Raw genomic sequence first — 144,179 nt, forward strand, 5'->3', positions numbered from 1 at the left:
GAAAGGTTAACCTTATCAAGATGAAACTTCCAGTTTGAAACTGACCAAAAGGCAACGTGTTTATGCCATTGCTGCAATTAGTACTAATGCCACTAGTAATACTAGGGGACATCGGCCATAGCTGGGAAAAACAATTTTCTTTTGGGTATTGCTCAAGTCTTGTTGAAGATATCTATACGCTTTAAAGATCAAGCAATAGTCTAAACATTCTAGTTTCTCAAAGATTTTTTACCAATTTTTAGCGCTGTTACTTTTTTTGAAACTGGCAAAAGTATATAGTTAGTCATTTTTCCGAATTGTCACAATACCCTCCTATACTGACTGGGACATTATGATGGGGTAAACTGGGACAATAACGCTATCTCAAAGGTAGGTGTATATTTTCTTACTGTTTTGCTAAACTTTCGAATATAAACGTATTAAAGCAAGCAATATTCATAAACGTCAGAAAACTACGGCGTTTTACTAAACGTCAGAAAACTGAATACTAACCTATTCACTTAGACATTTCTTAAAAAGACGTTACTGAAAGACACTTTTGTTAAGGCTATAGAAACTGTTCACTCAAGCCTTCCTGAAAAAGAATTGATTGGAACCTCTGTCTGTTATTCCTGAAACAACTGGCGATCTCAGTTTAAGTACTACTCAGCTTTTCTCTTCTACAGATGTCTCTCAGTCCATCCACATTTTGCCCTGCTTTGAGCATTTTCATGTCCCGTATGGTGATTTCTTCCCCTATATTTTCGGTTACTTATAATACTACGCAACACAATCTGGTCTTGGATCGAAGCTTGACTGAGACAAAATCAAAAATGCTAATTCACCAGTCTTCTTCTTCTTCGTTGCTTCCATCATGGGGCGAATCACCAGAACTGTCACCATGTTCGACAGATGACACCTCACTAAGTTCTGAGTCTTGCTCGAGGTTGGCAGTCTCCTAACTTCCCCCAATTTTTATTTCTTATATCTTCACTTTCTTCGAATCCCCTTTCGTTATCTTAGTGTTTACTTGTCTCTTTTTTCTTCTCACTCCCTAGCTGCCTCTTTGATTATTTCTTTCACTGGCGTGCTTGTGAGGATTGACCTGCCGCCTCTTTTCCTTCCATTTTTTTTTCTAGGGCGTGCCTTAGGAAGAAGCTCGACTTTTTCTGGAGAAAGGACTTCCATTTTCGAACAACCAGAAATATCGTCGGTGGTCTTGTCATAATGGGGACATAATGGGACTGTGCCAGACATATTGTCGCAGTTATCACTATACCAGTTGTCCCGGTACTCCCTAGTGGCAATAATTTTTGGATTTATATGCCTTTCTTGAAGATAGCGCTAGAAAACTTCTAAACTCTTAGCACCTTCTTAACCCTGATAAATACACTATTACCAGAAAACACTATGGGTTTCCTGCCATTAGATGTTCAGGAATGGCCAAGCATTGAATATTCTGAAAAGAATTTCAAAACAACCAGAAAAACTTACTTTTTTCAAACTTGTTGAAACAACTTTCAATTATCTTGACCGAAATTCACTCACATGTGGGCTACTGGATAGAAGTTCATCAGTTGAATTTTCAGATTTTTTACGGAACAATATGAAACTAAAAAGTTGAATATCCCAGTTATAGAGGTACCCCAGTTATAGCTTGTCTCCCCTACTACTACTAATGCAAAGCTACTGCTGCTTGTACTTCGCCTGCTGCTGCCACTACTCCTATTATGCTAGTGCTATTTAGGTGAAATATGTGGAGGTAAAACTTTGAGATAATATTGAACAATAAATTAAACTAAATCAAAAGACACTATGCGCATGCAGATTGTCAGAGGGGCTTATTTCGAGAATGGATAGGGGTATTAAGTTGGAACTTTCAGAGAATGCTCAAAAGGAAAGATCAAGTGTCCAAAGGCAATATGTACACGTTACTACTAGTGATGCTACCACTACTAATTTTATTTCAACTAATCCTGCTACTACAACTACTATTTCTATTGCAACTTCTTGTAAGGCTAAGATAATTTAGATAAAAATTTCTTTGAGTATAAGAATATGCAGGTTATAAAAAGACATATCGGCAATGTCATGGCAACAGCTAATTGTATTAACTTGGAAATTCCAAGGCTTGATGAGGGAGCGCTCAACTGACTAAAAGGCAATATGTTAACACTTCTGCTGCCACTAGTAGTGCTATTGCTGTTAATACTACTGCTAGTATGCTAAACCTGTGACTACTATTATAAATATGCCTAAGGATATGAACGTGAAATGATCGGGGAATATGAAATGAGCAAGGTGAGATAAATTGTATTAGACCATCTGTATGCTGGTTGTCAAAAAGGTGTATGAGCAACATCTTAGGAGTAGTTTGGAGTGTCAAGTTAAAATTTACAAGGCTTGTTACTCCTATGGGTATTAAGGTGAAAATTGGGGAAATGTTGGAATGGTATTTAACTAAGTCGAAACACACAATGCAAATACAAATAGGACGCATCAGCAATGCGTCAGGAACGGCTTATAGTATTAAGTTGAAAATTTCAGCTTCTGTTGGGGTGGAGGCTGAAGAGAACCAAAAATTCTACGTGTATACTGCTACTAATCAGTACTGTCACTTACTTGAAGTACTTTTACTTGAAGTACTACTTAAGTAAAAATTTCCATTACTTGTACTTGTACTTAAGTAGAAACTCTAGGGTGTACTAATTGCTTGATACTTAAGTAAGATTACGAAATACTTATTACTTAAGATACTTTTAATGTACTTGCTTTTTCAAATACTTTACCTTTGACACGAAAATTTTGTGTGTGTGCTTTTGGCAATGTACAAGAAAACATCACCTTTAGATTTAGAGCACACTCAGATACAGCTTTTGTGTGTCTGTGCTTTGGCAATGTACAAGAAACATCATCCTTTAGATTTAGAGTAAACTCAGATATAGCTCAATGCCCTATTTTTGGATATGAAATAAGGTATTTGTTTTTGACGAAAAAAAATTATAGTATGATTAACACTTGGCTTAATTTTTGTTTAAAAGTTATATAACGAAGAAAAGTGAAATTATTTCACAGTTCAGTGGTCAACAGTGAGCTAAATCCCTTGTTTTGTGCTAAATGCTGCATATTGTAGTCCACTTGGGCTTATATTTCTGACATTAGTTTTGTCATCTCGTCAACTGAACCAGATTTCTACCATTTCATCATCTTCAGGACCATATTATTGGTAAAACTACTGAAGTTACGAATCTTTGCCCATCTAAATGTTGTCTGCAATAAACAAGTCTAGGCAATTCTAGCTGGATCCAATACAGTGGTATTTTGTCAAATTCGTTCCAGCAAATTCAGGTATTCAGACGAATCTGACTTCAGATTTGTCACTCCATTCATAAGTTATAGGCCCTGCTAAATTAAAGGAAAACTCAACTTTCTTAAGACTTGAAACCTTCTCCCCCTCGCCCTATTTGAGATAGTGTTTGTGATACCAGAACTTGATATGAGCCCATATCTTAGGCATCTTTGGTCTAGTTTTCATTCGGATCCGTTACTCAATTTGCAAGTTATACCAAATTAAACTGAAAACTTAAATTTTTCAGGAATTGAAACCCACTCCCCTTTGTTAAATTTGAGCTAGGGTCTTCATCTCAAAACTTGATATGTGTCATGGTCTTAGACCTTTTTGGTTCAATTGTCATTCAGATCCATCACTCCAGTCGCAAGTTACTCTGAATTAAACGAAAAACTGTTTTTAGAAGGTAAAGCCCTCTCCCCCCTGTTTTATTTGAGCTAGGGTCTTCATCTTTCAATTTGATGTGTCTCATGATCCTTGGCACCAAATCTGGCCATCAAAATTGTCATCCAAATCCAACCAGCGTTTCTCCCACTATACGTGCTAACATAGACGGACGGACAGACAAACAGACGGACGGATGGATTTTGCAACGTCTTAGCTAGCCATGTTGGCTAATTGGATCCAAAAAAGGGAAACAATGGCAAATCATCATCCAGGTGTCATCACCTATTTGGATAGTGGAAAATACCCATCAAGATAGGTTTGGGAGATCTGTCTGTCTGTCCGCCCGTCTGTGCAATCGAGCATAGCGGGAGAACCACCAGTCAGATTTCTATGGAAATTGAACTATTTGGATTTAAAATTGAGATTAATTAGGGTGATGGGGCTTTGAGTGTTAAAAAAAATTCAAGTTTTTATTTATTTCACTATGACTTGCATATGGAGATTAATTTCGATGAAAATTGAATAAAGATGCCTAAGAGTATGGTATGCATTGAGTTCTGGGATGGAGACCAAAGCTTAATCAAAAGTTGAGGTTTTCATTTAATTCAGTGTAGCTTGCGAGAGATTGGTGGATGTCAGTGAAGCTTTTGGTTTAATTTAGTATAACTTGCGAATGGAGCAACATTTCCAAATGAAAGCTAGACCAAAGATGACTAGGATCAGGGCTCATATCGGATCAACCAGAAATATAATAATGATCCTATATAGAAATCATATAGGATCAGGGCTCGGATCAGGGAACTCTAATATCACAAGCCCTATCTAAAATAGGGCGAGGGGGGATTTCAAGTTTTAAGAAAGTCGAGTTTTCCTTCAGTTTAGTAGGGCCTGTAACTACTTCCAACCATTTCTTGCCCAAAGCCTGGAAATACTCTTTTCCAGAATAAGTCATACTGAAGCCAACCTTCAACCAAATATTCCATTCCAAGAGAAAAATTACTTTGTATGGCACTTGGTATTTACCAAATGACATACAGTGATCGCAAATTCTGTAGGTCTGTCGGTCTGTCAGTCCCAGTCTTGCTAGTTTAGGCGCTTATAAGCTAGGACGATGAAATTTGGCAGACGTATCAGGGACCAGACCAGATTAAATTTGAAATAGTTGTTTCCCCGATTCGACCATCTGGGGGGGGGGAGTGGGAGGAAGGATAATTTGGAAAAATTAGAGCTCTTACTTTAAATTCCGACTGGATCAGTTGACATTGGAGGGGGAAACCTAAAATATGCTTAGAGCGGAGGGATCGGGATGAAACTTAGTGGGAAAAATAAGCACAAGTCCTAGATACGTAATTGACATAAACAGAACGAATTTACTCCCTTTTGGGGAGTTGGGGGGAGGGTAAATTCTAAAAAATTAGAAAAAATGAGGTATTTTTAACTTACGAAGGAGTGATCGGATCTTGAATTTCATCGGATGAAATTTCATATTAGACGGACCTCGTAACTCAGATCTCGTGTTTTAAATCTCGACCGGATCCAGTGTCATTGGGGGGATTGGGGGGGGGGGAACTGGAAATCTTGGAAAACACTTAGAGTGGAGTGATCAGGATGAAACTTGGTGGGAAGAATAAGCAGAAGTCCAAGATACTTTGATTAACATAACCGAAATGAATTCGCTCTCTTTGGGGGAGTTGGAGGGGGTGTTAATTCAGAAAAATTACAAAAATTGAGGTGTTTTTAACTTAAGAGCGGATGACCGTTCGTGAGGTATTTTGAATTTGATATTAAGAAGGAACTCATGTCTCAGATCTCTTGTTTTAAACCCCGACCAGTTCTGGTGACATTGGGTGAGAGTTGGAGGGGGAAACCGGAAATCTTGGAAAACGTTTAGAGTGGAGAGATCGGGATGAAGCCTGGTGGGTAGAATAAGCAAATGTCGTAGATACGTGATTGACAAAACCGGACTGGATCCACTCTCTTTGGGGTAGTTAGGGGGGTCCAGTGCTTTGGAGAGTTCGGTACTTCTGGACGTGCTAGGACAATGAAAATTGGTAGGCGTGTCAGGGACCTGCACAAATTGACTTGATAAATTTGATTTTCCAGATTCAACCATCTGGGGGGCTGAAGGGAGAGGAAAAATTAGAAAAATGAGGTATTTTTAACTTGTGAGTGGATGATCGGATCTTAATGAATTTTAATATTTAAAAGGAACTTGTGTCTCAGTGCTCTTATTTTAAATACCGACCACCAATAAGCCTCTGATTTTTCTTTTAAATTAATCTATTGATTCTTACAATTTTGCTAGAGCTCATGTCATATGAGCTCTTGGCTCTTACGACCTCGTCACAAGTGCCATATGAGCTCTTAGCTCTTGTTTTATTCCTTCTTTCACAGAAGATTTTCGACTAGTCTCATGGTTTTTGCCACTTCATGGTGTGAAAACTGCTGCTAGAAATAGATAGGTTGGAACTTCTGCCGTATTGTCTTCTAGTATATTTAAATGTGTGCTTGCATCGTGCCTGCGTCCCCTTAAAATTTCTGTTTCTTACGGTAATATAGGTTTGTCTTCTGTTGCATATGCAGACGACCCTCTTCTTGTTGCCCAGACTTGCCATAGGTTGCTTTCCAATTTTACTATATTAATCAATGAGCTATCTAATTGGACTGTCAGTTAATGCGTCTAAATTCGAGTTTATTTGTTTTAACAGCCCTTATGCGGTCCCTCCATTCGTTGCTGGGACTGCAATTCTGACATGTTCTTCTTTAGTTAGTTGGCTTGGTCTGTGTTTCGGTCCAATACTTTCCACTACCTTTTCATCCCTAGTGAATCAAGCCGTGAAAAACTTACGTGTCGCTTACGGAAAAATATCCCCAAACAAAAGTCGTTACAACGGCAACGGTTTGTGTATGATTTATAACTTTCATTGCGCCCCTGTGCTTTTGTTTTTATCAGGCATGGCTCATCTGTTTCGTAAGAAAAATCCCCATAGTCTACGTGCGGATTATTTCAGATATTGCAAAATCCTCATCCTGCTTCCTAGATGGCATCAAAACAGAAAAATAATTCCTCGATTTGATTTAATAGATATGTCTTCTTGGATTTGGTCTTCCAGTGATGATTTATGTAAAAAGACTATCTACTTTATTCACTTTTACGACCCTCTGCAGCCCTTTTCCCAAATTGATACTGGTTAATTAGTCCATGTTGTCTTTTGTTAGTTTGAATTTTTTTTTTGTTTATCGTTTTTGTTTTTGTTTATTTATAATACTCCGTACTTTGTGTTTTTTTATAACTTTTACGGATAATAAAGTTCATTTATCGATTCATTTATTCATTCTGCAGTTTCACCAGCCGTATGGAATGCGTGTGAATCAGCGGGCTAGCTGCAGGCCCGTGATTTTATAATATATGTTTGTAGGGAGTTTTACCGACCATCTGAATTGACTACACAGCATGCGGCTTGCTTGAGTTAAAACCAGCCAAAGGATCAGTGTTGCGATATTGATTTTTTGAATTGTACTAGACATAGGTCTAAAAATGTACTTCCCGGGAAAAAATGTACCAGACGCAAAAAATTTTTTTACTGGTTAATTAGATACTGGTTAATACTGGTTAATTAGTCCATGTTGTCTTTTGTTAGTTTGAATTTTTTTTGTTTATCGTTTTTGTTTTTGTTTATTTATAATACTCCGTACTTTGTGTTTTTTTATAACTTTTACGGATAATAAAGTTCATTTATCGATTCATTCATTCATTCTGCAGTTTCACCAGCCGTATGGAATGCGTGTGAATCAGCGGGCTAGCTGCAGGCCCGTGATTTTATAATATATGTTTGTAGGGACCATCTGAATTGACTACACAGCATGCGGCTTGCTTGAGTTAAAACCAGCCAAAGGATCAGTGTTGCGATATTGATTTTTTGAATTGTACTAGACATAGGTCTAAAAATGTACTTCCCGGGAAAAAATGTACCAGACGCAAAAAATTTTTTTTACTGGTTAATTAGATACTGGTTAATACTGGTTAATTAGTCCATGTTGTCTTTTGTTAGTTTGAATTTTTTTTGTTTATCGTTTTTGTTTTTGTTTATTTATAATACTCCGTACTTTGTGTTTTTTTATAACTTTTACGGATAATAAAGTTCATTTATCGATTCATTCATTCATTCTGCAGTTTCACCAGCCGTATGGAATGCGTGTGAATCAGCGGGCTAGCTGCAGGCCCGTGATTTTATAATATATGTTTGTAGGGAGTTTTACCGACCATCTGAATTGACTACACAGCATGCGGCTTGCTTGAGTGAAAACCAGCCAAAGGATCAGTGTTGCGATATTGATTTTTTGAATTGTACTAGACATAGGTCTAAAAATGTACTTCCCGGGAAAAAATGTACCAGACGCAAAAAATTTTTTTTCGCGTGTTGCGCTTCGCGCAACACGCGAAACACGCGAACTTCTTTCGCGCTACTGTACGAATCTATACAATATCGTTCTTTTCGCTTATTTTTCTCTCTCTTCCCGATGGCTCTCATTTTCTTTTCTAACCTTATTTTTCCGCGCCTTCGTGTTTTCTGGAATAGAGCTTGGCTCTAGAGCGTGCTCAGTAGCCAAAGAGCCAAAATGTGCCTATTGAGGTAAATTAGTTCTGCCAAATGAAGGTAACTCAGAACTGGAAAGTCACACAAAATCTGCCACAAAGGAAAAGCGGTTGAGTCGCGAAGAAATTCCACTGGATCCACGAACCACGGACCCAGAGATGTCTCTTCCGAAAATCCCTTATTCGTCTTATTTAACCAATTTGAACAACGCTTACGGAAAGCGGCAGTAGCCTAACCTAAGTGATAACCAAAAGGATAGCAATTTTAAGCAGAGTGAAGCGGAAGAAACCGCAGATAACCAAAACAAAAACTCCAAATATGTTTTGTCCATGGAGGACATATGTTATGTCTATGGGCCTGGCTCTAATCGGGAAAGGGGTTGTTGAGTTGTGGAGCTCGGAATGAGCTCAAATTAAAATTACGGCCCATTTTACGGCGTTATTTATCTTTCTTTATGTTAGATCATCGGATACAAAAGTAGGAATGAACAGAAAAACAAGATATTCACTTCTTTTAAAAACTAAAACTTCTTAGGAATTATCACGAGATCATCACGTCTTCAATATCTCTTAGCAGAGACTCAATTTCCTCCTGTTGATCATCTTCTACTTCAACAATTGCCTGTTCTTCAGACCCTTTCTTTTTTTCCTGAGGGTTCCAGGAGACACAAGTACCATGGTCGCGAATATGCTCCCTTGTCCGAATCAAGGAGTAAATGGTTTCAACTGCAAGGCGGTTTCGAGACTTCGTTTTAACCACCGACACTGCACTGAAAATACGTTCGACACAGGCCGATGAGTGTGGAAGGGACATGACAGAAAACATGAATGTACAAAGCTCTGCATACTTTGAAGAGCCAAGACCATTTTTAAGCTCGTTCAGTTTCCCCCAGAACACCTCTGGACTTTTCAAGTATTGGGGTGGCAAATGCTTCGATTCAGTAGGGATTGATCGCCACTGATAGCTCAATTCTTCTAGAGATTGTCGGTTGACTAAGTTAGGAAACATGACTAGTACTGGTACTAAATCCTCTCGGCCAGAGGCAGCCACAACCGGGTCGATCACTTTCATTTTCTGCAAAAACCTTAAAGGTTGAGTTGCAGTAAAAGCGGACATAAAACTCCTTTGCCAACTTCACATAAAACTTCAGACACACTAGTTTGAACGCATGCACTGTTGGGGCAGGAATATTTTTCTCGATAACCTCAGCTTCCACGTTTGCTCCCACATAGATTCGTTCGAGAGGCAAGAAATACTCTCGGTTGGACGGATCATAGGTCCCTAACGGCTTGTTTTCAACTACTTCCGGACGTAGGAAGTTCCTTAGGATAGTCCCAAATACCGTAGAGACCTCGTTGCAAAGGCAGTGCAGCCTAACCCCCTCAGCTTGAAACAATATGTTCAGCTTGTTGACTTGCGGCAAAATGAAGCCCAGGAACTGCAAGTACAGTTTCGTGTACACATTTTCCATCATTTTCCGGACCTTTTCAGCAGAGGCCGACTTGATGGCCTTGAATTCCTCGTAAAAGTACACTTTCAGAGCTCTCCACTGTTCTAAAATTTGCATAACTACGGACTCGAGAGACAGCCAACGGACGTCACAGACTTTCAGCAGTCTATGGTTTTTCGTATCTGTTATCCCCTGAAACTCTGCATATGCTGCAATACGCTTTGGTGAATGCTGTATATAGTTATATACATCACGGACAAACTCATCAAATTCTAGTGGGATCTCTTTGGAGGCGTTAGACGCGCATAGTGCAAGGCTATGGCACACACAGCCTACAACAATAACATACGGATTGTCAATTTTCACAAGAGCCTTCAGCCCCGTTACCTCCCCCATGTTCACAGAGGCATTATCCCATCCGATACCTATGCAGTTCTCTTTTGGGATATTTCTGACGCTGAGTAGCTTATCTACTTCTCCCTTCATTTTCTGAGCTGTTGCTGATGGCACCTCGACAAGTCCTAATAAGCGATCGCAAACACGTTTTAACTGAGGACACCAGAAGCGAGCAACAACAGCCATAGATTTAACAACAGATTTGTCTGTCGATTCATCCAACAAGATTGAAAACTTGCATTTCTGCAATTTCTCTGAGAGAGCCTGGTCTGCATCAAGTGCCAAATAAAAAGCAGAAAAAAAACTCTAAAAAAAACTCTAAATAAAAGCAGACAGACAAGTCGCGAGAGTATTTGCCATAGCAATGAATGGTAAAGGTTCCGTTTACAAGTAAAAATCGTTCTTTTTTTTAGTTTTGGAGAAAATGTACTGAATTTGTACCAGTTCGACGTAAATGTACAGATTTTCTGACTTTAAAAAAAACTTGTACAGATGTACAGGTCAGAGAAAAAAGTACTGAATCTGGTACAATTGTACCACCCATCGCAACACTGCAAAGGATATAGATGCCATACATTTTCATAGCGTGTCTGAAATTTAACTTGAAAACTTGAGGCAGTTTCCTTGTAAAGGTGCCGAGGGCGAGACACGTCATCAATTGATTTTTTATTTTTTATTATTGAGCTTTAATTTCTCTTATTAAAAAAGTCTGCAACTGACTAACTTGGCTCCTTACTTTTAAATTCGAGTTTTTTTGTTGCGAAGGTTTTTACTTATTGAATCAGAGAATGAACTACTTTATTACCTTTTACCTGTTTTAAAGCCAATCCAAAGTTTATTTTTCTCTTTTCAATATTTTTTCCACCATTCCGACATGTTTCAGAATAACCCTGTATTTTTTCAACCGTACCAGATTTGACTGAACACTAATCGCCAGAGGTTCAACTCTATGTGCACTATATTAGTCATGTCATGTGATCTATCTGATCCTATCAGGAGTTTTTTGACTGCACTTAATTGTTTTGATAGTCTTTTTCTTTCAAGCCGTTGTGTTGAAAATTGCTTCAGATTATTTTTGGACTTTGTTGGGTGTCTACCAGCCAAACAAGGGAAAACAAATATTTTCAAAATATTTTTTATCATTATAACATGTTTCAGAACAACCGTGTATTTTTTCAAACGTGTCAGATTTGACTGAACACTAATCACCAGAAGTTCAACTCTACGTGCAGTGTGTTAATCCTGTCATGTGATCTATGATCCAATCAGGAGTTTTTTGACTACACTTAATTGTTTTGAAAGTCTTTTGCTTTCAAGCCGTTGTGTTGAAAATTGGCTCAGATTATTTTTTGGACTTCGTTGGGTGTGTACCAGCCAAACAATGGAAAACAATACTTTCCATATGTTTTCCATCATTCCCACATGTTTCAGAATAACCCTGTATTTTTTCAAACGTGCCAGATTTGATTGAACACTAATCGCTAGAATTTCAACTCTGTGTACACTGTGTTAATCCTGTCATGTGATATGTCTTATCCAATCAAGAGTTTTTTGACTGCACTTAAATATTTTGATAATCTTTTCCTTTCAAGCCGTTGTGTTGAAAATTGGTTAAGATTATTTTCGTGGACTTCATTGGGTGTGTACCAGCCGAACAAGGGAAACGGTTAAAAATGATAAAACGGAAATTCTGGTTCTTGATTAAGATTTCCAAGAGAGGAAGGGCAGGGGACATTTTATAGGCAAGGGAAGGGGCTAAGAAGCCTTCAGAATGGCTTTAAAAAAAGGTAGCATGGGCTTTATATCAGAAAATATATATATATATATATATATATATATATATATATATATATATATATATATATATATATATATATATATATATATATATATACTAGCTGTTGGGGTGGCGCTTCGCGCCACCCCAACACCTAGTTGGTGGGGGCGCTTCGCGCCCCCCCCAAGCCCCCCCGCGCGCGTAAGTCGTTACGCGCCATAATAGTTACGCGCCATTGTAGTTGTGTCCCTATGTCCCACCTGTGAATATAGATATATATATATATATATATGGTTTTAACTACGTAAAACTTGCGAATATACAACATTCTTTGCTGTCCCATTGTCTTTGCATATAAATAGATTGTCAGGTTTACCGACTCTTGAACATGCAACATATAATGGTCCATGGGAAAACAATCTGTATTCAGATCTATACCTCATGATTCTAATGATTGCCCTTGAGCTTTGTTGATGGTGATTGCTAATCGACCATTCCCTGTCCCGGTGTCCCGGTCGTCATTTACATCCCCCTGTTTCCCCCGGTGTCCCCGTTGTAGTTGTGTCCCTGTGTCCCGGTCGTCATTTATATTCCCTGTGTCCCGGGTCCCGGTCATCATTTGTATCCCGGTGTCCCGGTCTGTGTATACATTCGTTTTTTAGTTTTGTTTTTCTCCTTTATTTTTTTCCTTTTTTTTCTTTTTTAGCTTATTTAGATTTTTAGATTTTTTAGTTTTTTTTATTAGTTTTTAGTTTTTATTTCTTTTTAGTTTTTTTGTCCCGGTCGTCATTTATATCCCCCTGTTTCCCCCGGTGTCCCCGTTGTAGTTGTGTCCCTGTGTCCCGGTCGTTATTTATATTCCCTGTGTCCCGGTCGTCATTTGTATCCCGGTGTACCGGTCTGTATATACATTCGTTTTTTAGTTTTGTTTTTCTCCTTTATTTTTTTCCTTTTTTTTTTCTTTTTTAGTTTATTTAGATTTTTAGATTTTTTAGTTTTTTTATTAGTTTTTAGTTTTTTTTTCTTTTTAGTTTTTTTGTAGTTTTTACCTTCTTTTTAGTTTTGTTAATTTTTTTTTTTATTTTAGTTTTTTTATTAGTTTTTAGTTTTTTTTTCTTTTTAGTTTTTTTGTAGTTTTTACCTTCTTTTTAGTTTTGTTAATTTTTTTTTTACTTGTGTCCTGGTCGTCATTTATACTCCCTGTGTCCCGGTGCTTTGTTGATTGCTAATCGAACATTCCTTTTGTCCTGGTCGCTTTCTCTTTGAGTGTCGTCATTTATTTTTTTCTTTTTTAGTTCTTTTAGTTTTTACCTTTTTTAGTTTTTTTTTTAGTTTTTAGTTTTTTTAGTTTTTTACCTTTTTTTAGTTTTTTTAGTTTTTTTAGTTTTTTAGCTTTTTTATTTTTTTTATTAGTTTTTAGTTTTTTTGTAGTTTTTGCCTTTTTTTTAGTTTTTTTAGTTTTTTAGCTTTTTTATTAGTTTTTAGTTTTTTTTGTAGTTTTTGCCTTTTTTTAGTTTTTTTAGTTTTTTAGCTTTTTTATTTTTTTTATTAGTTTTTAGTTTTTTTTGTAGTTTTTGCCTTTTTTTAGTTTTTTCAGTTTTGACGTCACCTGATCCAGTTTTTTCAGGTGACGTCACCTGATCCACGATCCACAGATCCACAGACAACTTATTTTTATATATATAGATAGTTTTTTTTTTTTACTTATGTCCTGGTCGTCATTTATACTCCCTGTGTCCCGGTGCTTTGTTGATTGCTAATCGAACATTCCTTTTGTCCTGGTCGCTTTCTCTTTGAGTGTCGTCATTTATTAGTTTTTTCCTTTTTTTCTTTTTAGTTTTTTATTGGTTTTTACCTTTATTTTAGCTTATTTTTCAGTTTTTTCCTTTTTTAGTTTTTTTTATTTTTTATTTTTTTTAGTTTTTTACCTTTTTTTAGTTTTTTTAGTTTTTTTAGTTTTTTAGCTTTTTTACTTTTTTTATTAGTTTTTAGTTTTTTTTTGTAGTTTTTGCCTTTTTTTAGTTTTTTCAGTTTTTTTTTTAGTTTTTTATTGGTTTTTACCTTTATAGTTTTTTTAGTTTTTTAGCTTTTTTATTTTTTTTATTAGTTTTTAGTTTTTTTTGTAGTTTTTGCCTTTTTTTTAGTTTTTTCAGTTTTGACGTCACCTGATCCAGTTTTTTCAGGTAACGTCACCTGACACATCCATCCATCCATCCACAGACAACTTATTTTTATATATATAGATATACTAGCTGTTGGGGTGGCGCTTCGCGCCACCCCAACACCTAGTTGGTGGGGCGCTTCGCGCCCCCCCAAGCCCCCCCGCGCGCGTAAGTCGTTACGCTCCATATTAGTTACGTGCCATTGTAGTTGTGTCCCTGTGTCCCACCTGTGAATATAGATAGATTTATATATGTGTTTCAAACTACGTAAAAATTGCGAATATACAACATTCTTGGCTTTCCCATTGTCTGTCCATATACAAAGCCAAATGTACTAATAATGACGTCATATGCAAACGCTCTTTTTACAAACAAACAAACATGCATACACACAACTCGTTTTTATATAGATAGATAGATAGATAGATACAATACAAATTAACTACGTAAAACTTGTGAATATACAACAGTCTTCGCTGTCCCATTGTCTGTGCGTATAAATAGATTGTCAGGTTTACCGACCCTCAAAGATGCAACATACAATTGTACATTGGTAAAGCAATCTGTATTAAGATCTATACCGCATTTTTCTAGTGATTGCCCTTGGGCTTTGTTGATGGTGGTTGCAAATGCTAATCGAATTGGGAATTGCAATCTTTTAAATTGAAAAAGTAGATCCGTTGGAATCATGGGAATGCGAGGAATAAGAACAGCCTCACCCTCATAAGGCCCTGTCAAGATTGTGGCCTCTATTAGGTTTTCCATTGTTTCTTTTACGGCAAGTCGCGTGCCATTGCAAAGCTTTGGTGGGTTGATATTTCTTAAAAGTTTTATTGGTACGCCTATTTTTAGTTGTAGCACGTGTGGTAGAAACCCTGAAGGATCTATGGAATTTAAAAATTCAGATGGATAATTAACCGCTTCATTTGGTTCCAAAATACAAATTAACTGCGTAAAACTTGCGAATATACAACATTTTTCGCTGTCCAATTGTCGCTGCATATAAATAGATTGTCAGGTTTACCGACCCTCGAACATGCAACATACAATTGTTCATGGGAAAAACAATCAGTATTAAGATCTATACCACATTTTTCTAATGATTGACCTTGAGCTTTGTTAATGGTGATTGCAAATGCTAATCGAACGCCTATTTTTAGTTGTAGCACGTGTGGTGGAAACCCTGAAGGATCTATGGAATTTCAAAATTCAGATGGATAATTTACCGCTTCATTTGGTTCCAAAATACAAATTAACTGCGTAAAACTTGCGAATATACAACATTTTTCGCTGTCCAATTGTCGCTGCATGTAAATAGATTGTCAGGTTTACCGACCCTCGAACATGCAACGTACAATTGTCCATGGGAAAAACAATCAGTATTAAGATCTTTACCATTTTTTTCTAATGATTGACCTTGAGCTTTGTTAATGGTGATTGCAAATGCTAATCGAACGCCTATTTTTAGTTGTAGCACGTGTGGTGGAAACCCTGAAGGATCTATGGAATTTAAAAATTCAGATGGATAATTAACCGCTTCATTTGGTTCCAAAATACAAATTAACTGCGTAAAACTTGCGAATATACAACATTCTTCGCTGTCCAATTGTCGCTGCATATAAATAGATTGTCAGGTTTACCGACCCTCGAACATGCAACGTACAATTGTCCATGGGAAAAAAAATCAGTATTAAGATCTATACCACATTTTTCTAATGATTGACCTTGAGCTTTGTTAATGGTGATTGCAAATGCTAATCGAATTGGGAATTGCAATCTTTTAAATTGAAAAGGCAGATCCGTTGGAATCATGGGAATGTGAGGAATAAGAACAGCCTCACCCTCAAAAGGCCCTGTCAAGATTGTGGCCTCTATTAGGTTTTCCATTTTTTTTTTACGGCAAGTCGAGTGCCATTGCAAAGCTTTGGTGGGTTTATATTTCTTAAAAGTATTATTGGTACGCCTATTTTTAGTTGTAGCACGTGTGGTGGAAACCCTGAAAGATCTATGGAATTTAAAAATTAAGATGGATAATTAACCGCTTCATTTGGTTCCAAAACTTTGGTTCCAGTATTATTGGTACGCCTTTTTTTAGTTGTAGCACGTGTGGTGGAAACCCTGAAAGATCTATGGAATTTAAAAATTCAGATGGATAATTAACCGCTTCATTTGGTTCCAAAACTGTGTTGACTGACTTGTAAAGGACTGCCTGGTCTCGAATCTTGGTCAAAACAATATTGTTGATTTCGTGGACGTCTATATTTTTGGGTGCGAGAATCGCTCTTTCACTTAGCCATTTATTATTTTTATAATTTTTTAGAATATTCGGAAATACTTTTTCAATCAATTCATTTTTGGACGTCACTAAATTACAGAAATCAGCAGGTAGTTGTATACGTCCTGAAATTGAGTCTACTGGGAGCTTTCCGTTTCCCATTGCCAGCAATTGATCTGAAAATGTTTGACCAGAGTCATCGTTTTGCAACCGGACACGCATATTTGTAGTTAATTTTAATGTTTTTACGTGTGTCCCTAAATTAGAATTTTTCAGGCAAGCATTCATTTCGTCTGCAGGAGTTGATCTAGGTATTATAGGTAATGTTTGCCTGAAATCTCCCGCAAGCAATATTAATGTGCTCCCAAAGGGTTTCGACTTCCCTTGCAAATCTTTCAAGCATTGATCCAGAGCCTCGAGCGATTTTTTGTGTGCCATTGTACACTCATCCCAAATAATAAGTTTTCATTGCTGCAATACTTTACCCATCCCAGATGATTTGGAAATATTGCACGTGGGAGTTTCTGTAGAATGCAAGTTCAGAGGCAATTTAAAAGCGGAATGAGCAGTTCTTCCACCAGGCAACAATGTTGCGGCTATTCCGGACGACGCAATTGCCAACGCCATATCATTTTTTGATCGAATTGATGCCAGAATCAGTTTTATCACAAACGTTTTACCAGTACCTCCTGGCGCATCCAAAAAGGAAATTTCTCCAACGTTGTTATCGACACAATGCATTATCGTATCATAATGTCTTTTTGTTCCGACGTTAACTTGGAAATGTTATTTTGTACATACGACAATAGATCACTCGTACTGTAACTTTGTTCACGATCCAATTCTACACATGTCGAAACAGCAGGGATACGGTTAGGTGAAGGCATTCCCAAATCCTGAAGAGGTTTGTTTGCGTTACGTACGCACAAATCTTCTATAACAACTAAAGTGTAGTTATAAATTTCTGATGTAAAATCAAAAGTCATATCTGACGTCTCTAACTGTTTTCGATGGAGTATATCTTCGGACATTTTTGACTTATATTTTTCCCATAACTCTGTAGGAGCTGATGGAGAGCATGTTATTATGATGCCAAACAATGCACGAATTTGACTTGGGGTTGACGTTTCGCACGCGTCATTGATGCAGTTATCCCAGTATTGGTCATTCTCCAATAAATTCAGAGCTTGGCATGCACTACGGTAAGTGTCATGTATAGTACCATTTACAGTCCTCAAATACTCAAAGGATGTCGGACCGGGTACATTCACCAAAAGCAGGCGTAGAAAGAAGCATTCATGTTGATTGGGGTGAACGGTGTAGAGTCTTCCTATCGTGGTATCTTTGAAGATGGTAGGTTGGCCGTCGACTGACTTACCCTGTTTTCGACGTTCAAATACTTTATTTTTAGTATTCCACGTGTAATACGAAGGCACTTCAGTATACAGCAGTTTTTTGCAAAAGAATCATTTTTGCAAAGCGAAAAAAAAAGCTGTTAATGTTGTATCCGGTGGATTCAGGACTCTTTGTTGCATGTTGTTTTCCGTGAAATAAACACGTTGACCATTCTGTAAATGTACCGCTAAGTGAACAACAGCTGGACTACGTTCATGTATCGGAAATGAAAAATTCGCCAAACAGCTTCATTACTGCTTATGTATCTTCCAGCCTGATATTGTACGATTTCATCGAAATCTTTGATTTCGGGCTGCAGGCCAAAAACTGCCATGTCACTGCCTTTGTTGACGTATTTACATATGTATTTGATTGCCTTTACGGAGTTACAGTATTCAACGTTTATGTGTACATTAAATGTTTTTGATAATAATGGGGAATATAGAACAACCCACTGGTTATCTACTTCGATGGTGGTACCGTTACGCTTCTTTATTATTGCTGTTTTACCGCCATCTTCAGTAGATCTTCTTCTATATTGTGGGTAACCATCATTGCCAGTAATTGTGTTTGATACTAAAAGTCGAGGATATTGCTTTGTGCACCTTCCTTTGGCCATGCATGGTGAATTTTCGTTCAGTGCACCGCAAGGTCCATGTATCATATTTTTTACAATAATATCATGTAACCCCTTATCGACATTTTTATCAGGTGGATTTTCGATTTGGGCTCCAAACGATGTCATTTGGAAACATGAGTTGTATTTTCTGATTTTTGACAAAAAAACGCTTAGATTCTGACGTAGTTCCAGTAAGGAAAGTCTTCAATGGCTCTGGTGGTGCAGCCAGTAGAGGAAGTTTAACTTTTCCTGAGGCGCAACACATTCCCATTGTTTCACCATTGAATTTCAAGGCCTTGCAAAAGGGACAAATTTTAGACATTGTCCCGATTTGAACACATTTACTCAAGCTATAATCATCGACTGGGTTTTACCTGAATGCCAGGCGGTAACTTTCAGGTTGCTCTGATTCCTCGGCACGCTTTCTTTTCTTACTTTCTCTATCAGCAGCAAGCCTGATTTCTTGCTGTTCCTGTGATTCCTTGGCACGCTTTCTTTTCTTACTTTCTCTATCAGCAGCAAGCCTGATTTCTTGCTGTTCTTGTAATTCCTCGGCACGCCTTCTTTTTTCACTTTCTCTTTTAGCAGCAAGTCTGCTTCCGCGTTGCTCTGGTAGTTCCTCGGCACGCTTTCTGTTCTTTCTTTCTCTATCAACCTCAAGCCTGTGTCCTTGCTGTTCTTTTGATTCCTCGGCACGCTTTCTGTTCTTTCTTTCTCTATCAGCCTCAAGCCTGTTTCCTTGCTGTTCTTTTGATTCCTCGGCACGCCTTCTTTTTTCACTTTCTCTTTTAGCAGCAAGTCTGCTTTCGCGTTGCTCTGGTAGTTCCTCGGCACGCTTTCTTTTCTGACTTTCTCTATCAGCAGCAAGTTTTTTGGCATAGACTCTTTGAGCATCGTCATCGGCTTTTGCCAGTGTAAGTTCATCAGTCATTGTAAACTTAAACATTAATAGATTTCTACGTGAACATATGTCTTAAATATCTTGAATGACGTCACCGTCAAAGCAAAAATGACGACAACTAATTTCATGACGTCAGTCAACACAGAAACATGACGTCACCTGATCCACAGACAGACACACAGACAGACAACTTATTTTTATATATATACTAGCTGTTGGGGTGGCGCTTCGCGCCACCCCAACACCTAGTTGGTGGGGGCGCTTCGCGCCCCCCCCCAAGCCCCCCCGCGCGCGTAAGTCGTTACGCGCCATAATAGTTACGCGCCATTGTAGTTGTGTCCCTATGTCCCACCTGTGAATATAGATAGATATATATATATGGTTTTAACTACGTAAAACTTGCGAATATACAACATTCTTTGCTGTCCCATTGTCTTTGCATATAAATAGATTGTCAGGTTTACCGACTCTTGAACATGCAACATATAATGGTCCATGGGAAAACAATCTGTATTCAGATCTATACCTCATGATTCTAATGATTGCCCTTGAGCTTTGTTGATGGTGATTGCTAATCGACCATTCCCTGTCCCGGTGTCCCGGTCGTCATTTACATCCCCCTGTTTCCCCCGGTGTCCCCGTTGTAGTTGTGTCCCGGTCGTCATTTATATTCCCCGTGTCCCGGTCGTCATTTGTATCCCGGTGTCCCGGTCTGTATATACATTCGTTTTTTAGTTTTGTTTTTCTCCTTTATTTTTTTCCTTTTTTTTCTTTTTTAGCTTATTTAGATTTTTAGATTTTTTAGTTTTTTTATTAGTTTTTAGTTTTTTTTTCTTTTTAGTTTTTTTGTCCCGGTCGTCATTTATATCCCCCTGTTTCCCCCGGTGTCCCCGTTGTAGTTGTGTCCCTGTGTCCCGGTTTTTAGTTCTTTTAGTTTTTACCTTTTTTAGTTTTTTTTTAGTTTTTTAGATGAAAATTTTTTTTAGTTTTTTCCTTTTTTTCTTTTTAGTTTTTTATTGGTTTTTACCTTTATGTTAGCTTATTTTTCAGTTTTTTCCTTTTTTTTAGTTTTTTTTTATTTTTTTTTTTAGTTTTTTACCTTTTTTTAGTTTTTTTAGTTTTTTCAGTTTTTTTAGTTTTTTAGCTTTTTTACTTTTTTTATTAGTTTTTAGTTTTTTTGTAGTTTTTGCCTTTTTTAGTTTTTTCAGTTTTTTTTTAGTTTTTTATTGGTTTTTACCTTTTTTTTAGCTTATTTTTCAGTTTTTTCCTTTTGTTTAGTTGTTTTTAGTTTTTAGTTTTTTTAGTTTTTTACCTTTTTTTAGTTTTTTTAGTTTTTTAGCTTTTTTATTTTTTTTTTATTAGTTTTTAGTTTTTTTTGCAGTTTTTGCCTTTTTTTTAGTTTTTTTAGTTTTTTAGCTTTTTTATTAGTTTTTAGTTTTTTTTGTAGTTTTTGCCTTTTTTTAGTTTTTTTAGTTTTTTAGCTTTTTTATTTTTTTTATTAGTTTTTAGTTTTTTTTGTAGTTTTTGCCTTTTTTTAGTTTTTTCAGTTTTGACGTCACCTGATCCAGTTTTTTCAGGTGACGTCACCTGATCCACGATCCACAGACAACTTATTTTTATATATATAGATAGTTTTTTTTTTTACTTATGTCCTGGTCGTCATTTATACTCCCTGTGTCCCTGTGCTTTGCTGATTGCTAATCGAACATTCCTTTTGTCCTGGTCGCTTTCTCTTTGAGTGTCGTCATTTATTAGTTTTTTCCTTTTTTTTTTTAGTTTTTTATTGGTTTTACCTTTATTTTAGCTTATTTTTCAGTTTTTTCCTTTTTTTAGTTTTTTTTTATTTTTTATTTTTTTTTAGTTTTTTACCTTTTTTTAGTTTTTTTTTAGTTTTTTTAGTTTTTTTAGTTTTTTAGCTTTTTTACTTTTTTTATTAGTTTTTAGTTTTTTTTGTAGTTTTTGCCTTTTTTTAGTTTTTTCAGTTTTTTTTTTAGTTTTTTTATTGGTTTTTACCTTTATAGTTTTTTTAGTTTTTTAGCTTTTTTATTTTTTTTATTAGTTTTTAGTTTTTTTTGTAGTTTTTGCCTTTTTTTAGTTTTTTCAGTTTTGACGTCACCTGATCCAGTTTTTTCAGGTGACGTCACCTGACACATCCATCCACACATCCACAGACAGACAGACAACTTATTTTTATATATATAGATAGATATATATATATATATATATATATATATATATATATATATATATATAGAATAAATACTTGATGTAGTACTTGAAGTATTACTTAAGTACAATTTTAGCAAGTACTTGATATTTGATACTTAAGTAAGAATTTGGAAGGTACTTATTACTTGATATTTAAGTAAAAAAACAATGAGTACTTAATACTTGATACTTAAGTAAAAATTTGGAGTACTTGTTGCAGCACTGCTACTAATGCTATTGCTGTTACTACGACTGTTGCTGCTACGGAAGCTTGGGATACTAAGATGAAACTTTCAAGGAATCCTTAGGCAGACGTTGAACCAAATCAAAAGAAAAATAAACTATGGGCATGCAGATTGTCAAAAGAGTGAAACTGTAAAATCTCAAGAATGACTTACATTATTAAGCTGGACCTGTCAGGGTAACTTGTGGTGGACTTGAGCTAGTTAGAAAGCACTATATATATATACTCTTAATGTTACTACGATTGTTCTAACCAATGACGCTAAGGGTATTAACGTGAAACCCTTAGGTAACGCTCAGAGGGAGTTTCAATTTTTACGAGCCCATTCATTATTCCAATGAATTCCAATCAAAATTTTTAGATATCCATTTTGTTTAGCATAGGTGAACGGTCCAGAAACTATGTCTCTATGGATTTTGGGTATGTTAACCCCTCACAGTTATTTAATTTTCCGAAGATGGACACAGTTATTTGTGTCCAGACTTCCAAAAGGTTGCATGCTGTTAAGAAATTGTTAAAATACTTCCTCCAATATACACGTAGCAAGCCGAAATATGGAAGTTGCTTAGAAAAAAAAAATCAAAATATAGTTTTTTTCCATGAAATAGGCTGTCATAAAAAAACAGAAATTAATCGAAAAAAATTTCAACAAATCAAGTTTACTGAATACACTATACTGATAACAAAATCTATCTTAAATGTTTCCAATTTTTCAACTTTCTGAATTTAAAACTATTAAGACTTTAAAGATTAAATTTCAGTATATATATGTTAATTCATCAATCCGTATTCATTTGCTTTTTCTACACTAAAATGCAAATTATGTTCCTGTGTTCAGAAGATATGGAGGCTGTCAGCCCTACTCATGATAATTTGCTTGTTTTGAGTTTGAATTTGTTATTTATTTGAATAAGGATTTTCGGTTATTTGTGTTCATTTTGGGGATTCATTTATTTATTGATGGTTATTTGTGGCATTTTCACGCCTGGAAGATTGTTTGACCTTATTTATATTCATTTTTGGTCTAACAGAGCTCTTTGCTTTTCTCTGGTTAATAGTATTAATTAATAGCGTAAGGAGAGGGGAACCCCTCTCATATACCGAATAATTTATGTTCTTTTAAAGCTATACGTTGTTCTTTATTGTCATTTGAATTTATTTTTTTTCTATGTTAATACAACAACTAACGAGACCGCCAGTATATTTTTCATTTATTTTTGAATTTTCGATTGAACATAGATCCATTCCCCTCTGTACAGCCTCGAAGGAATACGACTATATGGGAGGAGTGAGTTGACAGCCCCCTTCACATACGGAATATTTTCATACTTATCAGATGATTAAAAACATTTGTACATTTTTATCAAATTTAATTTTAACCCTATAGGGTAGGAGTTATCCTTTTGGACGCATAAATATGTAACGGTATTTTTACCTTGTGCCTAAAATCAGCACATTTGTAAGGATCTAAACATTTTAGTTAGGGATAAGTAATATACAAAATAATGACCTTGAACAAATAGGAGGGGTAGCAAGGATAATGGTAATTTCTATTAGCTCCTCCCCCTCAAGAGAACTAATAAAAATTATACGTGTATCTATGAATCAATTGGCACACCAATACTTTTTAGTTTTGCTTTTATTCCTTTTGCATAGGATATAGGTTCATGGTTGGGGGTTGATAATAGTTCTTATTTAGTAACATTTCCTTGAGACAACCTTTTTCTTATCATCTAGCGCAACTCAAAACTTTCTAGCATGGGAACAAAAACAGAGCCTTCTACCAGTCTTCGTGATAACTGTAGAAGTGATGCTTGTATTTAATAAGTTCAGAGACAAAACTTTGAAGAAAGGTAAACTATTTATTAATTATTTGAAACAGGAGTGGTCCCACGCTTCTTGCGTTTGCCGCTACTGTTCAGTCACAAAGGACTCCTTGGGATTTTGGAAAATGGAAATAATACTGAGGCTTGTCGAGACATCCAGAGAAACCAAAACTTTGGGGACCTTTAATTCACTGCCCCCTTCACCAAAAGTTCAAATATAAGTGTCAAAGATTCTTATTTTCAGCATTATCATAAAATGAATTCTTTTTCAGCAGTCATGAAGGATTTTTAACAACACTTTGAAAGAATGTATAAAAAAAAAGTCCAGCTGTGCTTATACAGCTTGGTGTGCTTTGGGGAGGTAAAAGTTATTTGAAGAATTACATACAGAACCTTAGAATGAATTACATAGAATGAATGACATAACAATAGATATTTTTTGGAGACACGAACAAAAGAATTTTGCTGGTCGGTATTACTGTCAATACTTTCGAACAGTTTGTGGTAACAAACTGTAGAAAGGAGCGACCCGGCTCAATAGTAACCCAGACTCTAAAAACGGACATTTTTTGCAGTTTTAAAAAGTAGAACTGTGACAAAGAGACAAACTTCAGCGTAAAGAGTGGGACGTTGAGAAGGGGACAGTCCCTTTCACATACGGAATAATTTCTTTTTGTTTTAAGTTTTATTTATTTATTTAAGAATTAACGACGCTTCTTGACTACTAAGGTCCTTGCGTCGGCCCTGCAGTGCATTCCTGCAGCGTGATTCGATCTCTGGGTCCCGTATTACCAAGCTAAGGTCAAATCCACTGCGCCACCACAGGACAATTAAGTTTTATTGTCGCTCGTTACTTTCAGTTGAAAAAGCTTGCGTTTTTCATTTAATAACTGTAATAAATCATGTCATAGATTATTATGAAGGCAATTTTTTCAGTAGACAAAAAAAGACTAGTTTTTAGAAGAATTTCGCTTATTTACTGCTGCGGAACAGTTCAGTGGTTATATGCGCAGACAAAGTCGACAAGCTTTCATGGAAGCAATGAATTATCTAAAAAGACATGTTTGTTGTTTAAGTCATCTTAAATAATAATAATAATGAGGATGAAATATATACTTAAAACTGAGATTGTTTTTGTGTGTGTTTTATTTAGAGCTTTAAATTACTTATCAGGACTCCCTTACGCGTAATTTTGAAAAGCCCAATTTATACTGTTATTGAGATTTAGTTTTATATTTATCAGTCTGTCAAATGTTACAAATGAACTAGGCTTTTAAAGCTTTTATTTTTTTTTACGCAGGTCTAAGATCTTGCTAATAGCGTTTACTTGAAGCCTACGCTAATTTGGAAAACTTAGCTGATATTCTTTACAGTGTTACATAATTCTATGGTCAGGTTGAAAACGTTTAATTTGTCAATTTCTATAATCTTTTTTGAGCTTGACAGATTCATTAACAAGAACAAGCTTCGATGCAATATAATATAGTTAAACTAAAACTACTACTACTACAAACAGCTCACTGGAGCACCCAGCCACTTGAGGCTAACACAGCTTCGCACGCTCCTTGTCCATCACAATCTATTCAAAGCCTTCCCCTTTACATTACCTGAAGATGTTCCCATTTTCCTTGCATCTTCCCTTAGGACATCCTCTCACCCTATTCGGAGACAACCTGCTTTTGTTTAGCCCTGGACGGTTGTCCAATTAAGAAAATCTGTCATCCTTCATCTGCAGAATGTGCCCTAGCAAACTCATCCCTTCTCTCATTCGGATACCCAAAAGCACCTGTGCCCCAGAACCAAACTTGACCTTTGTCATCACTATAGCTTCCAACATTCTAATTTTGGTTCGAGATTTAGATTCTAATCCTTCCAAATTTTGTTTTCAGTTGTAGAAAAAAGCGTGGGCGTTGGCCATTCTACTTCTAACATTTTCACTACATAACCATCTTTACTAATAAAATTAAATAAAAAAGCAAGTTTTTTTTAACTGAAAGTAAGGAGCGACATTAAAACTTAGAATCAACAGAAACCATATATGAAAGGGGCTGTTCCTCCCCAACGACCAGCTCTTTACGCTGAATTTTGACTCTTTCTCTCAACTCTACTTTTTAAAACAGTAAAAAACTTTAATTCATCGTTAAGATTCTTTGACTGTTAATGGGTGTTTCCCCCTATTTTCAAAAATGAGGCAAATTTTCTCAGGCTCGTAACTTTTGATGGGAAGTCTAAACTTGATGAAACTTATATATTTAAAATCAGTATTAAAATGCAATTCTTTTGCTGTAACTATTCTTATAAAAAATCCGTTTTTAGAGTTTTGGTAGGAGAGATAAGATAAGATATTTATTTCAAAAAGATCACTATGACACTCCCTCAAAGGGCCGAATTCGGACTTCGGAGTCGACTAACAAAGCCAACAAAGCAAAAAACACTAATAATAATGAATAATCATATTATCAGTCAAAAAAAAAAAATCGGTCAAACTAAACTTGAACAAATACAAGTCAGAAAAAAAGGGAAGGGGACAGAAAAATCTAATAATACAGAAAAGAACAAGAAATAAACATATATATCTACAAATTAAAAGAGACACTAAAAAAGTCCAAAAACTCGCAAAAAGAAAGAACGAAGCATAAAACACACGAAAAACAAACATGAATTAAAAGGGAAACTAGACCAAAAACAGCGGGGGGCAAGCAAATTAGTGCAACGACCTATAGCACCTCAAATGAAAAAAAAGGGGGGAGAAACTAGTTGGCTATTTTATTTATTTTTTCTGTGATGAAGGGGACAAAGGTTTTTTCATATCTGGAAGTAACGCAGCGAATGGGGGACAAAACTGGTATAGGCTCAGAAACAGCTCGAGGCTGTCGTAATCTGGATGGTGAGTGACGTTTGGGGAAAATACTTGCCGTCCGAGGGTTCGTTATTGCATTTTGAGATACGATTATACTGGTTACTATTGAGCCGGGTCGCTCCTTACTACAGTTTGTTACCCAACATCACCTCTTCCTGTTTATAAAGTAAAAAACAAGTATTTTTAGCTGAAAGTAAGAAGCAACATTAAAACTCAAAACGAAAAGAAACTGTTACATATATGAGGGGGTAGCCCTTGTAAATACCCACTCTTTCCGCTAAAATTCAAATTTTGTTCTGATCCTTTAATAATGACACATTAAATCAAAAAAGTCGTTTAGGTAGAATAAATAGCTCTTTTGAAACTACTAAAAATCTTTAGCGTAAAGAGCGAGGTATTAACGAGGGGGGAACCCCCTCATATACGTAATAATTTCTGTTCATTTTAAGTTTTAATGTTGCTCCTTACTTTCAGTTGAAAATAATTGTCTTTCATATTTAATTTCTGATCGTTTTTAAATATGGCTGGGAAATCCGGCGCCCCTTTTATGGAAAATTTCCTTCCCCCATGAAAAGTTCTTCCATGGAAAGGTCCTCCAATGAAACACCCTCCCCCGACCTCCTCCACCAGAAGAAATCCACCATAAAAACGTATGTATACTTCCCACTAGCAAATACTATATGTAAACAATGGGCATATTTCATAATTTGCAATCCTTTCCCTAGTGACTGTGGGGAATTAAGTCATCTTCAAATTCATATTTTTTAGAATTGTCGACTATGCTGAACAAAATATCTATATCAAAATTTTGATCGGGTGATTTTACGAAAAAATGAATGTGTGAGGGGGCCTAGTACCCCCCAGGTTTTGGTCACTCAAAAAGGGCACTAAAACTTTTAATATCCGTTTGAATGACAACCCCTCTTCCAATATTCTAAGGCCACTAGGTCGACACGATCACCCCTGGGGAAAAAACAAAAAAGAAATAAACACGCATCCGTGATCTTTCTCCTGGCAAAAAAAATCCACTGTTTTGCATTTAGGAGCATGAAACTGCTACAGTCAGGTTCTTTGGTACGCTGAATGTGATTGTGTGATTTTCATTTAGATTCTATGACTTTTAAGTGTTGTTGCCCCCTTTTTCAAAAATGAGGCAAATTTTTCTCAGGCTCGTAACTTTTGATGGGTAGGACTAAATTTGATTAAAGCTTAATATTTGATATCAACATAAAAATTCAATTCTTTTGATGTATCTACTGGTATCGAAGTTCCGTTTTTAGAGTTTCGTTTTCTTTTGAGACAGGTCGCTCCTTACTTACAGTTCGTTACCCCGAACTGTCTGATTATTCCTAGTCCTAGTGACTTAGTCTTATTGATAATAATTTTCCTAATCTTGCACAAAAACAAGTCCTAATTGAAGTCTGAACATTTGAGCTTAAAACTATGTCACTATTCTGTAAAAAACTCGATTAAACAAGTCAACATATATATTCAACTCAATTCAATTTATATATAAGTCATATACAAAAAAAAAGGCGAAACGCGCGTTAGATGGAGTAATAAGAGAAAAACAATAAAAAAAGCTATGAATAAATACGAACCAACACCAACAAACAGTTAAATAAATAATGCTGACCATGGATGAGATACTATCGACATAGAAGAACGAAAATCATGTCGCCTTTTATCAATAACACAGGTGGAAATTTAATAAACTAGGTGGAATTTGTTCATTAAGTAACTATTTCTAGTCCAAGGAGGGTAACTGAGAAGGAATTCAACATAACGAAAATATACTGTACGAACAGATAGTTTCTTAGGCTCACTAAAAATCTGCCAGACCAGACAAAGAGAAAGGACATGAGGTACAACTAGGCTATTATAAATTTTCGCAAGATTTAATTTATGTATTTTTTCTTTCATATTTTTCTTTCATATTTTTTCCAATAGGCATTCCAAGGTAAAATAATTTTTGAGAAAGAGGGACTTGAGCATTAGCTAAAGATAAAAAAATAGGGCCATTTGTCTCTTTAAAATTGGAAGCTACGACAGCAGTTTTTTCTACATTAAAAGAAAGCCCAATATCTTTATATTCATTATAAAGCTTATAAAACACGTTTCCACATCCACTAAAAGTACGGCTTAAATTCAAACCATAATCTGCAAATGTCATTAATGACAAATTAAATCCCGGTAAATAAAACAAAAATTAACGGAATTTTGGGCATGTAAAACAGAGTTATTAAATAAAGAAGGCGAAGTAAGGCCACCTTGACGGACTCCTTTCAAAATATCAAAAAGGGAAGATCCCCCCTTTAACTTCGCCTTAAGGTGATGGTACATATATGGAAGGCACTTTACTATACAAAAATTTACCCCTCTTTTATACGCTTCAAGTAAAACAAGGGAAAAAATGCAAGACTCGAAAGCTCGAGCAATATCTAAAGCACAAAGGATAATATGGGATCTATTTCTTTCTGCATCATCAAGAACATTCATTAAAGCAAAAAGGGTATGCTCCCGGCTAATACCTTTTAAATAACCAAACTGGTGGGATGGAACATAACATTTAGAAGCAATTTCATCCAAAATAACTGACTCAAATAATTTAAAAATAGTACAAGAAACTGTTAACGGCTAACTTTAAACAAGTTATTGGCATTCCTCTCAGAATTTTCTAAAAGTTTCACCTTAATACCCTAAGCTTTTTGGAGATCCAGGATCAAATCTGTCCTCTTTCCAAATATACGTTATAATGGGTATACGTTAATAATGATGATTTCTCTTCCCCCGGGGCATTGTTATTTGGACTTTTTTAAACAAAATGGCTCTTTTAAAATTTTGATTGGGTATGTTGGGGAAACAAAGGTGTGGGGGGGAGGTTGGTTACCTTTCGATCACTTTGACCGTTAAAAGGAACACTTGAACTTTGAATTTCTAATCGAAAGAAGCTACAATGGTGACAGTGGTCAAATATGGCTCGGAAGCATGGGTGCTCTGAAAAGCGGATGAAAATTTACTAGATGTTATCCAGAGAAATCGCCTAAGAATTGTTCTGGGTACCCGACTGACTGACCGTATTTAAAACAGTAGGTTGTACGAAAAATGTTGTTCAATCCCACTTTCTAGGGCTATAATGAAAGAAAGGTTGAGATGGCTAGGCCACGTTCTTTGGATGAAAGATGACAGATTGCCGAAGATTGTCCTTTTTGGCCATCGTCTGGGGCTAAACGGAAAGCACTTCATCCTCGTCAGGGGTGGGAGGATATCATGAATAAGGATTTAAAGGAAATGGGAACTTCCTAGGAGGGTATAAAGAGGGAGGCCTTGAATTAATTAGACTGGAGGAGGAGCGTGCGTAGCCGTGTGGGCCTCAGCCTGCTTGGTGCTGCGGTGAGTTATTATTAGTAGTAGTAATCGAAAGAGTATAAAAGTTTATGTGAAGTTTATACGACCACCTCTTCCACATGAAGCGCCTTTGGCAAAAAAATTGTTGTCTATTGATTTATATTGACTAGCTGAAATATGTTAGAAGAGAGAAACCACAAAGGACGAAACCACAATCATATTTCAGTGTAAACATCATTGAGTCAACAGTAAATAAAAGGGATTGTTTTGAGAAAGCAATAAAGAGTCTTCAGCCCATCTGTGGACGGCTATAAAGGGTCCGTTTTAGAGGAATGAAGATGACTTTTATGAGCTTAAAGCTTAAATCCTAAAAGAGGGCTCTCAAATCATAACGCAGTCTTTTTTATGTTTGTAGGTTTCCTTTGAAACATGTTTTACTTAAGATTTGAAACATTTTAGGAACGATAATAAATCGAACTATAGTTATAAGAAAACTTGTAACTTTATAGATAATAAAAGTTATAAGAAAACGCTTTTCCTACCCACTTCAAGTAGAAAGGACTATCTTAGAAACTTGGGAGGAGGATCATAACGATTGAAAATTAAAAGTTCCTGTGTCCTTTTTAAAGGCTGAAAGGTACTTAAGGGCAATTAGCATCTTGCTTTCTCTTCTACTACCCTGCTCTCTCTTAACCCTTATGATATTAGTTCAAACTTTGATATATTTGTTTTGTTCAAAAACTTCGAAGTGTCTAATAAGTTTTGCCTTTGTGGTTAACACCACCCCTACTGTCTCAATATTAAGTAATCTTACCTTGACATGCTATATTATTTTTTAACGTCCCGGCACACGAAAAAGAAACAATGAAAATAAAAAATAAATGTAAAAATAAACAGTATAAGGCATTCTACACCACATATTCAGCCTTTATTTTGGAACATTGCTAAAATATTCTAAAAATCATTCTTTTCTTCATTATTTTTTTTGTCATACTGTCCCTGTGGCTGCTCAATTTTGTATGCGGAGTGAATTTTCCTTGGGAAGCAATTATCCTGGGGATAATTTTTCACAGCGAGGAGTGTAAGCAAAGGGAAAATTTTCCCTCGGAATTTTTCCCTGGGGAGGGATTTCCACGCAGGAAATTATCTGCGATATTTTCTGTAGGGAGGCTTTCAGGAGTAGTAAGCCTAACACCGTTCAGTACGAACATTAGTGGTTTCGTCCAAGTACATACTGTTCTATCTTGTAAATATGTTCTAAACGAGGGATCGAATGAACGGCAAGTCAAGATCCTCCTTGTTGGCTTTTTGAAAGCCTTTGACTGTGCACCGGTGAGTGCTTAGTCCGGATGCGTGCTTAATGCTTACTGAAAGCCTTTGACTGTGCACCGGCGAGTGCTTAGACCGGATGCGTGCTTACTGTGCTTACTGAAAGCCTTTGACTGTGCACCGGTGAGTGCTTAGCACCGGATCCGGTGAGTTCTACTGTATTGTCGAATATCTTTGAAAATTGTAAATTTTTTTATGAATTTTTTTTTTATGAAGAACCACTGTGTGCAATGAAACAATTCAAACATCTCAATTTGGGAAGGAGTCTAATCCAGTCGTGAGCAGTAAACTAGTGGTGCTTCTCTCTTGGATGATGTCACTGTGCTAACACTCTTCAAGGAAACTATCCAGAATAATGTAAATAATTTTGTAACGAAATCACCCATGCAACATACAGATAAATGTCACCTAGACTAAGGCTACGCAAAGTCCATTCATTAATAGTTAAGTAGTTTACCTTCAAAAGGTAGAAAATAATATTGAAGAGGTGACTGAATTTTCCTATCTTGACGATGTGATGCAGGGATAGATTTTTCTCAACTAAGTAGTGCATGGAAACGTCCCAGAGGCTTACAGAAGCTCAAGATGTGGTCATTCAATAATAACCTTTGTCAGTACCATGACTGTGAATCAATGTGGGGAAAAATAACCTCTTTTCCTTATAAAATGATATTACCGTTTTAGGATAGTTGCACCGACTGGATAATCATGGTTGCAGCGTCAGATAGCAAAGAACAAACTCTAAACCATAGAAACTAAAAATTTTATAACAGGTTTTGACAAAAAAAAAAAAAAAAAAAAAAAAAACGGGCCAGTGAGAAGAAATTGCCATTGGAAGGTGATCCAGGAACGAAAGATTTTACTTTGGCTAATTTTAATGGTAAAAGTTTATCAGAAAACAAACTTCTGGAAATTTTGAAAAATAGCCTGAAACCCCACGAAAATGGTGATGGATCGTAATGAAAACTGCACCACTGGAATCCTGCTGTACATAAAACCTGTTGTAAAAGCCATTTATAAGCATCACCTATATCTTCTGGGTGTCACTCGTGATACAAATCCAGTATCTTTGCCCTCCCCCACTACTAATCAAACTAGAAACAGGCTTGAAAAAACATTTACCGTCACGGGATAAAAATAATGTTCTCAGGGTGATCATATTAAGAAATAGGTTCTAGAAGATCGGGGAGAGTGTATTGGAACGGAAATCAAAAGTTCTAGTACCCTTTTTTATTGACCAAAAAGATTGGAGGGCACCTGGGCCCCTTTTCACGCCTGTTTTTTCCAAAAGTTATCGGATCAAACTTTTAAGATAGCTATTTTGTTCAGTATAGTTGAAAGATTAAATAACTATGTCTTTAGGGGGAAATGACCCCCCACAGTCCGTCGGAAGGGGCCTGTAAGTTATGAAATTTGCCCATTGTTCACGTATAATATTTGTTACTGGGAAGCATAGAGACATTTTTTGGTGGGGGGCATGTGCTTGGGGTAAACTTCTATGGGGAGATTCTTCCTTGGGAAGGAAATTTTCAGGGTTGAATTTTCCAGGGTAAATATTACACCGGAGAGATTTGACAGAAATACTATACGGAGTTCTTTTTAGTTGTCCTACATTCTCTTTGCCAAATTTTTATATGTGAAGATGTTCCGGAGGAACTTTCCGGGAGCTATTTTCCACATGTTGTGATTTCCGGGAAATAAATCCCACGGGAGGGGGCATTTCTGGAGTGATCGAGAAACCGATTAGAGATTAAAGTCTTATTCAAATGAAAGAATGCTGAGGAGAATTTTTCAGATTGAATCGTTTGCAAGCAATTTTATGGGGAGGAGGATTTTCAGCGAGGATAGAACTGTCTGGAAGGAATTTGACGGGGGGGGGGTACTTAGTGTTGGATAAAATTTCCGTGGATGAGTTTTCCGTAAGGGGAGGAGATATATTTTATGGAGGGTGAGGCAAGTTTGGCGGAGATGCTTTTTAATGAAAGTAAGGAGCAGCATTGAAACTTAGAACGAACAGAAATTATTCCGTAAATGAAAGGTTATCCTTTCTCAATAGTTTGCTCCTTACGCTTAGGTTTGATTGTTTATCCCAATGTTTTAAGAGAGACTACTGAAACACGGGGCTGTTTAATTAGACTTTGAAGCTTTTTTAAGAGTGCTAACAGCTTTAGCGTAAAGAGTAAGGTAATAGAAAGGGAAACATTTCATATATGGAATAAACTTGCATTCATACGCAAATATTATTTTAATTTTCATGTACGGTAAGCCAAATTTGAACCTGTGTTAGTTGACAAACATTCAGAAAAAAAACAAGTTTTTTTTTAAACTGAAAGTAAGGAGCGACATTAGAGCTTAAAATAAACAGAAATTATTCCGTATGTAAAAGGGGCTGTCCTCTCCTCAACGGTTCGCTCTCTACGCTAAAAATTGACTTTTTATCACAACTCTACTTTTTAAAACAATAAAAAACTATAGCGTAAAGAGCAAAGCGTCTGTGAAGGGACAGGCCTTGACATGTACGGAATAATTTCTGTTCGTTTTAAGTTTTAATTTTGCTCCTTACCTTCATTTTAAAAAAATCTTGTTTTTTTATTAATATTCAGGCAACGCATTGGAGATATCCGTGGAATATGATGAAGAAAGGACGGCTATCTTTATATATTTTGAGCTGGAAATCAGCAGGATTGGAAGCTGAGCACACTGGGTCGTTCGCTATGAAAGGAGACTGCTATTGCAGACAGGTCAATCGAGGATATTTGGTCACTAGCGCAGAATCAGCCAGAATATATGCGTCTCAAAGTGGAGGAGGACCCGATTCTAAGTCGGGCAGATGTAATTGGTTAAGGCCAAAAACTCTCATTAGTTTATTGAAATCTTTTCAATTACATAAACTGTCTTAAGCAACAAAATTAGCCAAGAAATTGGGGGGAAAAGATAAACTTAACTTAAATATAATTTATGTTTCTATTGGGATATTCACAATTCTTTTTTATGAAACCCTATAGAATTTCTAATTTGGCTCATTGATTTCTGTTTTTCAATAATTTGCATTTGTCTATCTATACAGTAGCAAAAATTATAAGATATATGGTAGGTTTATGCTCCATTAGCCACTATTAAGGCTCTAAAAGCTTCCTTCCCTTAATATCATAGACTTGATATGTTACTGTATGTATTGCTTTTACTCGCAACACTTACTTGGATGCAATTCCTCATTTTTCTCCGTTTCCTAAAAAAGGAAAATCAGATCATCACCCGCAATTATTTTATAGATCTAGATGAACTTATAAAGCCTCGGTTAGTATTTTTATACATTTAAAAGAACCAAAAAAGCTGTAATTCTTCAAAATTTAAGCTTAATTATAAAAAGTATATATTTACATATATATATATATATATATATATATATATATATATATATATATATATATATATATATATATATATATATATATATATATATATATATATATATATATATATATATATATATATATATATATATATATATATATATATATCTATATATATAAAAATAAGTTGTCTGTCTGTCTGTGGATCAGGTGACGTCATGTTTCTGTGTTGACTGACGTCATGAAATTAGTTGTCGTCATTTTTGCTTTGACGGTGACGTCATTAACGGTATTTAAGACATTTGTTCACGAAAAAATGTTTAATTGTAAAATGACTGAAGAACCTACAATGGCAACAGCCGAGGAAGCTGCTCAAAGAGTTTATGCCAAAAAACTTGCTGCTGATAGAGAAAGTAAGAAAAGAAAGCGTTCCGAGGAATCACAAGAACAGCAAGAAAACAGGCTTGCGGCTAAAGAACGCAAAACCGCGCAGTTAGATGAAAATCCACCTGGACAGCGAGAGTCAAAACATATCAAAACTGAAAATGATAGCGATGATGATTGGGTTTGGGATTTTGACTTGGATAAGGTCATCAATGCCTACCAGATTTAAGTTAAAAAAACAAAGGTTCGTCGATATGTACTTCATAGTGACGCTGAAAAATAAAGAAGAAAAAGAAAACTGAAAAAAGAAAAAAGGTAAAAAACTAAAAAAAAAACTAAAAAGAAAAAACACTCAAGGAGAAATTACAGACCGGGACACAAATGACGACCGAGACAGAGGGAATATAAGTGACGACCGGGAACCTCAAAGAGAAATTACAGACTGGGACACCCGGACACAAATCACGACCGGGACACAGGGAATATAAATGACGACCGGGACACAGGGACACAACTACAACGGGGACGCCGGGGGCACAGGCGGGATATATAAATGACGACTGAGACACAGGGATTGTTCGAATAGAAATTACAGACCGGGACGCAAACGACGACCGGGACACCGGGACACAGGGAATATAAATGACGACCGGGATACTCAAAGAGAAATTACAAACTGGGACACCGGGACACAAATGACGACCGGGACGCAGGGAATATAAATGACGACCGGGACACAGGGACACATCATTAGAATAATGAGGTATAGATCTGAATACGGATTGTTTTTCCCATGGATAATTATATGTTGCATGTTCAAGAGTCAGTAAACCTGACAATCTATTTATATGCACAGACAATGGGACAGCGAAGAATGTTGTATATTTGCATGTTTTACGTAGTTAAAAACATATATTTATATCTATCTCTATTCACAGGTGGGACACAGGGACACAACTACAATGGCGCGTAACTAATATGGCGCGTAACGACTTACGCGCGCGGGGGGGCTTGGGGGGTGCGAAGCGCCCCACCAACTAGGTGTTGGGGTGGCGCGAAGCGCCACCCCAACAGCTAGATATATATATATATATATATATATATATATATATATATATATATATATATATATATATATATATATATATATATATATATATATATATATATATATATATATATATATATATATATATATATATATATATATATATATATATATATATATATATATATATATATATATATATATATATATATATATATATATATATATATATATATATATATATATATATATATATATATATATATATATATATATATATATATATATATATATATATATATATATATATATATATATATATATATATATATATATATATATATATATATATATATATATATATATATATATATATATATATAATATTGTTTAATAAAACAATATTTACTTTTAAGACATACTATAGACTTAAACCTCACAGGAAAGGCAAAGGATAATCAAAAATTGCATTACTATTAAAAATTAATTGCATCACAAGGCTGGCTAAGGCCGATAAAGCTGCTTATGCTCCTTTTTCACATAGATCTATTCAAAGCTTCAGCTTTTTTCTCCCTCTGATGAATTTCTAATTTCTTTTAACTCCGTTATGACTTTTTCCCACCCCATTTGAGAACAACCTGATTTGTGTTAACTCCAGAGTTCAAAAAGCAGGATCTTCAACAATCTATCCTTCTTCATACGTACAGCATGACTTAATAATTTCAACCATTGTTTCATCATATTCCTTGAAAGCAGTATCGGGCCACAATTTTTGTACAGCTTGTCTTTTGATGTAGGGTAAAAAAAATGGGTTCTTAATACTGGTGCTAGGTGTCACTCCCCAGAAAATTCCCCAACGGGATGTTACACTCCTCTCCCTGGCGTAAAAATTTCCCTGTGAAACTCCTCTCGGAAAATCCCCCCTCGGGATATCCTTCCAACTGAAAATTTCTTCTCCCGGTGGGAAACTCCTTTCCCTAGAAAATTACCCAACAGAAAATTTCCCCTCCGTTGAAATTTTCTCCTTCATTTTCTCAGAATAGTTCTGGATTCATTGGGAAGGAAATTGGGAGTTTTACTCTCCTGTTTAAGTAACAATATAGTAGAGTGTTTTTTTCTGCCATTTTGCGGCATAAAATGACAATTTTGGCTCAAAGTGTACTAAAAAGCCATCGAGGTAATTGGTCGCAAATTATCAAAAAACTATCCGTTGGGCTTTCCGGTTTTAGTGACAGTAATGCCGCGCTGTGGAGCACTCGATCCTAAAGATGCATGATGTCTACGCAATGTAAACTCTTAAAATACAGATTTATTTTGAACTATATTTAACTAAGTTTATTCGTTTGAGGCTGTATCAAATTGCATAAAACCGTATTTAATTTGGCCATAATCATTATGGAGGAGGATTGGCTGACGTTTGTGCAGGTAGGGGGAGTGTACTTATATTCTAAGAAAACTGGGCTTTCATACCCAAAGTCTCTATCTCTCGGTGAACCGTTAGCTATTTAAAGAAGAATATTTGGGGGAGGGTATTACACTGGGTTGTGAAAGCTTGCATTCAGATTTTTACCGGGACAAAGCTGGAGAAGTTGAGGGGCATATTAAGCAGCACCACGAAAATCCTCAGATGTGCAGATGCGGGAGAGGTTTTCAATTGCTACAAGTAGCTTGGTTTTCATTTAGATTTAAAGTTTAATACTTCTCGTTTTCCTATTTAGATACATCATGTAATATACTCTTCTTCTCCAGGGGGCATTGTCTCTACTAGTGTCTATGGAAAATATGACTATAAAAAGTTTTGTTCAAGGAATCCACCTCAAAATCTGAGTAAACAACAACCCTTTAATTAGATTTTGGTATTTGAGGGTTCCCTCTTGATAGATAATTTACATGGTTTTTTTTTTTTTCAGGGGTGATTATCATTGTTGAGCCATTTGATCTTACAAATAAACAACATACTCATTTAGGCATCTTTTCTCTCACGTATAAGATGACATACCAAACATTCTTTAATATTGTGAAGGTAATCGCTTTACGAAAGTAAAACAGTTCAAAACGGGGATGAAACCTTTTAATTGACAGTGAACAGATATAAAATTATTTAACTGGATATTTCGAACACATATACAGTGTTCATCATTAGCAGTAAAACACTGCTGCTGAGTTTTACTGCTGATGATGAACACTGTATATGTGTTCGAAATATCCGGTTAAGTAATTTTATATCTGTTCACTGTCAATTAAAATGTTTCATCCCTAATTTGAACTGTTTTACTTTCGTCATGGAAAAGCAGTGTGGTCTTCGAAGTTATCGGTAATCACTTTAATTAAATAAAGAATTAAAATAAACACCAGAAACTAGAGGTACTTTCACCTCGCACCACACTTGTGGATATTGCCTATATTTTCCACGGGAAATCCTGCCTAACGATTTGATCCCCGCAGAAAATTTCCCCTAGATAACTCCCCTGTAATATTCTCTTTATGCGTAAAATTACGCATCCAAAACTAAAGAAAGACCGATCAAAGAAAACTGTATACGAGTTCAGAAATATTCCCCCAAAAAATTTGCTTCCCCAGTGAAAACTATCCCTTGAGAATGCTTCCCTCCGCAGAACCTCCGTCCCCCAAAAAAGTCAATGTTTTTCCCAGTAGTAAGTACTATCTGTAAACAATGGACAAATTACAATACTTACAGGCCTTTTGGTATGGGTTGTGGAGGGCCATGTCATCCCCAGAGGCATACTTATTGGACTTTTCAACTATTATGAACTAAATGCCCATTTCAAAGTTTTATTCAGATGTCTTCGGGGGAAAAGCCATAGGAAGGGGGCTAGCTGCCCTCTCCTCTGTTTAGTCACTCCAAATGGCACTTAAAAGTTTGATCACATACACAGTGACCGTCATCAGCAGATAAAGCATAAATATCTAGAATTTCTAACATTGTTTTCACTATCTAATAAAAGGATTTATCCCTATATGAACTGTTATTTGTGCGTCATGGAAAGTCAGCATGGTCTTCCAAAATACTTAAGTTAATTTACCTCTAAAAAATCTAAACTGATTATTAGAAATCTTGTCACCATTATTACTTCAATAATTCAAAATAAAGAGATTAAATTCTTTCAAATATTTTGCCAAAAACTATAATTTTTTCTTAGTTCAGTTAGTTCTAGGGTCCACCATCTTGCATACTTCTTGAGAATGATAAATTTCTTGTCAGGCAGCAACCCTGTTTTCACGCTTGGTCCAAATAAGGGGATATAAGAGATTATCGTCTACCCTCCCTCTTCAGGCCCCTTTCCATAATTATCTGAAGGCTAATGGAGATTTTGGTATTGAAAATTTGACAAGTAGGTAAGATAAGTTGAATGCCAATATACACTCTTTCAGGCACCTGGAGCAACCCCACCCATTCCTAATAGCAGCTAACAGCTGGTGCACAATTATACATAACTACACATAACTCTGTATACTATTATATATATTTTTAACTGCTAGTGAGGAGCGACATTAAAACTTAAAACAAACAGAAATTATTATGAAAGTGGTTGTCACCTCCTCAATACCTCGTTCTTTACGCTAAAGTTTGACTCTTTCTCACAACTCTACTTTTTAAAACAATAAAAAACTTTAGCATGAAGAGCGAGGCGTTGAGGAAGGAACAACCCCTTTCATTTAACAAGTAACTTCTGCTCCTTTTACGTTTTAATATTGCTCCTTACTTGCAGTTAAAAAAAACTTATTTCTTATTTAATTTCTGGACGTTTTTTAATTTATGCATGTTTTGATTTTGGCTCACTACACATGAATAATTAAAAAAAAAATTGTATACTAATTTATGGGGGTAAATGGCTTTCTCATTACTTTGATCGAACGATTTTGATAAAAAAGGGTGGGGGAGGAGGCCTAGTTGCATTCCAATCTATGGTTACTTAAAAATGCAACTAGAACTTTCAATTTTTTCTACGAACGTTTTTATTAGTAACAAATATATATAACTTACGAGTTAACTTACTTAAAAGACTTCTATATTTGTATATCTTTAGTACGTATCTGAGGGTGTTTGCCCCCTCGTCAATACTTTGCTCTTTACACTAAAGCTTGGATTTTGTCCCAATTCTTTATGAATGACCCCCTAAATCACTAAGGCCGTAGAGTAAATAGTTGAAATTACTAATAATATTTTAGCGTAAAGAGTGAGGTATTTTAGAGGAGACGAACCCCCTTTTATGCGTAATAATTTAGATTCGTCTTAGGTTCTAATGCTGCTCCTTACTTCCAGCTGAAAATACTTTTATGTTTAATTTATTTTCTCCTTGTTTTTTTTAATAATGTTAGAAAATCCTGTGAACCCTTCATGGAAATTTTCTTCCCTTATGATGAATTCCTACATGGAAATATCCTCCCACGCAACCCCCTCCCCCTTAACGTGAAAAGTCCCCCTGAAAACGTCTGTACACTTCCCAATAACCAGTACTATATGTAAACAATGGTCAAAGTTTCTAACTTGCATCATCTCCCCTAGGGACAATGGGGGATTAATTCGTCCTGAAAGACGTAATTATTAGGTTTTTCGACTATGCTGAACAAAATGGCTATTCCAAAATTTTGATCCAGTGACTTTGGGGGAAAAGAGTGTGGGAGGAGGACTAGGTGCCCTCCAATTTTTTGGTTTCTTGGAAAGGGCGCTAGAACTTTTAACTTCCGTTAGAATGAGCCCTCTCATGACATTATAGGACCACTGGGTCGACAAGATCGCCCTTGGAAAAAAAAAATCGAAAAACAAATAAACACGCATCCGGGATCTGTCTTCTAAGAAAAAATACAGAGTTCCACATTTTTGTAGATAGGAGCTTGAAACTTCTACAGTAGAGTTTTCTGATACGCTGAATATGATGGTGTGATTTTCGTCAAGATTTTATGACTTTTAGGGGATGAATCCCCCAATTTTCTAAAATCAGCAAATTTTCTCAGGCTCGTATGTGTTCCGGGGTCCTGGTCGTCATTTGTGTCTCGGTGTCCCGGTCTGTAATTTCTATTCGAACAATCCCTGTGTCCCGGTCGTCATTTATATATCCCGCCTGTGCCCCCAGCGTCCCCGTTGTAGTTGTGTCCCTGTGTCCCGGTCGTCATTTACATTCCCTGTGTCCCGGTAGTGATTTGTGTCCAGGTGTCCCAGTCTGTAATTTCTCTTTGAGGTCCCGGTCGTCATTTATATTCTCTGTGACAAACATGACGTCAGTCGACATACAAACATGACGTCACTCGACACACACACACACAGACAACTTATTTTTATATATATATTGATTTATGTTATGTTGAATCTTTGACTTTCCTAGTAAACGAATGTGCCATGGTGCGGCATTACTTTTCCTGAAACTAGGAAGTTCAATACATAGTCTGAAATATATTCACTGTATATAGTCTTATATAAACCCAATATATAGTCAATATATAGACTATCTAAAAATTTCCAGCTGACAAAAACTTTGTCTTCGCTGTGGTGAAATAAAACTTTGGTGCCATAAACAGGCGGAAAATGCCACTTTCCCATGGAACAATTTGTTTGGGTATTCGAAAAGGGCACTAGAATTTTAAATGTCTGTTTTAATGAACAGTGCACGGATTTTCCAGGACCAACGGCTCGATAGAATCACCCCTGAAAAAAGCAGAATAACAAATTGACGTGCATGTGTGATTATTTCTGTGGAAAAATGCAAAATTCCAATTTTTATACATAAGTGCTTTAAACCTTTACAATAGGGTTCTGTGACAGCCTAAATTTGTTGATGTCTCTTTCAAAAATTCTTTTTCAAAAATTAGAAAACTTTATTCAGGTGCATAGTTATTAATGGATAACTTTAAACTTAATTTATTTTATATATTTAAAATCAGGCTCAAAATACCAAACACAAAATTACTAGTGCACCCTCATTTAGGGTTTTGGTCACTATTAGCAAGAGTCACTCCTTATTTACAATTACCATGACCTGTTTGACACATTCTATAAAGTTTTTTTTTAATTACAGGCTTTCTGAAGCTGACCTGCTCCTTCATTTTGCTCTGCATCTACTCGACAATATATTTAGTGCATGTGACAGAACATCCAATTGAGGATATAGCTGCTGTTATCATTGAGGATGATAACTCAAGTTTCTGTGTGAGGACTCGGACTCTACCGTCTTTTGATATTTGTCCATTTAAACCAGAAGAAGATGTGTACGTGTCGGCTGGACTTATTGAAAAAGGAATATGGGAGCCGGATATACTGACAATTTTTCAGCAAGCTCTCAGAATTCATCCGAATGCAACAATAATTGATATTGGATCACATGTTGGTTTTTATTCTCTTCTAAGTGCCAAGATGGGTCATGATGTAATTGCAGTTGAGCCATACATACGGTGCCTTTTGAGACTGCGTAAAGCAGCGAAAATGAATGAACTTGATAATAAAATTAAAATAGTTGAATCTGGTGCATCAAATGATAGAAATTTTTACTATATGTACTTTAAGAAGGGAAACATAGGTGGGACATACTTGAGAGAATCGGAAAGTGCTAGCAGTGTTCGTGTGAAAACAGTTATACTCAGTGATTTGATATCAATCAAAGAAAGAAGAACGCTAATAATAAAAGCTGATGCAGGTAAGAAACAACGCCAATTTTCTAGTTTGTGAAATCATGCCTTTTCAACCAAACTTTTTTTTAATATGAAAAGTATTATTAAAAAATTTATTATTGACAACTATAAGTTTTGAGATCATTTAGTTTGACAATATTGTAAATATTTGGCCTTGGATTGAAGAAAACTAAAATCAAAATAATTAATTCTAGACTTCACAAGTCAGTAAATCAAGCTCAACTGCCTCCATATTACGCAGTTGACTGAAATGATAAAAAGTATCAATCAATCAATCATTTATTAATACTAAAAAACAATTATAAACGTAAAACAGTTACTTGGCCTGAGAAGCTTAGCTTATAGTGGGCCACACAGTACAATAATAAGACTCTGTACTTTTATCAAATACTATAACACACACAATAATAAAACACTGGAATAAAGCAAGGACAATCGACAGATAGAGAGGATTCTGGAAATGGTTAAAAAAGAAGATATATGTAAATTGGAATATAATTAAAAAGAAAAAAAAGGGAGAAAAATTACAGGACTTAAAAGACCCTCCTAGAAACTACCTTTGCAGAGAGAGATAGAGGGACATTAAACGGGATGGAGTTCCACACTAGGATGGATTGATAAACCAGAGACCTCTGAGCTGCTTTTGATGATAATTCAGGCACAGTAAACTTGTGAGAAGAAAACACAAAGAAGAAGAGTACCAACATAAGCCTGTTCGTGAAAAAAACTGCTGAAGAGCCGGTGGAAGTGTACCTAGAAAAGCAGAATGCAATAGATAAAGATTATGAAGGTATTCCAGTATCATTATAAAGATCAGAGGAACGGCATAGCCGAGGAAGAACAAAAGTAGCCTTCACTGCCCTATTTTGAGCTGTTTGAAGTGAGCACAGAAGATATTTGCAAGCACTATCCCAGGAAGAGCAGCAATAAGAAAGGCAAGGAAAATAAAGAGAAAGTATAAAATTCGGTGGAAGAAATGAGTTAATGCGGCGCAACATTGAACACTGAAAAATGATGAGGGAACGGGTATGATTTATATGGGGTTTAAATGAAAAAAAACCAGAGAATATGTATAATACATTTAGACTTACGACGACTTTGTGGTTCCAGGGACTTTTTTTTCTCACCAATGACACAAACTATTGAACATTATATTCAGATGTACTCATTTAATTTTAATTGATAATATATTGGAAATCAGATAGTTGCAAGTTTACCAGTGGTTAAACCCACACGAAAGATAAAAAATCTCCAGCAATGACGCTGCTCCTTCAGTAAGGAAACACCTTAAGAAACTGTTTTTATAGGCAGCGCAATAGCACCACTTAAGTAAAGAACGATGTAGGCACAACGCATTATTTATTTTTATTATTGTTTTTTTTCAGACCATGGTGCTTCGTAGAGAAGGAGTTTTCGTAGAAAATTCAAAAGGGACTCAATCAATTGGAAATTGCAAGTTCAAGCGCCCTTTTCAATAGTCAAAAGTGATTGGAAGGCAGCCAGCCTTGCTTCCCCCACGCCCATCATTTCCCAAAATATATCCAGTCTAAATTTTGTGATATCCATTCTGTTCAGCCTATTTGAAAGGTTCAGTAATTATGTCTTTGAAGATCATAACCCCCTCACAACCCTCAAGGCAAGGGTTTTAAGCTATGTCCCTGGGACCAATAAGGTTTTTATGGAATGGGTGGCCATATATAACTCTTAGGGGGCTCATTTGATTGTAAATCGAAAGTTCTAGTGCCCTTTTTAATAGTGTAAAGTGATTAGATGGCAACCAGCCCCACTCCTCCAGGTCTATCATTCCCCCAAACGCGTCCAGTCAGAGTTTTGGGATAACCATTTTGTTAAGTATATTTAAAGGTCAAGTAATTTTATCTTTGGGGATGAAATCCCCCCCACTACGGTCCGCGGGGCAAGAGCTGTAAGCTATACAAGTTTCTCTCTGTTAACATTTAGGTTTTATCTGGAAAGGGTGGTTACATAGACTTCGGAGAAGGCTCATTCAGCGTTCCATTTTTAAAAGTCAAGAGTTTATGGACGGCAACCAGACCCCCCCCCCTCCACACCCTTTTTAAAAAAAATTTCAACCAAAAATTTGTAGATAGCCATATTTGAGTATAAAACCCTGATTTGCCTAATTCAATTGGTAATCATTAGTCCTAATATCCTGTTTAACAGCCGTAAGTGATGGAAAGGCAACAAGCCCCTGCCCCATGCCTTTTTTTTGCCAAAAGCACCCGATAGTAACTCTGATTTTGTTCAAAATAGTCTAAATATCATATAACAAGGCCTTCAAGATCGAAACAATCGTCAAAGAACCTGGAGACAAAGGTTTTAAGTCATGCCCCGAAGGCAAAGAAGGTTTTTAGGTGAAGTTTAGTCGTATAAACTTTGTATGAGGCTCATTTTGGAAATTGATATTTCTAGTTCCCTTTTAAGATTAGAAAGTTACAGAGGACAATTAGCCTTCCCCTCTGGCACCCTCTTTTACCTAAACTTACCTGATTGAAATTTTGAGATAGACATTTTATTAAAAATAGTCCAAAGAATATATAACAAAGACTCCAGGGCTGACCCAACCCACCAGAGCCCTGGGATAAAGGTTGCAAGTTATTCCCTGGGGGTATACCAGGTTAGTTGGTCGTATGAATATTAGATAGAACCTGGAATTTGTAGTGTTCTGCATCCCCTTCCCCCAGCCCATCATTTTCCAAAATAAACGTGTAATCAAATTTTTAGACATCTATACGAAAATTAGAGGTAAACTATTAAAATATGCATATTTGGCGGGAACTTTGCAGCAGTTTCCCCATTCTCCCCTACAATAAGTTTGCAAGAGTGTGATGCTGAAATAGTTAATTCCAATAACTCAATCGCTTTATGTTGGGGCTGGAAATTACTTTTGATTCTTTTCACGTCAACCATGTCAACTGTGTGCAACTCATCCACTGGCTTTTTGCCAATGGAATATTCTTCTTGCAATGTTGTTATTGGTTTGAAACCAAATTTCATGAATCAAACACTGCAAAGAGTATATCATTTTTTTTTTCATGGATCTCTGTTGATACAACTGAGCCGATCACAGAAAAAACAAGAGCTTAGAGCTCATATGGTAATTGTGACGAGGTCGGAAGAGCCAAGAGCTAATATGGCATGAGCTCTAGCAAATTTCTAAGAATCAATAGATTGATTTAAAAGGAAAATCAGTGGCTTTATGCCGGTCGGGATTTAAAATAAGAGCTCTAAGACAAGAAAGTCCTTCTAAATATTAAATAAAAAAAAAACAAGTTTTTTTAGCTGAAAGTAAGGAGCGACATTAAAACTTAAAACGCACAGAAATTACTTCGTATATGAAAGAGGCTGCTTCCTCATCAACGCCCCGCTCTTTACGCTAAAGTTTGACTCTTTCTCTCAATTCTTCTTTTTAAAACAGTAAAAAACTTTAGCGTAAAGAGCGGGGCGTTGATGAGGAAGCAGCCTCTTTCATATACGAAGTAGTTTCTGTGCGTTTTAAGTTTTAATGTCGCTCCTTACTTTCAGCTAAAAAAACTTGTTTTTTTTTTTTTTATTTAATTTCTGAACGTTTTTGAATCAATGCATGTTTTGATTTTGGCTCTCCGCAGAGGAATAATCAAAACGAAATTTGCATATTTTTTTTTTTTTTTTTGGCTAAATGGCTTTCTCATAATTTTGATCGAATGATTTTGAAAAAAAAAGAGCGGGGGACGAAGCCTAGTTGCCCTCCGATTTTTTGGTTAATTAAAAAGGCAACTAGAACTTTTAATGTTTTACGAATCTTTTTATTGGTAAAAGATTTACGTAACTTATAAATTAGCTTACGTAAAGAACTTTTGTATTCTCATGTTTTTATTACATATATGAGGGGATTTGCCCCATCGTCAGTACCTCGCTCTTTACACTAAAGCTTAAATTTTATCCCAATTCATTAAGAATGACCCCTGAATCACAAAAGCCGTAGAATAAATAGTTGAAATTGCTAAAAATACTTTAGCGTAAAGAGTGAGGTATTAGAAGGAGGTGAGCCCCTCATATGGGTAATAATTTCTGTTTGTTTTAAGTTTTATTGCTGTTCCTTACTTCCAGCTGAAAAAGCTTTTTCACATTTATTTTTAAATAGTTTTTTTTTTTAATAATGCTAGTAAATCCTGCTCTCCCTTCATGGAAATTTTCTTCTCCCATGACAAATTCTCGATGGAAAGTTCCCCCAGCGTATCCTCCTTTTCTCATCCCCTCCCCCCAACCAAAAAAATCCTCCTGAAAACGCCTGTATACTTCCCAATAACCATTACTATATGTAAGCACAGGTCAAAGTTTGTAACTTGTTGCCCCTCCCACGGGGACTGTGGGGGAGTAAGTCGTCCCCAAAGACATAGTTATAAAGTTTTTCGACTACGCTGAATAAAATGGCTATCTCAGAATTTTGATCCGTTGACTTTGGAAAAATAATTAGCTTGGGAGGGGGCCTAGGTGCCCTCCAATTTTTTTGGTCACTTAAAAAGGGCACTAGAACTTTTCATTTCCGTTAGAATGAGCCCTCTTGCAACATTCTAGGACAACTGGGTCGATACGATCACCCCTGGGAAAAAAAAAAAAATAAAAAAAAAAAATAAACACGCATCTGTGATCTGCCTTCTGGCAAAAAATGCACAATTCCACATTTTTGTAGATAGGAGCTCGAAACTTCTACAGTAGGGTTCTCTGATACGCTGAATCTGATGGTGTGATTTTTGTTAAGATTCTATGACTTTTAGGGGGTGTTTCCCCCTATTTTCTAAAATAACGCAAATTTTCTTAGGCTCGTAACTTTTGATGGGTAAGACTAAACTTGATGAAACTTATATATTTAAAACCAGCATTAAAATGCGATTCTTTTGATGTAGCTATTGGTATCAAAATTCCATTTTTTAGAGTTTTGGTTACTATTGAGCCGGGTCGCTCCTTACTACAGTTTGTTACCACGAACTGTTTGATCACTCTAAGCGTGCATCCACTCTACTCTCCAAAGATATCTTTCTACTCTAAGCGTTTTCCAGGATTTGTAGTTCCCCCGACAACAACCCCCAATGTCACAAGATCTGATTGGGATTTAAAATAAGAGCTCTGACACATGTGTTCCTTCTAAGTATTAGATTTCATTAAGATCCTGTCACCTGTTCTTAAGTTAAAAATACCTCAATTTTCACGTTTTCCAAAATTTCCAGTCTCCCCATCCAGCTGGCTCCAATATCACGAGATCTGGTAGGGAATTTAAAATAAGAGCTCTTAAGCACAAGATCCTTCTAAATATCAAATTTCATTAAGATCTGATCACCTGTTCCTAAGTTACAAATGCCTTATTTTTTCTAATTTTTCGAATAAAGCCCCCCCCCAACTCCCCTAAAGTGAGAAGATCCGGTCTAGTTTTTTCAGTCACGTATTTGGGACTTGTACTTATTCTTCTCACCAAGTTTCATCTTGATCTCTCCACTCTAAGCCTTTTCCAAGATTTCCAGTTCCCCCTCCACAACTCCCACCAATGACACTGAACCTGGCCGGGATTTAAAATAAGGGATTTGAGTTACGATCCTCCTAAATATGGAAATTTCATTAAGATCCAATAACTCCTTCATAATTTAAAAATACCTCTTATTTTCTAATTTTTCAGAATGTACCCTCCCCTCCAACTCCCCCAAAGAGAGTTAATCTATTCCAGCTATATCAATCACGTATTTAGGACTTGTGCTTATTTTTCCCACCAAGTTTCATCCTGATCCCTCCAATTTAAGCGTTTTCCAAGATGTTGTGTTTCCCGCTCTAACTCCCTCCAATTTCACCGGATCCAGTCGAGATTTAAAATAAAAGCTTTAAGACACAAGATCCTTCTGAATATCAAATTTCATAGACATTTGATCACCCGTTCGTAAGTTAAAAACACCTCATTTTTTCTAATTTTTCCCGAATTAACCGTCCCCCAACTCCCCCCCCCCAGATACCAAGTGCCGTAAAAACCTGCGATACCATTAAAGTTGCTACGCAATGTAGTTATATAAAGGACAGAAGAAAAAAAATTGGGATTCCCAGCCCAAATTTTGGTACCAGTAGAAAAAGGGTAAGTACGTATGGTGAGTTACGCATGGTGAGTATAAATCATTCCTTCTGCGGCTGGAATCCCTCTCCATCGACAGCCCTAATGAAACAGAAATTCAAGGACAATTTAAATAAAAAATAACTGATGGATAATAAAATAATAAAATCAGATGATTTTGAATGAACACAAATAATGGAATTAAGCCGTGTCAAACATTTTTCATGTATATCTGTTTCTTCTCCTATGTTTCCTCTGCCTAATTTTCCTTTTTGTTATGCCCTAGCTTTAGTCGTGTTCTAAAATTAGGGAAAAGGCTTGCTGCTTCTAGCACCAAAGAGCTCATAATTATCAAGAATCAAAATACTGCTTGTCGATTCATTGAAGAGCTTATCAATTTTTTAGAAGTATAATAAGAATTTGAAAATTTTTACAAATTTATTTCAGTAAAATTGATTTTGTTCTATGTTTTAGAGTTATGTCCCGATTCATAAATTTGGATGTGGCTCATTCATTTTGAAATCATAAGCCCTAGTATCCTTTTTAACAGTCGTAAGTGATGGAAGGACAACAATCCCCTACTCCATGTTTTCTTTTCCCTTAAAAGTAATCGATAGAAACTCTAAAATAGCTGTTCTGCCCAAAATATTCTAAATATCATATAACAAGGTATTCAGAATCGAAACAACCGTCCAAGAACCTGGGGACAAAGGGTTGTATGTTATGCTCCGAAGGCGAAGAAGGTTCTTATGGAAAGCGTAGTCGTATAAATTTTATAGGAGACTTATTTTGGAAATTGAAAGCTCTAGTTCCCTTTCAAGATTCAAAAATTATAGAGGACAACTGGCCATCCTGTCTTTTATCTAAAAGACAGTCAAACTGTCTTTTATCTAAAAGACAGTATAGGTCGACACTCAAAGAGAAATTACAGACTGGGAAACCGGGACACAAATGACAACCGGGACACAGGGAAAGAACAACAACGGGGACGCCGGAGGGGGGCACAGGGGGATATATAAATGACGAAGGGGACACAGGGAATGTTCGATTAGCAATCGCCATCAACGAAGCTCAAGGGCAATCATTAGAATAATGAGGTATAGATCTGAATACAGATTGTTTTCCCATGGGCAATTATATGTTGCATGTTCAAGAGTCGGTAAACCTGACAATCTATTTATATGCACAGACAATGGGACAGCCAAGAATTTTGTATTTTCGCAAGTTTTACGTAGTTAAAAATATATATATATATATATATATATATATATATATATATATATATATATATATATATATATATATATATATATATATATATATATATATATATATATATATATATATATATATATATACCGTACCAGTGTTCCACTGGTACGGTCAATCCAATTAACCGTTAATTTTTTTTTGTAGTACAGTCAATCCAAATTAATCTTAGTAACCTTGAACAAATTGCAATAGTGTCTATTTTGGTACGGTTCAAACCGGAAAAAATTGCGTACAACATATAAAATATCAGCCAACTTTAGGTACAACTTGAGACATCAAAGCCATTGCTAAGAAGATTGAAACTGAAACGTGCAAACTGTCTCCTTTTGATCATGCGATTCTTGGCTGTGATTAAATAAAAAAAGACTAATTTTTTTAGCTGAAAGTAAGGAGCTACATTAAAACTTTAAACAAACAGAAATTACTCCGTATATGAAATGGTATGTCCCCTCCGCAATCCCTGGCTCTTTACGCTAAAGCTATTAATTGTTTTAAAAAATAGAATTGTGGCAAAGAGTCAAACTTTTAGCGTAAAGATCGAGGGATTGCAGAGAGACAACCCATTTCATATACGGAGTAATTTCTGTTCGTTTTAAGTTTTAATGTCGCTCCTTACTTTCAGCTAAAAAAATCAGTTTTTTTTGTTTAATTTCTGAACGTTTTTGAATTAATGCATGTTTGGTTTTTGCTCTCCGCACATAAATTATTAAAATGAAATTTGTATATTAATTCTTTTTTTGGCTAAATGGCTTTCTCTTAGTTTCGATGAGACGATTTTGAGAAATAAGGGATGGAGAAGGAGGTCTAGCTGCCCTCCAATTTTTCAGTTGCTTAAAAATGCAACTAGAACTTTTAATTTTTAACGAATGTTTTTATTAGTAAAAAGTATACGTAAATTAAGAATTAACTTACGTAACAAACTTTCATAATCTTATATTTTTATTATGTATACGAGGGGGTTTGTACCCTCGTTAATATCTCGCTCTTTACACTAAATCGTAAGTTTTGTCCCAATTCTTTAAGATTAACCCCTGAATCAGAAAGGCCGTAGAATAAATACTTGAAATTACTAAAAATACTTTAGCATAAAGAGCGAGGTATTTATCTCCTCCTAGATATCTCGCTCTTTATGCTAAAGTATTTTTAGAACCCCTCATATGCGTAATAATCTCTGTTCGTTTTAAGCTTCAATGCTACTCCTTCCTTTCATTTGAAACAACGTTTTCATGTTTATTTTTCATTGTTTTCTTATAGTAATGCTAGAAAATCCTGCACCCTTTTTGTTGAATTTTTCTTCCCCCATGACTGATTCCTCCAAGGAAAGATCCTCCAACATAGCCCCCTCCCCTCAGCCCCACCCCCAAATGAAAGAAAACCCCCTGAAAACGTCTGTACACTTCCCAATAACCATTACTATATGTAAACACTGGTCAAAGTTTGTAACTTGCAGCCCCTCCCCCAGGGATTGTGGGGGAGTAAGTCATCCCCAAAGACATATTTATTAAGGTTTTTGACTCCGCTGAACAAAATGGCTATCTCAAAATTTTGATTCGTTGACTGTGGGAAAAAATGAGCGTGGGAGGGGGCCTAGATGCCCTCCAATTTTTTCGGTTACTTAAAAAAGGCACTAGAACTTTTCATTTCCGGTAGAATTAGCCCTCTTGCAACATTCTAGGACCACTTGGTCGATACGATGACCCCTGGTAAAAAGAAAAAAACAACAACAAACAAATAAACACGCACCCGTGATTTGTCTTATGGCAAAAAATACAAAATTCCACATTTTTGTAGATAGGAGCTTGAAACTTCTACAGTAGGGTTTCTCTGATACGCTGAATCTGATGGTGTCATTTTCGTTAAGATTCTACGACTTTTAGGGGGTGTTTCCCCCTATTTTCTTAAATAAGGCAAATTTTCTCAGGCTCGTTACTTTTGATGGGTAAGACTAAACTTTATGAAACTTCTATATTTAAAATCAGCATTAAACTGCGAATCTTTTGATGTAGCTATTGATATCAAAATTGAATTTTTTAGAGTTTTGGTTACTATTGAGCCGGGTCGCTCCTTACTACAGTTCGTTATCACGAACTGTTTGACACACCTTCCCTTCTACATGGACTTGGTAAAGGGATTGTGCTTAAACGGTTGAGAGACAACGGAGAGTTTGGGAGAAATGCTTCAACGTTTTCTCGAGTTGATACTTCGAAAAAAGAGATTAAAGCAGCGGGAGATGTTGAACACCGTACAGAGCTGTTTAATCGCACAATTAAAAAAAATTGCTACGTCTAGTACCTTTTTTTAATTAAAAACAAAATAGTTTTTAAAATAAAACAATTTTTCACCAAAAGCTCCATTTTTCTACAGCACTGTAGTAGCCTGTGTTATTATAAAATCATGATTCGCTGGGCCCATTGTACCATTGAATATACCCGAACCTAGTAAAGAGCAAATGATGGCACATAGTATCTAAAAGTTAAGATAATACAAGCATCTTTTGAGAATTGCGTTAAAGAGGAAACTATAACCCATACTACGTGAATATAGAAAGTTTCGGTAGAGTTTACTATAAATTGGAATTATTTAATTTTCATTGCTATCATGGCCGTAGAACTAGCTTTATATTTTTTAGTTTTTTATTTTTTTAGCTTTTCTTTTTTTTTGGTTTTTTCTGTTTTTGGTTTTTTCTTTCTTTGAATTTGTTCCTTTTTTAGTTTTTCTTTTTTTTTAGCTTTGAAACTTTTTTAGTTTCTTAGCTTTTTTCTTTTTAGTTTTTTACCTTTTATATTTTTTTCTTTTTTTTAGGTTTTGTTCCTTTTAGGTTTTTCTTTTTTAGTTTTTTTTTGTTTTTTAGTATTTTTCTTTTTTTTTAGTTTTTTTCTGTTTTAGTTTTTTCTTTTTTTGTTTTTTTTATATTTTTAGTTTTTCTCTTTTTTTTAGTTTTCTTATTTTAGTTATTTTTTTCATTTTTAGTTTTTTCTTTCATTTTCTTCTTTATTTTTCAGACTTCAGATGAAAACCCTCACACATACAAAAAAACAAAAATACTTTAATGTTTTTTTTAGTTTTTTCTTTTTTTAGTTTTGAAGCTTTTTTAGTTATTTTAGCCTTTTTTCTTTTTAGTTTTTTACCTTTTTAATTTTTTTCTTTTTTCTTTTTTTTCTTTTTAGGTTTTTTTAGTTTTTTCTTTTTTTCTCTTTTTTTTAGTTTTTTTCTTTTTTTAGTTTTTTAGCTTTTTTAGTTTTTTCTGTTTTAGTTTTTCTTTTTTTGTAGCTTTTTTAGTTTTTTAACTTTTTTCTTTTTTATTTTTCACCTTTTTTCTTTTTTTCTTTTTTTTCTGTTTTAGTTTTTTTTGTTTTTTTTTTGTTTTTAATTTTTTTAGTATTTCTCCTTTTTTAGTTTTTCTCTTTTTAGTCTTTTTTTATTTATTAGTTTTTTTCTTTCATTTTCTTCTTTATTTTTTCAGACGTCATATGTAAACCCTCAAACACACAAAAAAAAAAACATATTATGATTTTTTCTTTATTTTAGTTTGGTAGGTTTTTTAGTTTTTTTTAGCTTTCTTCTTTTTAGTTTTACCTTTTTTAACTTTTTTTTAGTTTTCTCCTTTTTAGGTTTTCTTTTTTTTAGTTTTTCTTTTTTTTTGGTTTTTAGCATTTTTAGTTTTTTTTAGTTTTTTCTTTTTTCAGTTTTCTTTTTCTTCTTTATTTTTCAGACGTCATATGCAAACCCTCAACACAAAAATACATACATCTTATTTTTATATATATATATATATATATATATATATATATATATATATATATATATATATATATATATATATATATATATAGAAGATAATGTAACAGACAAACAACTTATTTTTATATATATAGAGATAATGAACTATACCTCACAGTGAATGAAATATTAAAATAAATAATGGTTGCAGTGGTAGCTGTAACCTAGTAGAGAACAAATGATGGAGCTTATTGGACATAGGCACAAACTTTTGAAAAAAAAACTAACCAAAAAAAGCAAAATAAAATAAAAAATAATAAAAAAACTTAAAAAATGGGAAAACACTATGAAAAACTAAAGAAAAACTAAAAAAAATAAGGACATCATGTTTCAGTTCTTTTTCATTTTCTCTATCACTCTATATTAATCATATATTCGACAATACACTCTATATTAACAGTTACCGCAGCACATTGGCTTTAATGCTCTCTTTCGAATTCGAAAGATGTGAGTTCAAGTCACTTTGCGGTAACCACTGAAATTACTTCATTACTTCAATATTATTAAAAATACTTGATTTTTTCTATTTTTTCCGAATTAACCGGCCCTCCACTCCCCCCCCCAGATAGTCAAATCGAGAAAATGACTATTTCTAATTTAATCTGGTCCGGTCCCTGATACGCTTGCCAAATTTCATCGTCCTAGCTTACCTGGAAGTGCCTAAAGTAGCAAAACTGGGACTTTAGGTTTCCCCCCTCCAACTCCCCCCAATGTCATCAGATCCGGTTGGGATTTAAAATAAGAGTTTTGAGACACAATATCATTCCAAACATCAAATTTCATTAAGATCCAATTACCCGCTCATAAGTTAAAAATACTTCATTTTTTCTATTTTTTGCGAATTAACCGGTCCCCCACTCCCCCCAGATGGTCAAATAGGGAAAAAGACTATTTCTAATTTAATCTGGTCTGGTCCCTGATACGCTTGCCAAATTTCATCGTCCTAGCTTACCTGGAAGTGCCTAAAGTAGCAAAACCGGGACCGACAGACAGACATAAAGACAGACAGACAGACCGACAGAATTTGCGATTGCTATATGTCACTTGGTTAATACCAAGTGCCATAAAAAAATTGGGATTCCCAGCCCAAATTTGGGTACCAGTGGAAAAACGTTAAAATTACGCATGGTGACTAGCCCTCAGTAAATCATTCCTTCTGCGGCTGGAATCCCTCTCCATCGAGAGCCCAAATGAAACAGAAATTCCAGGACAAGTTAAAAAAAAAGAACTGATGAATAATAATATAATACATACAGATGATTTTGAATGAACCCAAATAATGGAATTAAGGCGTGTAAAACATTTTTCACGTATATCTGTTTCTTCTCCTATTATTTTCTTTCCTCTGCCTTATTTTCATTTTTTGTTATGCCCTAGCTTTAGTGGTGTTCTAAAATAAAGGAAAGGCTTGCTACTTCTAGTACCAACCAACTCATAATTATCAATAATCAAAATACTGCTTGTCGATTCATTGGAGAGCTTATCAATTTTATTGAAGTAAAATATGAATTTAAAAATTTTTACAAATTTATTTCGGTAAAATTGATTTTGTTCTATATTTTAGAATTATGTCCCAAGTCATAAATTTGAATTTCGCTCATTGAATTGGAAAACAAAAGCCCTAGTATCCTTTTTAACAGTCGTAACTGATGGAAGGGCAACAAGCCCCTACCCCATGTTTTCTTTTCCCTTAAAAGTATCCAATAGAAATTGTGAAAAATCTGTTTTGTTCAAAATGGTCTAAATATCATATAACAAAGCTTTCAGGATCGAAACAACCGTCCAAGAACCTGGAGACAAGGGTTGTATGTTATGCTCCGAAGGCGAAGAAGGTTCTTATGGAAAGCGTAGTCGTATAAACTTTATAGGAGACTTATTTTGGAAATTGAAAGCTCTAGTTCCCTTTCAAGATTCAAAAGTTATAGAGGACAACTAGCCATCCTGTCTTTTTTCTATTATTCCTATTATTTTCGTTCATCATCCTTATTTTCCTTTTTTTGTTACACCTTAGCTTTAGCAGTGGTCTAAAGCTAAATATTAAGCTCTATATCTATATAAATCTAAAGCTCTAATATTAGAATATTGCTTGTCGATTTATTGGAGCTTATCAATTTTATAGAATATTAAAAGAAATAATGAATTTACAGATTTTTAAAAATTTATTTCGGAAAAATTAATTTTGTTCTATATTTTAGAGGGATTCGAATGCAAATCTTTGTATGATCCGAATCTATTTGAAGTTTGGCATATCCCGTACATTTTTATGGAATGGGGTCTAATGTTCCGTGGCAGACATATATCTGCAAATCCATGTCAAACAGAAGATTTAGATAGATTGGTTTTTCTGTTATCATTGAATTATACAGTCTACGTTAGCAAAAACTGCAGAAGGCTCCCTAACGACTGGACAAATTGGAGAGTGGATGACATATTCTGGGTTCACAACAAAGAGCCAATGCTAAATTGCTCCTTACCAGATAATTCAGTGAAATGGATTTCTTGATATATGTTAACTTATTTCAGCATTTATAAGCATGAGAAGATAATCATATTTTGTACGTTTTTTAACACAAATCGTGGTTTTGCAGCGGCAACTAGCCATCCTGTCTTTTTTCTATTATTCCTATTATTTTCGTTCATCATCCTTATTTTCGTTTTTTTTTACCCCTTAGCTTTTAGCAGTGCTCTAAAATTAGGGAAAAAGCTTGCCACTTCTGGTATCAAAGAACTCAAAATTTTCTAAAATTAGAATATTGCTTGTCGATTCATTGGAGAGCTTATCAATTTTATAGAATATTAAAAGAAATAATGAATTTACAATTTTTACAAATTTATTTCGATAAACTAATTGGGTCTATATTTTAGAGGGATTCGAATGCAAATCTTTATATGATCCGAATCTATTTGAAGTTTGGCATATCCCGTACATTTTTATGGAATGGGGTCTAATGTTCCGTGGCAGACATATATCTGCAAATCCATGTCAAACAGAAGATTTAGATATATTGGTTTTTCTGTTATCATTAAATTATACAGCCTACGTTAGCAAAAACTGCAGAAAGCTCCCCAACGACTAGACAAATTGGAGAGTGGATGACATTTTCTGGGTCCACAACAAAGAGCCAATGCTAAATTGCTCTTTACCAGATAATTCAGTGAAATAGATTTATTGATATATGTTCACTTGTTTCACCATTTATAAGCATGAGAAGATTATCATATTTTTGTACGTTTTTTAACACAAATCGTGGTTCGCGCAGCATCTTGCAGCGCGTCTTGGCGCGCAGCACCAAGCAGCGTCTTGCAGCTAGGTACTTAGTGACTGGTTGTAATAAATAAAACGAATCAGTATAGCTTTTGGTAAGTCTCTACGCAAAAGTGTCTGTTTTGGTATGCCAAGTACGAACGCGCATTCTTTAAGAATAATTTAAGACAGGTTGTAGCATTAAAATAAACATATGAACCTCGAATTTATTCTAACAGCTGCGACTACCTGAAAGAAAGGTTAAATCATAATAGAAAGGTAAAGAAAGGTCAGAAAAGGTTAAATAAGTATCCATTGTTGTCATTAAAATTGAGCCCTCGGTATCTGAACAAGTACCTTTGGGATCGGGAATTGGGATGGTAGCTTTATTATTCAGTAACCTAAAGGGATCTAAACTTGGTATAACAGCTCACGGCCGTATCCAGAATTATTTTCATGGAGTGTATTACAAAAGAAGTTTTTCCGGGGGGAGGGAAATAAAAAATAAAAAATGGACCAAAATTTGTTTTTATTTATTTTTATTACATTTTTATTAGTCGAAAAAACCTTTCGAGGGCGTGTGTTTTCAAACTCCATAAGCCCCCTTCATGCAGTCTTGTAATAGATACCAAATTCTGGTACCCAAGACATCAAGTAAATAGAAGAAATAACTGTTAATTCCTGTGTACCTAAGGTAGATAAGCTTGGGTACCCTCTCGCAAGAATATTTACTGTAGTTGTTGTTACTTTACACTTTTGGGTCTATGGGAGACGAAGGGCTGGAGTTAGTGCCAATGAAAATCTATTCTCGGTTATCATGTACTATTGATTTATGTTCCTGCAGCATACTAATTTTATAAAGTATCGATCCCACAGAGAGCCGTACCCAGGGGTGGGTAGCTTTATTTTTCTTAATTAGAATGACTATTGGATGCCTCATTGTTTACGCTATGAGGTGAAACTAAGGCTAATAAATTTTTTTTTCATAGACCAAGGTTTATTTGTCTTAATGACATTCTAATATCATAGGTAAAAATAACACCTCCTACGCTAAGAGGTGAAACCAAGACCGAGGATTTATTGAGATTTTTCACGGGCCAGAGTTAATTTTTCGTAATGACATTCTAACACCATGGACGGGAACGATAATTGAATACCTCGCTGATCCATTTTCGATATTTAGCAATTTTGTGTCCAGTATAGATTGAACTTGAGTTTTACCAAACATGAGTAAACATTTGTATCGACTCTACAAGAAAAAATTTAAGGGGAAAGTACAGTTTTCTTAGCTATTTTTAAGACATAAACATAAGAATAAATTTTTACGCCTCATACTTTTTTTTTTACTGATAAATATAGTATTAGCTAGTGTAAGCTCTAATTGTTTCAGATCCTGTTTTTTCCAAAATCAATATAAGTTTATGGAACTCATTAACCTATCTTTCAATTTTGGACAACAGTATAGGCTCTACTATTTTATGAAGTGCTCCATTAATGCGTAATCATATTGATGTTCTATCCCTGTGATTCCCAGCTTGGAGAACAGGCCCCATTGGTGGGTCATGTCAGTAAATTGTTTTGTAATGAAGAAGAGGTGTACCCTCTGACTGAATATACTGCAGAGGCTGAGTTTAAACATTTTCTTATGTTAACAACGTCACATTCATATGCATTTAAAAAGCAGAAAAAATACATGGTAATATTGCTATGATGTCATTAATTGTATAAAAGGTATTGCTCTAGCCGCATAGTCACTTTTATGTGTTTTGCTAATATTGCAGCAAATGTAATAAAATTTGCAATAAAAATACATAAATAAAAAAAATTAAAAAGATATGTGACAGCACAAGATTATAAAAAGATTAATAAAAAGATTATGCAAAATTTGTCACCTTTTTATTTTTTTTTTCAATTCAACAGAATCTCAGTTCTTTGTCAAAAACATGTTAATGTTTAAAACCTATTAAACAGAAATTTTGTTTTGTTAGCCAAAGACTTTAATTTTTTTTAAACACAAAACTAAGATAAAAACAACTTAAGCCTATATTTTCTTTTTGTCGAGAGTAGGCATTTAGAATTATGTTCAGTATATAAACATGCCTGTATTTTTTTATCCATAAGTAATAAGCCAAAATATAGAATTGAATGTTTTATATGTTGTTTCCAAAAATAAAGAAATAATGTTAGAGAGCTTATTATCTTTTAATTTCTGACAGTTGATTAATCCACAAATCTTTCAAACTGTAAAGATATTCTGCAGCTTAGAGATGTATAGCAGTGAATTTGAGTTCGGAGCATTTCCTTAGTCTTTTGGGAAAAAAAGATTATTGCAGGCAGGTTCACTAGCCATAGAGGGTAAGTTGCAAAAACAAGTACGAGGAGTACCCTTTGACGATTTCTTAAGTTATATTAAGACTAGTCCCCAAGTAAAATTCTTTGATCTCCTCTCCTAGAATAAAGCTTCATTTTTTGAGTGATTTTCAACTTGGTAGAACATTATTAACATTTTGCTCAAAATAAAATTTACCATTCTCGATGTTATATATTCAAAATAGGTACTCAAGTAAAGTTATATAAGTAGGGCTACAAGTGTTTGCTTTCATTTGGACATTTCTTAGGTGAGAGGAAGATCAAGCGTATAAGGTAAACTTTTGAAGAGACCAAATTATTTTATGAGCATACAGTGATTCCGCTATCCATTTTTGCTTTGTATTTAGAGGACTACCAGCAAAGCCTTTCGAAAGAATACTGTTAAAGAAAGTATGCTTGTCCAAGGCTAGAAAATCATTTTAGTATCAGCATTTAATAAACGTCCAGCTACAAAGTATCTTAGATAAGGATTGGCTATCCCCTTCCCTACATCACAAAGTTCGGTATCCCTTGCTTCCCTCCTAAGAAAATACTTGCCTAAAGTCTCAACTTAATCCTCCTCCTCCTGCTAGATAATAGACAAAAAGATGTTATCACCAAAACTATGTACATACTTCGTCATATCTTTAAAGGAAACTATTGTATTATGCTGAGTATGCTTTCCCTGTTTGACATCCTTTCTTCTGCAAAGAATCATTGAACAGAATACAAGCTATTTAAAAATGATGCCTCAGAATTATTTTTAATTAACGGAAATCTCTTACATCCCCTTCTTCATGGAGCCAATCATACTACTCTGGTGAGGATAAAACTTCCAGGATTATTGATTTTTCTTCTTCAGTCTAAGAAAGTCAAACATTTATCATAGCTTAACTGCCTTTATAATATGTTTACGATGCCGTATGAAACCACACTCTAAAAATGCTTCTTGAATGAAAGACTAAAATTAATAGAAAAGATCTTGTTATGTATTAATATTTCACATACAGGAAAAAGATTTCAACTTTTTCTTCCCTAGTATATATAACTAACTTATGTTTCATACCTAGATCTTAGTAAAGAGTGAATCATATTTTGAAGCTATTGCTTTTTAGTGGTACTACCGCCAGAAAAACTCGAGTGACACAGAGGCTAAAGTATGGTTTCCTCGGGTCTTCTCCGAGAGAGGGGTGAAAAGTCAAGGTCAGGTTTTTTCCAACGGTGAACCTTGATTTTCGATCCAACCCATTTTCAAAGGTTAATACACCATACAATATAATCATTTGAGAAAAATGGCATTCACTTTAGCAGTGTTTAGAAGAATTTATAAAAGGAATGTGATGACGTGTGAAATAACAAAGCTGCAAGTTTCAGAATACCCATTTTTTGAATACTTCTATTAAACACAAAAATTATTACTGAAAACTTCTTCACCAGATATTTTTGCATTCAAAATTCAATCCTAAAGCCCTTTTGTCTCTTTTTTAATTTCATATTTTGCAAAAAAAATTCCTTCTATTTTACCCAAAGGTATATTGCATCTTATTTAATTTCACATTTTACAGAAAATTCCTTCTATTTTCCCCAAAGGTATATGCAGAGGTTTTGTTCTAAGGAGCATCCACAATAAATTTTTTTTTTTTTTAATTATCAAAAATTGGTTTATATGCATTTTTGTTACGTTTTCGCGAGTTGAACAAAATTTCCGAGGATGGAAAAGGTCAAATCTTTTTACTTTGCACCAATTCTGACTTCTTAATTACGAAAATTGCTGTTAAGCTTATTTATCACATGTTGTGTCAGTTTTTTTTTACTGCACAGTTTCTTTTTCAAGCACATTTGCGGATCTATATAAATTTTTTAAATAGCTATAAGGTCTTTCGGTTTCCTATACACATTTCTTTTAGTGCAAGAGTAGGCATAAGTGTACCATAACTCGATAGCATGACAAGAGCAATATAGATAGTGTTTCGCTTAAGTCTGCTGAACTTCGCCTCGTACGATTTGACACAACAGCGTTTTTTAAGAAGTCTCGGCTGGGACTCACCGGTAGACTTTATCGATCATTAGATCTGGTAAAGCTTCTGTCTGGATCATAATATAGCCACATATGTGTATAAAATCTAAATTATACACGACTACTTCGCTAATTCACCAGTTAAAAAAAAAGGTTTTGGCAGATATTTTGGTATCAATCACTTGTTTTAGACATTAAAAGAAGCCAATGAAAAATATTCTAACCGTTTGTCTCAATCAACAACTGTTTTTTTTTGTGTTTTTTTAGCTAACTGACATTATTAGCTAACTGATTATATACTGTGGTTAATAGTCAGCTCATTTTTTCCTTGTATAATTCTGGGGTCAATCTCTCTGTTATAATGCTTCTTAGGTTTTGGTATTCAAAATCGTTTCTTCAATTAAGATCTGCACCAGACACTATTATAAGAATGCGAAGAGAAGTTAGGCAGGGTGGTGTTCTGTCCCCTACGCTTTTTAAGATTTGTATTTCTAGTGTGCTGGCTAAGATTTCAGGTACATACCTTTCTGGTCTTGCGGATGTTTCTTATCTTGCGTATGCTGACGAATTGCTTCTGATTAGCCGTTCCAAAAAGGGTCTTTCCAATATCGTCTCTATAGTTTCTGAAACTTTCTCTGATATTCGCCTTTCAATTAATATAGATAAATGTGAGTTTCTTCCCTATAATTGTACTACTGCTACTATCCTTCACTGTAATAACTTCACTATCCCTCTTGTTGATTGTATTCGTCGGCTTGGTATCTCTATTACTAACAATCTTTCGAGCTTACGTCAGCGTACTGTTTGTGAAATAAGTAAAAAGATTCAGATTGGTTATGCAAAAATTGTTGCAAATAGAGGGAAGTATAATAGACGTGCGCTGGCTAAACTTTATTCTATTTTCTGTGATCATTCTGTCCTTTATGCTTCAGGTCTTTTCCCCCTTCTTAATAATGGTAATTTAAAAAGAATTCGGATAAATTATTTCAAATTTTGCAAATTTCTTCTGTATATTCCTTCTTGGAAAAAAACCGGACTCTTTTTAAAAAATTTTCAGTTCCTGATATAACTTTAAAGTTGGAGATTCTTCACAGACAACTCTCCAGTACAGCTTCTGCGCGCCTATCCCCTCATCACCGTTTTATCCATTTTTTCGTTGACTTTGTGTGTGTATTTGTTTTTCTCTTTGTGTTTTTTGAATTTCATTGTTTGTGTGTATTATTTAATTTTTTGTATTAACGTAAAAAATTTCTAGTGTCATTACTTTTCATTTTTTGTATGTTTTGCTTTTTTGTGTGTATTTAATTGTTTGTACTCCATATTTTAATACTTTTATAGTGTTGTTGTGGGTAAGCAATAAATTATTATTATTATCATTATCAATTTACATATGTTTTCACCCAACAAAAGAGGATTAAGACACGTGAACGTGTCAAAATCTTGAAAATATTGTCTCAATATTTGTTGATTGCTTGATAGAGAAAACAACATTTTTAGATTTTTAATCAGCATTGATATCTGTATTAGAAAAAGTAAACATCATGTCAGATATATAAGGCTTGTTATTGTGTAATATACCCCCTTCTTAAATTCGTCAAATTTAATAATCTTTTAAGCGTAAAATTTATGATCCAATAATCAAAGTAAAAGCGGTAGCTTTTTGTGGGATTTAAAAAGATGAAAGCCCAGAAGAGGAGTCTTTCTATCTGTGAAAGAAATATAGCAATAAATACAAAGACATAGTAGAAGTCAGCAATAGTTGGGAAGAAATTTGAGCTGATATAACTTTTTCAAATGAGATTTTTTGTTGTTAATTCTTCGCTTTTTTTCAACAGGTTTGACAATGCAAAGACTTGGACGTTTTACTGACTAAGCAGTGAAATTGAGACCACTGTCATATCAGGCCCATGTTCTCTAACAGCTTAGTTCTATTACTGTTTAATCGTATTTATTTTTGAAAGGAGGAAAAATATCTTGCTATTAAAATCAAGATTTCATGTTAACTTATCGGTTTTACTACTCGCAAAGGAAAAATTTATCTGTTCGGTCTTAGAAGATCGATGAATTTATTTAGTAGGTTTAAAAAGGTAAAACAAAGACAGAACATGTTTAAAGCCGGTTTACATTTAGTTTGAAATTTAAAGGGTACACACTTTTCCATGCATCATACAATTGGTAAGTGTCAGTAACACTTTGCCAATCCCTTGAGCGTTTACCATAGGCCGCAGAAACTAGTATTTTTTTGTAGTACAGTCAATCCAAATTAATCTTAGTAACCTTGAACAAATTACAATAGTGTCTATTTTGGTACGGTTCAAAAACCGGAAAAAATTGTGTACAACATATAAAATATCTGCCAACTTTAGGTACAACTTGAGACATCAAAGCCATTGCTAAGAAGATTGAAACTGAAACGTGCAAACTGTCTCCTTTTGATCATGCGATTCTTGGCTGTGACACACCTTCCCTTCTACATGGACTTGGTAAAGGGATTGTGCTTAAACGGTTGAGAGACAACCAAGAGTTTGGGAGAAATGCTTCAACGTTTTCCCGAGTTGATACTTCGAAAAACGATATTAAAGCAGCGGGAGATGTTGAACACCGTACAGAGCTGTTTAATCACACATTTAAAAAAATTGCTACGTGTAGTGCCTTTTTTAATTAAAAACAAACCTTTTTTTAGTTTTTTTCAGTTTTTTTTTTCTTTTTTATTTTTCAGACGTCATATGCAAACCCTCAACACAAAAATACATTCAACTTATTTTTATATATATATATAGAACAAATGATTGAGCTTATTGGACTTAGGCACCAAAAAACTAACCAAAAAAAGTGAAGTAAAATAAAAAATAAAAAAAAACTTCAAAAATGGGAAAACACTATGAAAAACTAAGGAAAAACTAAAAAAACTAAATAAAAAAATAAGGACAACATGTTTCAGTTCTTTTTCATTTTCTCTATCACTCTATATTAATCATATATTCGACAATACACTCTATATTAACAGTTACCGCAGCACATTGGCTTTAATACTCTCTTTCAAATTCGAAAGATGTGAGTTCAAGTCACTTTGCGGTAACCACGGCCATCACATGGGGAAGCAAAGCTGACTTTCTAATTAAGTTTTACACAACATATATCAGGTCAAAGTTAGAATATGCAGCAGTTGTATATCACCCTGCAAATCAATCATCCCTTAAAAAGCTAAATGTTATACAAAATACAGCATTGAGGATTGCATTTGGAGCTAGGAAAACGACCCCGGTTTCATTCATGTTGGCAGAAAGTGGCCTGGATGATCTCGAAACTAGAAGGAACACTGTTACACTAAAATATTTAGCAAAAGTATGGGGGTCAGATGAAACAAATCCAGTGAAATCAAGGATTGTAAAACGAGGTCTGCATTCAACTGCAAACAAACACAGAAAGCAGAACCAATTAAACTTCCTTAAAAGGTCCATTCAAATATGTGCTCAATTTGACTTAGAACTAAAGATCACAGAAATGTTACGTGTTCCAGACATGGACTTACCTTCACCATGGGAGTGTTGCAAAATAAAATGCTCAATGGTCATGGAGAAAAAAGAAAACTTGGACTTCGCCACTAGTTTCAAGTTGCTGATTGAAGAAGCATTTAGGGATTTCCTTGATATTTATACGGATGGATCCAAAGTAGATGACTGTAGTCCAGTTGGAGCTGCATTTGTTATACCAAAAAAGAAAATTACAGCACAGTATAAGTTACCCAAACAAACGTCGATCTTTCAAGCTGAAGTTATAGCAATAAAGAAAGCAGTAATATATACAAAAGAAAATCTGAAAGAATATCCTGAAGTATTGATTTGCTCTGATTCGAAGAGTGCACTGGAAGCACTAACCAACATAAGTAGAAGTGGGACACGGTCAAGGGAAGTGGCCAGTTGCTATAAGGAATTAGTCACAATACCCACAGGTCAAGAAATCGTTTTACAGTGGGTTCCAGCTCATGTTGATATACATGGAAATGATATAGCTGACCGAGCTGCAAAAGATGGCACCACTATTGAGGACCCCTTCACATGTTGTGAAACTCCAATTCAGATTATGATGATTGAGGAGGTTATAAAAAAGCAGCAGCAATACTATTTTGAAGAAAATCGTAACCTCTCGGGAAATTGGTTTACAACACGAAAAACAAGAAGGAAGTCAGAACTGAAAATCTACAGGAATCTGACTAGAAGAGAAGGAACCATAGCTTTTCGTCTAAGGTCCAGACATGCAGGTACTCATTCATACCTTGCAAGATTTTATGGAGATGATAATATCTGTGATCACTGTGACAGTGAAGAGACAGTTGAACATATTTTAATTGATTGTGATCATTATATGCATCAGAGAAGACACATAGAATCATTCTTCAAGGAACAAAAGGAAAATATTTCAGTAAATTTACTACTTGGTGGTTTCTTAAGTGATGAACTAAATACCACAGTCATACGCTTAGTAGTGCAATTCTTAGAAAAAATTGGATGTGACAAGAGGATGTAATTAAAGACGCTGGGAATCATTTAATTTCCAGCGTAGCAAGCAAATATTCGAAGAATATAGAGAGAGGACCTGAGTGACCATGTAGTCAAGAGGGGTCCGAAATTCATCTCATCATCCTCATCTTTGCGGTAACCACGGTAATTTAAGAATCTTGATATCATTATGGATATGGCCAAAGGGAAATATTATGGTCTTTATTTGTGGTATTTTTTCGTCAATCTTTTCTTGTTTATTAAGCAGGTCCTTATTTTCTAAAATAAAAAGCTTTGCAGAACAATTTTTAACACAATACACTTTAGTTTCCCTTTTGTATTTCCGGTAGATTCCTACGGCTATCACCCCTGCTTTAATAGCACCAAAAATGTAAAAAACACTTTTCGGGACGATTGGTGGCAACAATACAGACACTGTCACCAGGCTTCAAAAAGGCCTTTGCAATGGTTTTCACAATATGAAAATATTCTGCAAATTTGTATTTTCTGCTTTTGTCCTTTCCTGCAACAAATGCCACTTTGCTAGGTTTCGCTTTATTAACTTTTAAAATTTTATTAAAAAACACATTTTTTCAAGAACGAACGTATTAACAATTTGCTTTATATGTAGTTTGAACCAAGCAAAAAAAGTAAATCTAACTATCTATATAAATAAACATGTAAAATATAGGAAAAAAAAAACAAAAAAATACAGAAGAAAAAGAACGATAAAATAAATTTAAAAATTAAAAAACTGAAAAAGATAAAAACTAAAAAAATGAAAAACTAAAAATTTTTTTAGTTTTTTCTTTTTTTGTTTTTTTATATTTTTTTTAGTTTTTCTCTTTTTGTTTTCATTTTTTTTAGTTTTTTTTTTTCATTTTTAGTTTTTTCTTTCATTTTCTTCTTTATTTTTCAGCCGTCATATGAAAACCCTCAAACATACAAAAAAACAAACATACTTTAATTTTTTTTTAGTTTTTTCTTTTCTTAGTTTTGTAGCTTTGTAGTTATTTTAGCTTTTTTTCTTTTTAGTTTTTTACCTTTTTAATTTTTTTTTCTTTTTTTTAGTTTTTTCACTAGGTTTTTTTTAGTTTTTATTTTTTATTTTTTCTTTTTTTTTCGTTTTTTTCTTATTTTTAGTTTTTTAGCTCTTCTAGTGTTTTTCTTTTTTTGTTTTTCATTTTTTCTAGCTTTTTTAGTTTTTTAGCTTTTTTATTTTTTATTTTTTACCTTTTTTATTTTTCTTTTTTTTGTTTTAGTTTTTTTGTTTTTTTTAATTTTTTTTAGTTTTTCTCTTTTTTTAGTTTTTCTTTTTTTTTCATTTTTTTCATTTTTTTTTCTTTCATTTTCCTTTTTATTTTTTAGACGTCATATGCAAACCCTCAAACAACCAAAAAAACATGTTATAATTTTTTTCTTTTTTTAGTTTGGTAGGTTTTTTTTTTTTTTTTTTGGCTTTCTTCTTTTTAGTGAAAAACTAAAGGAAAACTAAATAAAAAAATAAGGACAACATGTTTCAGTTCTTTTTCATTTTCTCTATCACTCTATATTAATCATATATTCGACAATACACTCTATATTAACAGTTACTGCAGCACATTGGCTTTAATACTCTCTTTCAAATTCGAAAGATGTGAGTTCAAGTCACTTTGCGGTAACCACGGTAATTTAGGAATTTTGATATCATTATGGATATGGCCAAAGGAAAATATTATGGCCTTTATTTGTGGTATGTTTTCGTCAATCTTTCCTTGTTCATTAAGCAGCTCCTTATTTTCTAAGATAAGAAGCTTTGCAGAACAATTTTTAACACAATACACTTTGTATTACCTTTTTTATTTTTTTTTTTTCTGTTTTAGTTTTTTTGTTTTTTTTTTTTTTAGTTTTTCTCTTTTTTTAGTTTTTCTTTTTTTTGTTTTTCTTTTTTTTAATTTTTTTTTCTTTCATTTTCTTTTTTATTTTTCAGACGTCAGATGCAAACCCTCAAACAACCAAAAAAAAACATCTTATAATTTTTTTCTTTTTTTAGTTTGGTAGGTTTTTTAGTTTTTTTAGCTTTCTTCTTTTTAGTTTTACCTATTTTAACTTTTTTTTAGTTTTCTTCTTCTTAGGTTTTCTTTTTTTAGTTTTTCTCTTATTCTTTTTTTTTTTGGTTTTTAGCTGTTTTTAGTTTTTTTCTTTTTTCAGTTTTCTTTTTCTTCTTTATTTTTCAGACGTCATATGCAAACCCACAACACAAAAATACATACAACTTATTTATATATTTATATATATATATATATATATATATATATATATATATATATATATATATATATATATATATATATATATATATATATATATATATATATATATATATATATATACATATAGAAGATAATGTAACAGACAAACAACTTATTTTTTTGTATATAGAGATAATGAGCTATACCTCACAGTGAATGAAATATTAAAATAAACAATGGTTGCAGTGGTAGCTGTAACCTAGTAGAGAACGAATGATTGAGCTTATTGGACTTAGGCACAAACTTTTGAAAAAAAAACTAACCAAAAAAAGTACAGTAAAATAATTTTAGGGCATCGTAGCATCGATGAGTTTCAGCAATTCTTAACAACTGAGCGTTTCGCTTATGAAGAATAATATCTCGAGGTAAAAACTGATCACCGACCATAACGATTGCCACTTCGTCGATAGTTGGAGCATTGTATCTACGCACATGTTGGCCAGGAGGCGTTTTGTCAGCGGAAATAACAATTTTAATGCGTATCAGTAGGCATCAAATCGATGGCTGTTTTGAACAGACGCACTAAAAAGTACGTCTTTTGAACAGACGCGAAAAGATGTTGCAATTGGGAAACGATTGTCCTTTCAACATTGGGAGAAATTTCGCAACGTGCATTCAATTCAGAATTTCCATCACTGATGAAGTACAATTGTAAAAATCTATGATTCTCGCCTGAGAATGGTAGAAGGGACCCTGCTCTATGATAAATTTGCCCTTTTACTTTGAAAGTAGACATAAATTGATCTGGATTTTCGATTTGGGCTCCAAACGACGTCATTTGGAAACATGAGTTATATTTTCTGATTTGTGACAAAAAACGCTTAGATTTTGACGTAGTTCCAGTAAGGAAAGTCTTCAATGGCTCTGGTGGTGCAGCCAATAGAGGAAGTTTAACTTTTTCTGAGGCGCAGCACATTCCGATTGTTTCACCATTGAATTTCAAGGCCTTGCAATAGGGACAAATTTTAGACATAGTCCTGATTTGAACACATCTACTCAAGCTATAATCATCGACTGGGCTGTACCTGAATGCCAGACGATAACTTTTAGGTTGCTCTGATTCCTCGGCACGCTTTCTTTTCTTACTTTCTCTATCAACAGCAAGCTTGATTTCTTGCTGTTCTTGTGATTCCTCGGCACGCCTTCTTTTTTCACTTTCTCTTTTAGCAGCAAGTCTGGTTTCATGGTGCTCTGGTAGTTCCTCGGCACGCCTTCTTTTTTCACTTACTCTTTTAGCAGCAAGTCTGCTTTTGCGTTGCTCTTGTAGTTCCTCGGCACGCTTTCTGTTCTTTCTTTCTCTATCAGCCTCAAGCCTGTTTCCTTGCTGTTCTTTTGATTCCTCGGCACGCTTTCTCTTCTGACTTTCTCTATCAGCAGCAAGTATTTTGGCGTAGACTCTTTGAGCATCTTCCTCAGCTGTTGCCATTGTAAGTTCATTAGTCATTTTAAAGTTAAACATTAATAGATTTCTACGTGAACGCATGTCTTAAATATCTTTAATGACGTCACCGTCATAACAAAAATGACGACAACTAACTTCATGACGTCATTCAACACACAAACATGACATCACCTGACAGACACATCCACAAACAACTTATTTTTATATATATAGAAATTTTAGAATCATAAATTTTTACAATTGTACTTCATCAGTGATGGAAATTCTGAATTGAATGCACGTTGCGAAATTTCTCCCAATGTTGAAAGGACAATCGTTTCCCAATTGCAACATCTTTTCGCGTCTGTTCAAAAGACGTACTTTTTAGTGCGTCTGTTCAAAACAGCCATCGATTTGATGCCTACTGATACGCATTAAAATTGTTATTTCCGCTGACAAAACGCCTCCTGGCCAACATGTGCGTAGATACAATGCTCCAACTATCGACGAAGTGGCAATCGTTATGGTCGGTGATCAGTTTTTACCTCGAGATATTATTCTTCATAAGCGAAACGCTCAGTTGTTAAGAATTGCTGAAACTCATCGATGCTACGATGCCCTAAAATTATTTTACTTTACTTTTTTTGGTTAGTTTTTTTTCAAAAGTTTGTGCCTAAGTCCAATAAGCTCAATCATTTGTTCTCTACTAGGTTACAGCTACCACTGCAACCATTGTTTATTTTAATATTTCATTCACTGTGAGGTATAGCTCATTATCTCTATATACAAAAAAATAAGTTGTTTGTCTGTTACATTATCTTCTATATGTATATATATATATATATATATATATATATATATATATATATATATATATATACTAGCTGTTGGGGTGGCGCTTCGCGCCACCCCAACACCTAGTTGGTGGGGGGCGCTTCGCGCCCCCCCCAAGCCCCCCCGCGCGCGTAAGTCGTTACGCGCCATAATAGTTACGCGCCATTGTAGTTGTGTCCCTATGTCCCACCTGTGAATATAGATATATATATATATATATGGTTTTAACTACGTAAAACTTGCGAATATACAACATTCTTTGCTGTCCCATTGTCTTTGCATATAAATAGATTGTCAGGTTATCCCCCTGTTTCCCCCGGTGTCCCCGTTGTAGTTGTGTCCCTGTGTCCCGGTCGTCATTTATATTCCCTGTGTCCCGGGTCCCGGTCATCATTTGTATCCCGGTGTCCCGGTCTGTATATACATTCGTTTTTTAGTTTTGTTTTTCTCCTTTATTTTTTTCCTTTTTTTTTCTTTTTTAGCTTATTTAGATTTTTAGATTTTTTAGTTTTTTTTATTAGTTTTTAGTTTTTATTTCTTTTTAGTTTTTTTGTCCCGGTCGTCATTTATATCCCCCTGTTTCCCCCGGTGTCCCCGTTGTAGTTGTGTCCCTGTGTCCCGGTCGTTATTTATATTCCCTGTGTCCCGGTCGTCATTTGTATCCCGGTGTACCGGTCTGTATATACATTCGTTTTTTAGTTTTGTTTTTCTCCTTTATTTTTTTCCTTTTTTTTTCTTTTTTAGTTTATTTAGATTTTTAGATTTTTTAGTTTTTTTATTAGTTTTTAGTTTTTTTTTCTTTTTAGTTTTTTTGTAGTTTTTACCTTCTTTTTAGTTTTGTTAATTTTTTTTTTTACTTGTGTCCTGGTCGTCATTTATACTCCCTGTGTCCCGGTGCTTTGTTGATTGCTAATCGAACATTCCTTTTGTCCTGGTCGCTTTCTCTTTGAGTGTCGTCATTTATTTTTTTCTTTTTTAGTTCTTTTAGTTTTTACCTTTTTTAGTTTTTTTTAGTTTTTAGTTTTTTTAGTTTTTTACCTTTTTTTAGTTTTTTTAGTTTTTTAGCTTTTTTATTTTTTTTATTAGTTTTTAGTTTTTTTGTAGTTTTTGCCTTTTTTTTTAGTTTTTTGTCCTGGTCGCTTTCTCTTTGAGTGTCGTCATTTATTAGTTTTTTCCTTTTTTTTTAGTTTTTTATTGGTTTTTACCTTTATTTTAGCTTATTTTTCAGTTTTTTTCCTTTTTTTTAGTTTTTTTTTATTTTTTATTTTTTTAGTTTTTTTACCTTTTTTTAGTTTTTTTAGTTTTTTTAGTTTTTTAGCTTTTTTACTTTTTTTATTAGTTTTTAGTTTTTTTTTGTAGTTTTTGCCTTTTTTTAGTTTTTTCAGTTTTTTTTTTTAGTTTTTTATTGGTTTTTACCTTTATAGTTTTTTTAGTTTTTTAGCTTTTTTATTTTTTTTATTAGTTTTTAGTTTTTTTTGTAGTTTTTGCCTTTTTTTAGTTTTTTCAGTTTTGACGTCACCTAATCCAGTTTTTTCAGGTGACGTCACCTGACACATCCATCCACACATCCATCCACACATCCACAGACAGACAACTTATTTTTATATATATAGATATATATATATATATATATATATATATATATATATATAAATATATAAATAAGTTGTATGTATTTTTGTGTTGTGGGTTTGCATATGACGTCTGAAAAATAAAGAAGAAAAAGAAAACTGAAAAAAGAAAAAAACTAAAAACAGCTAAAAACCAAAAAAAAAGAATAAGAGAAAAACTAAAAAAAGAAAACCTAAGAAGAAGAAAACTAAAAAAAAGTTAAAATAGGTAAAACTAAAAAGAAGAAAGCTAAAAAAAACTAAAAAACATACCAAACTAAAAAAAGAAAAAAATTATAAGATGTTTTTTTTTGGTTGTTTGAGGGTTTGCATCTGACGTCTGAAAAATAAAAAAGAAAATGAGAGAAAAAAAATTAAAAAAAAGAAAAACAAAAAAAAAGAAAAACTAAAAAAAGAGAAAAACTAAAAAAAAACAAACAAAAAAACTAAAACAGAAAAAAAAAAATAAAAAAGGTAATACAAAGTGTATTGTGTTAAAAATTGTTCTGCAAAGCTTCTTATCTTAGAAAATAAGGAGCTGCTTAATGAACAAGGAAAGATTGACGAAAACATACCACAAATAAAGGCCATAATATTTTCCTTTGGCCATATCCATAATGATATCAAAATTCCTAAATTACCGTGGTTACCGCAAAGTGACTTGAACTCACATCTTTCGAATTTGAAAGAGAGTATTAAAGCCAATGTGCTGCAGTAACTGTTAATATAGAGTGTATTGTCGAATATATGATTAATATAGAGTGATAGAGAAAATGAAAAAGAACTGAAACATGTTGTCCTTATTTTTTTATTTAGTTTTCCTTTAGTTTTTCACTAAAAAGAAGAAAGCCAAAAAAAAAAACAAAAAACCTACCAAACTAAAAAAAGAAAAAAATTATAACATGTTTTTTTGGTTGTTTGAGGGTTTGCATATGACGTCTAAAAAATAAAAAAAGAAAATGAAAGAAAAAAAAATGAAAAAAATGAAAAAAAAAAGAAAAACTAAAAAAAGAGAAAAACTAAAAAAAAATAAAAAAAAACAAAAAAACTAAAACAAAAAAAAGAAAAATAAAAAAGGTAAAAAATAAAAAATAAAAAAGCTAAAAAACTAAAAAAGCTAGAAAAAAAGAAAAACAAAAAAAGAAAAACACTAGAAGAGCTAAAAAACTAAAAATAAGAAAAAAACGAAAAAAAAAAGAAAAAAGAAAAAATAAAAACTAAAAAAAACCTAGAGAAAAAACTAAAAAAAAGAAAAAAAAATTAAAAAGGTAAAAAACTAAAAAGAAAAAAAAGCTAAAATAACTACAAAGCTACAAAACTAAAAAAAGAAAAAACTAAAAAAAAATTAAAGTATGTTTGTTTTTTTGTATGTTTGAGGGTTTTCATATGACGGCTGAAAAATAAAGAAGAAAATGGAAGAAAAAACTAAAAATGAAAAAAAAACTAAAAAAAATGAAAACAAAAAGAGAAAAACTAAAAAAAATATAAAAAAACAAAAAAAGAAAAAACTAAAAAATTTTTTTAGTTTTTCATTTTTTTAGTTTTTATCTTTTTCAGTTTTTAAATTTTTAAATTTATTTTATCGTTCTTTTTCTTCTGTATTTTTTTGTTTTTTTTTCCTATATTTTACATGTTTATTTATATAGATAGTTAGATTTACTTTTTTTGCTTGGTTCAAACTACATATAAAGCAAATTGTTAATACGTTCGTTCTTGAAAAAATGTGTTTTTTAATAAAATTTTAAAAGTTAATAAAGCGAAACCTAGCAAAGTGGCATTTGTTGCAGGAAAGGACAAAAGCAGAAAATACAAATTTGCAGAATATTTTCATATTGTGCAAACCATTGCAAAGGCCTTTTTGAAGCCTGGTGACAGTGTCTGTATTGTTGCCACCAATCGTCCCGAAAAGTGTTTTTTACATTTTTGGTGCTATTAAAGCAGGGGTGATAGCCGTAGGAATCTACCCGAAATACAAAAGGGAAACTAAAGTGTATTGTGTTAAAAATTGTTCTGCAAAGCTTTTTATTTTAGAAAATAAGGACCTGCTTAATAAACAAGAAAAGATTGACGAAAAAATACCACAAATAAAGACCATAATATTTCCCTTTGGCCATATCCATAATGATATCAAGATTCTTAAATTACCGTGGTTACCGCAAAGATGATGATGATGAGATGAATTTCGGACCCCTCTTGACTACATGGTCACTCAGGTCCTCTCTCTATATTCTTCGAATATTTGCTTGCTACGCTGGAAATTAAATGATTCCCAGCGTCTTTAATTACATCCTCTTGTCACATCCAATTTTTTCTAAGAATTGCACTACTAAGCGTATGACTGTGGTATTTAGTTCATCACTTAAGAAACCACCAAGTAGTAAATTTACTGAAATATTTTCCTTTTGTTCCTTGAAGAATGATTCTATGTGTCTTCTCTGATGCATATAATGATCACAATCAATTAAAATATGTTCAACTGTCTCTTCACTGTCACAGTGATCACAGATATTATCATCTCCATAAAATCTTGCAAGGTATGAATGAGTACCTGCATGTCTGGACCTTAGACGAAAAGCTATGGTTCCTTCTCTTTTAGTCAGATTCCTGTAGATTTTCAGTTCTGACTTCCTTCTTGTTTTTCGTGTTCTAAACCAATTTCCCGAGAGGTTACGATTTTCTTCAAAATAGTATTGCTGCTGCTTTTTTATAACCTCCTCAATCATCATAATCTGAATTGGAGTTTCACAACATGTGAAGGGGTCCTCAATAGTGGTGCCATCTTTTGCAGCTCGGTCAGCTATATCATTTCCATGTATATCAACATGAGCTGGAACACACTGTAAAACGATTTCTTGACCTGTGGGTATTGTGACTAATTCCTTATAGCAACTGGCCACTTCCCTTGACCGTGTCCCACTTCTACTTATGTTGGTTAGTGCTTCCAGTGCACTCTTCGAATCAGAGCAAATCAATACTTCAGGATATTCTTTCAGATTTTCTTTTGTATATATTACTGCTTTCTTTATTGCTATAACTTCAGCTTGAAAGATCGACGTTTGTTTGGGTAACTTATACTGTGCTGTAATTTTCTTTTTTGGTATAACAAATGCAGCTCCAACTGGACTACAGTCATCTACTTTGGATCCATCCGTATAAATATCAAGGAAATCCCTAAATGCTTCTTCAATCAGCAACTTGAAACTAGTGGCGAAGTCCAAGTTTTCAGTTTTCAAATTCGTGCATTGTTTGGCATCATTTTAACAACTTGCTCTCCATCAGCTCCTACATAGTTATGGGAAAAATATAAGTCAAAAATGTCCGAAGATATACTCCATCGAAAACATTTAAAGACGTCAGATATGACTTTTGATTTTACATCAGAAATTTATAACTACACTTTAGTTGTTATAGAAGATTTGTGCGTACGTATGGCAAACAAACCTCTTCAGGATTTGGGAATGCCTTCACCTAACCGTATCGCTGCTGTTTCGACATGTGTAGAATTGGATCGTGAACAAAGTTACAGTACGAGTGATCTATTGTCGTATGTACAAAATAACATTTCCAAGTTAACGTCGGAACAAAAAGACATTTATGATACGATAATGCATTGTGTCGATAACAACGTTGGAGAAATTTTCTTTTTGGATGTGCCAGGAGGTACTGGTAAAACGTTTGTGATAAAAATGATTCTGGCATCAATTCGATCAAAAAATGATATAGCGTTGGCAATTGCGTCGTCCGGAATAGCCGCAACATTGCTGCCTGGTGGAAGAACTGCTCATTCCGCTTTGAAATTGCCTCTGAACTTGCATTCTACAGAAACTCCCACGTGCAATATTTCCGAATCATCTGGGATGGGTAAAGTATTGCAGCAATGCAAACTTATTATTTGGGATGAGTGCACAATGGCACACAAAAAAACGCTCGAGGCTCTGGATCAATGCTTGAAAGATTTGCGAGGGAAGTCGAAACCCTTTGGCAGCACATTAATATTGCTTGCGGGAGATTTCAGGCAAACATTACCTATAATACCTAGATCAACTCCTGCAGACGAAATGAATAATTGCCTGAAAAATTCTAATTTATGGGCACACGTAAAAACATTAAAATCAACTACAAATATGCGTGTCCGATTGCAAAACGATGACTCTGGTCAAACATTTTCAGATCAATTGCTGGCAATGGGAAACGGAAAGCTCCCAGTAGACTCAATTTCAGGACGTATACAACTACCTGCTGATTTCTGTAATTTAGTGACGTCCAAAAATGAATTGATTGAAAAAGTATTTCCGAATATTCTAAAAAATTATAAAAATAATAAATGGCTAAGTGAAAGAGCGATTATCGCACCCAAAAATATAGACGTCCACGAAATCAACAATATTGTTTTGACCAAGATTCGAGACCAGGCAGTCCTTTACAAGTCAGTCGACACAGTTTTGGAACCAAATGAAGCGGTTAATTATCCATCTGAATTTTTAAATTCCATAGATCTTTCAGGGTTTCCACCACACGTGCTACAACTAAAAATAGGCGTACCAATAATACTTTTAAGAAATATAAACCCACCAAAGCTTTGCAATGGCACTCGACTTGCCGTAAAAAAAACAATGGAAAACCTAATAGAGGCCACAATCTTGACAGGGCCTTTTGAGGGTGAGGCTGTTCTTATTCCTCGCATTCCCATGATTCCAACGGATCTGCCTTTTCAATTTAAAAGATTGCAATTCCCAATTCGATTAGCATTTGCAATCACCATTAACAAAGCTCAAGGTCAATCATGAGAAAAATGCGGTATAGATCTTAATACTGATTGTTTTTCCCATGGACAATTGTACGTTGCATGTTCGAGGGTCGGTAAACCTGACAATCTATTTATATGCAGCGACAATTGGACAGCGAAGAATGTTGTATATTCGCAAGTTTTACGCAGTTAATTTGTATTTTGGAACCAAATGAAGCGGTTAATTATCCATCTGAATTTTTAAATTCCATAGATCCTTCAGGGTTTCCACCACACGTGCTACAACTAAAAATAGGCGTACCAATAATACTTTTAAGAAATATCAACCCACCAAAGCTTTGCAATGGCACGCGACTTGCCGTAAAAAAAACAATGGAATACCTAATAGAGGCCACAATCTTGACAGGGCCTTATGAGGGTGAGGCTGTTCTTATTCCTCGCATTCCCATGATTCCAACGGATCTGCTTTTTCAATTTAAAAGATTGCAATTCCCAATTCGATTAGCATTTGCAACCACCATCAACAAAGCTCAAGGGCAATCACTAGAAAAATGCGGTATAGATCTTAATACAGATTGCTTTACCAATGTACAATTGTATGTTGCATCTTTGAGGGTCGGTAAACCTGACAATCTATTTATACGCACAGACAATGGGACAGCGAAGACTGTTGTATATTCACAAGTTTTACGTAGTTAATTTGTATTGTATCTATCTATCTATCTATCTATATAAAAACGAGTTGTGTGTATGCATGTTTGTTTGTTTGTAAAAAGAGCGTTTGCATATGACGTCATTATTAGTACATACGGCTTTGTATATGGACAGACAATGGGAAAGCCAAGAATGTTGTATATTTGCAATTTTTACGTAGTTTGAAACACATATATAAATCTATCTATATTCACAGGTGGGACACAGGGACACAACTGCAATGGCGCGTAACTAATATGGTGCGTAACGACTTACGCGCGCGGGGGGGCTTGGGAGGGGCGCGAAGCGCCCCACCAACTAGGTGTTGGGGTGACGCGAAGCGCCAACCCAACAGCTAGTATATATATATAAAAATAAGTTGTATGTATTTTTGTGTTTTGGGTTTGCATATGACGTCTGAAAAATAAAGAAGAAAAAGAAAACTGAAAAAAGAAAAAAACTAAAAACAACTAAAAATGCTAAAAACCAAAAAAAAAGAAAAAGAGAAAAACTAAAAAAAGAAAAACTAAGAAGAAGAAAACTAAAAAAAAAGTTAAAAATGGTAAAACTAAAAAGAAGAAAGCTAAAAAAAACTAAAAAACCTACCAAACTAAAAAAAGGAAAAAATTATAACATGTTTTTTTTGGTTGTTTGAGGGTTTGCATATGACGACTGAAAAATAAAGAAGAAAATGAAAGAAAAAAAATGAAAAAAAAGAAAAAACAAAAAAAAGAAAACTAAAAAAAGAGAAAAACTAAAAAAATAAAAAAAAACAAAAAAACTAAAACAGAAAAAAAAGAAAAAATAAAAAAGGTAAAAAATAAAAAAGAAAAAAGCTAAAAAACTAAAAAAGCTAGAAAAAAAGAAAAACGAAAAAAGAAAAACACTAGAAGAGCTAAAAAAACTAAAAATAAGAAAAAAACGAAAAAAAAAAAAAAGAAAAATAAAAAATAAAAAACTAAAAAAAAACTAAAAAGAAAAAAAATAAAAAAAAAGAAAAAAAAATTAAAAAGGAAAAAAACTAAAAAGAAAAAAAGCTAAAATAACTACAAAAGCTACAAAACTAAAAAAAGAAAAAACTAAAAAAAAATTAAGGTATGTTTTTTTGTATGTTTGAGGGTTTCCATATGACGGCTGAAAAATAAAGAAGAAAATGAAAGAAAAAACTAAAAATGAAAAAAAAACTAAAAAAAAGAAAACAAAAAAGAGAAAAACTAAAAAAAAAATAAAAAAACAAAAAAAGAAAAAACTAAAAAAAAATTTTAGTTTTTCATTTTTTAGTTTTTTATCTTTTTCAGTTTTTTAATTTTTAAATTTATTTTATCTTTCTTTTTCTTCTATATTTTTTTGTTTTTTTCCTATATTTTAAATGTTTATTTTTATAGATAGTTAGATTTACTTTTTTTGCTTGGTTCAAACTACATATAAAGCAAATTGTTAATACGTTCGTTCTTGAAAAAAATGTGTTTTTTAATAAAATTTAAAAAGTTAATAAAGCGAAACCTAGCAATGTGGCGTTTGTTGCACGAAAGGTTGCCACCAATCGTCCCGAAAAGTGTTTTTTACATTTTTGGTGCTATTAAAGCAGGGGTGATAGCCGTAGGAATCTACCCGAAATACAAAAGGGAAACTAAAGTGAATTGTGTTAAAAATTGTTCTGCAAAGCTTCTTATTTTAGAAAATAAGGAGCTGCTTAATGAACAAGGAAAGATTGACGAAAAAATACCACAAATAAAGGCTATAATATTTTCCTTTGGCCATATCCATATCCATATCCATACCGTGGTTACCGCAAAGTGACTTGAACTCACATCTTTCGAATTTGAAAGAGAGTATTAAACCCAATGTGCTGCGGTAACTGTTAATATAGAGTGTATTGTCGTATATATGATTAATATAGAGTGATAGAGAAAATGAAAAAGAACTGAAACATGTTGTCCTTATTTTTTTATTTAGTTTTTCTTTAGTCTTTCACTAAAAAGAAGAAAGCTAAAAAAAAACTAAAAAACCTACCAAACTAAAAAAAGAAAAAAATTATAACATGTTTTTTTGGTTGTTTGAGGGTTTGCATATGACGTCTGAAAAATAAAGAAGAAAATGAAAGAAAAAAAATGAAAAAAAAGAAAAAACAAAAAAAAGAAAACTAAAAAAAATTAAAGAAAAACAAAAAAACTAAAACAGAAAAAAAAGAAAAATAAAAAAGGTAAAAAATAAAAAAGAAAAAAGCTAAAAAACTAAAAAAGCTAGAAAAAAAAACAAAAAAAGAAAAACACTAGAAGAGCTAAAAAACTAAAAATAAGAAAAAAAACGAAAAAACAAAAAAAAGAAAAAAGAAAAAATAAAAAACTAAAAAAAAACCTAAAAAGAAAAAAAACTAAAAAAAGAAAAAAAATTAAAAAGGTAAAAAACTAAAAAGAAAAAAAGCTAAAATAACTACAAAAGCTACAAAACTAAAAAAAGAAAAAACTAAAAAAAATTAAAATTTTTTGTATGTTTGAGGGTTTTCATACGACGGCTGAAAAATAAAGAAGAAAATGAAAGAAAAAACTAAAAATGAAAAAAAAAACTAAAAAAAAAGAAAACAAAAAAGAGAAAAACTAAAAAAAAATAAAAAAACAAAAAAAGAAAAAACTAAAAAAAACTAAAAAATAAAAAAAAACAAATTAATAAAAGAAGAAACTAAAAAAAAGATAAATTAAAACAGAAAAAACTAAGAAAAAAAAACTAAGAAAAAACTAAAAAAGAAACTATATTTATATATATAAAAATAAGTTGTATGTATGCATGTTTGTTTGTTTGTGGGTTTGTCTATGACGTTATTATAAGTATATAAAACTTTGTATATGACGTCATTATATGATGACGCAGACCGGGGACACCGAGACACAAATGACGACCGGGACACAGGGAATATAAATGACGATTGGGACACTCAAAGAGAAATCACAGACCGGGACACCGGGACACAAATGACGACAGGGACACAGGGAATATAAATGACGACCGGGACACTCAAAGAGAAATTATAGACTGGGACACCGGGACACAATGACGACCGGAACACAGGGAATATATAAATGACGACTGGAACAGAGGGACAACTACAACGGGGACGCCGGGGCACAGGGGGGATATATAAATGACGCCAGGGACACAGAGAATGTTCGATTAGCAATCACCATCAACAAAGCTCAAGGACAATCATTAGAAAAATGCGGTATAGATCTGAATACGGATTAATTTTCCACGGAAAATTATATGTTGCATGTTCAAGAGTCGGTAAATCTAACAATCTATTTATATGCACAGACAATGGGACAGCGAAGAATGTCCAGAGAAGGAGAAAGACAAAAACAAATACAAGCACAAAGATTCAAACATGCAAACAGACAAAGACAGACATTGGGACAAGAAAAACCCGCCCAGACACACAGAAACAGAGGCTGTTTACCTGTCTCTCTCACTTTGCCTGTGTGCTTAAGTATGTGTTTGTATCTTTTCGTGTCTTTATTTGCTTCTTTGTGTGTCTGACAGTGTGTTTGTAAGTGTTTTGTGTCTGTCTCTCTCACTGTGCCTGTGTGTCTGAACGGCTGTTTGCTTGTTTCTCTCGCTAAGACTGTGCGTCTGAGCGAGTCTTTGCATGTTTCCATATCTATCTTTGTGTGTTTGAGTCTGTGTGTTTGTGGTTGTTTTCGTTTCTTTCACACTCTGTCTGTATGTCCGAGCATCTGTTTGATTGTTTCTCTCACAATGCCTGTGTTCTTGTTTGTTAGTTTTTTAGTTTTTTTTAGTTTTTCACCTTTTTGTTTTTTCTTTTTAGTTTTTCTTTTTTTAGCTTTTTTCTTTTTTACTTTTTTTCCTTTTTAGTTTTTTCTTCTTTTTTATTTAATTTTTCTTTTTGTTTTTTATTTTTTATATATTTTTTTTCTTTTTCAGTTTTCTCTTTCCTAGTTTAAATTTTTTTTAGTTTTTTTTTGTTTTTAGTTTTTTTCTTTTTTTTTTTTTTTTCTTCATTTTTTAATTTTTTATTTTTATAGTTGTTTATAGTTTTTGATTTTTTAGTCTTTTTTAGTTTTTTATCTTTTTCAGTTTTTTAATTTTTAATTTATTTTATCTTTCTTTTTCTTTTGTATTTTTTGGTTTTTTTCCTATATTTTATATTTTCATTTATATAGATAGTTAGATTTACTCTTTTTGCTCGGTTCAAACTACAAATAAAGCAAATTGTTGATATGTTCGTTCTTGAAAAAAAATGTGTTTTTTAATAAAATTTTAAAAGCTAATAAAGCGAAACCTAGCAAAGTGGCATTTGTTGCAGGAAAGGACAAAAGCAGAAAATACAGTTTTGTAGAATATTTTATATTGTGAAAACCGTTGCAAAGGTTTTTTTGAACATAGGTTGTTACCGCAAATTGACTTGAACTCACATCTTTCGATTTCGAAAGAGAGCATTAAAGCCAATGTGCTGCGGTAACTGTTAATATAGAGTGTATTGTCGAATATATGATTAATGTAGAGTGATTGAGAAAATGAAAAAGAACTGAAACATGTTGTCCTTATTTTTTTTTAGTTTTTCTTTAGTTTTTCAGAGTGTTTTCCCATTTTTAATTTTTTTATTATTATTATTTTTTTCTTTGGTTAGTTTTTTTTCAAAAGTTTGTACCCAAGCCCAATAAGCTCCATCATTTGTTCTCTACTAGGTTACATCTACCACTGCAACCATTATTTAATTTAATATTTCAGTCACTATGAGGTATAGTTCATTATCTATCTATATATATAAAAATAAGTTGTTTGTCTGTTACACTATCTTCTATATATATAAAAATAAGTTGTCTGTATGTTTGTGGTGTGGGTTTGCAACGCAAAACTAACGTAAACTAAAACGTAAAACTAAAAAGAAAAAAGCTGAAAAAACTAAAAATCCTACAAAACTAAAAAAGAAAAAACTAAAAAAGAATAAAAATTATAACATGTCTGTTTTTTTTTGTATGTTTGAGGGTTTGCATATGACGTCTGAAAAAAAGAGGAAAATGAAAGAAAAAACTAAAAAACTAAAAAAAATAAAAAAGTAAAAAAGCTAAGAAACTAAAAAAGAGAAAACTAAAAAACAAAAAAAAATTTAAAAATAAAAAATGAAAAAACTAAAAAAAGAAAAAACTAAAAAGAAAAAAAGAAAAAAAAGAAAAAAAATAAAAAGGTAAAAAACTAAAAAGAAAAAAAACTAAAAAAAAACTAAGAAGCTACAAAACAAAAAAAAAGAAAAAACTAAAAAAGAAATAAAAAATTAAAGCATGTTTGTTTTTTTTGTATGATTGACGGTTTGCATATGACGTCTGAAAAATAAAGAAGAAAATTAAAGAAAAAACTAAAAATGAAAAAAAAACAACTAAAAAACGAAAAACTAAAAAAAGAGAAAAACTGAAAAAAAATAAAAAAGAAAAAAAACTAAAAAAGAAAAACTAAAAAAGAAAAACAAACTAAAAAAAGAAAAACCTAAAAATAAAAAAAACTTAAAAAAAATAAAAAAATATACAAGGTAAAAAACTAAAAAGAAAGAAGCTAAAAAAACTGCAAGAGCTTCAAAACTAAAAAAAGAAAAACTAAAATAGAAAAAATTAAAAGAAATAAAAAACTAAAAAACAGAAAAAACTTAAAAAAAAGAAAAGCTAAAAAAAGAAAAAACTAAAAAGAAAAAAATTAAAAAAAAGAAGAAAAAACCAAAAAGAAAACAAATTAATAAAAAGAAGAAACTAAAAAAAGAAAAACTAAAACAGAAAAAAACTAAGAAAACAAAAAACTAAAAAAGAAAAAACTAAAAAAGAAACTATATCTATATATATAAAAATAAGTTGTATGTATGCATATTTGTTTGTTTGCATATGACGTCATTATAAGTATATAAGGCTTTGTGTATGACGTCATTATAATTATTTAAAAAAATTTATAATTTTTATAATTTTTATAATCATAATTTTTTAATTAAAAACAAAATAGTTTTTAAAATAAAACCATTTTTCACCAAAAGCTCCATTTTTCTATAGCACTGTAGTAGCCTGTGTTATTATAAAATCATGATTCGTTGGGCCCATCGTATCATTGAATATACCCGAACCTAGAAAAGAGCAAATGATGGCACATAGTATCTAAAAGTTAAGATAATACAAGCATCTTTTGAGAATTATGTTAAAGAGGAAACTATAACCCATACTACGTGAATATATAAAGTTTCAGTGGAGTTTACTATAAATTGGAATTATTTAATTTTTATTGGTATCATGGACGTAGAAATAGCTGAGAACAAGTAAAAAATAAACCATGGTACATACTGGACTTACTTAGCTTCCTGATTCTCTGTCATTCGTCTCATACTATTCCAAACAAGAAAAAGCCAAAGCCTTTTCCTGATTCGAATGTTTTTCAAAATCTTATAGTAAATAGCAATTTCTGTTTTATTTTAGTTTTTCTTTTTTTTAGTTTCTTCTTTTTATTAATTTGTTTTCTTTTTGGTTTTTTCTTCTTTTTTTAATTTTTTTCTTTTTAGTTTTTTCTTTTCTTAGCTTTTCTTTTTTTTTAGTTTTTTCTGTTTTTTAGTTTTTTATTTCTTTTAATTTTTTCTTTTTTAGTTTTTCTTTTTTTAGTTTTGAAGCTCTTGTAGTTTTTTTTAGCTTCTTTCTTTTTAGTTTTTTTCCTTTTATATTTTTTTTCTTTTTTTAAATTTTTTTATTTTTAGGTTTTTCTTTTTTTAGTTTGTTTTTCTTTTTTAGTTTTTCTTTTTTAGTTTTTTTCTTTTTTTTCAGTTTTTCTCTTTTTTTTAGTTTTTCGTTTTATAGTTTTTTTTCATTTTTAGTTTTTTCTTTCATTTTCTTCTTTAGTTTTCAGACGTCATATGCAAACCGTCAAACATGCAAAAAAACAAACATGCTTTAATTTTTATTTCTTTTTTAGTATTTTCTTTTTTTAGCTTTGTAGCTTTTTTAGTTTTTTTTTAGTTTTTTTTCTTTTTAGTTTTTTACCTTTTTAATTTTTTTTTCTTTTTTTTATTTTTTTCTTTTTAGTTTTTTCTTTTTTTTAGTATTTTCATTTTTTATTTTTAAATTGTTTTTGTTTTTAGTTTTTTTCTTTTTTTAGTTTTTTCGTTTTTTTCTTTTTTTTTCTTTTTTGTAGCTTTTTTAGTTTCTTAGCTTTTTTCCTTTTTTATTTTTTTTTTTTTTTGTTTTAGTTTTTTCTTTCATCTTCCTCTTTTTTTCAGACGTCATATGCAAACCCTCAAACATACAAAAAAACAGACATGTTATAATTTTTATTCTTTTTTAGTTTTTTCTTTTTTTAGTTTTGTAGGTTTTTTAGTTTTTTCAGCTTTTTTCTTTTTAGTTTTACGTTTTAGTTTACGTTAGTTTTGCGTTGCAAACCCAAAACACAAAAATACATACAACTTATTTGTATATATATAGAAGATAGTGTAACAGACAAACAACTTATTTTTATATATATACTAGCTGTTGGGGTGGCGCTTCGCGCCACCCCAAGCCCCCCCGCGCGCCTAAGTCGTTACGCGCCATATTAGTTACGCGCCATTGTAGTTGTGTCCCTGTGTCCCACCTGTGAATATAGATAGATTTATATATGTGTTTCAAACTACGTAAAAATTGCGAATATACAACATTCTTGGCTTTCCCATTGTCTGTCCATATACAAAGCCGTATGTACTAATAATGACGTCATATGCAAACGCTCTTTTTACAAACAAACAAACATGCATACACACAACTCTTTTTTATATAGATAGATAGATAGATAGATACAATACAAATTAACTACGTAAAACTTGTGAATATACAACAGTCTTCGCTGTCCCATTGTCTGTGCGTATAAATAGATTGTCAGGTTTACCGACCCTCAAAGATGCAACATACAATTGTACATTGGTAAAGCAATCTGTATTAAGATCTATACCGCATTTTTCTAGTGATTGCCCTTGAGCTTTGTTGATGGTGGTTGCAAATGCTAATCGAATTGGGAATTGCAATCTTTTAAATTGAAAAGGCAGATCCGTTGGAATCATGGGAATGCGAGGAATAAGAACAGCCTCACCCTCAAAAGGCCCTGTCAAGATTGTGGCCTCTATTAGGTTTTCCATTGTTTTTTTTACGGCAAGTCGAGTGCCATTGCAAAGCTTTGGTGGGTTTATATTTCTTAAAAGTATTATTGGTACGCCTATTTTTAGTTGTAGCACGTGTGGTGGAAACCCTGAAAGATCTATGGAATTTAAAAATTCAGATGGATAATTAACCGCTTCATTTGGTTCCAAAACTGTGTCGACTGACTTGTAAAGGACTGCCTGGTCTTGAATCTTGGTCAAAACAATATTGTTGATTTCGTGGACGTCTATATTTTTGGGTGCGAGAATCGCTCTTTCACTTAGCCATTTATTATTTTTATAATTTTTTAGAATATTCGGAAATACTTTTTCAATCAATTCATTTTTGGACGTCACTAAATTACAGAAATCAGCAGGTAGTTGTATACGTCCTGAAATTGAGTCTACTGGGAGCTTTCCGTTTCCCATTGCCAGCAATTGATCTGAAAATGTTTGATCTGAGTCATCGTTTTGCAATCGGACACGCATATTTGTAGTTAATTTTAATGTTTTTATGTGTGCCCATAAATCAGAATTTTTCAGGCAAGCATTCATTTCGTCTGCAGGAGTTGATCTAGGCATTATAGGTAATGTTTGCCTGAAATCTCCCGCAAGCAATATTAAGGTGCTGCCAAAGGGTTTCGACTTCCCTCGCAAATCTTTCAAGCATTGATCCAGAGCCTCGAGCGATTTTTTGTGTGCCATTGTGCACTCATCCCAAATAATAAGTTTGCATTGCTGCAATATTTTACCCATCCCAGATGATTTGGAAATATTGCACGTGGGAGTCTCTGTAGAATGCAAGTTCAGAGGCAATTTCAAAGCGGAATGAGCAGTTCTTCCACCAGGCAGCAATGTTGCGGCTATTCCGTACGACGCAATTGCCAACGCTATATCATTTTTTGATCGAATTGATGCCAGAATCAGTTTTATCACAAACGTTTTACCAGTACCTCCTGGCGCATCCAAAAAGAGAATTTCTCCAAAGTTGTTATTGACACAATGCATTATCGTATCATAAATGTCTTTTTGTTCCGACGTTAACATGGAAATGTTATTTTGTACATACGACAATAGATCACTCGTACTGTTACTTTGTTCACGATCCAATTCTACACATGTCGAAACAGCAGCGATACGGTTAGGTGAAGGCATTCCCAAATCCTGAAGAGGTTTGTTTGCCATACTTACGCACAAATCTTCTATAACAACTAAAGTGTAGTTATAAATTTCTGATGTAAAATCAAAAGTCATATCTGACGTCTCTAACTGTTTTCGATGAAGTATATCTTCGGACATTTTTGACTTATATTTTTCCCATAGCTCTGTAGGAGCTGATGGAGAGCAAGTTGTTAAAATGATGCCAAACAATGCACGAATTTGACTTGGGGTTGACGTTTCGCACGCGTCATTGATGCAGTTATCCCAGTGTTGGTCATTCTCCAATAAATTCAGAGCTTGGCATGCACTACGGTAAGTGTCATGTATAGTACCATTTACAGTCCTCAAATACTCAAAGGATGTCGGACCGGGTACATTCACCAAAAGCAGGCGTAGAAAGAAGCATTCATGTTGATTGGGGTGAACGGTGTAGAGTCTTCCTATCGTGGTATCTTTGAAGATGGTAGGTTGGCCGTCGACTGACTTACCCTGTTTTCGACGTTCAAATACTTTATTTTTAGTATTCCACGTGTAATACGAAGGCACTTCAGTATACAGCAGTTTTTTTGCAAAAGAATCATTTTTGCAAAGCGAAAAAAAAGCTGTTAATGTTGTATCCGGTGGATTCAGGACTCTTTGTTGCACGTTGGTTTCCGTGAAATAAACACGTTGACCATTCTGTAAATGTACCGCTAAGTGAACAACAGCTGGACTACGTTCATGTATCGGAAATGAAAGAATTCGCCAAACAGCTTCATTACTGCTTATGTATCTTCCAGCCTGATATTCTACGATTTCATCGAAATCTTTGATTTCGGACTGCAAGCCAAAAACTGCCATGTCGCTGCCTTTGTTGACGTATTTACATATGTATTTGATTGCCTTTACGGAGTTACAGTATTCAACGTTTATGTGTGCATTAAATGTTTTTGATAATAATGGGGAATATGGAACAACCCACTGGTTATCTACTTCGATGGTGGTACCGTTACGCTTCTATATTATTGCTGTTTTACCGCCATCTTCAGTAGATCTTCTTCTATATTGTGGGTAACCATCATTGCCAGTAATTGTTTTGGGTACTAAAAGTCAAGGATATTGCTTTGTGCACCTTCCTTTGGCCATGCATGGTGAATTTTCGATCAGTGCACCGCAAGGTCCATGTATCATATTTTTTACAATAATATCATGTAACCCCTTATCGACATTTTTATCAGGTATTTCAGCGGAAATCACATCATCAATTTCGTTCGAAGTAATTTTTTTATGTAGCCAGATTAGTATATGTGCGTGTGGCAAACCTCGTTTTTGCCATTCCACTGAGTACATCCAGCATCGCACTGACCCAAACACTTCATGTTTTACAAGGTAGTTTATCAGTGATTTCAACTTTTGCCGGAAGACACGTGCCGTAATGTCATGCCTATGAACCGCCGATTGTCCTTGAAGTAAAAGCTGCAGTATCTCGTCCCAAGATTGATTACATGTAAATGTAATAAATAAATCTGGACGACCATAGAGACGAACATACGCAATAGCATCTTGAGCATATTCATGCATATGATGGGGACTGCCAGCATATGACGAAGGTAAAATTGTTAATCTTCCAACGTTTGTGGTATTACCGTCATTTATAACTGCATCTCGCAAATGAATGTATTGTTCAGAGCGGAGCTTGGTCTGATTCAGGCGGATATATAGCAAACGTTCTGTTTCAATTTTAGCATACATATCCACGACAAATTGGTGAAACAATTCACGGCATTTAAAATATAATTTTCTTCATCCTGCCGAATCATTAGTCTATAGGAATAATAATGCATTGCACTGCATTTCTTATTCATTTCTTTGTTAGTGGCTGGATTCATCAATTTAATATTAAAGTGATAGCCGTCGGCTCCATCCCAAAAAATGATAGGATATTGTAGGGCATCGTAGCATCGATGAATTTCAGCAATTCTTAACAACTGAGCGTTTCGCTTATGAAGAATAATATCTCGAGGTAAAAACTGATCACCGACCATAACGATTGCCACTTCGTCGATAGTCGGAGCATTGTATCTACGCACATGTTGGCCAGGAGGCGTTTTGTCAGCGGAAATAACAATTTTATGCGTATCAGTAGGCATCAAATTGATGGCTGTTTTGAACAGACGCACTAAATTATTATTTTCGTGGAAAAGATGTTGCAATTGGGAAACGATTGTCCTTTCAACGTTGGGAGAAATTTCGCAATGTGCATTCAATTCAGAACTTCTATCACTGATGAAGTACAATTGTAAAAATTTATGATTCTCGCCTGAGAATGGTAGAAGGGACCCTGCTTTATGATAAATTTGCCCTTTTACTTTGAAAGTAGACATAAATTGATCTGGATTTTCGATTTGGTTTCCAAACCACGTCATTTGGAAACATGAGTTGTACTGTCTGATTTTTGACAAAAAACGCTTAGATTCTGACGTAGTTCCAGTAAGGAAAGTCTTCAATGGCTCTGGTGGTGCAGCCAATAGAGGAAGTTTAACTTTTCCTGAGGCGCAACACATTCCCATTGTTTCACCATTGAATTTCAAGGCCTTGCAATAGGGACAAATTTTAGACATTGTCCCGATTTGAACACATCTACTCAAGCTATAATTATCGACTGTGTTGTACCTGAACGCCAGGCGATAACTTTCAGGTTGCTCTGATTCCTCGGCACGCTTTCTTTTCTTACTTTCTCTATCAGCAGCAAGCCTGATTTCTTGCTGTTCTTGTGATTAATCGGCACGCTTTCTTTTCTTACTTTCTCTATCAGCAGCAAGCCTGATTTCTTGCTGTTCTTGTAATTCCTCGGCACGCCTTCTTTTTTCACATTCTCTTTTAGCAGGAAGTCTGCTTCCGCGTTGCTCTTGTAGTTCCTCGGCATGCTTTCTGTTCTTTCTTTCTCTATCAGCCTCAAGCCTATTTCCCTGCTGTTCTTTTGATTCCTCGGCACGCCTTCTTTTTTCACTTTCTCTTTTAGCAGCAAGTCTGCTTTCGTGTTGCTCTGGTAGTTCCTCGGCACGCTTTCTTTTCTGACTTTCTCTATCAGCAGCAAGTTTTTTGGCATAGACTCTTTGAGCATCTTCATCAGTCATTGTAAACTTAAACATTAATAGATTTCTACGTGAACATATGTCTTATATAACTTGAATGACGTCACCGTCAAAGCAAAAATGACGGCAACTAATTTCAAGACGTCAGCCGACACAGAAACATGACGTCACCTGACAACTAATTTCATGACGTCAGCCGACACAGAAACATGATGTCACCTGATCCACAGATCCACAGACAGACAACTTATTTTTATATATATTGATAGATAGATAATGAACTATACCTCATAGTGACTGAAATATTAAATTAAATAATGGTTGCAGTGGTTGATGTAACCTAGTAGAGAACAAATGATGGAGCTTATTGGACTTAGGTACAAACTTTTGAAAAAAAACTAACCAAAGAAAAAAATAATAATAATAAAAAAATTAAAAATGGGAAAACACTCTGAAAAACTAAAGAAAAACTAAAAAAAATAAGGACAACATGTTTCAGTTCTTTTTCATTTTCTCAATCCCTCTACATTAATCATATATTCGACAATACACTCTATATTAACAGTTACCGCAGCACATTGGCTTTAATGCTCTCTTTGGAAATCGAAAGATGTGAGTTCAAGTCAATTTGCGGTAACAAACTATCTTCAAAAAAACCTTTGCAACGGTTTTCACAATATAAAATATTCTACAAAACTGTATTTTCTGCTTTTGTCCTTTCCTGCAACAAATGCAGCTTTGCTAGGTTTCGCTTTATTAACTTTTAAAATTTTATTAAAAAACACATTTTTTTTTCAAGTACGAACGTATCAACAATTTGCTTTATATGTAGTTTGAACCGAGCAAAAAAAGTAAATCTAACTATCTATATAAATAAAAATATAAAATACAGGAAAAAACTAAAAAATACAAAAGAAAAAGAAAGATAAAATAAATTAAAAATTAAAAAACTGAAAAAGATAAAAAACTAAAAAAAAACTAAAAAAATGAAAAACTATAAACAACTATAAAAAGAAAAAATTAAAAAATGAAGAAACTAAAAAAAAATAAAAAAGAAAAAACTAAAAACAAAAAAAAACTAAAAAAATTTAAACTTGGAAAGAGAAAACTGAAAAAGAAAAAAACTAAAAAAAAACAAAAAACAAAAAAACAAAAAGAAAAATTAAATAAAAAAGAAGAAAAAACTAAAAAGGAAAAAAAGTAAAAAAGAAAAAAGCTAAAAAAAGAAAAACTAAAAAGAAAAAAACAAAAAGGTGAAAAACTAAAAAAAAAACTAAAAAACTAACAAACAAGAACAAAGGCATTGTGAGAGAAACAATCAAACAGCTGCTCGGACATACAGACAGAGTGTGAAAGAAACAAAAACAACCACAAACACACAGACTCAAACACACAAACACACAAAGATAGATATGGAAACATGCAAAGACTCGCTCAGACGCACAGTCTTAGCGAGAGAAACAAGCAAACAGCCGTTCAGACACACAGGCATAGTGAGAGAGACAGACAAAAAACACTTACAAACACACTGTCAGACACACAAACAAGCAAATAAAGACACGAAAAGATACAAATACATACTTAGGCACACAGGCAAAGTGAGAGAGAAAGGTAAACAGCCTCTGTTTCTGTGTGTCTGGGCAGGTTTTGCTTGTCCCAGTGTCTGTCTTTGTCTGTTTGCATGTTTGAATCTTTGTGTTTGTATGTGTTTTTGTCTTTCTCCTTCTCTGGATCTGTGCGTCTGGTAGGGTGTTTATTTGTCCCAGTGTCTCTCTTTGTCTGTTTTTATAACTGAATCTGTGTGTTTTTCTCTCTTTCACTCTCTGTGCTTATGTGTCTTGGCGGGTGTTTTTTTGTCCAATGTTCAGTCTTTGTCTGTTTTTATGTCTGAATTTGTGTCTTTTTATGTCTTTTTGTGTCTTTTACTCTATGTACATGTGTGTCTTTGTGCATATGTTTAATTATGTTTATTTTTAGGTTTTTCTTTTTTTAGTTTGTTTTTCTTTTTTAGTTTTATATATATATATATATATATATATATATATATATATATATATATATATATATATATATATATATATATATATATATATATATATATATATATATATATATATATATATATATATATATATATATATATATATGTATATATATTTATATATATATATATATGTTTTTAACTACGCAAAACTTGCGAATATACAAAATTCTTCGCTGTCCCATTTTCTGTACATATAAACTGACTGTCAGATTTACCGACTCTTGAACATGCAACTTATAATTGTCCATGGGAAAAACAATCCGTATTAAGATCTAAATCGCATTTTTCTAATTATTGCCCTTGAGCTTTGTTGATGGTGATTGCTAATCGAACATTTCCTGTGTCCCCGTCGTCATTTACATATCCCCCCTGTGCCCCCGGGATCCCTGTTGTAGTTGTCCCTGTGCCCCAGTCGTCATTTATATATTCCCTGTGTTCCGGTCGTCATTTGTGTCCCGGTGTCCCAGTCTATGATTTCTCTTTGAGTGTTGCAGTCGTCATTAATATTCCCTGTGTTCCGGTGTCCCTGTCGTCATTTGTTTCCCGGTGTCCCGGTCTGTAATCTGTTTTTGAGTGTCCCGTTCGTCATTTGTGTCTCGGGGTCCCGGTCTGTAGCGTCATCTTATAATGACGTCATACACAAAGCCTTATATACTTATAATGACGTCATATGCAAACAAACAAACATGCATACATACAACTTATTTTTATATATATAGATATAGTTTATTTTTTAGTTTTTTCTTTTCTTAGTTTTCTTCTGTTTTAGTTTATCTTTTTTTTAGTTTCTTCTTTTTATTAATTTGTTTTCTTTTTGTTTTTTTCTTCTTTTTTTATTTTTTTTCTTTTTAGTTTTTTCTTTTCTTAGCTTTTTTTAGTTTTTTCTGTTTTTTAGTTTTTTATTTCTTTTAATTTTTTCTTTTTTAGTTTTCTTATTTTAGTTTTGAAGCTCTTGTAGTTTTTTTTAGCTTCTTTCTTTTTAGTTTTTTACCTTTTATATTTTTTTCTTTTTTTTTAAGTTTTTTTATTTTTAGGTTTTTCTTTTTTTAGTTTGTTTTTCTTTTTTAGTTTTTCTTTTTTAGTTTTTTTCTTTTTTCTTTTTTTTTCAGTTTTTCTCTTTAGTTTTTCGTTTTATAGTTTTTTTTCATTTTTAGTTTTTTCTTTCATTTTCTTCTTTAGTTTTCAGACGTCATATGCAAACCGTCAAACATACAAAACAACAAACATGCTTTAATTTTTATTTCTTTTTTAGTATTTTTTTTTTTTTAGTTTTGTAGCTTTTTTAGTTTTTTTTTGTTTTTTTTTTCTTTTCAGTTTTTTACCTTTTTAATTTTTTTTTCTTTTTTTTATTTTTTTCTTTTTAGTTTTTTCTTTTTTTAGTTTTTTCAATTTTTATTTTTAAATTTTTTTTGTTTTTGTTTTTTTCTTTTTTTTTGTTTTTTAGTTTTTTTTCTTTTTTTTTTTCTTTTTTTGTAGCTTTTTTAGTTTCTTAGCTTTTTTTCCTTTTTTATTTTTTTAATTTTTTTTTTTAGTTTTTTCTTTCATTTTCCTCTTTTTTTCAGACGTCATATGCAAACCCTCAAACATACAAAAAAAACAGACATGTTATAATTTTTATTCTTTTTTAGTTTTTTCTTTTTTTAGTTTTGTAGGTTTTTTAGTTTTTTCGGCTTTTTTCTTTTTAGTTTTACGTTTTAGTTTACGTTAGTTTTGCGTTGCAAACCCACAACACAAACATACATACAACTTATTTTTATATACATAGAAGATAGTGTAACAGACAAACAACTTATTTTTATATGTATATAGATAATGAACTATACCTCATAGTGACTGAAATATTAAATTAAATAATGGTTGCAGTGGTAGATGTAACCTAGTAGAGAACAAATGATGGAGCTTATTGGACTTAGGTACAAACTTTTGAAAAAAAACTAACCAAAGAAAAAAATAATAATAATAAAAAAATTAAAAATAGGAAAACACTCTGAAAAACTAAAGAAAAACTAAAAAAAATAAGGACAACATGTTTCAGTTCTTTTTCATTTTCTCAATCCCTCTACATTAATCATATATTCGACAATACACTCTATATTAACAGTTACCGCAGCACATTGGCTTTAATGCTCTCTTTCGAAATCGAAAGATGTGAGTTCAAGTCAATTTGCGGTAACAAACTATCTTCAAAAAAACCTTTGCAACGGTTTTCACAATATAAAATATTCTACAAAACTGTATTTTCTGCTTTTGTCCTTTCCTGCAACAAATGCCGCTTTGCTAGGTTTCGCTTTATTAACTTTTAAAATTTTATTAAAAAACACATTTTTTTTCAAGAAAGAACGTATCAACAATTTGCTTTATATGTAGTTTGAACCGAGCAAAAAAAAGTAAATCTAACTATCTATATAAATAAAAATATAAAATATAGGAAAAAACTAAAAAATACAAAAGAAAAAGAGATAAAATAAATTAAAAATTAAAAAACTGAAAAAGATAAAAAACTAAAAAAAACTAAAAAAATGAAAAACTATAATCAACTATAAAAAGAAAAAATTAAAAAATGAAGAAACTAAAAAAAAAGAAAAAAGAAAAAACTAAAAACAAAAAAAAAACTAAAAAAAAATTTTAACTAGGAAAGAGAAAACTGAAAAAGAAAAAAACTATAAAAAAAAACAAAAAACAAAAAAACAAAAAGAAAAATTAAATAAAAAAGAAGAAAAAACTAAAAAGGAAAAAAAGTAAAAAAGAAAAAGCTAAAAAAAAGAAAAACTAAAAAGAAAAAAACAAAAAGGTGAAAAACTAAAGAACACAGGCATTGTGAGAGAAACAATCAAACAGCTGCTCGGACATACAGACAGAGTGTGAAAGAAACAAAAACAACCACAAACACACAGACTCAAACACACAAACACACAAAGATAGATATGGAAACATGCAAAGACTCGCTCAGACGCACAGTCTTAGCGAGAGAAACAAGCAAACAGCCGTTCAGACACACAGGCATAGTGAGAGAGACAGACACAAAACACTTATAAACACACTGTCAGACACACAAACAAGCAAATAAAGACACGAAAAGATACAAACACATACTTAGGCACACAGGCAAAGTGAGAGAGACAGATAAACAGCCTCTGTTTCTGTGTGTCTGGGCGGGTTTTGCTTGCTCCAAGTCTCTGTCTTGGCCTCTTTGTGCCTGTGCCTCTGGTCGGGTGTTTGCTTGCTCCAAGTCTCTGTCTTTGCCTCTTTGTATGTCTAAATTTGTGTTTTTTTATGCGTTGTCGTCTCTCTCACTCTCAGTACTTGTGTGCCTGGAATGGGTGTTTGCTTACCCCAGTGTCTATCTTTGTCTGATTCTATGTCTGAATCTGGGTGTTTGTATATGTTTTTTTTGTATCTTTCACTCTCTGGGTGTTTTTTTTTACCAGTGTCTGTCTTTGTCTATTTGAATGTCTGAATCTATATGTTTGTATTTGTGTTTGGCTTTCTCATTCTCTGTGCGTGTGTGTTTGGGTGACTGTTAGTTTGTCCCAGTTTCTGTCTTGTCTTTTTGTATGCTTGAATCTGTCTTCTCTCTCTCTCTTTTTCTCTTTCTATCCCCTCTCTCTCCCTCGCTCTCTCTCTCACTCCCTCTCTCTCTCTCTTTTACTATGCCTGCATGTCTAAATAAGTGTGGTCGTGTGTGTGTTTTTATCTCTTTGTCTGTCTTTGCGTGTTCTTGTGTCTGACTCTTTGTCTGTAGGTGTTTTGTCTCTCTATCTGTTCCTTTGTGTCTGACTTTGTGTGTTTTTTCATATATGTGTTTGTCTTTGTGTGTCCTTGTGTCTGACCCTATGTGTTTGTATGTGCATGTTTTGCCTCTCTCTCTCTCTCTCTTTCTCTCTCTCTCTCTCTCTCTCTCTCTCTCTATCTCTTTCTGTTTTTCTCTTTCTCTTTCTCTCTCTCTCTCTCTTTCTCTATCTCTCTTTCTGTGCCTTAGTGTCTAACTCTCTGTTTGTGTGTGTTTGTATTTATTTGTGTCTTTATCTGTCTTTTGTGTTCTTGGGGCTCTCTCTGTGTGTTTGAGTGTGGGTGTTTTGTATCTCTCACTTTGTGACTGTGTGTCTGAATCTTTGAGTCTTAGAAGTATTGAAACAATTTTAAATTTTATGCCCTCTTTAACAATAAAGGTGATTTCTTACAAAATAACTCAAAATGAGAAAAAGGGGGCTTGGCCTGCCAGCAGAAATGGAACTGGAACCACTGTAACCGGGGGCAAGAAGCATGAGATTGGAAATTAATATAGCTCAACCAAAGAATTATCTGGATGATTTGCTTGTAAATTGACTAGTAAAATCACAAAACAAGGTATTTAAAGCTTTTTTTTATCAATAAAATGACCGAAAATACTTTAGGAATGATTATGTGTGTCAGAGGGAGCCAAGGGCCAGCCATCGAATGCCAAGGTGATGTGAACTGATTTCAACCAACATATCTTACCAATAGAATAGAAAGTGCCGCTTTTCAGCAAGTTCTAATAATAAATTAAAAAACTCACGTTTTCAAATAAAAGCAATGGTCGATTTTTGTTTTTAGGGAAAAAGACTGAAAATGCCTTAAAAATAATATTGTTTGCCACATGGACAACATAACGCCATGGTTGCGTGAAATGCCATGGACTTTCCCGATTTAATAATGAAACTTAAAGTCCCGCTGTTCAAATAAAATCGATGGTCAATTTTAGTTTACAGGGTTATTTTATTGGAAAGACTGAACATGCTTCTAGGAATGGGTTTTTTCTTCTTTATTTAATTTTTTTTCTTTTTAGTTTTTTCTTTTTTTTAGTTTTTCTGTTTTTTAGTTTTTTATTTCTTTTAATTTTTTCTTTTTTAGTTTTTCTTTTTTTAGTTTTGAAGCTTTTGTAGTTTTTTTAGCTTCTTTCTTTTTAGTTTTTTACCTTTTATATTTTTTTTTCTTTTTTTTAAGTTTTTTTTATTTTAGGTTTTTCTTTTTTTAGTTTGCTTTTCTTTTTTACTTTTATATATATATATATATATATATATATATATATATATATATATATATATATATATATATATATATATATATATATATATATATATATACATATATATATATATATATATATATATATATATATATATATATATATATATATATATATATATATGTATATATATATATATATATACATATATATATATATATATATATATATATATATGTATATATATATATATATATATACATATATATATAGATATATGTATGTATATTTATATATATATGTTTTTAACTACGCAAAACTTGCGAATATACAAAATTCTTCGCTGTCCCATTTTCTGCACATATAAACAGACTGTCAGATTTACCGACTCTTGAACATGCAACTTATAATTGTCCATGGGAAAAACGTATTAAGATCTATATCGCATTTTTCTAATTATTGCCCTTGAGCTTTGTTGATGGTGATTGCTAATCGAACATTTCCTGTGTCCCCGTCGTCATTTACATATCCCCCCTGTGCCCCCGGGATCCCTGTTGTAGTTGTCCCTGTGTCCCAGTCGTCATTTATATATTCCCTGTGTTCCGGTCGTCATTTGTGTCCCGGTGTCCCAGTCTATAATTTCTCTTTGAGTGTCGCAGTCGTCATTTATATTCCCTGTGTTCCGGTGTCCCTGTCGTCATTTGTTTCCCGGTGTCCCGGTCTGTAATCTGTCTTTGAGTGTCCCGGTCGTCATTTGTGTCTCGGTGTCCCGGTCTGTAGCGTCATCTTATAATGACGTCATACACAAAGCCTTATATATTTATAATGACGTCATATGCATACAAACAAACATGCATACATACAACTTATTTTTATATATATAGATATAGTTTCTGTTTTAGTTTTTTTCTTTTCTTAGTTTTTTTCTGTTTTAGTTTTTCTTTTTTTTAATTTCTTCTTTTTATTAATTTGTTTTCTTTTTGGTTTTTTCTTCTTTTTTTATTTTTTTTCTTTTTAGTTTTTTCTTTTCTTAGCTTTTTTTTAGTTTTTTCTGTTTTTTAGTTTTTTATTTCTTTTAATTTTTTCTTTTTTAGTTTTTCTTATTTTAGTTTTGAAGCTCTTGTAGTTTTTTTTAGCTTCTTTCTTTTTAGTTTTTTACCTTTTATATTTTTTTCTTTTTTTTTAATTTTTTTATTTTTAAGTTTTTCGTTTTATATTTTTTTTTCATTTTTAGTTTTTTCTTTCATTTTCTTCTTTAGTTTTCAGACGTCATATGCAAACCGTCAAACATACAAAACAACAAACATGCTTTAATTTCTATTTCTTTTTTAGTATTTTCTTTTTTTTAGTTTTGTAGCTTATTTAGTTTTTTTTTAGTTTTTTTTTTCAGTTTTTTACCTTTTTAATTTTTTTTTCTTTTTTTTATTTTTTTCTTTTTAGTTTTTTTCTTTTTTTTAGTTTTTTCATTTTTTATTTTAAATTTTTTTTTTTTTAGTTTTTTTTCTTTTTTTAGTTTTTTAGTTTTTTTCTTTTTTTTTCTTTTGTGTAGCTTTTTTAGTTTCTTAGCTGTTTTTCCTTTTTTATTTTTTTTAGTTTTTTTTTAGTTTTTTCTTTCATTTTCCTCTTTTTTTCAGACGTCATATGCAAACCCTCAAACATACAAAAAAAAACAGACATGTTATAATTTTTATTCTTTTTTAGTTTTTTCTTTTTTTAGTTTTGTAGGTTTTTTAGTTTTTTCAGCTTTTTTCTTTTTAGTTTTTTGTTTTAGTTTACGTTAGTTTTGCGTTGCAAACCCACACCACAAACATACATACAACTTATTTTATATATATAGAAGATAGTGTAACAGAGAAACAACTTATTTTTATATATATATATAGATAATGAACTATACCTCATAGTGACTGAAATATTAAATTAAATAATGGTTGCAGTGGTAGATGTAACCTAGTAGAGAACAAATGATTGAGCTTATTGGACTTAGGTACAAACTTTTGAAAAAAAACTAACCAAAGAAAAAAATAATAATAATAATAAAATTAAAAATAGGAAAACACTCTGAAAAACTAAAGAAAAACTAGAAAAATAAGGACAACATGTTTCAGTTCTTTTTCATTTTCTCAATCCCTCTACATTAATCATATATTCGACAATACACTCTATATTAACAGTTACCGCAGCACATTGGCTTAATGCTCTCTTTCGAAATCGAAAGATGTGAGTTCATGTCAATTTGCGGTAACAAACTATCTTCAAAAAAACCTTTGCAACGGTTTTCACAATATAAAATATTCTACAAAACTGTATTTTCTGCTTTTGTCCTTTCCTGCAACAAATGCCGCTTTGCTAGGTTTCGCTTTATTAACTTTTAAAATTTATTAAAAAACACATTTTTTTTTCAAGAACGAACGTATCAACAATTTGCTTTATATGTAGTTTGAACCGAGCAAAAAAAGTAAATCTAACTATCTATATAAATAAAAATATAAAATATAGGAAAAAACTAAAAAATACAAAAGAAAAAGAAAGATAAAATAAATTAAAAATTAAAAAACTGAAAAAGATAAAAAAATAAAAAAAAAATTAAAAAAATGAAAAACTATAAACAACTCTAAAAAGAAAAAATTAAAAAATGAAGAAACTAAAAAAAAAAGAAAAAAGAAAAAACTAAAAACAAAAAAAAACTAAAAAAAATTTAAACTAGGAAAGAGAAAACTGAAAAAGAAAAAAACTATAAAAAAAACAAAAAACAAAAAAACAAAAAGAAAAATTAAATAAAAAAGAAGAAAAAACTAAAAAGGAAAAAAAGTAAAAAAGAAAAAAGCAAAAAAAAAGAAAAACTAAAAAGAAAAAAACAAAAAGGTGAAAAACTAAAAAAAAACTAAAAAACTAACAAACAGGAACACAGGTATTGTGAGAGAAACAATCAAACAGCTGCTCGGACATACAGACAGAGTGTGAAAGAAACAAAAACAACCACAAACACACAGACTCAAACACACAAACACACAAAGATAGATATGGAAACATGCAAAGACTCGCTCAGACGCACAGTCTTAGCGAGAGAAACAAGCAAACAGCCGTTCAGACACACAGGCATAGTGAGAGAGACAGACACAAAACACTTACAAACACACTGTCAGACACACAAACAAGTAAATAAAGACACAAAAAGATACAAACACATAATTAGGCACACAGGCAAAGTGAGAGAGACAGGTAAACAGCCTCTGTTTCTGTGTGTCTGGGCGGGTTTTGCTTGTCCCAGTGTCTGTCTTTGTCTGTTTGCATGTTTGAATCTTTGTGTTTGTATGTGTTTTTGTCTTTCTCCTTCTCTGGATCTGTGCGTCTGGTTGGGTGTTTATTTGTCCCAGTGTCCCTCTTTGTCCGTTTGTATAACTGAATCTGTGTGTTTTTCTCTCTTTCACTCTCTGTGCTTATGTGTCTTGGCGGGTGTTTTTTTTTCCAATGTTCAGTCTTTGTCTGTTTTTCTGTCTGAATTTGTGTCTTTTTATGTCTTTTTGTGTCTTTTACTCTATGTACATATGTGTCTTTGTGCATATGTTTAATTATGTGTCTTTGTATGTGTTGTTGTCTCTCTCAATCTCTGTGCCTGGGTGACTGTGCGGGGGTTTGTTCCCAAAGTTTGTCTTTGTTTGTTTGTATGTCTTAATTTGATTGTTTGTGTGTTTTGTCTGTTTCACTCTTTGTGCCAGCGTGTCGGGCGGATGTTTGCTTATCCCAGTGTGTGTCTGTTTGTGCGTCTGAATCCGATTGTGTGTATGTGTTTTTGTCTCTCTCACTCCTTGTGCTTGTGTATCTGGGTGGGTGTTTGCTTGTCCCAGTGTTTGTCATTTTCTCTTCGTATGTCCGAATCTGTGTGTTGTAATTGTTTTTGTCTCTTTCACTCTCTGTGCCAGAGTGTCTGGGTGGATATTTGCTTCTCTAACTGGCCGTCTTTGTCGGTTTGTATGTCTGAATCTGTGTTTATGTGTCTGTTTTTTGTCTCTATTACTCTGTGTGCTTGGGTGACTAGGTGGGTGCTTACTAGTTTCCAGTGTCTCTCTTTGTCTGTTTGTATATCTAAATATGTATTATTGAATTTGTGTTTGTCTTTTTCACTTTCTGTGCCTTAGTGTCTGGTCGGGTGTTCGCTTGACACCTCGTTTGTCTTTGTCTGTTTGTATGGGTGAATCTGTGTGTTTCTATGTGTTTTTGTCTCTCTGACTCTCTGTGCCTGTGTGTCTGGTCGGGTGTTTGCTTGCTCCAAGTGTCTGTCTTTGCCTCTTTGTATGTCTAAATTTGTGTTTTTGTATGCGTTGTCGTCTCTCTCACTCTCTGTGCTTGTGTGCCTGGAATGGGTGTTTGCTTACCCCAGTGTCTATCGTTGTCTGATTCTATGTCTGAATCTGGGTGTTTGTATATTTTTTTTTGTATCTTTCACTCTCTGGGTGTTTTTTTTTTTTACCAGTGTCTGTCTTTGTCTATTTGAATGTCTGAATCTATATGTTTGTATTTGTGTTTGGCTTTCTCATTCTCTGTGCGTGTGTGTTTGGGTGACTGTTAGTTTGTCCCAGTTTGTGTCTTGTCTTTTTGTATGCTTGAATCTGTCTATTTGCATGTGTTTTGCCTCCCTCACTCTCTGTGCCTACATGACTGGGCGGGACTCTGTCTATCTCCCTCTCTCTCTCTCTCTCTCTCTCTCTCTCTCTCTCTCTCTCTCTCTCTCTCTCTCTCTCTCTCTCTCTCTCTCTCTCTCTCTCTCTCCCCCTCTCTCTCTCTCTCTTTCTCTTTCTATCCCCTCTCTCTTTCTCGCTCTCTCTCTCCCTCCCTCTCTCTCTCTCTTTTACTATGCCTGCATGTCTGACTAAGTGTGGTCGTGTGTGTGTTTTTATCTCTTTGTCTGTCTTTGCGTGTTCTTGTGTCTGACTCTTTGTCTGTAGGTGTTTTGTCTCTCTATCTGTGCCTGTGTGTCTGACTTTGTGTGTTTTTTCATATATGTGTTTGTCTTTGTGTGTCCTTGTGTCTGACCCTATGTGTTTGTATGTGCATGTTTTTGCCTCTCTCTCTCTCTCTTTCTCTCTCTCTCTCTCTCTCTCTATCTATCTCTCTCTCTCTCTCTTTCTGTTTTTCTCTTTCTCTTTCTCTCTCTCTCTCTTTCTCTATCTCTCTTTCTGTGCCTTAGTGTCTAACTCTCTGTTTGTGTGTGTTTGTATTTATTTGTGTCTTTATCTGTCTTTTGTGTTCTTGGGGCTCTCTCTGTGTGTTTGAGTGTGGGTGTTTTGTATCTCTCACTTTGTGACTGTGTGTCTGAATCTTTGAGTCTTAGAAGTATTGAAACAATTTATTGAAGCACAAAGTATTGAACCACTGTAACCGGGGGCAAGAAGCATGAGATTGGAAATTAATATAGCTCAACCAAAGAATTATCTGGATGATTTGCTTGTAAATTGACTAGTAAAATCACAAAAATCACGTTTTTTTACCTTTTTAATTTTTTTTTCTTTTTATTTTTTTTCTTTTTTTTAGTTTTTTCATTTTTATTTTTATTTTTTTTTTTAGTTTTTCTTTTTTTAGTTTTTTAGTTTTTTTTTCCTTTTTTTCTTTTTTTGTAGCTTTTTTAGTTTCTTAGCTTTTTTTCCTTTTTTATTTTTTATTTTTTTTTTTAGTTTTTTCTTTCATTTTCCTCTTTTTTTTCAGACGTCATATGCAAACCCTCAAAAAACAGACATGTTATAATTTTTATTCTGTTTTAGTTTTTTCTTTTTTTAGTTTTGTAAGTTTTTTAGTTTCTTCAGCTTTTTTCTTTTTATTTTACGTTTTAGTTTACGTTAGTTTTGCGTTGCAAACCCACAACACAAAAATACATACAACTTATTTTTATATATATAGAAGATAGTGTAACAGACAAACAACTTATTTTTATATATATAGAGATAATGAACTATACCTCATAGTGACTGAAATATTAAATTAAATAATGGTTGCAGTGGTAGCTGTAACCTAGTAGAGAACAAATGATGGAGCTTATTGGACTTAGGTACAAACTTTTGAAAAAAAAAACTAACCAAAGAAAAAAATAATAATAATAAAAAAATTAAAAATGGGAAAACACTCTGAAAAACTAAAGGAAAACTAAAAAAAAAAATAAGGACAACATGTTTCAGTTCTTTTCCATTTTCTCAATCACTCTACGTTAATCATATATTCGACAATACACTATATTAACGGTTACCGCAGCACATTGGCTTTAATGCTCTCTTTCGAAATCGAAAGATGTGAGTTTAAGTCAATATGCGGTAACAACCTATCTTCAAAAAAACCTTTGCAACGGTTTTCACAATATAAAATATTCTACAAAACTGTATTTTCTGCTTTTGTCCTTTCCTGCAACAAATGCCGCTTTGCTAGGTTTCGCTTTATTAACTTTTAAAATTCTATTAAAAAACACATTTTTTTTCAAGAACAAAAGTATCAACAATTTGCTTTATTTGTAGGTTGAATCGAGCAAAAAAAGTAAATCTAACTATCTATATAAAAAAAATATAAAATATAGGAAAAAAACTAAAAAATACAAAAGAAATAGAAAAATAAAATAAATTAAAAATTAAAAAACTGAAAAAGATAAAAAACTAAAAAAAACTAAAAAAATGAAAAACTATAAACAACTATAAAAAGAAAAAATTAAAAAATGAAGAAACTAAAAAAAAAAGAAAAAAGAAAAAAAACTAAAAACAAAAAAAAACTAAAAAAATTTAAACTAGGAAAGAGAAAACTGAAAAAGAAAAAAAACTATAAAAAAACAAAAAACAAAAAAACAAAAGAAAAATTAAATAAAAAAGAAGAAAAAACTAAAAAGGAAAAAAAGTAAAAAAGAAAAAAGCTAAAAAAGAAAAACTAAAAAGAAAAAAACAAAAAGGTGAAAAACTAAAAAACTAACAAACAAGAGCACAGGCATTGTGAGAGAAACAGTCAAACAGCTGCTCGGACATACAGACAGAGTGTGAAAGAAACAAAAACAACCACAAACACACAGACTCAAACACACAAACACACAAAGATAGATATGGAAACATGCAAAGACTCGCTCAGACGCACAGTCTTAGCGAGAGAAACAAGCAAACAGCCGTTCAGACACACAGGCATAGTGAGAGAGACAGACACAAAACACTTACAAACACACTGTCAGACACACAAACAAGCAAATAAAGACACGAAAAGATACAAACACATACTTAGGCACACAGGCAAAGTGAGAGAGACAGGTAAACAGCCTCTGTTTCTGTGTGTCTGGGCGGGTTTTGCTTGTCCCAGTGTCTATCTTTGTCTGTTTGCATGTTTGAATCTTTGTGTTTGTATGTGTTTTTGTCTTTCTCCTTCTCTGGATCTGTGCGTCTGGTTGGGTGTTTATTTGTCCCAGTGTCTCTCTTTGTCCGTTTATATAACTGAATCTGTGTGTTTTTCTCTCTTTCACTCTCTGTGCTTGACGGGTGTTTTTTTGTCCAATGTTCAGTCTTTGTCTGTTTTTATGTCTGAATTTGTGTGTTTTTATGTCTTTTTGTGTCTTTTACTCTATGTACATGTGTGTCTTTGTGCATATGTTTAATTATGTGTCTTTGTATGTGTTGTTGTCTCTCTCAATCTCTGTGCCTGGGTGACTGGGCGGGGGTTTGTTCCCAAAGTTTGTCTTTGTTTGTTTGTATGTCTTAATCTGTGTGTTTGTGTGTTTTGTCTGTTTTACTCTTTGTGCCAGTGTGTCGGGCGGATGTTTGCTTATCCCAGTGTGTGTCTGTTTGTGCGTCTGAATCCGATTGTGTGTATGTGTTTTTGTCTCTCTCACTCCTTGTGCTTGTGTATCTGGGTGGGTGTTTGCTTGTCCCAGGGTTTGTCATTTTCTTTTTGTATGTCCGAATCTGTGTGTTGTAATTGTTTTTGTCTCTCTCACTCTCTGTGCCAGAGTGTCTGGGTGGATATTTGCTTCTCTAACTGGCCGTCTTTGTCGATTTGTGTGTCTGAATCTGTGTTTATGTGTCTGTTTTTGTCTCTATTACTCTGTGTGCTTGGGTGACTAGGTGGGTGCTTACTAGTTTCCAGTGTCTCTCTTTGTCTGTTTGTATATCTAAATATGTGTTATTGAATTTGTTTTTGTCTTTTACACTTTCTGTGCCTGAGTGTCTGGTCGGGTGTTCGCTTGACACCTCGTCTGTCTTTGTCTGTTTGTATGTGTGAATCTGTGTGTTTCTATGTGTTTTTGTCTCTCTGACTCTCTGTGCCTGTGTGTCTGGTCGGGTGTTTGCTTGCTCCAAGTGTCTGTCTTTGCCTCTTTGTATTTCTAAATTTGTGTTTTTGTATGCGTTGTCGTCTCTCTTACTTTCTGTGCTTGTGTGCCTGGAATGGGTGTTTGCTTACCCCAGTGTCTATCTTTGTCTGATTCTATGTCTGAATCTGGGTGTTTGTATATTTTTTTTTTGTATCTTTCACTCTCTGGGTGTTTTTTTTACCAGTGTCTGTCTTTGTCTATTTGAATGTCTGAATCTATATGTTTGTATTTGTGTTTGGCTTTCTCATTCTCTGTGCGTGTGTGTTTGGGTGACTGTTAGTTTGTCCCAGTTTGTGTCTTGTTTTTTTGTATGCTTGAATCTGTCTCTTTGCATGTGTTTTGCCTCCCTCTCTCTCTGTGCCTACATGACTGGGCGGGACTCTGTCTCTCTCCCTCTCTCTCTCTCTCTCTCTCTCTCTCTCTTTTTCTCTTTCTCTCCCCTCTTTCTCCCTCGCTCTCTCTCTCCCTCCCTCTCTCTCTCTCTTTTACCATGCCTGCATGTCTGACTAAGGGTGGTCGTGTGTGTGTTTTTATCTCTTTGTCTGTCTTTGCGTGTTCTTGTGTCTGACTCTTTGTCTGTAGGTGTTTTGTCTCTGTATCTGTGCCTGTGTGTCTGACTTTGTGTGTTTTTTTCATATATGTGTCTGTCTTTGTGTGTCCTTGTGTCTGACCCTATGTGTTTGTATGTACATGTTTTTGCCTCTCTCTCTCTCTCTCTCTCTCTCTCTCTCTTTCTGTTTTTCTCTTTCTCTTTCTCTCTCTCTCTCTCTCTTTCTCTATCTCTCTTTCTGTGCCTTAGTGTCTAACTCTCTCTTTGTGTGTGTTTGTATTTATTTGTGTCTTTATATGTCTTTTGTGTTCTTGGGGCTCTCTCTGTGTGTTTGAGTGTGGGTGTTTTGTATCTCTCACTTTGTGACTGTGTGTCTGAATCTTTGAGTCTTAGAAGGATTGAAACAATTTTAAATTTTATGCCCTCTTTAACAATAAAGGGGATTTCTTACAAAATAACTGAAAATGAGAAAAAGGGGGCTTGGCTTGCCAGCAGAAATGGAACTGGAACCACTGTAACCGGGGGCAAGAAGCAGGAGATTGGAAATTAATATAGCTCAACCAAAGAATTATCTGGATGATTTGCTTGTAAATTGACTAGTAAAATCACAAAACAAGGTATTTAAAGCTTTTTATCAATAAAATGACCGAAAATACTTTAGGAATGGTAATGTGTGTCAGAGGGAGCCAAGGGTCAGCCATTGAATGCCACGGTGATGTGAGCTGCTTTCAACCAACATATCTTACCAATAGAATAGAAAGTCCCGCTTTTCAGCACGTTCTAACAATAAATTAAAAAACTCACGTTTTCAAATAAAAGCAATGGTCGATTTTTGTTTTTAGGGAAAAATGACTGAAAATGCCTTAAAAATAATGTTGTTTGCCACATGGACAACATAAGGCCATGGTTGCGTGAAATGCCATGGACTTTCCCGATTTAATAATGAAACTTAAAGACCCGCTGTTCAAATAAAATCGATGGTCAATTTTAGTTTACAGGGTTATTTTATAGGAAAGACTGAAAATGCTTCTAGGAATGGTAGTGTGTGTCACATGGATGCCAAAGTCCAGCCACATAATGCTTTTAAAAATGGTTCATACATTCTTTGATTCACATAGTACTTTTCATTTCACTGTTAGGTCGTGATAAATCATGGCAGTGATATTGATTCAAGTTATTGTTTCAAATATATTTCGCAATTGCATTTGAATCAGCTTGTAGTCTATGTATTTCTATTTTATTAGCTTTAACTGCAAAATGTAATTGTTCCTCCCATTTGAAATCGCTCAATTATATCACATATCTTGTAAACATCCAATCCCATTTAAGGCTTAATTGCCCTTCTCTCGCAATTTCTACTGCTACGTTTGGTATTCTTGTCTTTGTATCAAAGCTGCTGCCAGCTCCGCAATCAGCTTCTAATAGTGTGAGTAAACCACTCTTTTTTGCTAGAATGTCTTTTTAAATAAGAACTTTATGAAAAATTTATATTCCAACTGCTCTCTCTCTGAATTCTAGTTTCTTACTAATTTAAAATACTTCTAAAACCCAGCCTTATGTTGTATCTGGTTGCTACGGACTTCAAGGATATATGTAAATTGTGTTTCATCTGCAATATGCAAATTTTGTATTTTTGTAATGAGCTAATGAGGTGTATCTGTACTACAGAGAATCTTTAAAGCCTTAAGCGTGCTAATCACACCTATCTCTGCACCACTACTTTAAATGTTGCTCATTACTGTCGGTTGAAAAAATTTGTTTTCTTATTTAACTTTGTGGAGAAAAACTCAGATATAAAAGTAAAATCAAGCCAAAGAAAACAAGCTGAACTTTAAAGCTGCACAGCTTTTCAACTTTTTACAAGAAGGGTGAATTCAATTTTTTCAGTAAGTCTTATTCTGACACCATGAGTATGAAATGGTCAGGTCAATCGTTTCCCATAATTTACCTCAATGTGTTCTAGATAATTTTCATCGTGCTAAATCATCGCTCACCTTCAGCCAATGTTACTGGGATAATATTTACAAAAGTTAAAGTCAACTGAAGGCAACCGTTGTCTGTTCTTTTTTGCCAGAGAGAACACCTTGGCAAACTCAATGATGCTTCCAGCCCTTTTGCAAATCTCTTCGGTAAATTGAAATGCCGGTTATTTTCACTGATACGAGCCAAACTCGTAAAATTTAACAACCTCAATCTTTTGTACATATCAAGACATTGATCTGCAAGACATTCTTCAAAATATTTTTCAAGATTTTTCATGAGGCTTATTAAGGCTTTTTTAAGACACTCTTCTCCAAGACGATCTTCAAGACATTTTTAAGACGTTTTTTAATACGTTTGTTCAAATTTCTTCAAGACATTTTTCACGACTTTTCAAGACATGTGAAAGACTTTTTAAGATTATTATCTTCAAAAGCTTTTCTTCAAGATTTCTTAAAGAATTGTTTCCTCAGGGCCTGCATTTCGAATGGGAAATTCCGGTCGCAACTGACTATGATGTATTGCACACACGTGGGTGTTACTTAACACTTTTCGATATATTTTTTTCTTCAATTCATTTTTTCTTCGAGATTTCTTTTTTCCAAGATTCTTTTTTAAGATATTTCTTTTTCTTCAAGACATTTTTTCAGACCTTTCATCTTCAAGGTTTTTTCTCCCTCGAGATGTTTCATTAAGGTAATCCCCAAACCGCAAACGAAAGATGCGTTTTCATTCAGGGAACTCTTATAATCCATAATCAAAGATTTTTCGGCTTAGGAATCGAACATAAGACCCTAGATTCTCCAAACAGAATGGTGCCTTAGATACCTGAACCAACAAACCTTTTCTAATATTAGATTCTTGAGAATAGATTCTATGTGATAGGATATTTCCCAGTCATATTTTTAAGTATAAATAGTTTATGCGTTCTTTGATTCGGAGAGAATTCACTGGACTCTTGCAGGGATCGATGAGCTATGAATCTTGCGTTTCACATCAATTGTCCTCGATCGCAAGCCACCTGATGTTACTTCAAAGTTGTGTAATTGCTTGGAACAATAGCCTCACTTTTGATTCTTTGCCTTACCCAGGGAATATATTCTTGCAATAACATTTCATGATATTAATGGAAGGCTTTAGTTACACGCAAACTGTCAAGTCAATGATACTGGCCAAAGACATTCCATATTTTTAAGTATAAATAGTTTATGCGTTCTTTGATTCGGACAAAATTGTTTTAAGAGCTAGAAGAGCAAAGGGCTTTGTGGGTACATTTCATGCACAGTCATCACGTTTTTTAAAGATTCTGCCTTTTTCTTAAATGTATTCAGAAATGGTTAATATATTTTTTGATCGTTTGGGACTTTCCATTTTATTGTTAGGTCATGATACACCATGGCAGTCCACGCCACAGTAACTTTAAAAGGCTGTTCCTTATTATCCAAGTGGCACACAGTATCATTCATAGAAAATTTTCAGCCATATTCCTACAAAATAATCTTATTTACTAAAATTTACCATTATTTTTATTTGAACTGCAGGAAACTACCATTTTATTATTAGATCGTGATGGTTCAAGATATTTCACGCTAATGTGGTTATGTGGCTGGCCCGTGGAACACAATATTATTCCTAAAGCATTATCAGTTATTTTCCTACAAAATAACCCTACCAACTAAAATGACCATCACTTTTATTCGAACAGTGAGACTATTAACTTCATTTTTAGGTCATGGTAGACCAAGGCAATTGACGCCACCATGGCATTATGCTGCTGGCCCTTGGTATATATGTCGCACACCATATCATTCCTAGAGTATTTTCAGTCATTTTTGTACAAAAATGACCCTAAAACTAAAATTGACCATTTTTTTTATTTGAGTAGCAGTTAATGCCACCCTGGCACCATATAACTAGCCTATGGTACCCTCTGGCACAAACTATCATTCCTAATGTATTGTCAGTCATTTTCCTACAAAAACAACTTTACAAACTAAATTGACCATTGAATTTATTTAAACAGTGGGACTTTCCATTTCGTTGTTAGAACATTATAGTTCAAGACAGTTCACGCAGCCATGAAAATCTATGGATGGCCCATATCATCCATGTCGTACAGAATATTATTCTGACAGTATTTTCAGTCATTTTCCTATAAAATAACCTGACAAACTAAAACTGACCGTTTTTTCTACTTAAACAGCGGAATCTTTTCATTCCGTTTTTATAATATGATTGTTCAAAGCAGTTCACATCACCTTTGCACTCAATGACCGGCCTGTTGCATCCCTGTGGTACACACTATTGTTCTTAAAGCATTTTCTGGCATTTTCTACAAAAATAACCGACTAAAATTGACCTTTTTTAATTTGAAAAGCGACACTTTCCATTTTATTAATAGACCATGATAGTCCAAAGCAGTTAACGCCACCACGACACCCGATGGCTGGATCATGGCTCCCTCTGACACACTTCATCATTTCTAAAGCATTTTTAGACAATTTAAATGCTAAGTTTTGTGTTTTTACAAGCCAATCCTATTAACCCTTAGGTATTTCCTGGTATATTTTTTGAAAAAGTAATATCTATTTCCGATCCCCTACTTCTGGCCCCCAATTACAGCAGGTTCAATTTTCCATTCTGCTGCCATACCCCCCCCTTTCCTTGCTTCCATTGATATTGTAAAAATTTCGATTTACTGTTAAAGAGCATATAAAGTTTAAATATTTAAATGTTTCAATGTTGAAATATTTTGTTGAATAAGCCATTTCCTTAATCTCTTCTACCAGTGGCTTTTTATATTTTCTCCTGTAATAGTAAATCAATCTAAGACACATGTTCAAACACGGATGCTAAGAGAGAGAGAGAGAGAGAGAGAGAGAGAGAGAGAGAGAGAGAGAGAGAGAGAGAGAGAGAGAGAGAGAGAGAGAGAGAGAGAGAGAGAGAGAGAGAGACAAAAACACACAAACACACAGTCAGACACACGAACACAAGGATAGAGACACAGAGACAAAAACACACAAACACACAGAGTGAGACCTACGAGCACAGACAGAGAAAAATACACATACACAAACGCACAAAGTAAGACCACACAAAGACACAGAGACGAAAACACACACAAACATAAAGAGTCAGACAATTAGACACAAAGAGAGTGACAGAACAACACCAAAGCACCCCTGGTCAGACACACGAACACAAAAAGGCAGACACAGAGACAGTCAAACACATTTTCAGACACACAAGCATGGAGAGAGAAAGTGAGACAAAAAATATGTAAAGACACTCAGATTCAGACATACAAAATAACAAAAAGACAAAGATAGGCGAACCCACAGTCAGACACACAGGCAGAGAGAGAGAGAGAGAGAGAGAGAGAGAGAGAGAGAGAGGAGAGAGAGAGAGAGAGAGAGAGAGAGAGAGAAACAAATACACAAAAACAGATAGTCAGACAAACGAACACAAAAAGATACACAGAGACACCAAAACACACAAACATACAAAGTCAAACACAAAGAGAGAAAGAGCGAGAGGAAACATGCACACTCAAGCAAACAGAGTCAGAAACACAAACATACAAAGAGAGACACAGAGACAATTACAAACACCAAAACAAACAGTCAGACACATAGGCACATAGAGATAGAGAGAGAGAGAGAGAGAGAGAGAGAGAGAGAGAGAGAGAGAGAGAGAGAGAAAGAGAGAGGAGAGAGAGAGAGAGATAGAAAGAGAGAGTTTTTAAGGCAGCCTGGTTATAAGCAATTAAACTTGAAAGGTAATTTTAATAACCAAATTCTTTTTTTCTTCTTGCAGGCAATTTGGCACGCTTTAGTTCAGTTCAGTTCAGTCTCAATCTTAAGTATACCTCGAAATAAAAGAGAGCAAGAACTCGAAAAGTAGAGAGCAAGGTCAAACGTGTACAGGTCCACTGCATAGTAATACCGCTATTTTGTATATATATATATATTTACGTACAGTCCAATATTTCTAAGACTTATTCGGCTCAAATACTCTAATCTTGTATGAAAGGCCACTAAGCAGGACTGTCCTCTTACTAACAAAAACAAAATTAAATTAGGTAGAAATACAAAAAGTCTTAATGTCAAAAAGACACTTTCACCACCCTTCGGGATAACTCATCTTTTTGTCATATCTAACTAAAATTTAAGGAAAGATTTTATAAGAATATCCTTAATCTTATTTTCATTTCCTTATTTATCAATTAGAGGTTATTGAGGGTTTTAATCACATTCTCTAATGTTTACTGCCCTTTAACAAACTGACACTCGTTGATCAGATTTCCCCTTAAAAGTAGGATTCTCCCCAGACTTTGAGAGTCAATTCCATCAAATCGTGTAGTTACAACTAGGACTTCTGCTGAACTTCAGTGAGAAACTTCTTTAGCAGTGTGAGAATGCGAAACGTGATGTGGTTGTGACAGCCAAACACTAAAACAAGAGGCAAAACTAAAAACAGACTCTAATCTTTCTGTTGACTTAAATTGCGTTAAGCTATCTAAGCTGTCCGAGATGAAGTTCACTCATGAAAGGGCATTCTACAGTTTTCTTGGAATTTTCTGACCAAAACTATTTTGAAATTTCAAATAGAGTGTTGTCTTTTGCACAAGTTTTGCTCCAATCTTCACTTCGTTCTGTTTTTTTAGTTCCTCGCTATGATGCTTTTTTAGTTCCTCGCTATGATGCTCGTTATGAGTCAAATTCACTATACCTTTCAACTTTCTTTCTTTCGGAACAAACTATACGCACAAGCTCTTTTCTAGATCTGGATCTTTTCTTTTGCTCTGAAAACATGTTCATGTACTGGTGATCTAAGCAAATAAAATAGTGCAAGTATCCTTTTAGGTTCAAATTTAGCTTCGCACTAATTCAAATTGCAATTCCAAGATCACTGAGAAACTTGCTTTCCTGTAAACCTTCCTCACTCTTGAAAAACTGGTTTGGTTTGTATTTGTTTCGACGTACGTAAGTATTATATAATTCTCTTTTGGAGTAGCAGTACAAGTGTACCACCTAGATTTTTGGGCTTCCTGTCTTCTTTTGTTTAATTTTTTCGTTGAATAAAGTCTTTAAATAAGTATGGTGTCGAAAAGAAGCAGAAATATTGAATCTGGCATTAAAAATTGTTATTTTTCCTTGCAGTTTTAATCCTTCGCACCTTCGGTTATATGATTTGCTGTAGTACTTTTGAGAATGGACCTTAAGGGTCTAGTGCACTCATACTTACTTACTTTTGACAATGAAGAAAAAGAGGTCTAGTTCTAAATAAGTTTAGTATTATCTTGCAATTCTATAGGTTCATGTATTAAAAAATATGTCAACTGTTTCCGATATTTTGGAAAGAAACAGCTATATTTCCAAGAATGTTTTTTCTCAGTAGCGCCATTGGAATTGTCCCAGTTGACTGACACATTGTAAAATATAAACTTTTGCAAGACTCCAACGGACAAGTCGTTTTCTAGGCGACCAATTAATTTTTGTCAACTGTGCGCAGATGGAGCAGGCACTTTCGTCGTCTTTGCCAGACGGAAGTCTTTTATGACATAGCAATAGGCCGACAAAATGTTAATCTTTGTCAACTTCATGCAGATGAAGTAGTAAATTTCGTATGTCCTTAGCCCGAAGGAAATCTTTAGTGAAATTAGATTGGACCGACAAAATATCAATTTTGTAGGGCTCGGCGCATCAAGTCGTTTTTTAGGTAGGCAACTGGTTTCTGTTGACTTTGCGCAGATGAAGCAGTAAATTTTGTTGTTCTCGGCCGGACGGAGGCCTTTTATGACCTTACACTGGACCGATAAAATACCATGTTTTTTAAGACTTCGCGCACCTGAAGTAGTAAGTTTTGTCGGGCTTCACCGACGAAAACCCTTCCAGAATATTCCCTTCACGCTGAAAGATAGCTACTTTTGTCGGGCTTCGTCCGACAAAGTCTGTTCTGAGGACCTTTATTAGAGAGTTTTCCCATTCCCAAACCCCTTATGGCACCGCTGCTTGTGCTTATACATTTACCAACGTTATGTTTATGTTTGTTTTATTTTTTAACTTTTTCTTTCATTATTGGAAAAATACTAGATTTAATTACCGTAGGCATAGGGAGTTAATTATAGACTATCTTTTTTAACTATTTGTGATATGCTGATGTGCTGTGATGCCCCTTCTTTTACACATATGATAATTTCCTGCTCCAATTTCGGTTCTTAAAAAATAAAATCATTTTTTAATTCTCTCCCACTTAGTCTCATATTGTTTATATAGAAAGAGATAGGGGAATGATTCAAACGCATTTTCCCACTCAAGGAAAGGCTAGGATGACAAATTCCAGAGCTTAGAATAGAAATTGACATTCCTCAGGATATGGGTTTCTAAGGAAGAAAATATCTACAAAGACTTGCTTTCCAATTGAATGGTATTTGTTATAAGCGAAAGAGTTTTCTTGTGTCGAATAAAAGTGCTCAATACATTGTTTCATTCATAACTGAACATAGAAGAGGAAGGGGGAGGGGACCGGTCATGGAGAATGGTTCGTTATTCTGCGCTGGAGCTGCTAGTTTCAATGAAAGACTCTTATCTAAACATAAGCTTCTAGGTTTTTCAACAGTATATTCCCTAGATTTGGAAAATCTGAGACATCTCGAAAACTTTCCTGGACGCCAAAAGAAGAACTTAACTACGAAGAATTCCAAATCTTCTGGGACATAGGCCTATGGTCACCGAAAATTATACTAGCTTTAAGGAAGAAAAGAGTTCGTAGTGACAAACTGCAGTTAATGAAAGACCCGTGCTTATAGTAACTAGCACTAAAATAAAGAACTATGACAGCTATGTATGCTTAAATATTGATTTTTACGGTGATTCCCAATATGTGAAATTTATCAAGTTTAAAGATACCCTTAAGTTGTTCTGGAACTTCAAGAATTTGTGTAAATTTAGAAAAGAAGAAAAAATATCCTCAGAATACCCAGGAAAAAGGGAAGTGCAATATTGAAGAGAATTACACCATCGAATAAAATACATTTAATAACCTTGCTAATGAGTTTTTAAGAGCCTATCTACAAGAGTTCCTTATTTTTTAGTTTTATCAAGTCGTCTTTATTTTTTACGTTTACATTGTTTTCTTCCAAGAACGCATAAAACCAGTCAACCTAAAATATTTGGAATCGACTCATTTCCACGGAAATTTGAGTTCTATTGCCCTGTTTATGTAGCTAAAGAGGTTGCGCCACATCAAAGGAATATTTTCTGCCGTTTTGTGGCACAAATAAAAAATATAGCCCAAACAAAAATCAAAGTACTGTCTGGAAAAAATTCTGAGACATAAACTAATTTAGATTTATTGGAAATCTGTATCTCAAGTTTCTCAAATTCAGAGCCTTAATAATGCACGGTGACTTTTTCGTTCCTAAAGATGCGAGCAGTCCTTTCAAAATTAACAGCTAATGTAGAATAACTGAGTTCAAATATGGTGATAAGAGAGGAGTTAGAGATAAATTACTGAAGATTTTCGAAAATGATTTTTGAAAAAGAGAAGAACACCGCGATTCTGTCAAAATTTTAGTTTAACCTCTTTATTGGACTAGTGATAAGAATGAGCGTGTTAGTTTCAGGGGTATTAGCTTGATCTCTGCAAAAAGCCGATTATCTAGCATGATAACGTTTGCTAGAGTAAGGTATGAGAATAGTGTGGTTTCAGAAAGAGGAAAAAATATGTGCCGACAAAATTTTAGCTCCTAGATTAGTAGTGAAGAAAAGTATGAATCATCAGACTCCTTTTGCCCTTAGTTTTGCAGATTATGCATTTAATTACAATGAAAGTAATCAAACAGTTCGTGGTAACGAACTGTAAATAAGGAGCGACCCGGCTCAATAGTAACCAAAACTCTAAAAAATTGAATTTTGATATCAATAGCTACATCAAAAGAATTGCATTTTAATGCTGATTTGAAATATATAAGTTTCATCAAGTTTAGTCTTACCCATCAAAGGTTACGAGCCTGAGAAAAGTTGCCTTATTTAGGAAAATAGGGGGAAACACCCCCTAAAAGTCGTAGGATCTTAACGAAAATGACACCATCAGATTCAGTGTATCAGAGAACCCTGCTGTAGAAGTTTCAAGCTCCTATCTACAAAAATGTTGAATTTTGTATTTTTTGCTGGAAGACAGATCACGGGTGCGTGTTTATTTGTTTTTTTTTGTTGTTTTTTTTTCTTTTCTTTTTCCCAGGGGTCATCGTATCGACCAAGTAATCCTAGAATGTCGCAAGAGGGCTCATTCTAACGGAAATGAAAAGTTCTAGTGCCCTTTTTAAGTGACCAAAAAAATTGGAGGGCATCTAGGCCCCCTCCCACGCTCATTTTTTCCCAAAGTCAACGGATAAAAATTTTTACATAGCCATTTTGTTCAGCATATTCGAAAACTATAATAACTATGTCTTTGGGGATGACTTACTCCCCCACAATCCCTGGGGGAGGGGCTGCAAGTTACAAACTTTGACCAGTATTTACATATAGTAATGGTTATTGGGAAGTGTACAGACGTTTTCAGGGGGATTTTATTTTGTTTGGGGGTGGGGCTGAGGAGAGGGGGCTATGTTGGAGGACCTTTCCTTGGAGGAGTCTGTCATGGGGGAAGAAAAATTCAATGACAAGGGCGCAGGATTCTCAAGCATTACTATAGAAAACAATGAAAAATAAACATGAAAACGTTTTTTTTTCAAATGAAAGGAAGAAGTAGCATTGAAACTTAAAACGAACAGGGATTATTACGCATATGAGGGGTTCTAAAATACTTTAGCATAAAGAGCGAGGTATTTAGGAGGAGATAAATACCTTGCTCTTTATGCTAAAGTATTTTTAGTAATTTCAACTATTTATTCTATGGCCTTTCTGATTCAGGGGTCATTCTTAAAGAATTGGGACAAAAACTTACGATTTAGTGTAAAGAGCGAGGTATTAACAAGGGTACAAACCCCCTGGTATACATAATAAAAATATAAGGTTATGAAAGTTTGTTACGCAAGTTAATTCTTAAGTTACGTATATTTTTTACTAATAAAAATCGTTCGTTAAAAACTAAAAGTTCTAGTTGCCTTTTTAAGTAACCGAAAAATTGGAGGGCAACTAGGCCTCCTTCTCCACCCCTTATTTCTCAAAATCGTCTGATCAAAACTGAGAGAAAGCCATTTAGCCAAAAAAAGGATTAATATACAAATTTCATTTTAATAATTTATGTACGGAGAGCCAAAACCAAACATGTATTAATTCAAAAACGTTCAGAAATTAAATAAAAAAAAACTAATTTTTTCAGCTGAAAGTAAGGAGCGAAATTAAAACTTAAAACGAACAGAAATTACTCCGTATATGAAATGAGTTGTCCCCTCCACAATCCCTCGCTCTTTACGCTAAAGTTTGACTCTTTGCACAATTCTACTTTTTAAAACAATTTAAAGCTTTAGCGTAAAGAGCGAGGGATTGCGGAGGGGACAACTCATTTCATATACGGAGTAATTTCTGTTCGTTTTAAGTTTGAATGTCGATCCTTACTTTCAGCTAAAAAAATTAGTTTTTTTTTATTTAATCTTTATTAAGGATGTCCCTATTCATCTATGGTATACAAGATAGCGACATTAAAACAATCAGTTTTACGCATTTGACTAATATTGCTCTGATTAAGGGTGGTTGTTAATCTGGTGCGGAATCAGGAGGTAAACATGCTTGTGTCATATCTCCTTTTATATGGACGATTTAAATACATTTTATCCTAAGGAACACAGCAAAGGCTATGGGAGAAAATGCTTTCAAATGGAAGATGAAACTTTCCTTGACAAAGATTTTGCAGAAGAATAAAGTTTACGCAATAAAATAAAAGTGAGATAAATACATTCTTGAAAATATTGAGCATTCGGGATGCAAGAAAAGGTTTGCAGTTTAATGCTAAGAAAAGTAAGTCGTTTGGATTAGATCTGGAATAAATGAGGTTAAAAGGTGATGCTAGGCAAAGATGAAATTTATCAACTATTTGGCTTTACTTACCTGGGTTGTGATGGGATATGCATGGTGCAGGTTTTTTTTACGCTTAAAAAGGTTCCGGATCACGCTCTGAGATATGGGTGGCTCAAAAGATAGAAGAAGGCTCATTAAGTCTTTTTTCAGAAGAATTATCTAAGGCCAGTTTAAGATACTCGCATAAACAGTCGAATTTTCGATAACTCGAGCGCCGATAACCCGAAATTCTTGATATCCCGAACTATTTTCAATCCCCTTTGAATAACTTGCCTAAGTCGAAGAAAAAACACTCCAAAACTCGAGATAACTTTGTGGTTACATTTTACCTATGTATGTCGAAGTGACCCAAACATTACCTCTTTAACATGAAATTCATTAAATGAATCGTCATTTAATTTTCACTTCACCTCCAAAAGTCAAAGTTTGCCTCTGTATGTCAAAGTTTCTCCAATGGGCATCTGTCAGTCTTGAAGAAAAATGTCTTAAAAACGTCTTGAAACGTCTTGAAAAATGTCATGAAGAATGTCTTGAAGGAACAGGTCTTGATATGAAAGAAGGAGTGAGATTGTTACCATTTAATGTTTTGTAAAATAAACATGTTTCTAAATCGAAAAATATTTTTTCTTGTTAAATATTACTGGGTTACCACTCCTCTATCTAGGGGTTCAATTTTTTGTACAACCAGGGGCTCCTCACTTGATTAGTGGCCTTTAGGGTTTTTCCTATAGTCTTTTAAACAATTAAGTAACAATCAGATAAATCTAGAAAAAAATTTGCATAAGTAAACAATGACAGTCCCCTAAACTATTACGTAACAAACAAAGAAATCTTGAAGAAGCTTTGCCAAATAAGCTTTAGAAAAAGTGCCAGCACCGGGATTCGAAGGAATAGGGTCCCGTCATTTACTGGAGCCTCCACGCTACTAATAAGAAGAAAATGAAATATAGAGAGTCCAAAAAAGGTAAAGAGGATGTCGCATTATACTCATGCTGTTAGATGTTATCACGACTATCGGTAAACAAGGGCTAGTATTCCGTGGGAAGAATCATGACGGGGAAAATCACATTGAGCTAGGCAACCTTATTTTTGAGACACGACATCGAAATGAACCACTAGATGAAAAACCAGAACAAGCCGAATATCACCACCTATCGGTCAGGTAGTACCCAAAATAAATTAATTGCAATTTTTGGAATAAAGCCAGTTCAAAAAATGGTCGCAGAGGTTAATGAAGATGACTTCTTTTGCATCTTTTCAGACAAAACACCCACTGTTGGCCATGGATAGAGTTTAGCTGCAAGTGTACAGTAGATTGATAAAGAGCGTTTACTCGTCATTGTATATTCTGAGTCACAGAAAGGAGACGATATTGCAGAAGAAATTTTACGAATTTGGCTCGTATCAATAAAGAAAAAACGGCATTTCAATGCTATGATTTTGCAAGTAACATGAGTGGGTACTTCAAGGGAACACAACCTCACATTTCCAAGAAGCTAGGAACAAATAGTCAATACCTCAGATGCCAAGCCCAAAAAAGAGATTTTGAAAAGCACTTAAAGCATCATTGAGTTTGTCGAGTTGTTCTCTCTAGTGAAAAAGAGCAGACATGGGTCCCTTTTAGTTTATAGTGCTTTTAGTTTTCACTTTTATAAAAATAATTCTAGTAGCGTTAGAAAAAGGTGAACAAATATTTAACATGATGAATATCACCACGTCGAGGTAAACTATGGGAAGTGAACACATTGAGGTAAACTGCGGCAAATGATCGACTTGACCATCTCATGCCCATGATGTCAAAATATAACCTACTGGAAAAGCCTGACTTAAACCTTCGCACGATGAAAAGCAATAATTTTTAAAGTTTAACTTATTTTCTTTGTCTTGATTTCACTTTTACACCTGAGTTTTTCTTTAAAACTTAAATAACGAACACACTTTTTCAACTGAAAGTATGGAGCAACATTAAAAGTATTGGTGCATAGACGGGTCCATATGACATGCCTGAGGGTCCAAAGATTGTCTATACTATATATATACCTCATTAACATATTATAGGAGACACAAAATTTTCATACTGCAGATGAAATATAGCCATGTAGCCACGAGACCCTTACCAACTACATCCAATATAAGGCCAGATCCAATATACTTCTAAAATACATTTTACAAGTATTTTATTTTAGTAAGACAGTAAAATTCAGAGAGAGAACAGTTTGATTATATCTTTTTCATCGAATTTTTATTTGACACGACATACTAGAAAAAATGAGCGGTTTGTTTACACTATTGGAAGTTGAACGTTGAGCCAGCAGCAGCAGTGATACAAAGACAAAAATACCGAACTTAGCAGTACAAATTACAAGAGAATGTCAACTAAGCCTTGAATGGGATGAAATATTAGTGACATATGTGATATCAATGAGCAAGCTTAAATTGGAGGAACAGGTATGTTTTGCAGTAAAAGTGAATATAATGCATATGCATAGACTTCAAGTTGCTTTAAATGCCGTAGCGAAATATATTGAGAACAATAAAGTGAATCAATATGGGAAAAAAGAATGAAAGATCTGTTATTGTAATTATGAAATAAAAATGCATCTAAAACAGAAATCTTTTTTTTTATTTTCTTTGTTAGATATTTTCTTAGCAAGTGATCGCACATCTCCCTAGGAATACTCGAAACAATGTCTAAGAAGAATTGATGGGATTAAAAAATGGTTGATTTATGAAACATGAAATCATAAGGAGCCTTGTAATTTTGAAAAAATGTTTGATTCTAAATGATAATTTTCAAGAGTTATCGATTCAAGGGAAAATATTCTAGAATGCTTGATGATGTAATTTAAAAGAGTTTCTCTATCTTTGGACAATTCAATGAAGCTTTTACCTCGTGGATACTCTATAGTCTAGAAATTCAGTAGCTAGGAACCAAAGAAGACATACTACTACTACTACTACTACTAGTAGTAGTAGTAGTAGTAGTGGTAGAATTATTAGTAATAGTAGTAATAGTAGTAGCAGTAGTGTTGGTACTAGTAGCAGTGGTAGTAATAGTAGTAGTAGTAGTATTTGTAGCAGTAGTAGTAGAAGTAGAAGTAGTAGTAGTAGTAGTGGTAAAAGTAGAAACAGTAGTAATAGTAGTAGAAATAGTAGCGGTAGTAGTAGTAGTTGTAGTAGCAGTATTAGAATTAGTTCTGCCATTGATTTCTGCTCCTGAGACATTGCAGATATGGTATATGATAACATGTATACAAATAGTGTCTTTTGCTTTAGCTTTACTCTTATTCAAAAGCACTCTATTTGCGTCATCCACCCCAGCCTCAACACCCCTTAAAAGTTAGAGCTTAGTATTCAATACAAACCATTTTGACAACCTGACTGCACATTTTGCTCTATTTTGTCAATCATGAATACATATATGATAAATAATTTTTCTCTATTTTGCAACTTAAAAATTCAAAATTAATAATTAGAATAGGATCTTACAGAAAAAAATTATTTACACAAGGTCTGAAGAAATAAATAACATCACAGTAAGTAGCCCTCTTTTGGTTTTATTTAGTAAACCACTTCGTTTTCCGAGTACACTATTTGAAAAACTCCTGGAATCTTGGCCTAGCGAATGATGCACAAGATTTAACTCAAAACACAATTAATAATGAAAGAAAAAGGAGGTTCCATCTGTTCCTAGTACCTCATAAGCCTCCCTCCCACAATTTTTTTTTTGTTTTAATATTGAGACATATATTTGACTGCTTTAATTCAACCCTTTTTGACTAAGCACATTTCACTGATAATGATTACTTTTCTACTTTTCTTTTCACATTAATATTGAGTTCAAAATTATAATATTCTCTGCGAGTTTCGTCAAAAAAACATTTTTTCTATTCCCATATATAGACCCAATACCCTAATAAATAGCTTTCAAGAGACTAACAAAATATATTTTAACTGATTGGCGAAATTCCCTTTAAAGAGATCGAATCCCAGATACACGCGCAATGACCATTAATAAGCTGATTATGCACTCTCTCTGTATACCTGACACCTCACACTTCGGCATATAATGATTTCTATCAAAATATGAATAGGAATTTGAAAGTATACAATAATTGTCATATTTGAAATAGAATATTTAAGGAAAAGGTACGTCATATAAACTTTTAAATGACGATGTGGGGGTCACTTTTTTCACTGGTAGCTAAAGAGAATTAGTTGTTTTAAAAATTTAAAGTCACCTAAGGAGCTCCCCACGAAAAAACAAAGCAGCGAAGCTCTGATTATGTTGGAGTAAAGGAAGATCATGCACTGTAAGGCAGAGGCGCCATTTGGGCCAAATCGTGGCGTTGGCATGAACTCCATCTTGCCCCCCCTCCCCCCGACTCACTTCGTGTCACATAAGAAAAAATGTTTTTCTTGTTTTTTGGCAGCACATTAATCGAATATTCTAAGTAAAACGCATTTTCAAGACTCGTGTGTTGCTTGGCAATGTACTGTAGCAGAATGTGGAGCTAAGCCACAATGATCTCTAAGATTAATTATAACATCGAAGATCACAATCAACGAGGTTAAGTGATTAAACTGAAAGTGGAAAATTCAACCAGACTAAATGCTGGCCATGCTCAGCGAGAAACTTTCTTATTTAAGTAGACAATACGTCGATGAAAGCAATCTTCATTAACATGCTGAGGGTTGTAGCTAAAATCTCGGTTTTCCTTCAGCGAAAATCTTTCAGATCAAATATGTTTACAAAAAGTAAAAACACAACAAGAGAAAAAAATATTACAACAGTCATGGTAACAAGATGAACCGCCGAGGTTTCATCTTTGCAAAATCGTCAACAAGCTGGTCGTAGTCCAATTTTTTACTAAATCCTTCTCTGCAAACATCAAAAGGAGGTGACTGAGATGATCGTCTCCTGTTGAAGACCACAGGAAATTTTTCACTATTTCTAGGCTAGAAAACAAACGCTCATTGCTCACTGTTGTCACAGGAAGTGTGGCAGCAATACGAAGTACTTTAATTACTTCTGAGTAAGCCAATGGTAATGCCTGAAGATGGTCGACAATGTCTAGGAATTTTTCGGGCTTTTTCTCCTCATCCAGCAAGAAATGCTTGGCAGTACGAGCTTGAGATTCGAGAAGAATACGATATCCAGCTCGCCGTAAAGAGCATAGAAACGCTTGAGCAACTCTGTGTCTATAAACTTGGTCGATCTTGGACCCAAGGCTTCGAGTGTGTTCAGCACTGGCAAGTTATCTCTGAACCTTATGTCAAATTCGGCTAGTGGATGGTCGAAAGTCTCGGAGTACTCTCGCTTCATTTCATCCGCCAAAGTAGTAGTCTCATTTCCAGATTGGACGAAATTCTTTCCTAGCGTCGAAGTTGTCACAAATTGTTTCAGATGCTTGGTGATCTTTTGAGTTCTAATTCTAATGGCTATTAATGCCTTTATATTTACCTAACTAAAAAGCTAATAGGATTAATGATGTAAAGTCTTCTACTTCTCTCTGTGCTCTTGTCTTTAGAGTCTTATGGTAGCGTTTGCCTACAATCTGGGGTTCGACCGGTAGAGGATGTCAAGCGTCTCTAACTTTCATAAGGTTTATGTATCGATCATAAGAACGTTTATTTACACATATGATACAGTAAATTTACACAAAACGAGGATAGAAACAGAATAAGAACTGACTCAAGTAATCTAAAACGGTGGCTTATATTCACTAAAACAAGAAAATAAACATTGAAACATTTAACAGAAACTGACCTATTTTAATCGGTCAACTTAGAGGAATTACTGGAAATATTCAGAATTTATAATATTAATATAATCACATAGGAAATGGGTATTTGACAGAACTTGAGACTTTTACTATGAATCTAACCTACTTTCAAAGTTTAAAATGATTAATAGCAAATAGCGTAATTACCCCAAGGGTCGTCAGGTAATTACGCTCTTTGGTTAATATGTGTGCAGTAATTTCAAATCAATTGAACAGAATGGATTATGTTGGACATAATGGATTATTATGGCCGGCAAGGGGCCCTTTTTGGTGGAAGCTTGGACCCCCCAGAAAATCTGGGGTGGGCATTTGCCCACCCCTGACCCCCCAAATGGCGCCTCTGCTGTAAGGGCAATTACGTTAATTGGTTTATTTTGAAATCCAATCCAATAAACACGAAATAAAATTTTGAAATTACTCACATGTGAAGAGACGGCATATCTTGAAATCGTTTACTCATTATTCAAGCTCTGATTCAATATTATTAGTAATCTTAGATTCTCAAGGCGCTTTTATACGAAAAATCCTGTCAACAGCACATGCATTTCAACTTCTTTGCGCCGGTTCTCTTAAATAGAACGACTTGATTATGTCTCTGTTGGAATGTAAGTATACAAAGTAGGCTATGTGCCGTTTTTAATATGCTAATGAGATTTAAATATAGTAGAGACAGTCTTTAGAGCCTCACGCATGACGATGGGACCCATCTATTCACCATTACTATTAAAACTTAAAACGAACAGAAAATATTATATATATGATGGTGGTTACTTCTCCAAAACACCTCGCTGTTTACGCTAAAGTATTTAAGTAGCTTTATACATAGCTTTTTTTGTTTTGTTTAAATAAACATAGTGTTTTAGGAGTCGTTATTAAGGAATTGGGACAAAATTCAAACTTTAGCGCAAGGAGAGGGGTGTTTCGGAGAAGTAACCTCCCTCTTATAATTAATAGCTTCTGTTCGTTTTTAATTTTCAGTTGAAAAACTTGCTTTTTTATTTACTTTCTGATGGTTTTTTAAATATTTACAGAAAATCTAGCTACTCCTAGAAGGAAAAATCCCCACAACCCCACAAGTGAAATTGACTCGGTAATGAAAAAGCTAGATATAAGAAAATTTCTATAAGAGGATTTCTGGCAAACTCCCCCAGCATAAAATTTGTCCAGAAAATTCCCCCCTAGAAACTTCCCTCCTCATGAACAATTATCGCCGTTGAAAATCTTACCAGCAGAAAATCCCCTCTCCTAAAATGTTTCCCTGCTTCTCAATAACAAATACTATATGAAAACAATGGGCAAATTTTGTAACTTAAAGGACCTTTCCCCAGGGGCTGTGGGAGGGTCAAGATACCCCAAAATTACAGTTATTCATCCTTTCAACTATTCTCAAATTTTTTTCAGCCTTGCTCATTTTTTTTATGCTCAATTTTTTTTTCAGCCTTTCAACTATCTCAAAAATTTTATTGGAAGATTTTGAGAAAAAGGGGTGTGAGAGGGGGTCTAGTTGCCCTCCAATTTTTTTTATCGCTTAGATGAGGCACTAGAAATTCTATTTTTTGTTCGGATGAGCCTTCTCACGATATTTCAGGATCACTGGGTCAATACTTTCACCCTTGGGGAAAAAACAAATAAACACGCATCCATGATCTCTCTTCTGGCAAAAAAATACGAAATTCCACGTTTTTATGGCACTCGATATTTACCAAGTGACATATAGCGATTGCAAATTCTGTTGGTCTATCGGTCTGTCTGTCTGTATGTCCAAGTTTTGCTAGTTTAGGCACTTCCAGATAAGCTGGGACGATGAAATATGGCAGGCGTATCAGGGACCACACCAAATTAAATTAGAAATAATCTTTTCCCCGATTCGATCATCTGGGAGTGGGGAGTGGGGGCGGTTAATTCGGAAAATTTAGAATTAATGAGGTATTTTTAACTTACGAACGGATGATCAGATCTTAATGACATTGGATATTTAGAAGGATCTTAATGACATTGGATATTTAGAAGGATCTTGTGCTTTAACACTCTTATTATAAATTCCGACCAGATCCCTTGAAATGGAAGGGGAGCTGAATGGGGAAACCGAAAATCTTGGACCGTGAAAATTGAGGTAACTTTATCTTACGAATAGGTGATTGGATCTTAATAAAACTTGATATATAGAAAGATATTATGTCTCGGATGCTCTATTTTCAATTTGAAATAGATCCAGGGAACTAGGGGGTTAGAGGGTGGAAATAGAAATCTTGGAAACCGTTTTCTTGGAAAACACTTAGAGTGGAGAGATCAGGATAAAACTTGATGGGAAGAATAAGTACAAGTTATGGATACGTAATCGATATAATCGGGATGGATCCGCTCTCTTTGGGGGAGTTGGAAGTATTTCCAGTGCTTTGGTTGCTTCGGTGCTTCTTGACGGTAAGTTCGGTGCTTCTTCGGTAAGTTCGGTGCTTCTTGACGTGCTAGGACGATGAAAATTGGTAGGCGTGCCAGGGACCTGCACAAATTCACTTGATAACAGTGGTTTCTCCTATTCAACCATCTTGAGGGCTAGATGAAGAGGAAAAAATGAAAAAATGAGGTATTCCTAATTTACGAATGGGTGATGGGATCTTAATGATACTTTATATTTAGAAGGACCTCGTGTCTCAGAGCTCTTATTTTAAATCCCGACCGGAATTAAACCTCTGATTTTCCTTTTAAATCAATTCATTGATTCTTAGAATTTTGCGAGAACTCATACCATACGAGCTCTTGGCTCTTGGCTCTTCCGACCTCGTCACAAGTGCCATATGAGCTCTTAGCTCTTGTTTAGACAGGCGGTTGAAACCTCTACAGTAGTGTTCTCTTCACTGAATCCGATGGCTTGATATTCATTAAGATTTTCTGGCTTTTAGAAGATGTATTCTCCCTTTTTAAAAATCTGGAAAACTTTCTCAGGCTCGTAATCTTTCCTTGGTAAGATGAAACTTAATGAAACTTATGTATTTGAAATCATCATAAAATTTCTATACTTTTGATACATCTATTTGTATCAAACTTCCGTTTTTTAGAGTTTCGCTTACTTCTGAGCTGGGTCGCCCTTTACGTACAGTTCTTTACCACGAACTGTTTGATATATGACAGCTTTCCGCAAATACTAAAAATTATTATAATACATAAAAACGAAGTAAAAAATGTCGATTGTCGCCAGAACCTGCCCAAATTTGTCGGCATATTTTGGACGTCCTCTCTCCAAAGGTAAAAGGCTAGTGACGCCCCTAAGCACAAGATAAATAACAGCATGTAAATATACTCAACCAGTAAACGCAAAACCTAATTTAGAAATAGCTTGCCTTCATAAGAAGATATTTTGTGCCATGGGGCTGATATGGAAATGTATTATCCTTTTCCAACAGAAGGCGAGAAATATGTAATGAGAGAGAGAAAGAAAGATAAAGTTAATTTGAACTCTTGTGAATATTCGGGATGGTGATGGTCGTTTTTGGTCGGGGGGAGGGAGGTAAACTTTTAATGGTGCATGAGAAAGTAGATGCAAGTATACATACAAAATACATCACATTAAAGGGGAATTGTAAAAATATATTGAATTCTAAGGGGCATATGACCAAAGCCCTATCTTCCTTGTGTTCCAATATACCCTGGCCCTTATTGTGGCCTTTACTGAGATAATGAATTCTAACAATTTCTCAAAGTGCATATGTCTGAAATAAATCGTTTACATATTTAATTATGTTAATCCTTAACTAAAACTTTGTCCAAATAAAAAATAGAAGAAACTGAATGCATGATTTATTTAAAACCTATTTTTAAACCTATATATCCTAATTTTTGTAAAGTATTTTTCCAAAAGCAGTACCATGGCTGCGTGATGGTTTTTTTCCTAGAAGTAATCATATCAAACCAAGAGTCTTCGAATAATTAAAAAATTGAAACTAATTATGACAAAAATTGAATGCTTCAGTACCGCATTTTAAAAAATGGAACTTTTATCAAAAGAAATTTTACCGCAGCAAAGTGGCTGTTTTGTCATGCAAAACAATAATTTTTGCCCAAAGAGACCCTAAATCTATAAACCGAAAGTTCTGAAACTGCCGAAAGATTTTAAATTATCAGGATACTAATTTGAACTTCTCAATTTCAGCAAAGTGTCTGGTCCCATCAGCCAAGGAAACAAATATTGAAAGCTTCAAGCCAATCAGAAAGAATCTTTTGAATCATTTTTGGGAACAGTGTTTGGAGATATAGGGCCCTAAATAAAATCATATTTTCACTCTTTTTCAAGCCCAGCCCTCTTTCAGGTCCTTTTGGCAGGGGAACCCAAATGTTTTAATTTTGTCTTGTGCTTGGGGATCCTCTTGGCCGAAGGTTTTAATGATACAAGTTTCAATCGAATCGGAAATAAATTTTGGGTCTTTTTCGGGGACACATTCTTAGGAAATTGTTTGCCATCAACTAAAGATATTTCTGTACCTTAGGATCCTCTTAGCCCAGGGACCAACGACAAAAATTTTCGTGACAAAGGTCAAATTTGTTTTAGAGACACTTTTTTCTTAATTTTTCACTCTTCATTTACGTTTCCTAATCCCAAAGGCTTGAGGATAAAACGTTCAACCCAATCATAAAAAAGCTTGGTATTCTGGGCCCCTTTTTTAAATGGGACTATAACCTCAGACTAGAATTTTTCTATGGCACTAGTGTTCACTTGGGCCAGGGACTTACTATTCTGAATTTCCGTTTGTTCAGAAAAAAGAGTTGGTTCACTGTTTTCAGCCATCCAGCTTGTTTTTTACCCTTTTTTCGGACTAGGGTTCCTTAGTCCAAGAAATTTTAGAGATTAATTTATCCTGAACTTGTCTTACTTGACTTAAGTCCCATCCGGCCGTGGTAGTCGTCTCAGGGCCCTGACGCGGTACCCCGCGATATGGGTTGATACCCAGGACGCGGTAGACAGTATCGCATGGAAGTCGGATAAAACCCCGGACGTTGTAGCATTGGTTCTTAAAAGTTTTCTTGTCTTCATTACTATGTAATTTGATAGCAATATCAATTTGATGCTCACCTAGATTTCGAGACAGCGGCAAGCTACTTCTCTGTGTCTCTAGCAGGGGCCGTTGATTCATGTGCGAGTTCATCCGCCCTTTACAGTTGTTCTCCTATTGGGAATCCTTGTGTTCGGCGTCCTGCATGGTGTATACAATTTTCTCATTGATTAGAAGAGGTTTGTTGCCTGCCGGTACATGTCCACACGCCGGTGAGCCTTGCACACCAGCATCTCAGGGACCTCCTTCCTCCTATTCACAAATTTATATCCCCTTGCATGGGTGCCTCAGTTTCATTTTATGTATTCCCGAGGGCTGGGTCCCCCTGGTCCACACCTCCTTATTTTGTATCCGGAGGTATCCTTTATATTTAAAGGACTTTCCCCTATCTGCCACCAAGAGATACGCCTGGTGCCTGAGGGAAGGCTTCCAGGAAAATGAGCCCTTTTCACACTCTTTGAGCTCTGAAACCTGGGTCTCGGAGAACGAGTCTCCCCCTCCCCCACCCCACAGCAAATTACGCTCCTGTCGGGGATTTGTGATGGTAAGTTTCTATCTGATCCAGTACAAGAAGGCTTTGGTCAATTTTCAAGCCTCCAAGTAGTTCCTTTCCAAATAAAAAGGTATGACTTCCATAGCCTGGACGACAGTCCTTGGAGGTTTCATGCCAATAAAAAATTGTAGTTTTTGGGCCTCAATTTTGAGGGTACCATACCTACAAATTCGTATTTGGGTTAATTTTGACAAAAATTTACAGATTTGATTTTCTACCTCTTGAGAAATAAATATATATCGGCCCTACTTGGGGCTATAATTCTAGAAAATGTTTTCTAGAATGCATGTCAAGCTAAGCAACATACACATTTTTGCTCCTAATGTTTGGGTCCGTGCCACCAACCGTAACTCCGCCTGTAAGTAATTACACCCAGTCCAAAGCCTGGATAAAGGGGAAGGGTTTAGCAGTTGTCTAGGAACCTGCCATTGGAAAAGTTTAATCTATAGAGACATCCAAAAAGAGCCAAAGTTTTTTTTTGTGTTACGATTGCCCAAATGAATGATTACCATGGAACTTACCCGAGTTATTCGACGTTGATAAAATTGGAATGCCCACAGACACCATTTTTGTAAGCAAACTACCCCATTAAACTTGATTTTTGGAATGTCAGAACCATTGCCCAACTATCGAAAACTGAACAAGCTATGAAAAAAATGCATACTTATATCCTGGATATACTAGCGCTCTCTAAAGTCCGTTGGGCTGGTGTAGGCAAACAAACCGTGGATTAGGGGTATACATCCTGCACAATGGCCTCGAGAATAAAGAATAGTGGGTGTGGCTATAGTGCTCTCTAAAACAGCCTCCAAAGCACCAACAAATAGGACCCCCCCCCCACAAGCAAAAGGATCATCAAAGCTCCATTTGCGGTTGACAGTACAAAACTAACCGTAGAAGCATACTGCTTACCTACAAACGACGCGGACGACGCAGCGAAAGACAGCTTATACAATACCCTTCAAGCGGTGACGAAAGACATTTCCAGTCATGATTAATTTGTTTTGCTGGTGACTTCAATGCCAAGGTGGGTTATGATAGATCTTATTGCCCAGATGTCTTTGGAAGTGAAGGACTCAGGGAGATAAATGAAAACAGAACGCTGCTAGTGAATTTCGCTCTTGCAAATGACCTAATAATTGGAGGCACCATGTTTGCAAATAAAAAATCCATAAATATTCTTGGAACTCCCCTGACGGGGGAGCGCATAATCAAATTTACCATCTTTTGACCAACAGAAAATGAAAGTCCAGTCTGCAAGATGTAAGGGCTTTAAGAGTTGCTAACTTGGCACCTGATCATGCCCTAATGATAGCAAGAGTAGCGTTGAAGCTTAAGACCACACCGAAGATCAGGTCCAAAGTAAACCAATCCTTCGACTCGTCAAACCTTTCCACTGCGGTAGTCCGAAATGAGTTTGCGTTACACTCTCTAACAAATTTGAATTCCATCCCTCAGATGTTGACGCTGAGTCAACCTGGAACATCATCAAAGAGGTTTACAATTTGACGGCTGCTGCTACGCTTGAATACAAAAGAGAACAACAGACCAGTGGTTATCAGAGACAACCTGGAACCTGAATGGTGAGTGTGGTAACTTAAAGCTGCAGCCCCTAAAAGGTGGTGAAAACAGTGAAACGGATCTAGAGAACCAAATGTAAAAATATCTAGATAAACAAGTAAAAAGGAACACAAGGCGGGATAAACTCATTCATTTGGATAAAAAAGCTGCTATAGGGGAGGAAGAGGCGAAACATGGTGAATCCAAAGTTGTATACAAGAGTACCAAGGAAATTATGAGGAAATGCAGAATCACAAACAGACCAGTGAAAGATGCAAATGGCAATATTGTCTCAGACTCAGTAGAAATATCCGTTGTATGGGCCTTGCATCTCGAGAAGATTCTGAACAGACCTCACCAAGCGGATCCACAAGATATCCTTAGAGCCCTTTTTGAACGTCAAAATCAGCACAGAAAAGCCTTGTGATTCAGAAGTTCTACACGCAGCCCGCAAGCTTAAGAAATGCAGAGCCGTCAGAACTGACAGAATAAAACCCATGAGGATAAAAATATCACTGAATACCTATATGGATGCGTAGCTTAAACTTTTTGCTAGAATCCGGAAGTTTGAAAAGGTACCCGACGATTGGACAAAAAGTAAGCTTATCAAACGTTTCAGGAAAGGAGACACGATAAATTATGACAACTGGAGGGGCATCAGTCTCCGATTTATTCTAGTTAAACGCTTCTCACAAATTATTCTTCAGGACATCAAGACAGTCCTCGGTAAGTACCTACAGGACGAGCAGCACGGTATCCGGCCGTCCTGTCCTTGCACAGATCTTATCTACAAATTATGGATGGCGATTGGGGAGTGCAATGAATGGCAAGAGAAAATCTACCTGATTTTATGGGCTTCAAGAAAGCCTTCAGCTCCATCGACCGAGACTATCTATGGAAAATTGTGCGGTACTACGGAATTCCTGATGAAATAGTGGTCCTAGTTGTTGCACTATATGAAAACACAGAATGCTGCTTTCGGACACAACAAGGAGAGACTAGATATTTGCGTATCATGTCCGGTGTAAAATAGGGCTGTATTCTTTCTCCGTTCCTCTTTGTCCTCGTTGTCGACTATATATCGTTTGATTGTACAGGGTTTGGCATCCAAATTGGAGAGAATAAGCTATTAGCCGGTCCGGATTTTGCTGATGATATTGCCTTTATGGAAAGTAACAAGACCAAACTTCAGGATCTCCTCAATACTATCCGTGAAAATGCTGGCCGACTTGGCCTCAAGATCAACGCAGAGAAGTCAAAAAACATGGGAACAACTAATTCCCCTTTGAACATAAAGCGTGGCGAATTCAACAATCGAGCAGATCGTAGAGTTCAGGTACCTCGGCAACACGGTGGAAAATTCAGGGTCAAGCAAGCGGGAATTACAGTTGAGGATAGGACAAGTCAGTGGATCTTTTAACCGACTACAACCAGTATGGCAATTGAAAAAGTATTCTACGAAATTAAAAATAAGGCTATTTAATAGCAATGTCCTTCTTGCACCCCTATACAGCAGTGAGTGCTGGAATCTAAGTAAGAGAGATGGATTCTTTCCTTTGAAAACAATTGCCTTTGGATGATTCCGAACATTGACTGGAGAGATGACGTCACAAACCAGAAAGTCCAATCTATCTCAGACAGCCCATGGTTACGGACATCATCCGGTAGTGAAGGTCTCGATACCTTGGGTACGTGATCTATGTGAAGGACGATAGGCAACCTCAGGGAAACCGCACAAGAGGTCGGCCAAAAAAAACCTTGCGTCACAGATTTAGACGGGACCTGTCCAACATTCACAAGATGATACAACCCCAATGGGATCATTTTTTAGGGGGAGGGTGCGCACATGCAGGGCGACTGGTGTCTCTTCGTGGGTGCCTCTGACGATGTTTTGTTAGCCCAGGAGCTTACGAGTTATAGTTTTAAGGCATTTGGAGAAACAAATTGGTTGCCTTTTTTCAGTAAAAGTAATTTTTTTTTGTTTTTTGTGTTCTTTTGCATTTGGTCCTCTTATAGGTATCATGTGGGGCGGGAGGTACAAGGGAGAGGGTGCAAAGGGCACAGTTGACCCCAATAATTTGCAAGATATTTTAATTTATTAAGTAAACCTAGAAGTGATAATTGGCAAGAAATTAGATTATTTGTTGCCAGGTTCGTTTTTTGGTTAAATCGGTAATTAGACAAAGTTAAAAGGTACATTTTAATTTCTCGTTTTTTAATTAGCGTTAATACGGCAAAAATTATAGTAGCGCTAGTTTCTTTCAAGTTTGATAGGGTATTGTAAGTTTACATAAATAGACATGCGCCATGCACACCTAGTGCTGAAAACTCCCCCCCCCCCCTGAGCCTGGACCACCACATGGACGTGAAAGCAGGACTGATAACTGATTTTTATGTTTGATTGATGTTTGTTCTGTTTATTATATATTGTAGAATGTTTTTAAGAATAAACGAGCATCATATTTGCTAAATAGTAAGTTTTCTTCGTTACCACTTAAAGAAAAGTATTCTACTGAATAATAAAGGAAGGTCAATGTAACCTTCACTTTCTACCTTCTAGGGTTTGGTAGCCATCATTAATTAACTTCCCAAATTAAGCAATCAGACGGCTTAAAAATCCGTTTATTATTGCTACTAAGAACTCACTGCAGCAGCAAACAGCGTGAGGCCAACACAGCTACGCTCGCTTCTGCTCCATTTCTAGCTATTCAAAGTCTTTCTCTTTACACCGTCCCAAGAAATTCCAATTTACTTTGGACAATCAGAAGCAAAGTCGTAATATCTCAAAGTTTAAACGAACAGAAATTGCTATTAATGAATAAATTAAACCCAAGACTTTCAGACACTAAACATGAATAATTACGTGAAACATAAAGATGAAACGGTACCGCTATATATGAATAAATGGACCTTAAAAACAAAAAGAAATTAAGATGAATAATTAAGTCTTTGACTCCTCCCCATGATTGGTTCCCGAGACATTATATAGTATTTTGATATCCTTGATATATAGCTCTATCTTACTTTGATTTACCTCATTATTCACCCTTTATTTACCTAGTCCCATAGGACCTTACTGTGCAAAAACCGTTTGGTGTATTGGAGGTATAAATAGCGTGTCCAACTCCCCTGCGTAACACGTAATCTAAAGTAAATTCAAATTTCATCCCCCAGGCCTATCCACTTGAAAGTTGCTATTTCATGACCTGGATCCGCATAGTGTGTCTTGATTTAACTACACCACCTCCCCTAAGTCAAAATTTGAATTTCACTTGACCCTTCCACCAAACACTCACTAAAACTTGTAACTGGAAATCCCTACCCATTTCCGAGATCATAAAGATAGCTGGAGGACTCAGGTGCACATAAAATCTTTGATTAACTCAGGTTTGTGTTTGATTTCTAGATTATACCCTCACAAAATTTTGGGAGCATTAGCCTTGTGGAAGATCCTTATTAGCTCTTAGCTGACTGGAAAACCCATACCATAAGGGCCACTTTTCTTCTAAAGCCCTATCTAAGAACAATGGATATAATTCATGTAGTTTACATTCATTGCCCCCAGGACTACGCAGTATATGTTGGCCCCGAAGCATACTCATATGACCTTTCAATATTTCTGAACAAAATGGCTATCTCAAGATATTATCTGATATCAAGGGTTTTACGGGGTAACGGGTAGCAAAAAAAGAGCATGGAAGGGAGGTTAATTCCCCTACGATAACTTTCGACTCTTAATAAGGTTATTACTGCTTCAATGTCCGATCAAATGAACATCCTACGATGTTTCTACGACCATCCTTGTGTAATGGTAAAAAAAAATCTATCCTTTTTCTAGCTCTTTGTAGTTCCCCATTTTGGAGGAACACATAATTTTTTTCTTCTGTATTAGGATCCTCCTAGCTTAAGGATTAAAAGGATATAAGTTTCAAACGGATCTGGAAAACAGTTCTTGGTCGCTAAAAAAAAAACTAATAAGCCATGTGTTATGCTGTTCAAAATCATCTTTAATAACTGGGCGGGTGAATTTTGCTACTCTGTCGACATAACATCAACAAAAATCGGCATTAAATTGTTAGTTGTCCATGAATTTCCCTCCTAAGAACTTCTCTCTTCATGAACAATTATCGCCGTGCAAAATCCCACCAACAAAAAATCCCCTCTCCTAAAAATATTTTACTGCTTCCCAATAACAAATACTATATTTCAACAATGGGCAAAATTTGTAACTAAAAGGACCTTTGCCCAGGGGCTGTGAGAGGGTCATGATACCCCAAAATTATAGTTATTCAGCCTTTCAACTATGCTCTAATTTTTTTCAGCCTTGCTCATTTTTTATGCTCAAATTTTTTTCCGCCTTTCAACTATCTCAAAATTTTTATTGGAAGATTTTGAGAAAAAGGGGTGTGAGAGGGGGTCTAGTTGCCCTCTAATTTTTTGGTTGCTTAAATGAGCCACTAAAATTTCTAATTTTTAGACGACCATTCCATCCTTGTGTAATGGTAAAAAAAATCTTACCTTTTTCTAGCTCTTTGTAGTTCCCCATTTTAGAGGAACGCATATTTATTTTTTCTTTTGCATTAGGATCCTCTTAGCCTAAGGATTTAAAGGATATAAGTTTCAAACGGATCTGGAAAACAGTTCTTGGTCGCTAAAAAAAACTAATAAGCCACGTGTTATGCTGTTCAAAATCATCTTTAATAACCGGGCGGGCGAATTTTGCTATTCTATCGACATAACATCAACAAAAGTCAGCATTAAATTGTTAGTTGTCCATGAATTTCCACATTGCTGTCCACAGAATTGAGCGAATAGAATAGAGAATATTTTACTATCTGCTCACAAAGGAAAGACCCAAGGAGGTAGCTTAAAATATCATTATTTGGAGTTCATAATATTTTAAGGTATTTGGCATGTCCATATGCACAGACTGAGATATTGCATAATTGGCGTAATAATCTAGACATACCCATTCTTTTAGATGAACTAATATATCTTGAAGTCGCTTCATAAGCTCAATTTTGACTGCCAAAACTTAATGAGGTGAGTAATTTTCTTTAAAAACACTTGGTGGTATAATTATTTACCAAAACTAAGCTTCCGGCATACTATCTAAGTAAGGCAATAGTTCCATATGTCCAATATTGTTCGCTACACGCTAGAACGTACCTTCTCAGCGGAAAACTAGTTGGATTACAACTTCTTATTGTGATTAGAAGGGCCTGAGATATTAGCACGGAGTTTCATCCCGGTATGTTAAAAAGCTTATGCACCAATATATTTGATAGCAAGATCCAAAAACCCATTTCGTGGGCTCTTCGTCTAGTAAAAAGTCTGGTTCACTGAATATTTCGTGGACCTTGCGAATGAGATTTACTTTAAACAGGAATTGAAACTTTTGTGCAGTCCGATTTATGGTATCACTTCATAGAATAATGTTTTATAGTTTTGTCCCATATTGTCCATTTACATGAGTAGAAAGGAGCTCGGAAACCCGATATGAAATTAAGAAACCATATTTCGTTCCCCAATACATACTCCTACTACCTATTATTTGTACCGTTGAGCCAGCTCAAGTTGATACACAGGAAAACATATATGTTGATGCTATCCTGTGAGATTCAACTTCTGCTCTCTCCTACATATACATCTGTGACTTTTAACTCATTGTACAGCAGAACAGAATTACTTTCGTAATTTTTTTATTTGTATTTTTGAAGTCTTGGCTTGTTCTTTCGTCTGCAGGCCTATAGGGTCGGAGGGTCTTTAAAGTCTTCTCATCAGCATGTCAACCCGAACAAGGTGTCAGATCCCAACCAAACTTGGTAAGATGTAAGAACTGGTATCTTACCTGTGATTTTTAGTGTCTGGATCTACTTTGACCTATACAGAGGTGAGGGGCTACTGAATTTTTCAATTAGGACATCAGCTTGTACACCATATTTCAAAACAATTTGGTAGAGAGAAGAGTGAATTTTTGCGTTGTTCCTCTTGGGAGTTGACCACTAACTCTTGATATGACCACATTGGGGATGGGGATTCTAGAATTTTGAATTGATGATGTTTAACAAAGGCTGTTGTTCAATCTAAACAAAATTGACCATAGTAAAAGCTAACTTTGTAGTTTTAATTCTCAGGGATCTGGGACCTATTTAGAGGAGGGATTGCCAAATTGTTCACTGCAAGAACATCTACAAGAAGATTTACCAGGATCTCAACAAAATTCTGTACAAAAGTGGGGTAGGCTATTTCTCCTGTTTTGTGTTTTGGGGTTCAAACCGGATCTGTTCTTTGAGATGGGCGGGGAGGGGGGAGGACTTCTTCCACAGCAATATAGAATCATCAGAACAGGTTGTCAAACATAAATATAACATGGCGTGAAGTAACATTTACTGTCCTACTTCTGGTTTTTGGGGACCGAGAGAAAATTCTACCTACAAAAAAAAACCTAATTATACCTAACAAAAAGGTAAGTGTTAAATACTTATAAAGATTTTGTCCATCAGTGATTGAAAAAAAAAACACTGCGATGTAAGGTCTAAATTATGTGTTAATGTTTTTAGAGTCCTTACCCGGCCTGACCTCTTTAAAGGAAGGAGACCCCTAAGGTTTTGTCTTCAGCACATAGACCAGAACAAGCTTATAAGAATAAATGTTAGTTGGGGTGGTGGAACTATTAGAAAAAAACTTGGTAAACATCTTCAGATATATTCTTGGGTATCTGTGCTCAACCTCAACAGTAAGGGGAGGGCTACATATTCGTCATCCTTATTCACGAAAAGGACGTTTAGCATTTCAGCTGAATATCTTGCCCTATTAATCTTATAACTACAATCAATTCAAATCAGCACCAATTCCCCTGAGGCCAGTCCAGCTGTCCGCGCTCCTCATCCAGCCCAATACTTTCAAACCATTACTCTTTACCCCTTTCAAAGAAGTTCCAGTTTCCTTTAAAACCTTTCTCACGGGCTCTTCCAACCCCCCCCCCCATGGACAGTCTGCTTTTTTCACTCTCAATTTTTGGCAATTTGTCATCCTTCCTCGGCAAAATGTCTCCTAGCAATCTCAACCTATCTTTCATTACAGCTCTAGAAAGTGAGATTGAACTGCATAGCTCGAACATTTTGTCACTAACACCCGGTCGGTAAAACGCAAACCTTTAAGCATCCATAGACGGTTCCTCTGGAAAACACTAAAAAAAAAAATATCCTCAACCTGCCGAAGCACCCATGTTTCATTATCGTAGCTTCCAATATCCCACTCTGGGTTCGCACACTTATCTTTTTATTCTCTCAAGCTTATTCGCCTGTGATAAAATTCCCCTGGGTTGTGGTAATTCTACTTTTTGTATCTTCAGTGCATCCTTCACCCTTACTCATAATACTACCCAGGCTACTGACGCTATCCACTTGATCGATCTTCTCGTAACAAAATGTCACCTCTTTGCCTTTATTCATTCCTAGTAAAAGTGATTTCGTTCAAAATTCGTCATTTTGCTAACATTTTTAGCTACGGCATTCAAATCATCATTATAATCTAAGTCTAGGAGAGATTTACTCTCCCATTTGATTCCAACCTTTTCCATAGTCTTTACAGTGTTCTTTATCTTAAAGCCACAAAAAATTTAATGTATACAGAAGCAGGAGATAATCCTGCTTAACTCTTGACTCAAAACTAAACCAGCTAAAAGCCTCAAATTCTACCCTAATCGAGGAATACTATTCTCTTATATCGCACTGATCAAGTTAAAATACGTTTCTAGAATATCATACAAGGAGAAAATATTCACTGAAACTCTTTTAATGGCTGAATCAGATACCTATTCATAATCTATAAACTAAGAACTAAAGGGGTTTGATGATTCAGTCATCTCTCTATTATTAATCTGAGAGTGAAAATTTGGTACACGAATAATGTCTCCTTTTTAAAATCATTCTGCTTTTGTAAATGTAGAGTTGCTCTTCTTTAAAAACCATATCAACAGCATGTTTTATTCTAATAAGCATCATCATGCTAAGTAATATGCTTTCTTGAATAACCAAGCCAATGCCTCCAAAATCAACACATTCCCTAGTATTACATTTCTTATTTGGGGGCTCAGATATGATTCCCTAAAATAACTGGGTACTACCCCTTTTTTCAAAACTCATATTCATAAATCCTCTAACTAAAAATCCCCACTAAAGTTTAAAGTTATATAAGACTATGTTAGTTTAGATTAGGTTAGATTTATTTCTAAGTATTAGAAATGGGTTAAAAACCTAGCTTAGGCAACTTAAACCAACCTAACCTTGTCTAAACAAACCTAATCTAACCTAACCTAATCAGCAATAATCAAACTTTGCATCAAATTGAAAAGTTTGACTAGCAACACTGACCAAATCCAAGGAGAAAAAAAAAGTAATTCGGAAGAGATATTCCAGTTCAGAATTCTCAAGTCTGAATTCAGTCTGAATTCTGAACTCGCCAGTCAAAATTCCTATACAGCGGTAAATCATACAAATTATTATGGCCTCAAAATAACAATGGGTACCACCAGTGAATGTAAGGGACTGAAATTTCTTCTCATGCGAACACAAAGCACTTAATCCGGTTTAGAACCGAAGAGCAAAAAGGCCCTGACTTTCAGTTTAATAGAGGCTTTGCACAATCATGTGCCCATCTTGATCACTATAGGGTTTTCCAGGCTTCTATCAACAAAAGTTTGTGTCCGGCACCTGTAATTTCAAACCTATTTCCTCTGAAACATTATATATTCATGTCAGAAACCCCACCAGAACAAACAAAATCTCGACAAATTGTTTATTAATTAAAACCCATTGTACCGTTGTGTTGTTTGCTAGGCTATAGTTTCATAGATGGGTGCCACTCCTCGTTGTTGCCGTGAAGTACTCATAGGCACCGGCAAGGGGGGGGGGCATGCCCCCCAGAAATCTGGGACTATTGAGTAATTACAAGGAAACCAAAGGAAAGAGAGTAGAATAGAGAAAAACAATGGAAAAATGTGTGTCGTCCAATTGTAGGCCGTCTGTCAGTAGATTTTGACCATTTATAAGGAAAATATAAGCTCTAATTTGTGACTGAGTGACCCCTTTCTAGTTTTCCACAAACATTTTTCTATATGATTTGGTTGGAGCAACAACAACAACAACAACAACAACAAAAAATCAAATTCTTCGTTGCAATGAATGATAAGTAAATAAGGATCCTTGTCAATAAAGAAAGTATAACACCCTAACTATTGATAACATCAATTCAAAGAATCAGGTTTTTATGGTGATCCTGGATATGCATTTGCTTATTACTAATTAGTGCAGTTATTAGTAGAGAAAAAAGTTCGTATAATTATAGAAAATACACGGAAAACAACTTAATAAGGGGCAATTCCGCGAAATATGCCGTCAACTTTTGCTTGCATTGCGAGAGTACCTATGAGCTAATATTTGAAACCACTAAAATCAGAAATGTTTCCCCTGAATAGAATGCTGGGAATTTATGTAATTCCCCCCTGAACAGATACTTTTTTGTGTTTTATTATCATTTTTTCCAGGAGTGATTGTATTTATCTAGTTGTCACTTTGAAAAAGATTAAATTTTTTACAGTTATGAAGCGTAAAAGTGTGAAATATATTAGTGTTTTATTCAAAATTAAATAAAAACCTTGAATTAAAATTTTTTATTTGGTTTTCTTAATCTTAGATTTAATTTTTTACTTTGAACAAACTACTTTGACAATGCGTTACTTTTTAAAAACACTGGGTCTAAAGGCAGTAAGTATTTTGGGGTTTGATAACCAAGTTCAAAATTGTCGATATTGTTAAAAAATATCCGTTTAGTGCTTTGGTATTGCTCAACAGAACTGATTGCCGTTAGTTGTTTTTTTAAGTAGGCTATTGTTTTGTGTGTATTTTTGCAATTACTTACTTTTTTATATACTTTTACTTTAATTGACATACTTTTACAGTTACCTTTACAAAAATATGTGTCTCTAAGCTTCAATAGAATTAAAAATAGAAAATCAACTGAAAGTAAGAAGTAATATCAAACAGTTCGTGGTAACGAACTGTAGTAAGGAGCGACCCGGCTCAATAGAAACCAAAACTCTAAAAATGGAATTTTGATACCAATAGCTACATCAAAAGAATCGCATTTTAACGCTGATTTTGAATATATATAAGTTTCATCAAGTTTAGTCTTACGCATCAAAAGTTACGAGCCTGAGAAAATTTGCGTTATTTTAGAAAATAGGGGGAAACACCCCCTAAAAGTCATATAATCTTAACGAAAATTACACCATCAGATTCAGCGTATCAGAGAACCCTACTGTAGTAGAAGTTTCAAGCTCCTATCTTCAAAAATGTGGAATTTTGTATTTTTTGCCAGAAGGCAGATCACGGATGCGTGTTTATTTGTTTTTTTTTTTTTTTTTTTTTTTTTTTTTTTCCCCAGGGGTGATCGTATCGACCCAGTTGTCCTAGAATGTTGCGAGAGGGCTAATTCTAACGGAAATGAAAAGTTCTAGTGCCCTTTTCAAGTGACCAAAAAATTGGAGGGCACCTAGGCCCCCTCCCACGCTAATTATTTTCCCAAAGTCAACGGATCAAAATTCTGAGATAGCCATTTTATTCAGCGTAGTCGAAAAATCTTATAACCATGTCTTTGGAGACGACTTACTACTCCACAGTCCCCGTGGGAGGGGCTACAAGTTACAAACTTTGACCAGTGCTTACAAATAGTAATGGTTATTGGGAAGTGTACAGGCGTTTTCAGGAGGATTTTTTGGTTGGGAGGAAGGGTTGAGAAGAGGGGGATATACTGGGGGAACTTTCCATCGAGGAATTTGTCATGGGGGAAGAAAATTTCCATGAAGGGAGCGCAGGATTTACTAGCATTATTGAAAAAAAAGACAATGAAAAAATAAATATGAAAAAGTTTTTTTCAGCTGGAAGTAAGGAGCAGCATTAAAACTTAAAACGAACAGAAATTATTACCCATATGAGGGGCTCACCTCCTCCTAATACCTCGCTCTTTACGCTAAAGTAGTTTTAGTAATGTCAACTATTTATTCTACGGGTTTTGTGATTCAGGGGTCATTCTTAATGAATTGGGACAAAATTTAAGATTTAGTGTAAAGAGAGAGGTACTGACGAGGGGGCGAATCCTCTCATATGTGTAATAAAAACATGAGAATAAAAAATTCTTTACGTAAGTTAATTTATAAGTTACGTATATCTATTACAAATAAAAAGATTCGTAAAAAATTAAAAGTTCTAGTTGCCTTTTTAATTGACGAAAAAAATTTTTTTTCCCCACTCTTTTTTTCTCAAAATCATTCGATCAAAATTATCAGAAAGCCATTTAGCCAAAAAAAAAAAAATATGCAAATTTCGTTTTAATTATTCCTCTGCGGAGAGCCAAAATCAAAACATGCATTGATTCAAAAACGTTCAGAAATTAAATAAAAAAACAAGTTTTTTCAACTGAAAGTAAGGAGCGACATTACAACTTAAAACGAACAGAAATTACTTCGTATATGAAAGGGGCTGCTTCCTCATCAACGCCCCGCTCTTTACGCTTAAGTTAGACTCTTTCTCTCAATTCTTCTTTTTAAAACAGTGAAAAACTTTAGCGTAAAGAGCGGGGCGTTGATGAGGAAGCAGCCCCTTTCATATACGAAGTAATTTCTGTTCGTTTTAAGTTGTAATGTCGCTCCGTACTTTCAGTTAAAAAAACTAGTTTTTTTATTTAATTAAAACATAAAATGAACAGAAATTATTACACATATAAGGGGTGGGGTGTCTCCTCCTCAACACTTCGCTCTTCACGCTACAATTTTGTCATTTTTTAAAAAAAAGTTACTTATTGTTCTAATTAAACAACCCTTGTGTTTCAGGAGTTGTTTTTAAGGAATTGGGACAAAATTTAAACTTTAACTTAAACAGAGAGATGTTGAGGAGAAGGTAACGCCTCTCAAATAAAATAATTTCTTTTCGTTTTAAGTTTTAATGTTGGTCTTTACTTTCCGTTGAAAAACTTGTTTATTATTTTATTTTGGATCGTTTTTTAAATAACACCAGGATATGTGGCTCCACCACCACGAAAAAATCCCATTCTCTCAAAGACATCCTCTGGACAATTCAGTCCTGGCGAAAATTCACCCCGGACAAATATCTGCACGCGATTACCTGCAATTACCCCTGTACGTGTAAAATTGAATCAGTAAAGAGAAAGCAAGACATATAAAGAAACTTTTTCTAGAAATTCTAACAAATTCACCCAGTTCAAAATTTCTCCTTAAAAGTTCTCCCCCTAAGACTTCCCTCTATTAAAAATTCTCCCTCTGCAAAGTCCACTCAGCAGAAAATTCATCCTCCCCTCCCCACCCGAAAAACGTATGCATATTCACGACAACAAATACTATAGGGGAGAGGGGGGCGAAACCGTACGTTTTTGAGTTTTTGACCCCTATAAGTTGTTCTTCTAAAGATACAAACTTTGTTTTTACATGAACAGAAAGCTTAAATATTCATCTTTCTTAGGATTTTTTTTCAATGACTTCCATCAAGTCGTTTCTCAGTGAGACCCAAAAACACATGACGTCTTAAAGTGTCCGAAGTCGCCCCTACCGTGGGGCGAATTCGGACACATGAGGGGCATTTTCGGACATCTATTAGTTAACAATTCAAACACTGCATTCAGATAATATAAAAGTAGCAGAATTAACTGGAATATCAAAAGAACTCTAAAGGTATTTCACATTATTATTTTATGACATAGCAAGACAAGTCACAACCCAAATACAAGGCCTTTGACTGCCTGATCGCCCTGTCCCTCTTGCAGCAAAAGGAGTAGGCAACTTCATAATTATATCATTAAAATCAGTTTCAGAAAAATCAGGCCATTCTGGGAAGATGGACTTTTCACTTGATTTGCGGAGGTAGTTTATTTTAGCTAATCTGCCACTCACTTCTTCAATCTCACAAACATAGTGTTGCAATCTTTGAAATTTAAAATTTGATGTTTTTGATGTTTTGATGTTCAAAAATTTGATGTTTTTAGAGTTTTTTTTCGCCATAAACCTCACAAGCACAAATTTCCAGGAGAAAATTCTTCGTCAGTGTGAAGTTCACTAACACTTCCAATGTCTCCCTGATGGCATGTTTGAATGGTGCATAAACCGAAACATCAAGGGGGTGAATGCGATGAGAGCAATGGAGAGGAAAGGTCAGAAGATGAATGCCATTATCTTTGCTCAAGGAAACTACTTCAATTGAAATATGTCTTTCATGATTGTCGAACAAGAGCAAAACAGGATTCTCTTTGCTAGGTTTAACTTCTTTCTGGAAGTGCTACAATGAACAAACGAAATTTTCTGAGGTCATCCATCCACTGTGATGGGCTAAGCCAATGCATCCTGGTGGTCCATCTTGATACATTCTCTCAGGAGCCTTGACTCTTGGAAAAACAAACGCTGATGGAATAGTCTGACCAGTTGCAGACACAAAGCACAGCATTGTGGTATTTTCCCCTCTTTCTGCCGACACGGTCTGTGCCACCTGTTTTGTCCCCTTTTTAGCAATCACCTTTGGAGCCTGAAAAACTGTGGGTACTCCTGT

The 144,179-nt window shown here is 34.3% G+C and overlaps 3 protein-coding genes across 3 annotated transcripts; 2 read left to right on the top strand and 1 right to left on the bottom strand.

Annotated features, from left to right (window-relative positions):
* The first annotated feature begins 23,531 nt into the window (after positions 1 to 23,531).
* Positions 23,532 to 62,629, top strand: LOC136039806 (uncharacterized). Its single transcript, XM_065723705.1, has 3 exons — positions 23,532 to 23,593; positions 41,924 to 42,538; positions 55,869 to 62,629. The coding sequence occupies exons 1-3, from the start codon at positions 23,551 to 23,553 to the stop codon at positions 56,174 to 56,176; spliced, it is 966 nt and encodes a 321-aa protein (XP_065579777.1). The 5' UTR covers positions 23,532 to 23,550; the 3' UTR covers positions 56,177 to 62,629.
* Positions 62,630 to 64,556: 1,927 nt separating this feature from the next.
* On the top strand, positions 64,557 to 65,810 carry LOC136040007 (uncharacterized). The gene has a single exon (XM_065724073.1). The coding sequence runs from the start codon at positions 64,557 to 64,559 to the stop codon at positions 65,808 to 65,810; it is 1,254 nt and encodes a 417-aa protein (XP_065580145.1).
* An 8,370-nt stretch (positions 65,811 to 74,180) lies between these two features.
* Positions 74,181 to 83,708, bottom strand: LOC136040008 (uncharacterized). The gene is made up of 2 exons (XM_065724075.1): positions 83,677 to 83,708; positions 74,181 to 75,099 (listed from the first exon to the last, which is right to left on the bottom strand). Exons 1-2 carry the CDS (start codon positions 83,706 to 83,708, stop codon positions 74,181 to 74,183), a joined length of 951 nt encoding a protein of 316 aa, XP_065580147.1.
* Positions 83,709 to 144,179: the final 60,471 nt, after the last annotated feature.

The sequence above is a fragment of the Artemia franciscana genome, chromosome 20 (assembly GCF_032884065.1).
Source record: "Artemia franciscana chromosome 20, ASM3288406v1, whole genome shotgun sequence".
NCBI classification, from domain to species: Eukaryota; Metazoa; Arthropoda; class Branchiopoda; order Anostraca; family Artemiidae; genus Artemia; species Artemia franciscana.

Excerpts from the sequence above, each read along its gene's own strand:
- LOC136039806 (XM_065723705.1), top strand. The coding sequence starts at position 23,551 with ATGCTTGTATTTAATAAGTTCAGAGACAAAACTTTGAAGAAAG. Across the intron at positions 23,594-41,923 it reads AGACAAAACTTTGAAGAAAG|GCTTTCTGAAGCTGACCTGC; the intron begins GTAAACTATTTA and ends TTTTAATTACAG. Across the intron at positions 42,539-55,868 it reads AATAATAAAAGCTGATGCAG|AGGGATTCGAATGCAAATCT; the intron begins GTAAGAAACAAC and ends TCTATATTTTAG.
- LOC136040007 (XM_065724073.1), top strand. The coding sequence starts at position 64,557 with ATGTTGGCAGAAAGTGGCCTGGATGATCTCGAAACTAGAAGGAACACT.
- LOC136040008 (XM_065724075.1), bottom strand. The coding sequence starts at position 83,708 with ATGAGACGAATGACAGAGAATCAGGAAGCTAA. Across the intron at positions 75,100-83,676 it reads ACAGAGAATCAGGAAGCTAA|TTTCAAGTTGCTGATTGAAG; the intron begins GTAAGTCCAGTA and ends CTTCGCCACTAG.